This window comes from Centroberyx affinis, unplaced genomic scaffold (assembly GCF_046629955.1).
Source record: "Centroberyx affinis isolate AG114_WGS23_722 - 3 ecotype Tasmania unplaced genomic scaffold, CSIRO-AGI_Caff_v1 ptg004552l_1, whole genome shotgun sequence".
Lineage (NCBI taxonomy): Eukaryota > Metazoa > Chordata > Actinopteri > Beryciformes > Berycidae > Centroberyx > Centroberyx affinis.
Window position 1 is genome coordinate 23,757 of NW_027282181.1, and position 126,325 is coordinate 150,081.

Here is a 126,325-nt window from a genome sequence, read left to right on the forward strand (position 1 = left end):
TGCCTGTGTGTGTTTGTAATGGTGCTGGTGGTTGGTGGTGTGTGTGTGTGTGTGTGTGTGAGAGAGAGAGAGGGGTGGTGATGCTGGAGACAGACAGAGACAGGAAGTGTGTGCCGACACCAGCTGTGACCGAGCCATGCCCTCTAAAGAAGTAAACAAACCTGCGCAAAACACTCACTCACACACACACACACACACACACACACTTGTTGAGCATATGCATGAACGTGCAACCTGTATAATTCTATGTGTGTATATGTGCAGACAAATTGACTAATAAAGAGACTACATAAATACGGGAATTCTCTCTCTCTCTCTTTTTTGTCTCACACACACTATGATCCTTCCACACACAGCTCAATCTCTCTCTAGTCCCGGTGAGTGACACCCGACAGAGTGTGTGTGACCAGAGCTGAAGGTAAACACATACACACACACACACTCACACCTCCAGAGAGCCTGTCACCTGCTCACGCCAGGCTGGCTGAAGTGAAGAAGCGGGGATCAGAGAAGGGGGAATGGGGACAACAGCCTAAGCGTGTGGACATTGGGGCTGTCTCATGAAGGTGTGAATCTGTCATTGTAAAACATCACTGCTCACACACACACACACACACACACACAGGCGGGTCTGCATGCATCCATATCCATGCATGACTCCCTACACACACATGCATGCCCTTGCCAACAGCTACACACAAAAACACACACGCACATGCCCATATGCAGGCTTACACCTTCATCTCACACTCCCAACACACACCAGTACACACCCACTGTGCCACAGTCCTTGGTTAGGGCTGGGAGGTCACCCACGGTAAAAGTCGACTATTCATCACGCCACGTCAAATCCTGCTGCAGCGCGGCTCTGCATGTCAAAAAGGCCTTTCTCTGAGAAGCCTGACAAGACGCAGAAGGATCAGTCACGCTGTACCAGAAAGATAACGTCACCGGAATGTGTTACGACATATTAGGTGGGGGGGAGGGGGGGGTCGAAAAAAAAAAAAAGTGTGACACGTTCCACAAAAGCCACGCTAAACACAGGAGCTGTACAGTGTTTGGTGATATTAATGTATGACGACAACTAGGTAAAAAAAAAAAAAAAAAATCAATAAAATATTTCATGACATCTCCCGCTCCCCTGGCCGGCGTGTCGGTAATACTATTCAAATGGGATGATAAGGTTTGGCCAAGGCTTCCAAAAGGGAGGGAGGGGGGGGTGCAGGGTTAGAAGAAAAGGATGATAGAAGGCCCCCAGTTAGCTCGCTTCAGGCTGTCTGCAGTGCCATAAGCTGTTGTTTTATTTCTCGGTCGTGGATGTAATCGGAAGAACAAATACCTAGCTGGCAGTGGGGTCTGTGGGTTATCCCCGTCTCCCAAACCATACAGCACATTATCAACATACGCTGCATGAGGAATTATACGGAGACGTGTCACTTCAGATCTGTACTTTGTGGGAAAACGGCCAGAGGTTAAACCTGTGTTGTCCCATTCAGTGCTAGCAGTATAATACAGTAGTTTTTTTTTTTTTTTTTTTACATCAATAGACAAAAAAATAATAATGCAACATGCAAACTAAAATACATTGTTGGACATACACATATTTTTACTATTTTCCACATTTTAGAATAATAGTAAAGACATCAAAACTATGAAATAACACAAATGGAATTATGCAGTGACCAAAAAAGTGTTAAACAAATCAAAACTATCTTATATTTTAGATTCTTTAAAGTAGCCACCCTTTGCCTTGATGGAAAGACAAAGGCTTTGGAAAGAAATTCATACATAGGCATCAACTTCATTTATATTTGTCTAAGAAACAAATTTCAAGCATTTACGCATAAGACTTCAGATCAAAATGGCTTTTGAGATAATGAAAAACATAGTACATTCAATCAGGTGTGTCCAAACTTTTGACTGGTAGTGTTTATCAGTTGATGTATGGAAGTATGAATATAATGTCAGCAAATCTCAAAATCACAACACATACACTGAATTGCATCAAAAACACTAAATGGAACTTTCTATTTTCAGACAGAATTAAAATAGAGGAATAATGTTGTGGAAGGCCACATTTGGCCCAGGGACTTCACTAAGCGCCGCCCCGCTGTGTGTGTTTCACTTTCCCTTTCCCTTAATCTGTGATTCAAGACCAAAAATGCACTTGCTTAATGCATTTTACCACAGTATGACTATTTGCTGCTTATGAGTGTGGTTTGCTCATAGAATTAGAGTGGATTTCCTTCTAATCCCTTGGGTTTACTCCATGTACAGTCCAACGGCAACTTTGGCTTACCGGCGTTTGTGACAGTTGACAGTCACCTCTGGTTGTCTTGTTAGAGCTCAGCAAGGCAGGCACCCCACACACACACACACACACACACACACACACACACACACACGCACAAACAGAAGGAGAGCCAACTGTACAGTAAATAAACCAGCTTGTCATAATAATGATGAGAGCCGACTCCATTATGTTCTTTTGAGTTTATTTCTCTGATTTACCGCAGTCGAAGACGACGCGCGCCTGGGACGGTCTCCAAGGTTGCTGTCAGGGGGAATTTAATGTCCTTGGCTTTAGCGTCTTTCTGGGAGCCTGTCACATCGGCTCAGCACTGACTGGCATACCAGCCGGGACCTCTGGCATCGTGGGTATTAATAGAATATTGATACCGCCAAAACACTGTGGCGGGATTCTCATCTCCCCCCCCCCCCCCCCCCCCCACCTCTCTCTCTCTCTCTCTCCCCCTCTCTCTCTCTAGGACTTTCTCCCCCCTTATTATTTCTTTTCCTCTCTGTCTTCCTCTCTATGTGCTTTTCGCTCTTCTTTCCCCCTTAATTTGATAAAACCTGACACCGCTCCTGTGATGCAAAGCCAGATTAATTAGTGTTTTTTTTTTTACTACCTCTCCTTCTCATTAAATTAATTATTAATTAAGCAAAAAATATAGGCGTGTTTAATGCTTCAATTATCGGCAGAGGTTTTTATGGTCAGTGGGAGCTCACTGGTGGAAGGGTGGAGCGGGGGTTCAAGGCTACACACACACACACACACACACACACACTTACACACAAGCACACATGCACAGACAAACACCTCTCTCATGGCTGTTGCATAAGCCACATTATGCATGTACCTTCATGTGGACATTTTTTTTTAATTGAGGAGAATTGCAAAACAACGGGAGTTGAAGAAAAAAAATGACTCAGCCACCAAGAAAAACTGGGAGCTCGTCCAACAATCTTTATTCATGTTTCCGCCACTGCAGTTACACCAACCAGTACTGGCATGACCCACAAGTGCTTTAAATCCTCTCATAATATTACTTAACTGATGCTGGTTTCCTTTCCCAGGCTCGTTGTTGCTGCTATAAAACAGTAGCTGTATTAAACACCATATGCTGGGGCGACAAATTCAATTGCACAATATATATTTAATTTGTCAGGAATTGAAATATGAAACTTGTTTGAGTTTGTCATTTCAGTTTTTTTTTAATGAGAGTGGGCAGCCACCACCACCTTTAGTATTTTTCATTTTTATTACACATTGCCAAAATAGAGGAGTTAAAACAGGAGAGACGGTGTTGTTACAGAGACGAGAGACTGAACCATTCAACCATCTCCAGACACTTAAAACAAGTTCAATTTCAGGCCTTAAACAGGTCTAAAGCAGACCAGGCTCCAACATATGTTAGGATCCTGTTTCAGACAGCTACTATAATTTTATGAGCCTGGGTCTCAGAACATGAACAAATGCAGTTTATGTCCAGGCTGAAATCGTTTAAAAAGCTGAGATCTAAAGCATTGCGCTTATAGTTTTAATAACCACTTAATATGCTATAGATCCCAAACCCAAACATTCAAACCATGAGTATTATTTCTCGCACACATTTATTGGATTCCCTTCAAATAATATAGAACTGCATAATAAATGCCAAAACATTTCATCACAAGGGGCATTGATTTTGATGTAAACATAATTATCAAAGAACGTCAGACTAAATTGGCCTGACAAGATAGAGAGTTCATTATCAGCCAAAACACTTGGGAGTGTGATACTCTAATTAATTTTCTATAATGAACCCAATGTTTTTGTTAAGCTTGGAAATACCTCCATGACACATTGTTTACTGAGAGACCTCCTCCTGCTTCCGCTGGGCTTTGCTGGGTCAAAAGACTCTTAAGAACACGTATTTCAGTACTCTGGTGTATACTTTTCATTACCAGTTTGGAGAATACACATTAATGACACCATTTATAAAATCTGGTATCATGTAACAAGATATGATGTAAAAAAAACTATGCAGCTATCGCCTCTGCTTTTCCATCAGAGAACAAAAGTTTCTATCAGGGAATAAAAGTTCACTGGTTTTGGACAAAGGGCCTGATACCTCGGCCCTGTCCCCGTCTGCACGCGCTCACACTCGCCATACAAGGCGCTGGCATCAGAAAACTATTTTCAATAATTGATTCTGCACTCTAATTGAACGGCATGACTGAACGACATAGCTCATTACTTTACTCATTAGTTAATTATCGGAGAAGTAGGACAAGTCAATAAAAGTGAAGGCAGTAAATTCCGATACTAATTAGCCGCGTTTCCTTCGAGACATATTTAAAGGCAGATTAGTTACCTGAATGTCCCGCGACGGGATAGGAGTGGGGGGTGGGGGGGTGGGGGGGGTGAGGCGGGGTGGGGGAGGTGGGGGGATGGCGGGTGAGGGGGTGGGGGGGGGGGCTGGCAGGAGAGCCGGCTAAGGTTAGCTGCTTGATATCATTAAAGCAGGAGAGATCATAGTTACAGCAATACGGAGAAACCGATAGATGAGCTTTTCAGCCACATGGGGATTCAAGGTAAGAGAGGGAACACTCATAATGAATACAGGGGAAGGTTCAAAACGATCCTAATTATTCACTGTTTTTATTAGTTATTTGAGACTGCAACACACCTTGTTTTACATATTTTACTGCTTTTATTAATGTATTTATGTAGTTATCGCATAAATACATTAAAAAACTAAATACAGGCAACTACACCAAATACTACATACAACTAAATACATAAAAAAAATAAAGGTCGTATACATCGTCTATCACCTAAAAGTGTTTTTTACAACACAGATAAAAAATTAAAAAACAATATGATGATATGTATATGGGTGATATCTCAAGAGTATCCACTAAAACGAAAAAAAAAAAAGTAAAGAAATGAAATACAAACTGAAACAGCATATAGTACCAAAGATATCCTCATATGATTAGAACCTCTAAGGAATCCTATTTTAATTAGAGTGAATCTGTTTTGGCTTCAGTAACATCAGCTGAGATTGTGTTTTTGACATATTGGCCTAAATTGATTAATGAGGAGAATTGATTAAAGCGATTTATTCCCTTTCATTATGAACCTCTCCGCCTCTATTTGTTTTCTTGGCTAACGCTGCCAATAATAACCGTTTGACATATTGGGCCCAGTGTGAATAGCCGTGACTGGGTTCATGCACTCCTAACAGGGGGGCTTTGCAACAGTGTAGCGCAGATGCCCCGTCAGCCAATCACAGGGCGGGGAAGAGGGCCGAGCGGGGCGAGCGCTCGCGTCTTTTTCACATGCAAATTGTACAATGTGATAATAAACACCTGACATGGAGCATGACTGAATTATCCTGCCTGTTTAATCAAAGGCTCTGCTTATTGTAGCTCCCAACCCTCTGCTCCCCTTCTCCCTCTCTCACCCTCCCATCACATTTCCTCACTTTCTCCCTCCCTCTTTTTCCCTGCCCTGTCTCCTTCTAGCCGTCCCGTCTATACTTCTCTCCACCTCCCTGTCGCTACTTTATCCCTCCCTCCTTCTCTGTCTCCCTCCTTCCTTCACATCCACTTCCTAGCCTGTTAATCTGCCCTCCCTCTCCCTCCCTTCTATCACTCAGCTGTTTTCACGGCCATACATTATCACTTTTTCAGTCAATTGGCTCTAACCGCGCTAAGTTTTGTGAGGAGCCATCGGCGGGGGCCCCATGGGAGACGAGGAAATGACAGAAGGCGGCCTTTATTTACCTCTGCGGCCCCTACCGTGTCGTCTGCTTAATCATGTGGCTAATCGACAACACTGTCTCCCCGCTCGCCCGCGCCCGGACAATGGGGAACCTCATTCATATTTAATACAATGGAGTGTTTAAGTCATTGCACGCGTCTGAGGAGGAGGATATTGTGTTTCATTGTGAAGGGCTCCGCGGGGACCTCCTCCCTGCCCACCCAGACCTCCCTCTCTCCGCCCGCCTCCTCCCAACTAGCATATGCTTGGCACTTCTGGTGTTAAGCAGCCGGGGCCCCGGACAGTGCAGCTGGCCGGACGCGAGGGCCCCGGCCCCCCGTATCAAAGCGTTAATTCCCATGATTAATTCAAATGGTTAATTCTGCTTTATCATGGGTTCAGATTTAAAAAAAAAAAAAAACATCACCAAGACAAATATGTACTCCACTGAATAATGAATTACGTAGGGGTGGGTTTAATAATGCAACAGGGCATATAATAGGCGCTCTAATCTCCTCGCCACCTCCACTTTAGAGAACACAGTGTCAGATCCCGGGCGCCATGTGCTGCTTCTTTTCTCTAACTGAGGCTCTAAAGGGGGATTTATCCCACAGAACAGAACAGATCGTCGCCTGGCTGTGTGTGTTTGTGTGTGTGTTGCTACTTAACCACTCTCCACAGCATTTCAGTGGTCCAGCTTGGGTATGGTTGAAAGCTTACATAACTGCAAGCAGTTCTATTGATGTCAGCAGCTGATATCTAGTCTCTCTCACGCTCTCTCTCTCTCTCTCGCTCCGTCTTCCCTCCCTCCCTGTTTCTTTAAAAGATTAACCAGGGTCATTAAGGACACAGAGAAGGTTCATTTCGTCGTTACGAGCGGCAAATTAATCATGGGGGGATGCCATTTAATGACACACTTCCCTGGACTGATTACTTGTGTTCTTGCTAATTACATTGGTTAACTACAGTGCACCTATGAAGGTCCTTTTGGTATTTGGTCTCTCAAGTCCACGGGCCTCCTTAAAGATACACTCGCACACTTTATTTTCTCCTCCGAGCAAATTAAAGAACATAAAAGAAACAGCTGTGTATGGCGCGGTGCCCCGACGAGCCCATTACTGACGCGCCTGCCTGTGCCACGGAAGGAACTTAACTGTGTCCTATAACCTTAAAACGAGGGTACGGCACTCGCCACAGTTTTACTGTCGCAGCGCTGCGGCGCTTTTCCTCCTCATCTCTCACTCCTTGTCTCAATGAAAAGAGCACAAAAGCCCAGTGTCATTAAAAGCTCCCACCATTAGGGCCGGCTGGCTTCATTTGTCCTCCATTATTACTAAAGACGGCTCTGCCTTCAGAGCCTCACAGGGGGGGTGATAGGCAATAGAATACAGGTTAGACAGAGGGCTGCAGCCCAGTTAATAAGGGAGGGAATCTTGGGGCAGGTAAGGGTCAAACTGGACACTTCCTAGCATGCAGCGAAGAGCCATTCATCTGAATGGAAATGTCAGCGGAGACCGTCGGGTCAACAGCTCCAGGCTAACTGGGACCTGGGTGTGACTCCTGACACTCAACAGTGGACAGGGGCCAGATAATGGGTTTAGGACCCTGATGGTTATCTCCTCAACTCTGGCTTGTTTTCATTCCTCTCCTCCCCTCCCCTCCTCTCACTCCCTCCTCTCTCCCTCTCTGTCCCCCCTCTAATAATGATCGGGGAGGGGTTAAATGGTCTAATTCCACAGAGATCTTTGGGGGAGAAGATACGTGACAGATGTATCGCGATAAACGCGGCGCTGGCATTTCTTAGAAAGAGCAACTCCAAAGCCAGGGACATGAATGGGAATGTTGTTTCCTTTGTGATGTGTGCCAATACTATTTATAGGGGGGGTTTGTGTAAACAACAAGCAGTCACGCCTTACCACTATCATAATTGGGTGGTTTATTTTTTTTTTAAAGATCACAACGCAGGCCACTGTTTTTTTGCCTCTCTCAAATTATCCCTTTCCCAAATCTAATCATCTGAGGCTTGAAGCTGTTGCAAAGATTTTCTTTTTTGTTTTTAAGTGTAATTGATTTTGTTGTCTATTGATTTATCTATTTTCAATCAACATCATTTAAAATGTACTGATCACAATCGCTTATCGATAACACTCAAATTACAGTAATTATGATGCAAATGCCCATAGCTTGAAATCAAATCTTACAGCCTAAGTCTGAAATAAAAATCAAATCAAATTTTAATCCTGAGGGAAAAACACAGACCTTTCAGGCAAGTTAAATGTGGAACACATTTTTTCAGGAATGCGACCCTTTTGTGTGGAAAACAGCAGACAAATATCCACATCTTCCTCATGTCAAAATGTGTTGGAGCATTTGGGGTCCTTTGATTTTTTTTTTCTCTTGCTCATATTGAGACGGCTTAGAGGGGATCCTGAAAAGACCTTTTGAAATGGACCAGAGCTGGCAGTCTGGCTATTTGCTACCCCCCTCCTTTTCCTCAGCCTGTTTTACAATCTCATTAAATCGGTCCTTTGTTTTGCCACTTTCCAAGCTCTGATCTCTGGCTTAGGACGAGTCAAGAGGCCGAGACAGTTTGAAAAAGGCTCCCTCCGCCACAAAGAGGCCGCTTGTTCACAATCGCTCCCCTCTTCAACACCACCCGGACAAAAAAGAGAGGGAGAGAGCAAGAGGGTCATTCACTGGCGCGATATCGTGAGAACTTAATGAAAGTTTTATAACTCTTGAAATGTTTATGACCCTCCCACTCAGCAGCTTGTCCCACCAATTAATGACTGATTCTGACAGGAGTACGCAGGCCCAGCTGGTCCTGCACAGGCAAACTGGGGCAAATAATATATCTGATAAAAGATTTCATGAAGTATTTGAGGTGTGCTTGATTTACTGTTTTGCCAGGAATTGAACAGCCTCAAATCTGAAAATCTCACCTGAAAGATATGGTAAAGTTCTTCTATTTTTATCTAATGTTTAAAACATATCGAATTAGTAATTTGCTTAAGCTTGGCGGAAGGTGAGACAGTTGTCAGCACTGGGGCTTTTCTACTTCCACATACCCATGAGCACTTTCCCTTGGCTGCTCAGTTGGTACTGTGAGGCGCAGCACATAGAGATATTATAATCTCTTTGGCGGCCCAGGCACTGCTGACAAAGTGTTCCTCCTCTTCCCTGCCCAGCAGCTTTCCAGCTCTTGATAAATACTAGTCTATTGTGGCTTTATTACGCAACATTCGACTCGATTATGTCACTGTGTTTGCAGGGAGTGGAAAAAAAAAAACCTGGAGAATTGAAAAGGCCACAATCAAAGGGAGATTCTGCTGTTGTTACTGCATCATATAGGACCCAATTAATGCATTCAAATGTGTTGAATGCAAGACTGAAATGAAGCCTGAATGCAGCCTCTTTCACTCATGACAGTAGTTACTGAATTATTCCTCTTGTGAGGACTTAACAGAGATCCATCTTGCTACCGTGGACCTGTCATGGAGCAATGAAGGGAAATCCAGCGCCCATCTGAAACAAATGACAAAATCTATCGCCCAAGGCCCCTCTCTCCCTCTTCTTAACAGCTACGATGAGAAGCCATCGCTGTCCACAAAATATGATAAAACCCATGCCATAATAGGATTCATAAACATGCCCAAATACAATTTGCTGAGATGTATTTCAGGAAAAGACAATCATTTACAACTTCTGAGGGGGATTTAGAATAAGTATGTTTGTATGCAAATCCGGCAAACACGTTTTATGTACTCCGCTCCCACAGATCATGAAAGCGCATTAGATTTATGGCAGTGTGTGTGCATAATTGTGAAGATGGTGGGGTGGGGGAAAAAAAAAAAGAGGAAGAAGAAGAAGTCTTGGGATTTATACTGAGACCTTTTTGGGGGTTTTGATTAGTGTAGAACGAGCCCAGCTTTCATGCCCCCGACATCGAAAACAATCGCTGCCACTTGGCTGAGCGTTGGGCATCCAGGCCCCCATTGCTTCCACATGGGATGCCGCCAACATTCGCTTTTGGCAATAAAGATAGCTGAGGACAAAAGAAAGACAGCAAGTACCTCTTGGCAAATTCTTAGTTGCAAGCAGACCTTCTTGATGTCTAGTTGTTTTATCCTTAAAAAAAAAAAAAGAGCATTTATAAGTGAAAAGTTTTATGTGGATTTTTGTACACTATGATGTGGAGTTATAGTTAAGTAATTCATGAAGTAGTTAATTGACGTCTAACATACTTATAATAGTAGAAGGTAATTGGGCAAAGTCAATTACTTATCAAACAGTGCTCAAAATGGGAAATTGAGGAGATTCTGATTTTCTTTTTTCAAGACGTACAACTCCCATTCTTTTATAATGGGAAGATTACAGTTTTCCCACTTTCTTCCTGTCTTTTTGTTTTCCTGGTCAAATCCCTGAAGTCCAGACCTTTATGGCTTTCATCTGTGTAAGCTAGTAACATTTAGGGCCTTATCAAATTCTCTAGTAAAGAAACAAAGGCATCCTGATTGGCCTTCTATAAAGATGCCACTTTAAATAAGGAAAGCGCTGCCCCGTCTAATGACTTTATTCTACCTCGGCCTTATGCAAACACAGTTAGAAAGTTTAATCCAATAAAGTCCAATTTACAAACTCATTTATTACCAATAAAGGAGGGAGAAACACCTGCTTCATGCCACCTTAAACTCATTTTGAGATGTGTTTTCCTCTCTCAGTCTGTCTGGAGAGGCTGCTCTGTGCAATGTGGCATGAATTTGGGCGTCTGAGACAGAAGCCTCCTCTTCCTCCATCTCAACCAGTGGTGGGAGAGAAGAAGGAAGGGGGCGGCGGAGGGGGGTTGACCCCGGAATCTGGAGTTTTTTGGAATGAGAGTTCAAAGGAACTCCCCGCAGCCTACATAAACCACCCTCAATTGGCACAAAGAGGAAACTCAATTTGCAGGGAGCTGCGCTGTATACTTTTTATAGAGGAACTTTTAGTCATTAGGCCATATACTCCACCTCGCTCAAAGAGCCAGGCGACGCGGCAGGAGGCCGCAACGTGCTTCTTCCACAAAAAAAAAAGCGGGACAGAGCCCCCCCACTCCAAAGAAGAAAAAAAAAAAAGCCCCTAATGAGAGCCCGGTTAGTTCCTGTGTCTTCAGATGGTGTCCTGTTTGTTCGGCAAAGCAGGGGGATCTGTGTTAACCCTTCCACGACGAAATCTGCTTAGAAGGTGTAATCCTATCTACTATGCATATAGCAGTCTTCAGGCGGGGCTGTGCAGGAAAAACAGCCAAAGATGCTGTATCAAATTAAACATATGTGTGGAAAAAAAGCACACTCTTTTGGGCAACAATCAGTCCGCAGTGAAAGAGAATGAATTTCTTCTGAAAATCTAGTTTAAGGTTGTCATATTCATTTTAGTCAAATGGGATTTGAGAACAAAAAGCCAGTTAGAAACATGACAAAAACAAACCCAAGAGTTGATCTATTTACAAAAACGTTATTCACTAAGCCTGGGACTTTCATCAAGGCAAGTCCATAGATGCTTACATGAAATAGGGAAATTTAATGAAACATATATCATTTTGAATACAACTATGACTTAAATTTAGCTTAAAAAATTGAATATTTGAGTTTAACATCACAAAAAGTGTTTTTCAGTAGAATAGAATAGAATAGAATAGAATACATGAGTTAATTTTGAGATGAAAAATTCACATTTTCATGTTACAAAAACAACCAACAATGTTTCAGCTGGCTGTACTGGTGACTAGTGAGCCTCCATCCAAACATCATGTTTAATCATCTTCACCTCCCCTTGCCCACCTGTGTTCTTGCTGACCTTTGTGAACTTTGACCTTACCACACCAGCCCTTGCCAGTCATCATACTTGTCTCTTTGTGTCCTCTGTTGCCCTTCTCTACCCCCCACCCTCCCTCTCCACTATATATGGCAGATTAATGACAGCTAATAATATCTGATGTTCCTGGACATCGTGTCCGGTAATGAGATGCATTCCCAATGGGTAGCCAAGGTGTCACCACTAACAAATTCACCGTCGCCGTGTGCAATTAGCCTGTAAAAAGGGAGGAAAAATACACTAAATCAGTATCGGCCAAGACGGATGAAGCGAGCGGAAAGAAAAATACCCCTTTGTTGCCAAACATCCAACATGGAGGAAGAAGGAGAGAAAAAAAATGTCTCTTTTCCTCCTCCACATCCTTCTCCTGCAGGAGATGTGGACAGGTTACCTTTATGGAAACATTATTCCTTGACTGCTCCCTGGCAGGAGTTCATTACAGCTCAGCCTAACGTTGAAATATTCTCCGCAAAATGTCAGCGTATGTAAATGAGGACTCAGCCCTCATTCGCATGTCATGTTTTGTTAAAAGTTGTTGCAACCTTTCTTTCCTACTTATTTCTGGCTTTCCTTTCCCCATTTTTCCCCCTCTCCAGGGATCCAGTTCATTTCCAAAATGCTATATATCCACTTTGAGCACAAAAAAAAGAAAAAAAAGTAAGAAATGATGTTCATCATTCAGTATCAGTATCATAATGTATAGGATCCAGTCTGTTAAATTGTAATCATTTTGTCAACCAAGGACTTAATTTACCAGTTATCCCAAAGATATAGTATACTTGGCTTTAATTTTGGCTTTCAATAATGCTATTAATAATTTTGTTACAGTAGACATTGCTTTTTTCAAATCGTGGATATCTCACTTTGGGACAAAACAATACAATTTTCCCAATATTTCCAAGCAGTGAAATCAAACATCAAAGTGTAATTCTCAGTTATATGTGGCTGTATTTACATCTAGCAGACAATATCAAATCATGTTTGACAGCATCAATCCCCCAGGACAGCTGAAATATTAGTGAGCATTAAATCAATATCAATGCAGGCTGTTGTCTTGTTACACACTAAAAGGGACGCTGGCATGATTCAACATTTATGCAAAACAACAGCTAAACTCTGGCATAATGTCTTGGCTGGTGCCATCCTAGCTGCACGGGCCCCGTGGCTACCGACAACGATGAGAACGGATAGAGCTTCCATTCACAGCCTACCATGTGCCCAGTGGCTCAAAGCGTCGACGAGTTGCCCAGTCATCCCCCCGATGTGACAGCTAGCACAGCTCGGAGCCACCGGCTAACGCTAACGCTGAAAACACCACCCACTTCTCGCTGTAGACGCTCGCTCTGTCTGTGCTGACGATGATGATCAGCATCAGACTAAAAAAAACCCTTTTTTGCTTTCCAGGGTGATTCTGATGCAGGCTTTAGATGCAGGGCTATATGGTAAATAATTTCCCACTTCTTGGGGCTTGTTAGGGGGGGGGTCTGCTTGGTTTATGCTGCTACGCATGTATGAATGCATCGATTGACTGCTGCATTGTCAAAAATTCATTTTATGCAGGGGTACAGAAGACGCCAACTAGTTCACCTAGAGCTGTGAGGAAAGGGGATTTGGCGCATTGTGCCTGTGAAAATGAGTGCTGCAGTACTCCCATATTCAGCAGCCGGCTCCTGCTTTGTGCCCCTACTGTACCCCCATGCACAGGCTGAATCTGTGGGGGCTCTATCAGCCTAATGAAAATTACATTCACACCCGCGCCACTCCTGCCTATACAGCCTACATTATGCAACAGATGAGAATTGGGGCCAGGATGTCTAAGTTTGATAGCATTTCTTAAGCAGGATCAAACTGGAAGCGCGGGTGGAGTGTTGGCAGTGATGTGAATTTGATGAGTTCAACAGTAAAAATATTCACTTTTCACATATAATGAGAATGACAAACAGGTCGAAGCCGGGCCGATGTTTTGAGACTTTTTTTTTTGGGAGGAATCTTCTTTGCGATGCCATTATCTGGGATAAAATTGATATAAAAAAGAACTTTTGGAATAATTGACTCTGTGCTCATAACGAGAGGGGGTCCCGTCATTTGTTATGAGCCAAATGTATGCTACAATATAGGAAATCCAGTTAGGAGAAAAGTGATGAGTTTCAGGAAGGCACTGAAATCTACATGCAAATGCATAATAATCACACATCTACAATATTGCAGTGTTAAGAAAAAAATACCTTGAATTCAATTATCATGTGGGCTGGAATAATCATAATGTTATTGGAAACTCAATTACAGCGGCAAGCCATGTCTGGAAATTAGCTGAACTTAGCTAAGGCAAGTCAGCCCCTTGAATTCATCAAGTATGGATTATCACAATATTACATGTTCACTTTGATTCTGCTGTCCAAAGACAAACATTCACAGTCACTGCTGCATACTCCCCACGTTTGTTTTATTCATGAACTGCGCTCTGATCTATTATACATACAAAACTGATTCTATGCTGATCGCCCGGGGCTAAGAGGCACAGACATAGAATTAATTATATTATATACACATGCATGATAATTGTGTACGATTCGGTCAAACACTGAGGTATTTCTCTATGTGTGATTACCATTGTTGCTTCACCGGCAATTATTTTCATTATTGTTGCTAATATTGTTAATGTTATTGTTTTCTCATTACAGCATTTCTCTGGGGCTTATTTTTAAGATATCAGGATGTATGTGACCGCTACTCTGGAATAAATCATGGCACTGGCTGACGAGGCCCATGACATTAATACATAAACGGCACGCTCATATAGCAAGAAAATTACTTTGAAATTAAACACCAGGCTAGCACAGGTCGGGCACAGGAAACAGAGATAAGGGTGCTAATTCATTAAAAAATATTAATGAAATATCCCCCTCTACACAGCGTGCATGGAGACAACCATACGTTTGAATATCACAACATTAAAAGTATTTCCTCTGGCTGATATGAAGGGTAGATCTTTTTTATTATTAATATTATATTGGTTGATACTTGTACTCTGTTTTCCATGCCTGAGCGTAATTCAAAATATCATTTCCATTTGGTACTGGGAGCGTCATGCATGGTTTGGTTATCAAATTCCAACACACACTGCAAGGTCCAATATGATTCCACCCCAAGATTGTCCAAATACATTTACAATCACTGCGCTGGGTTTATGCAGAGTTTTCTATAAAAAAAAAAAAAAAAAAAAGAAAAAACCCTGAAAGCCAAGCTGCTAGTGCTAGACCTACAGAGGTCAATTGCATGGCTGGCTGGCATTTTTTAATAAAGTCAATGCATTTAGGCGATGGTCATGGAGAGAAGTGTGTGTGCCAGTGTGTGTGTCCGTGAGCATCTCTACTGATATATGCATGCCCACATCCATCTATGAGTGTATACATCCTTTAGGTCTGTATGTGCAGTGAATGCAAGAAAAAGAGCAGTTTGTATGAATCTGTCAGACTTGGACATACTTATATTACAATATAGTTTAAAAAATTTTTACTAAAATGCACCCTTTTCACTCATAGGCTATGCAAGACGAGAATATAGAAAAACACATTCAACTACAGCACTATTTTGCTGTCCAGCGTCCATTAAGATGATTAAATGTAAAAACACTGGTCCTGGTAAGTGATGCATTCCTATATGTGTGGGTGTCAGTGCCTATGTATCTGTGTGTGTGTGTGTGTGTGTGTGTGTGTGTGAGAGCCAGACAGACAACTTTGAGAGTTCCTTCCAGTTCACTCTGTCACCAGCCTTACCCCCTGTTCCCCCTGCACCGCTGCCTGCCATGGCTGAGCTGGGGAACATGCAGCCTCGCTCCGAGACGACTTCAATCCCCCATTATCAGGGGAGCGCACATTGCCGCTCACAAGGGTTTAATTTATTTGTGCCTGTTTCAGCCCAAGATTAAAGTTTAATTGGCGCTGACTGGCAGCTCCCAAGTTTTGACTAATTCTCCTTATCGAGAATCCTTACCGAGTAGCTGTGGGCAATGTGAGGCCTGCCTGCCTGCCTGCCTGCCTGCCTGCCTGCCTGTGTGCGTGCGTGGCAGCGGTGCCCACACACACACACATACGCGCACACACACACACCGAGAGAGGCACACACGCAGTCAACATGGTAATCCCTTATTTTAATTGGTCGATACATTGAGTACCTGTGACTATGTGTTTGTTTGATTTGCGCGTCTTTCTACGTATGTGTGTGAGCGTGCGTGTGTGTGTTTGTGTCTGCGTGTGTGTGTGTGTGTGTGTGGGAAATACATTCGTTAGCTCCTTTTCTCCTTGGCAAGGCCCCCGAAAGCTCCTGGATTGTTGGGTAATTAGACATGCGTCATATTATTTACTCCAGACTTTATAATTGATTTGTACACGTGGAGCCATCATGCTATAGTGAGAACCGCACCTCCGTTTCCCAATCACAAGCTTTGTGATTCCGGAGATGTATGCGAATGCGCCAAACAACACGCATTTACAAGTAAAATTCCCCAGTCTGTGTCGCAAACACAAGGGGAAAAAAAATGCTGGTGGAAAAAATAACATCGGGTTGTTGGCTGATGCGGCTTGTGTTACCACGTTTTCGATGAATCGTCGCAGCATAAATCATTATAAAGTGCATTACCGTAGAGGGATCGCATTTCCATAAGTGCGTGTTTATGCCAGAGTGATATACAAGCGTAAATAACACTGATAATCTAGCCCCGTGTTTGATCAGCCAAATCTGAGTCGGAGGGAGCGATCATTTGTGACCTGTAATATTAGTGGCAGCTATTAAAAGCTGTGGAGGATTTGCAAAGCTTCATTTAGCCGGGGCGGGGAGATGTGCGTGAAATAGAGTTCCTTTGGTCGTAACTAATGTCTCTAATTCTAATGAGCGGCGCTTCTGTGTCGCGGCTACATGCTCCTAAACTGGGAAGCACTGGATTAGGGGAGTTCTCAAGTTCAAAGTCATTGGCTTCCATCGCGCATGTGGATACACACACTGGCGTAAAAAGCCTGTACCAAACACACACAAATAAGGCTGTGTACTGACAAACACATGACACACTCTATTAATGTACTGTACACACACACACACACACACATTCCTCCTATCAAAATGATAATGATGAACTGACAATATTGTGGCATTTGGCCACAGCGTGTTCAGACACATTTGAATATTTGACTTTGATACTTCTCTTCTGAGGGTGACATGCCTAATGTGTCACGGCTCACTAGCAAAGGTTTGGCATGAAACAAAACAAAAGTGACTCATCTTCAGGTTGTGTAATGAATGAGAGAAGGAGAGAGGGGAGAAGGGAAGAGAAAGGAGAGAAAGGGGAGACGTACTGTATGTAAGGGGACAGAGGACAGGGAAAGAAAGAGCGGGAAGGGAGGAAGGGAGGGAGAGAGAGAGAGAGAGAGAGGGAGGGAAGGTGACTGAAGTCGGCCTGGCCCACTGAAAGCAGTTTCTCACCTGCCAGAGCAAATCTGGGATTATGCCAAACTCGCAGGTAGTGTTGAGCGCTGCGTCCAGCTGGGGACAGCAGGCTCCCCTCTAATGCAAATAATGTGTTAACACGCGGTCCCTGAGCATATTACTGCGCTGCGCTGTGCACTGAAACATGCCACCGCCGGCTACATACCTGTGGGACCGGAGCGGAAGGGGGGGGGGGGGGGGGCGCAGCGAACACACACACACACACCTGCTTAGGAGTTGTGCGTGTAAACACACAGGTGCGTAGACACACATATATCTCTGTGTCGCGGTGTGTGTCGCGAAGGGGACGGCTGAAGGCCCGTCGACTGACCTGTCAAGTCGTTCCGGAGCATGACGTGGCAGCCGATCGCATCCCTGGTGTATTTTTAGATCGGTGGGGGTTCGCACACGGGGAAATACAGCGATCACCACCGCAATCACCGTCATATCTGCCTCTGCTCTGATGGTGTCGGATGGGAAGAGAGCGAGCTTGTTGGACTGCGGAGGGAGATGGTGGTGCGTGATGTTTCGCGGTCTTTGCTAACATGTGGCCCTGGAGCGTCACACATGTGCACAGAGAAAGATAGAAAGGGCTGGGGCTGGGGCACATGGATGGAAGACGCAGACACACACATGCACATGCACTCGTTGGAATGGGTGGGCATGTTAGCTGGGGGTTAATTTGAGCTGTGGGATCAGGAAGTGTGTTTGGCTGTGTCTGTATGTGTGTGTGCGTGTGTGTGTGTGTCAAGGGTGTAAGTGTGAAGGGCTGTCACTCTGTTGAGATGGGGGAGGGCGTCCCTAATGAATCCCCCAGGTCGGAGGGTCTTCCATCGACGGCCGCTAATTTCACCTGACACCGCCGAACCGCCGCTGAGCACGGCCTGGCAACCAATCGGCACGCATCAGACTCAATCAGGGAGGGAGATGCCCCCTCTCTGGTGTGCGTGCACACACACACACACACACACACACGCACAACACACAAACACATACAGTGCTTGATACAGGGTCAGGGCTAGTATCAGGGTTTCCATGTTGCTCACCCCTAAGGAGGGCACCTGATCCTGGCCAGGAGGAGGGGGTTTGGCTGGGTCTAACCCCACCTGACCTCCAGGTGCTAAATACTGTTCTGACTCGGCTGTCACACCTGTCACACCTGAGGGAGACAGAGCTATCAACACTGGAAACACCGATGCACCACTCAGGGCCTGAACGCACTCTTCTCTTCTCTTCTCTTCTCTTCTCTTCTCTTCTCTTCTCTTCTGATGATATCGCCATGGCTTCTTGCCACCTTTTGCACGCTCCATGACAACTCCTCTAAAACCCTGTGTCTACCACCTGAGGACTGACGGAGTGGATTCCTCTCAAGCTGAAGTCAAGCAGCTCCAAACAAACAGCGCCCACCAGACAGATGGTGTCACGCTGCTGAGCTGAAGTACAGGGGAGGCGCAGCCAAATACTGGAGGTTGCCAGTTATGGTACGACACCTTCCCCGGCAAGTGTGTGCGTTGGGTACATGTGCACATTTGCGTGTGTAAGTTTGTGCATCCTTCAGCATACATAAACTGTTTCATTGACTTGGCTAGGGGAAGTCTTGTCTTGTCCTCGACAGAGACACGTGTTGGCAGTCTCCGCCGGTCAGCTGCGCAACAATAACTCAACAAGCGTCTCTTTACTGCGCGAGTGTGACAAACAGACGACCATCTCCTGCCTTCATCCTCCTCCCATTGGTCCTTTTATACGCGCGTTTTTGCGAGGTCGTTACCCCGGGGCACATAAAACGTCTCTCCCTGCCGTCCAATATCGAGGCGCGGCGAACAAATTGTGAGGCTCCAGTTGTTTACAGGAGGAGGGAAAAAGGAAACAATGTTGAAAAATGGACGGCGCCTTTAGTTTTCGAGAAACAATTAATGTTGCTCGCGGTGGCCAAAAGTGCTCGCAGCCAAAAGCCATCTCTCGTCCTCCTCAGCCCGTGTACGCACTCGATGTTGTGGGTTTCTCACTGTGTCAAGAAAGAACATATTCAAATGCGTATGGCTATTAAATGTTAATTTGCACAACAGATGAATGTCAAGTACTGTGCTTCATCAACAAAATGGCCCTCTGTTTCAGTATGCAAGGGGTTGGGCTTTCACAGAGTCGCATGCTAGTTTGTCAGCATTAACAAACCTCGCGCAAGATATCAAAAGATTTTTTTTCTTCAAACTATTATCTAAAGTTTGAGCATGCTGGCTCTTTTTCATGCACCAACCTGCTTCACATTCATACAGTTACACAGATCCCCACCTGGGAGCTGCCCAGTATAGCCATACTGTTGGCCTTGCAGCTCCACTGGAACAACTGGGGGTTAAGTGCTCAAGGGCATCTTGACAGTATTTGGAGGGTTGAAGGAGAGATGCATAACTCATTCACATTTACATTCCAGTCACAAGCCCACTTCTCTAACTTTTTAGACCTAATAAATACTGACAAAACGGCTGTCTGGAAACAAAACTTGAGTGATATGGGTGTTATTTTTATTTGATGCAAGAGCAACAACTTTTTAGCAGTGACTATTAATAATTAGATATAAAATATTAATATAATCATCAAATCTTCCAATTAAATCACTATAGTTTGTCATTATACTGTGTCACCAGTTCCAATTTTATTTTTTTCTGCTGTATTTCATGTTTAGAAGGGTTAGGCAAGATCTTGAGAACTGGCAATCAGTTAGCTTGATTTGGCCACACAACCAACACCACAGTTGCCACCTGATCGCGCTGTAAAAACACCAGAATGTTGACTCGTAATTGTGTCAAGTGGTGTTGAATGATTGGAAAATGTCTTTCACATAAATACTCTGAATCACTGGAGATGGCAGTTTTTAATATTGCCGGCTTAGTGCGTTGAGAGATGGATATTATCACAGGGGTCATGTCATTGTAGCTCTCATCACACGATTACGAATTTCAAATCCCAACTCAAACGAGGCGTGGGAGCCGCTAATGCCTTGTGGTAACATCGCCTGATCATTATGCAATGTAACGCTCTCGATGTCAGCTTATGAGCATAGTCAGAAGCTACGGCACTGAACTTTGCGGCAGTTATGTATTCTTTCCATATAGCTATAGGCCAATGTTTTTTATGACTGCATAGATTCTGTAGGAGCTTGACAGCACAAAACAAGTTCTTTATTTTCCATCATCGTAACTCAACATATAAACTCTGTGTTCAAACATGCCAAATGTACACATGCATTTTGCAACAGCATCACAAAGCATAAAAAAACAAAAAACAAAACAGTATTACCAGCCAGTGCATTACCAGCAGTTTCCAAGTGAAAAAGTATGTCCAAAACTGTATGTTTTGGTTCATTGTGGTGCGACCAAATGTTCTTACATTTGTAGATTAAGGTTTGGGCCTTTAACTGTATGTAACCCAGCCATGAACCATGTGTGTTGAGGTGAGTCAGTCCCCCTCTCCTCCACACATACACACACACACACACCCCCCAAAGTCCCCCCTGTCAGTAGCACTCTGATGACCCCCAGTGCGCGTATACCTGACAGCTTCTCCCGACCACGGCTGCAATGGAGACACAACACACACACTCATACTCATACTCACACACACACACACACTCATACAGACACACACCACAGCTGCTGCAATGGAGACTAAAGACGGAAATGGTCGCCCCGCACCTCGCGCCCGAGCTTGAGCTGATGTTGCCTGACACGGTCAAAACAAAGCTCACCGTTTCTTCACCGCTACGTTAAGCATCAAGGCCGGCGCGTCAGGCCTTACCTGCTCCCCGCTCCGAGGCTCCACGTAAACCCTTTGTGACGACGCCACCTGGTCAGTGTCAGCAGAAGTCAGGATGAGTGCTACAGTGGAGAAAGAGAGGGAGAGACCTGGAAGAGAGGGGCACTGTATCTTCCCACTGCCGCTCGTGGTATATCTAGCTTTTCGCTTAGGGAAACTGTTGTCCATGTTCACACATATTGATTGTTCTGTTCTAGAGAACCATGGTGCAGCTTGCTTTACTGTTGGCCTATGCTAGATCTATAAATCCATTAGTCCAATACCAACAATACATTGACCCTTGCACTTGCTGCTATTGGCTGCTATAATTGTTGGAAATTCAGGAATTTTGTGTTATTCCACTGTTGCATTTACTCTAAGTTTCCTAGATAAGACAATTAAAAACAATTCAATTCCTAAAAAGCAAAGTAATACAAATGTACTAGGAGTTGCTAAATCCATTTATTGCTCGCAGCTTATTAACCACTATGTTTTGCCATCTGGCTGGACTAAAAAGGAGTTGGTTTCTGGTTGACACATTAGAGGTAAAGCACTGAGAAGTCATATATTCAAGATTCATTCATTCTGTGAGCCCACTGCTTATTTTTTGGCTTCACTGTTGTCAAATGGCTGCACATTGTACGAGGCTAGAGAACCATGATATGCCTTGAAGGGGATTGTTGTCGTATTTTTGTTGTTGTTGGTGAAGTACTGGTACATTTTAAGAAGTTGCGAACTTATAATTTATTCATTGTGTCTGCCTACTGTTTATCGATCAGTAAAGTTGTGCCACATTCTTGCATTTTGTACAAGGTTGAATAGTAGAATAATAGAGTTGCAAGCCTTGGCTGGGAAAGGAGATGTATCACAATGTCACTGTGGGCACATGTAGATGATTCAAGTGGTGCTTGAATATGTAAAATGTCAATCTGTACTATTCTAGAAAAGAGTGTGAAAGTATTGTAAAATAAGTATGCACAGTTCCATTCAATTCTATCAGTTCTTTAATCAGTATTACACCACAGAAACCAGTCTAACCAGCTGCATTATGATGTTTTTCACTGCATCTGTGATACTTCCACATCCCTTTGAGTGAAGGTAAAATCATAAACAACACAGAACAATGGCAGTGTAATAAAGTAGGGCATTGCTACAGAACTGCAGGAGAGGAGGAGGAGGAGGAGAACGCTCGTGTGTGTTTTTCAGCCTTCACCCAAATTGAGGCCACACTTTTAAGGTCAGCAAAGTGCGGGGAAGTGCAGCGGGTTGCAGAATGTTGCTGGCACTTAGCTGGGCGCACTTCTGAACCTCGCAGACGTCTCCGGCGAGGTCACCGCGGGAAGCATAAATGGGAGTTGATGGCTCCGTTGTTCCGTGTCATCCGCCGTGCGCTCCACCATACTATTTGGGGACGGCGCCGCTGAGCGCAGCTGACATCATGTACATATATGCACAAAGGAGGAAGGGGACGGTAGAAAAGAGTGGCGAAAATAGAGCCCAGCCCCGCCATTATTAAGACACAAGCTTCAGTTAGCCCACACAATGTGATGATGGGATATAATTGATGCTTTTCCTGTCTTCAACCCGACTTCACCCCAGAGCTTTTCATGCTGGCGTATACAAACCCGCATCCTCGTGTCTGACTGCATGTTAGTGGGAGTCTTTCTTAGTCTTTTTTGCAAGTATTTGTGTGCAATTTTTTTTTTTTTTTATGCAATGGTATAATGGAAGTTTATAATGAGAGGCCGGAGTGGTCCTGATGTCCCTCCTCATCCCTTTTCTACTCCGGCAGACTTTTTTTTCTACTTCGGGAATGCATTGTTTTACTGCAAATTATAACCATAAAAAAGCCTCCGATCCCCCATTCTGTTAAATTAATAGAATTACGCAAAAAATGTAATGATAGCAATTAAGTCTTGAAAATGCAAATTTTATAGTCAAGGACGATTACCTCATTTATAGCATGTGCTGGAATGATGCCAGACGAAGGTAATTTAGATCCCGGTTGCTCACGGTTACATCATGATGAATATGAGACGAGCGGGGCCTCATCACGCACCTCCAGTCGCCCAACTCTCAATCAAATGGAGAGGTGGGGGCGGGGCTTGGGGGGATGAGGAACTAGAATGCTGTCAGGGACAACTCTTCCTCGGGAAAGAGAGAAATACATCAGCAATACGTGTTTATGAAGGAGTACGAGGAAGAAAAGCTGCAGGTATTTCCGGAGAGGTGTGCGATAAGGAGTGCCAGGACATTCAAAATGCCTGCAAAGGGCACTTCAGCACGGACCGGGAGCTTTACAGGGCCTGTTCTTGACTTCTGTGCCTTTACAAATATTATGCATTCCCACAACTTCACAACAGATAGAAACCGATCTGGCTGTAATGGATTTTTACAATGAATGCTGACATTTGGGAGTGAAATGGATTCTGAAGCCGGTTTGATAGAAGCGTCTGAGGAGGACACCTCGTTGCTTCCTACACAGTGCCCTGTTCACCTCATAATGTTTATTGCCCCAGATTAAAAATTCACATCAAAACTCCAGGCCCAAATGACATTTAAATGCAGGGATTTTTAAAACGTAACTACGTTTGGCTGCGTAAAACACTCACATTAGTTAATTATTCGAGAAAGGCGGCTGTAATGGCATGAATCTTTTATGGGGGTCTGCCTCATGCCATGATCTCTAATAGCTTAACATTTCACTTTAGCACTCCCCTACTGCAACCCCGCTCTCTCCTCATCAACAACTGTTTTACATGCTGGAGTGTGGTGCAGGAGGTCTAAATCTGCTTTCAAATCCCAATCCCACTGTCTGTTTGTCAATCCCACTCTCTCATAGCAAAAAAAAGCAGGACTTCTACTTTTTGCCACCCATCAGTCATGCGATAATATTTTAAAATACAACTTGATTTAGCTTGATTTCACCTCTAGGGAAATTAGATGGTGTCAAAATTGGAAAAAAAAAAAAACACCAGTCATGAGATAAAATGAAACAGATCCCTTTTTGTTTCTTTTAATACCGCAAAGCCATTTAACTAACATTTCACCCTGGTCTGGCTATTACACAGTCTATTGACACACACCGCACCCGGGTTTGACTCCCTCTCAACCCCATCCATCGGTCACACAGAATTGTCCCCTGGTAGGCAGAGGCCCGCGACGTTAATGGAAATGGGGCGATGCTGGGAGCGTAGAGCCTGGAGAAGCCTGGATGATCCCTCAGGCCATGGCTGCCACGGGATGAAATAGAGAGACTATTACAGCAGAGTTGTAAAGCCCCACACGCTCCACGCACTATCATAATAGAATATTGATTCTATCAGATGCCAGGCCCCGGCCTGTCCCCGCAATGAAGGAAAGAGCACTAAAGGTCATTGTGTGAGAGAACAGAGTGGGAGAGAGGAAGAGAGAGAGAGAAGAGAGGAAGAGAATAGAATGGATGAGAAAGAGAGATAAGGGAAGGAGCCACTGCTTTTGTGATACTGCATTTCAGTAATAGCAACATAGAATCTTTAATACTCTAAGCGTGAACTGCAGAACTATATGAAAAAAAGTCAAATGAGAAGTAGAAATGAGTTTCATACTGTATGCATTAAGTTGAACTAATCTGAACTCATTTCTGCTGCTCAATTAAACTCTCTATTCTTTCTCTTTCCTCCTCACACTTTTTTTCTTTTTTTTTTTTTTTTGCATAGCCGCATCTGTCTCCACAGCCATAAGTAACAGGGAAGCAATTTCAACCATTAATTGTTGATCAAGGCGGTTGGGAAAAGCGCCAAAGGAAAAGGATGACAAATAAGCGCCCACCATGCGAACAGCAGTACAAATTACACCACAAGCAGGAGACGTTTATGCTTGATTGGAGCAATTTAATGTTTTCTTACAAAAAAAAAGCGCGCAAATCCTGGGAGGACAGTTAAGGAAATGACTTTTTAATCATCCAAGGAGCCGCTGCGCCTTGTCTCTCCTGATGGCCCCATATTGAAGACTTAGAGCCATTAGGAGAGGGAGTTCATTGGTAGAGGCCGTTCTTAGCAACAGTTGGACTGTTATTACTTAAGGAGACAACTTTTGAGGGAGCAACTAATCGAAACTGGGTAAGACTTGGTTAAGAGAAAGTGAAAACTCTTAGATGAAGGCCTTTAAACCTACTGATGTAAGCTTGTCTTTGGTCAGTTGCCATAAGACAACTTATGTTTTTTTTTAAATTCCAAGATTACACATATAGACCATATAGACATAACTATTGAAGAAGGCAATGTAGTAGTAGTGCTAATATACTAGATAAAAGATAGCAGAACCTCTGCAATGGCTGCCACTGTACATATATGATATGATATTACGATGGGATTTTAGAGTAAGCAATGTAGTTTTAATCACGGCTTTAAATGGTTTTGAAAGAGGGCAACACCATGCAACACTTCCTTTGTCAAACAACATCACTCTGTCTGCAGCCATCACGCTCTGCAGCCCAGTCGGGGGAGGCACATGCATAAGAATGCCACGGTTACTCGCAGGATGCATTAGGAAATTGACTAATCTTCGCCGTGACATTATGGCCTGTACAAACTTCATGATGAATTCTGTTTTTCCAGGGCCCTTGGAAAATATATTCATGAAATTTCAATGTCCGATGAAACAAGTCATCTTTTAACCAGAGCTCCACTGTGACATACCATTCCTCATTTCTATTCTAGGCAAGGCTTTATTTTAGTCAAATAAATAGCCATTTGTCTTGTTGTATTTCTTGTTTTTTTTTTGTTTTTTTTTCAATTCACACACAGGCCCGGTAATTGAACAGTAGTTGTTGTCGAGGGCCCCGGCAAATGAAACTGCCATTGTAGCATCAAAAATAATCAATTTGATGAGTCTTGTATATACTCCCATACTCAAAGTAATGTGATATTGATTCGGCGCTCTGATGTAGTACTCCTCTCCTGCACCAGAATGATTATTGGCTTTTGACAAATTCCAGCGCAATCTTTTATCCCCCTCCCCTCCCTCTCGGCCCGACCACCTCTTTTGTCTCAAAGCACCGGTGCCAAAGCTCTCAGCTGCCATTCCACTCCACAGCGTGACTTTGTATGTGTTTGTATCAGACACGGACAATGAATGACTCTTTTCCCTCATTGCTAAACAATAGCATGAATACAATTTGACACGATCAGTCCGCATCAAACCATTTTACACACAACTCAATTTGCATGTAAAAGACATGCAATTTCAGATGCTCCCTCCCTCTCCCTCGCTTACACACACACACACACACACACACACACACACACACACACACACACACACACCTTTAAGTTATTATGTTTCATAGTATTGTGAGGCATTGTGGATGGTGGCTCTGCAAAACTAATACATTATTTAAATCCAAATCACCCTCCCCTGTCCGGCCATGTTATAGATGACAATAATGCCGTCTCTCTCTCTCTCCCTCTCTCTCTCTCTCTGTCTACTTCTCCCTCTCTCTCTTCTGAACCAAAGTGACAATCATGTCTGCTGTTCTAATGTGGTCCTGTGATGATGCATGGCGGTTCGGCGGAGGGACTTAGAGATGGAGGGATGGGATGGAAGGATGGAGTAGTAGAAAAGTGGATGGGCGGAGGAGAGAAGTGGTGGAAGTGCAGTGAGATGGAGGGATGGTTGGACGTGTCGTGGGGTGGAGGGCTAGAGGATGGATGGACGGATGGGAAGGGAGGGGATAAAGAAGGATTGAGTGAAAGGATAAAGGTGTGGAAGGTATTGTAGGGATGGAGGTGGTTGGATGGTTGGATGATAAATATGCAAGAAGGGATGGAGGCAGGTCTGAAGGATTCAGGGGTGGAGAGACGGGGAGAGGAGAGGGTGAATGAATGGAGCAAGGGAGGAGGAATGGGGCAGTTGAATGATGGAAGGTGGTGGAGGGGATGATGGGGTGAGGTGGGGGAGAGAGAGAAGGAGGGAGCAGAGGGAAACTGGAAAGATGGCGGGCCTCCACACCAGGCCAGTCTGTATTGATTAGTGTGTGTAATAAAGAGAGCGAGACACTTGGCCCCAGAGAGGACATGGTTCACTTGGTGTCTGCTTTAACAAGGAGCAAAAGTGTGTGTATGTGTGTGTGTGTGTGTGCGTTACAGATCTAAAGCCACTAAATATGCCGATGCGTGCATTTTACACACAGAAATGCCTATGGGTGTCTACAGAAATGAATAAATGAACGTGTGTGTGTGTGCATCTGTGTATATGTGTCTGTGTTTGTGTGTGTGCCCGTGCACAATGTGTATGCATGCAAGCGTGTGTGTGCGTTTGTGCATGCTGCAGGCTGCTTCCCCTATGCGCTGAAAACACCTCACACACACACACAAGAAGGGCCTGTGCACGGAAAAATCAATATGCTGGTGATAGAAATATGCTAGAATGTTCTCTAGGTGAGAGATTGATCTGAGCTCCACTGAGGATCTGTCCAAAACCAAATAATGGTTAAGGGCCAGCGACCTCCAGATCTCCACAGAAAACAATAATTATAACCACACTGTGTATGCTTGGACTAAGCATAAAGGCTCCAGTCACTGAAGGCTAAATGCTAACATTGCAAAGGTGTTGGTTCAACATTAGCAAAAGCTCCAGCTCTTAACAATAATTAGGTCCACATTGTGTTTGCCAGACTTATGTTAGTAGGTTATGATCAGCACTTCCAGTGTAGGTTCACTAACCCTATTGTGCTGCCTGCACATTACCATTAGCAGTTAAAGGTTTCCTGTTATAAATCAGAATTACTGTATATCTACACTATATAGGGCCTAATGCCATACATGGCAACATAGTCTGTAGTGATTAGTTCAGGCTAATCCCTGACAAAGCAAAGTTGCTGCTTTAGAAATGTTATCCAGAATCTAGTTTCTATAGAAATTACCCTCATCTAATAATTAAACCATATACTGGTGTCTGCCTGATCTATGTAGACCATGCACTGTATAGGCTATAATCAAATGCTAATAATGCTAATGTATGCTAATGTCTGCTAGTCAGTATTTTTTGACTGGGCAAACTTGTCCTCAATACCTAGAACTCAAATCGATGAATGGATAAGGTGTAGAGTTGATGATTAAATAGTGCTGCCAGGGTCGGGTCAAAATCTTCCAGTTCTATTGCTGACTGTAATCCACAATATCTGCCGCTGAATAGGGATGTTTACCCAAAGTTACTTACATCATGATGAGTTCATACATAGTACATGGTTATATAACAATATCATGCATGGTTGAACGCATGCATGCATGGTTGCAGTAGCAGGAAGCCATTGGTTGGGCTCTCTAGCACCAGGCACAATGCACAAGCAAGAGAGACAGGCACAGTTGAATAAACAAAATATATCGTATTCACTCAGATTAGTAAGGATGTGTGCTTTTTTCTTCTTCCTTGGCATTGCTGTTGTGTAAGATTTAACATTTTTCATCTATTAGATGGTTTACAGTGGAGTGTGACAGAAAAGATGAGAGAAAGTGGATGAAACGCAACAAAAGTCGTGAGCCAGATTCAAACCCACAATATGTCTAGTGTATGGTATGTGCCTTAGTCCACTGATCCATAGATTGTCCTGGCATTATTGTTGTTGATGCTTGTGTCCAGCTCCTACAGTCCTGGCAGAGGCAGTAATGCAAGCTGTCTGTGTGGAAAGCGACCAGGCTGACAGATAGAGAGAGACAGCCAAGCTGAAGCTCTGTATCGGCGTGAGGAGGTTTAATTGCTGTGTGGCACGAAACTCACTGGGTCCAGGCCTCAACAGGCATCGTCTAATAATGAAAATAAGCCTCTCAACTCCGTTTCATAATTTTCCTCAATTATGTTCAGGGAGGCAAAAGGTTTCCATATCAAAAATTGTAGCCAGGATGAACTTTGGGGACTCCATTATCAGTGTCCGGCTGAAAATGTGATATTAAAACGCCCAAGTCAAATTTTTAAGTAGCTCATGATAGTCCCAAAGCAAAATATGGTAACACAAAAAATTGGTCTGTATTTTTTTTTTTCTCCCAAGGCTGGATTGGCCAACAGAACATTCTGCTACTACCTAGCCAGCCTATCATCAGCACAGCCACTTTTTGAGTGATGAGTCTCCTACAGGAACCAACAGCTGTATGTGCAAATCATGCATATAAATCAATTACCGGGGCCCTATGTACTTTAAATGCACCCATTAATTAAGCAATGTCAGACACAATGAACCGTGAAGTTCATTACATTTTTAGCATTCAAACCCAGGATTATTTGAAGAGTGCATGTGAGAGAGAGAGACGGGTTTACCTAATGATTAGCCCCATAGCTCAATGTCGGGCAGACGCCAGCGGAAATTTCAGGGAAGCTGTTGCAAGAGGAGACAGAACAGCAGTGAGCTGTCTCAGCAATCTAGGAAACACGGAGAGTTGATCAAAGGGAAAGCAAGGAACAACAACAACTACGATATGAGCGGTGCTGGCTGTGCCCATTTTGGAACCTTTAACTCAAAAGAGACAGATGCAAACACATGCATATACACACAGTATATAGTTATAATCTTCAATCAAGCTTATACTCTTCTCACATTGCATTTGCGGAGAGGTTTCGCATGGTAGGTATTCCTGCATGTTTGGAACATGCAAGAATGGCTACACACACACGCATTCTGTGGCTGGTGAATTGTTTGAGTGTTTGCTTTTGTAGTGGAGTGTGTGTGTGGCCTGTAAACCTATGTGTGCGTATTTCGCAGCTGTCAGGTGAAAACTCCATATCTTCAAAATGTCGCCTTTTGAGTTGATCCAATGCATTTTGAAAGGGATTTACAAGGACAAGTGGTTGGGGAATTTTCTCAACACATAGAGGAACCAGGTAATCCTTCAATTGAAGTGAAAACATGAAAATCACCAAAACTGGAGTTACAAGTTACAAGGTTTTCAGCCACAGCGATATGCAGGTGTTTGGATGTGTGTGTGTGTGTGTGTGTGTGTCTATGTGCGCATGCGTGTTTCTGCGCGTGTGTCTCGGTGACCTCTGTTCTCTTTATTCGTGCCAGGCTGTAGTTTGGTTCAAGTTGCTGTGAGATGACAGGAGAGGGGGGTGAGGAGGGGGGGAGTGGGGTGGGGGTGGGGGGGGGGGCGCCAAGAGAAGAAGCTGGGCCCAGCTGCCTGGCATTAAGCAATGACCTCTGCATAATGAAAGATGGCGACAACATTTCCCACTCATTACAAGGTTCCACGTTGTGACAAGATTTGCATATTCATATATTTTCCCCCCCACCCCATCACCCCCCCCCCCCCTCCCCCCTTTTTCCTCATCGCAAATTATTTTTTTCCTGTGAGCAGGACATCTGCCTCCCTGACACTACTCTGGAAGAGCAAAAATAAATAAATATGTGTGCAGAGAGGCACATGATCTATCCAGATGCCACAGAAATATGGCACGATGTTGACATCTTCATACACCCCGACCGTGTGTGTTTTCCACGGCTTAAGCACCAGGAAATCACTTTCGGGGTCAGTGGAGAAGAATACAGCTCGGGCAGAAAAACCTGACAGAGGTCTGGAATGTATATCTGCTTTGCATATTATTGTTCTACTACAGTGACATAAATGCCGTTGTAACACTGGTGTTGCAGGTTACCATACTGTTGGGGCCAACAAAAATTGCATTAGATAGATGTGCGGCAGAACGACTAGATCCTTAGTGTCTCTGTGGAAGACATCAAAGCATCATGCATCATCAGCTTGAGCATCGTGAGCATCTGAAATGACCGCAGATGTATCATGTAATTGGCTTGGCCTAATTGTAAGGCCAAGGTGAGTTTTTATATGTTTTTTTCTACTTGGCATATATCATAATAATACTGAGAAGTAATATTGAAAGGAGCCTTGCACTGCACATACAGTACTACAGGGATCCAAGCCTGCCACTGCAGATGCACAATATAAAGATTTTTTACATTTTTGAATGGTGTGCGCAGGAACAAAGGTTGCCTATTAATTACAAGTAGTGCGGTAACTCATTTCATTTCACTGGATGCTTAAGATGGTTTGTGTATTATTCACAGATGAGAAAATAGTGTAGTAAACAAATTCCAGGTAAATACATATTTGAACAATGTGCCTTCCAACTTGCCTGATGGATATGACAGGTTTTCTCTGATCAAAAACACCATCAAAAAGCAGAGCCATTCCACTCGTAACAAGACATAATTATATTTCAACATCAAACAAAATGGTGCCATAGACGATGTTGGGTAAATAGAAAAAAACACAGACATATGAGCAAAGAGTAAATGTGCAAAGTTCTTCATCAAAAGAAATGTTTCAGTGGTTGCCGCAGAAAAAATAAAAAACATCAGAAAAGGTTTGAAAAAAAAAAAAAGCAAGACAAAGCAGTGCTTGACAGTAAAAGTGGGAATTTGAATCCCTTTTATTTAGTTGGGCCACTTTAATTCAAATGAATCAGGCTGAGCAGCGCCCGCCAACCCTGCCCGGAGAGTTGCCGATCTCACCGCGCGGCATAACGATCACCGCAGCACTTCTGAATACAAACTGTTTTATGTGAATACCTCAAGCTGAGGGCTACATAAATATAGAATTAGACAAAGTGTTATTTTTTTTTCTTTTTATGTTTTATTTTTCCCCCCTTTCTCCCTCTCCAGCAACATCCCCAGGTTGGGTTGCCTCTATGCAGATGCAGGCACTTACTTCAAAAAGTTGCAGCTCCCTTATGATAGCTCTGCAAAAAGGCTTTCTTTTAACTTAAATCAGCAAATGTGTGGAGCAGAGACCTGGCGGCGTGTTTTTCTCCCCCAGAAATAATTGCTCCCAGGGATCGATTTGAAATTTAAATTGTGGTGAAATGGTGTTTGTCATTAACAATCAAATATTTGAACCATTGGAATACCTTTGCCCCCCCCTCCCAATATCTCCACCCTTTGCCCCCAGTTGGAAAATATTGCACGGGGCATAGTTTTGTTGATGATTAATTGCAAAGGGGCACACAAAAGGCTTTCATCAAAATGTATAGATGTATATAGAAGTATTAACATATCAAAACAAATACAGAGACCGGTGGAATATTCATGCTTCTTTGTTGTGCTGATGTGTGACTCTTAAGCAATATTTTCCACACATATCCTGGATGGAGAGAGGGAGACAGACAGAGACAGCAAAAGGAAACAGAAGAGATGGGAAAAGAATGAGAAAAAACTATACGTATAGAGAGAGAGAGAGAGAGAGAGGGGAAGGGAGGAAGAAAGGAGAGAGACCAGAGCTTCCTGACGTCTCTGAGAGGCAGCGTATCTGCTTAGCGTTCATTAGGAGGCTGATTGAATTGGGGGTGTAGCACTGTCACTGTTAATGGAGTGATCTCTAATTGGAGCGCATTAGCTCTAAAGGGTCTGGCTATTGTCAAAGACAGACAGTAGGACAGGATACAATACACAAGTCTGACACATCCTGCCCAATGCTGAAAACACACAAAAATAACCCCCAGCTCCAAATGTCATTAGCTGAAGAGTGTTTGCATACAGTGGAGATAAACAATCAATGAATTTCCAGTACAATTCTGGCATTCTTTCAAGATACAAATGATATTTCTAGAAATGCCAACTAATTTTCTCTTCTGTTTTTGAAGACAGTGGGCTAGAGAGGCCTATGGTTCTATCAGCGCTAGGTGGATCAGAAACAGGGAGGTGCTGGACTGTGTGTGTGTGTGTGTGTGTGTGTGTGTCTGTGTGTGTCCATATGCAGCGTGCACCCCGCCCCTGGGCCATGGCTGTGATGGTTTATACATGGAGGTGAGGAGCAACTTCAAGGCCAAAGTAAGGTGGGATCCAGATAATGACGAGCACGAATGGCCACTACCGCCATCCCACAAGACCCAGAACTTGATCCGTAATGGCCGCCATAAAGGAGAATCATCATCAATGAAAATGACAGGTTATTAAGATCCGATTTTAGGGGGCTATGGGTTTAGTATGATAGGTTAGCTATCTATAAAACCTTTACAGCCTGGCCCTCAACGACATCAGCCCAGATCCCCATCTCCCTGCACCCGGTGCCAGAGACACATGCTAATAAGCTCACAACCTTTAATTAAGCAATATGTGTAAGTAGGCGGCCATTATGGCCTGATTTGTGGGCCACTTCATTACACTGAGCACCGGCCAGCAGACACATATTCAATACAAATCAAGCTGGCCTGAATATTATCCTGCTTAATGTGGGCCCAATATTGATATTTTATCACTCGTGTTCTGATTAGTGACTTTTAGAATCTTCATTTTTCATTGTGTTGGGGCAGCACTGAACACCTAACGACCCACATTCATTACAACTGTTGCTGAACATTGTTTATTGGGTTACAAATGGCTTATCAATTCACATACACGCTATTTATGTTTACTGGCACTACTGTAGCAAGTTTGGGGAAGAAAGAATATATACAGCACCAGTTCTGCAAAATTCCTATCACTCTGATGAATCAACAGATATAAAGACCTTCGGCTCACTGTAACCAACATAGATCCTTTTGATTGTATACAGTCAATATTTGTGAGTTTTACTTACAGATGCATCATACAGTTTCTGTTTCATTAAATAGTATAGACGATAATCACTTAATAGTAATCAATGATAAATAGCTGAAAAATGTTTTAAATATATCTCTTTTTCCTGTTTTTGAAGTCCTCAGCACTTGAATAGTTGAGTCCACTTATTATTATATACACATATAGTATATACACATATATACACTTATGCATTCACATTTTTATTCCCGAAAAAAATACCTTAAGTAGGCTCTTGATGGAATGATTTACGGCTCACTTTCCAGCAAGTGGCAGGAAAGGAACTGTACTCCAATTTTAATATGTTTTTACTCTTTTGACTCCCATAACCATACACATAACAGAAACTATTTAAGACATGTAACAACTGTATTCCAGAGATCTTCAGTCAAAGAAGGCAGTTGATAAGAGGACTTACATCAACTCTTCCCTGCCTTTGCTTTGATGTCATTGGCTGAGGTCCTGCAGTGCAAAACTGAAGCCACACCCACTCCCTCCTACTGGCTCAACACGAGCGCGATGGGACCCTGAGGGGATGAAGCAGCCAATAAAACTGTGTAAATACTGTTAGACAAACAACAGTTAAAAAGGTTTACCCTAGGTAAGAGGGTCACAAGTAATTGAAAAACAGCAGCTTGGACGTGACGGGTGTGATGGTGTGATAGGTGTGTTTGTATGGAACATGGGTGCAGGATGCAAAAAGATACAGTTTTGTGTAAATAATGAAGTTGCTTTTTTTTTTTTTTTTTTACCAGGAACTGCCAAGTCAATTCAGTTTCATTCTATGAACATCACTCACGCCAAAATGTCTTCTTCCTCTTCCGTAGCTGGTGGGTAGAGCTTGTGCCCTCCTCTTCCTCCTTCTGTCTGGCAGACCCTTGACCTGGGCAGGCCACCATGTTGGTCATATTATCCGCTTCTTCCATGTCACCGATCACCTTCAGCAAAACCCCATACACACTATGGTCAATAGCGCTCAGCCAGCAGACCTGAATGAAAGCTTAACCTCAAATGAACAGTACAATAATATCAAACCCAACTGTTTCTGCGTACTTTTGAGAACCTGGGGCCATATGTATCAAGCATCTCAAAGTACAAGTTGAACTTGGATGACAATGACTGAGATTGGCAGGAGAACTGCTATTTTCCTCGGGGCCTAAGAGTAGTGTTGTCATGCAGAGTCTCTACCTCTGTCCTAGTGCATACAGGCGAACTTGGAGGAGAAGCAGAAATGGAGACTTTATTTGACAACACTACCTCTAGTCCCAGAGGGGAAACACTTCTCGCAATTCTAGGTTGGCCTACTTATGTACAGTAATATCAAATACAACTTACCTTACTGTTTTAAGGCATAATAAAATAAGCCCTACAGATGTTGAGAAGATTAAATATATTTTAACAGTCATGTCATACACATATGGAGAAATTAAAAGAAATTAAATTGTGTAACATAAAAAAACAATAACTGAAAAAACTGATAGAAGGGATGGGTTAAATCAAAAAGACTATTGAATTCTTTCCATGTGGCTTCAGCTCCATATATTATCATAATAGCACCATCAAGCACTCATGTCAAAAATGTAGGCTGGCGCTTTTGTAAAGTTGCACCGGCAAATTACACAGATAGAGCAGCAATTGAGCAAACTTGAAAAATGTGCCACAGAGTGCTTCTTTATCTAAAACTAGTATAAACTTGCCGGATAATTACATGCGGTGTACTTTGGAGAAGTCCTCCCGCTAAGCAGATATGGCTGCCAGGGAGGCATTAATCTCCTCATGTAACATACATAGCCAAGGACATTCTCCTCTCTCTCTCTCTCTCTCTGTCTCTTCTAGCCACACACACAAAACACAGACACAGCACACACACACACACACAGACACAGGCACACAGCATACAGAGTGCACTCACTTCCTGTATAAATCATATTCATATTTCTGAGGGCTGCCGGTGACCTCACAGCAAATGAAGCGTGGGTCCTCAGCTCCGCAGCGGCAATCAAATGTGCGGCAGAGTAATTACAAAAGAGGGGTAGGAGGGAGAATTGATGCGGTTTGTCAATTAATGTTGCTGCAAGGTGTTTTTCAAAAGGTTAACTTCTTCATATTCTCTGCATGCTAAATTAGGTCAATATTGGTCCGGCGAGGAGTCATCGTGATGTGCAGTCGGACGGCGGGCTGAGTCACGGAGAACCGGGACAAAGGGTCCTTGTTAATGAGAGATTTGATGGCATATCATGTCGTTGAGGCGTCCCTTATATGAAATGCAATCTCCTGTGTTGTTTCCCATGTTGCATTGCTCTGCTCTCTTTCTATTTCTCTTACTCTGTCTCTGACTACCATCATCATCATAATAATCATCATCATATTCATCAGCTTCATTGCTGTTGTCACATTATTAACAAAGCACATGGGGAACATCCTCTCCCAATTATATAAACCATGCATAAAACAACACAGTCATTCCTGCTCAGGTTGAGATAATTGAATGTAACACAATTAAAACATTACTATGTGAGTGAACCTCAGATCCCTTGTTTTCTAGAAATAGACAAAAAAACATCTCAAAAAAAGAAAAAAAAAAGAGTTGAAATTGCACAGAAAAGTGTTTTTATTTATACAAGGCGCTCGAGATGCTTATCATCAGCGCTTTTTCCGAGCCATAAATAATTTGCGGAGAGAGGTAATATTCAAGCTGGCAGAGCCTTAGTTGTGCATCTTTAATGGAAGTTTTACAGAAGCTGAGCCAGTTCTTGCATATGCTGCTGCCTCCCATATGGAGGAAAGGAGACGAAAGGAGCACAGTTGGCTTGTCCTATCTTTTTATAAGTCCATCGACACTTAAATGCTAGCCTGGGAGAAAAAAACGGCACGGGGGGACATAAACCCACTGTGGTTTTAGGAGGGAAGATAATGACTTTGCCTGCATTAATTTCTTCATCAGCCATCTTGTTTCTTCAGACAGAGTGGTTATGAGGCCTTCTCTGAAGGTCCTAGGTTATATAGATGCATTTCCCTGCATAATTTCGGCCCCAACAGTTGTTGTCAGCAGCGCATTTTGTGAGTTGGCAGCTGGGGAACATCTGTTTATAGGTAATGAGTGTTTGAAAAGCTACACCTCACTTTACCTTTAATGTCTTTTATTGGAGCACACTGATGGGAACGTTGCTTTAACTTTTTGTATTGTTGTGATTCAGCTGGAACATTCCTCCTATATGGTCAGTATTACAGAAACCTGCCTTAGGCAACAGACTGAATGATAGCATATGATGGATCATTAATATTAACTTTCTTTATGTAGAATTCAATATGCCAGTCAATAAAGAGTTCATTATCATGATATTTTACTACACACCCACAACTTCAAATAGATTCATTCCATTCCTTTGCTACCTCTTCCTATTAATGCAACTGAGGGCTCAGCTTCCAGTCAACATACCTGGTTCAATAATGGCTGAATAAACAACAGAAAAACATGAATATTCAGAATTCGCATGACACTTTTACTCAGTCACTCAAGCAGCTTCCCACAGTCTCACATTCTCCAACAAATCAAACAGGACACACCTCACTGTTTTATTCGTTCTAAACAGTGTCTATAGCTCAGGGCACCACTTCCAGGGTTTGCTTTTTGAGGTGTTCGTTTAGACTAATTTTGGGTGTAAATTTGTGGGTATTATGCAAAGCTACTAGCCCCTGGAGCTGTGGTCATGTTAGTCTAAGGGAGGAATAGGTCCTTCGGGGCATGGGTGTCCAGGACACTGCCTGCGAAAACAGCACTCTTTAGAGGAAATGAGCCATCCGTCAATATTTCCTCAGTAAACTAAGTGACTACTTAAGTAGCAGGATTAGGCATTTAAACTGACTAACAGAGAAATGTAGTCAAATCAAGTCAAATGAATACTGTCGTTACTGTCATTCTCCTATTTCAAGTGTCATCCACACTAATGATATGGATTAGAAACAGACTATAGAAAGAATACAAAGATTATACAGGTTTTATGTTGTACAAAATGTAGATTAAATTAAATGAAAAAAGAGAGTAAAGATTTTTTTTTTTTTTAGCTATGTGAAAACTTTGTAATAAATACAAGTTACGTGAAGTCGGTGAATATACCAAGGGATATTTATCTGAAAGAGTAACAAATTGCATTAGTCTTTATTGCTTAGACAGTATCCCTAATGCATAATGCTTAGCCTGGTAACATAGTGATGTAACCACATCACCATAAACCATGCTATTATTCAGATAAGTGAATAAAGTAATAAGCCTATACAGGAAAAGCCATAAAATAGCTTTAAAATGCCATAAATCTAAGCAGGGAGAGGACCTACTGTATATGCACTACTTTGGTCACTGAATCTCGTACAATTGAATAGTAGAGCCATTTTCTATTTTATTCTTTCATTTTGTATATATTTTTTTTTGTAGGATTGTTATTTCTCTCCGAGGAGCTGTCACCTTACATCTGCGGGCCAGTCTGTACACAGCACCCCGTCGCAGTGTGTATATCGCCGGCAGAATTACATAAAGCACTAATAAAATCAGCTCAAGTGTTCTTCCGAGTGCCGGGGATGCCCTATGGTGATTCCTGGATCTCGCTCTATACATAAAACCAGTCTATATATTCAGGGGAGGATTAGTTTTGAATATGTAAAGTGGGGGTCCGCGCTGCGAGGGGAAGGGGAAAGGCGCAGCGCTCTCTCGGCGAGGCTGCGCATCGGTGTTATCGCTCCCCACTACCAGCGGGTGAAGGAGGACGCCATCGGCATCTCTCACTACTGTAGGTCCCTGCCTGTTAAGTTGCCAGGAACAGACAGGAACACCCAAGGGACACCGTGTGTGTGTGTGTGAGAGAGTGAGAGAGAGAGAGAGAGAGAGAGAGAGAGCGAGAGAGAGAGAGAGAGAGAGAGAGAGAGGGAGGAAGAATATGTGTGTGTGTGTGTGTGTGCGTGTGCGTGTGTGTGTGCCATCCAAGGACAGTACTCCCCATTCTCTCACTCTGAGGTGGCCACCGTGAAACTGTCTTCACAGTTTAAAGAGCGGAGGGTCGGTAGGGGAGAAATGATTTCTCACAGCAGAAATGCCAAGAATGAATTCTATTATTCTGATTAAGCTACAACTGTGTGTGTGTGTGTGTGTGTGTGTGTGTGCATGAGCGAGTAAATGTGTGTCTGCACCTGCATGTGTGTGTGTGTGTGTTCATGTTTATGGTATGGGTGGCTATTGCATGTTTTTGTGTGTGCCATGAGTGAATTATATTTTTCGGAGGAACTGAAGACTCCTCCTGGCATCTGTGTGTGTGTGTGTGTGTGTGTGTGTGTGTGTGTGTGTGTGTGTATGTGTGTGTGCATATATGTGTATCTGTGTGAGTGTGTGTGTGTATGTGTATCTGTGTGAATGTGTGTGTGTGCATATAGTGTTCCGTGTGTGTAACTCCCCTAGTGTGAATAACTCCCCCCAGATGTGTCTCATCTGCCATACACAGGTCTAGAGGCTACACACATACACACACACACACACACACTGCAATACAAGTAATAGATATGTCATGTGGTGTGTTTACACACATAGGCTCGCCATCACTCAAATTATGACGGAGAACCATTAGAACGCAACAGAGCCTCAAAGCTAACCGTTAGCACATATAAATCCCCCCCCCTTCCTCCCTCTGACATTCAAACTTTAAAATATGAATTTGTTGGGATGATCCAGGTTGCTCTTGGGGAACAGAGAGAGTGATTGAGGAAAGGAGTGAATTCATGTGCTACTGTAGCAGTTGTGACAAATACCAAATTTCATCTTTGCGCTACTTTTAATTAGGCAACAATCTGTGCATCAGTCTGTTTGTGGCCTGCCTGTCTGTCTTGGAGGGGGTTGGAGGACATGAGAAGTTACAACTGGAAACTAATTACAATGTAATGTAGATGGTCAAGCATTTTGTGGTGCAGCTCAGCATGGAGCAGAACTGCTAAGACAGGCTTCTTTGCTTTTTCAGTGAACAACGTTATGTCATGATGCAGTATTAAATGGGATGAGGTGCCGAGATTTGCATCACACCACACAAATTGTAAATGGTTGTTGATAAAAAAAAATGGTTCTTACTATACAGGAAGGGAGATCACAAGACCAAGGGGAAGGTGATTTTAGTTGTAGACGAAGGGGTTGTTGAACTAATTCTTGATTCCTCAGAACAAATCCTTTAGCTTTTTTGAAAATCAGTAAGAACTTCAGATCTGGTTTGTCTCTTTGCTGAAATATGCAGAATGGATGGAAGTGAACACTCGCAGGCTTTGAAAATAAGTCACGGTTACTCTTCTCCTCCACGGTTACTCTAACCCTAACCACAGAGCTGTACTGTTGTCTGTTGTTTGTACTGAATCAGGAATAAGGAACTGGTTACAGGCCTGCATCCATGTTTCTGCTCTCCTCTCCCCCTCCCTCTCTCTCTCCTCACTCTCTGAGTCACAAAGGGTAGGAGGGGTGTGCGAACCTCCAACCGTTGTCTTTTTACCCTCTGTCTTCCTCTCTCCGTCTCTCTCTCTAGCACAGTGCTTCATTATCTGTGAGTGGTTGTGTGTGTATGCATGAGAATGTGTCTTGAATACATGAGATAAAGACAAAAAAATAAATGAAGGATGAAAAAGTTGTAAGCTTGAAGATAAGGGCCAGAGCGAACACTTGTAGCCTCATCATGCTTGATGCATCTATTCTGCATCTATCCTTCCTTAATACTTCAGAAGTTGCTGCAGTACGGTTGAACTGAACAGAAATGATATCAAATAAACGTGTGTTTCTCAAGTTTCCACCAGTTTAAGCCGAATTGAAACTTGAATTTTCCCTACAATTCGTCTTGGAGGGCAGAGCAAGAGTGCAGCAATAGTTCACTATTGCATACAGCAACCGCAGTTAAAAATATATGATGTTTACAATGGCTGTATATTCACATAATTTGGAATATGTTATGGACATATTATAGTGATATCCCACCTCTACGATAGTCCCATCCGGTTGTCGAAGGAAGTGCCTGTATCTTTGCCGGAGCCCGCTCAGGTAGAGGGTGTAGACTGCCACATGAGTGCTGGTCTCGCCCGCTGCTCGTGGGGGGGCGCCTTCTCTGGGGGGGTCGGCGTTGGGGGGTGCAGAGCCCGCCAAGGGGTCCTCCTCTGTCCAGATGTAGTCGTACACTGCCACCTAGTGAGGTACATACAGGGAGGGAGGGAGGGAGAGAGGGAGAGTGGGAGGGAGGGATTGATGTAGGGGGGGGGAGGGAGGGTGGGAGGGATAGATGGAGGAAGGGTGACAGAGAGGGGAAGGGATGGAAGGATGGAAGGAAGGAGGAGAGAGAGGGGAAGGGAGGTAAGAAGAGGGGGATAGAGGGGAAAGGCAGGTAGAGGGGGAGGGAGGACGGGAGTGGCCCACCAGTTAGCTCATCATGCAGACCCAGAGTATACTGCACATACCGAGTGAGAGCAGTGACTTGAATATACACCAATGCGCGCGTGCGCGCGCGCGCACACACACACACACACACACACACACACACACACACACACACATAAATGCAATTAGACACGATCAGTAACCTGTTGGAGCAGTCGGGGGAGTCTTATGCCACATAAGAGAAGAGAGAGACGGAGAGAAACCCATAGTTATAAAGGAGACAAGGAAGGAGGGGGAGATATGCAGAGAGAAAGATTAGTGACGCATACCTGGGCAACTGCTCACTGCAATGTAATTACCTTCCTCTCTGTGTGACCTCAGTGATCTCAGTGCACCAGGAGAACTCAACTCAACCCATGACAGAAATCCTCAGTAATTTGCTATCATCCTTACATGCGTGGAATAAGACAAAGTTGCATATCCTGGCACTGAGGATGCTGGAACTGCTACCAGTGACTTTCAGGGACAAACAGAAATATTTTGGGGGGATTACTGCATAGTAACTGTCGAGAAGCATTGGGAAATATGGAGCTCTCAAATATTTAGACGGCATAAGCGTCAAAGGCCACTATGACCTGAGCTGTGACTGTGAGGTAGAATCTCAAACTGCACTGGCTTGGGTTTGTATTTAGTAGCGCCTGACTAAGAGGGAGTGAATGAGGCAGGACTTTAGCACACGAGGAAACCTTATAGCTCCAGACAACTGCAGGTACATAGATGGGTGTGGGGGATGTGATGGATATGGGCTGGTAAATCACACACACACACACACACACACACACTTTTGTCCAAAGTAACTTACAATAAGTACATTTTGTCAACGATAGTCAAACCAACTGTATATCTCAGCCACAGATGCACCCAGGATCGGCACTCCATTGGCTAGATTTTGGGGCACCTGTTACCTCACCTCTCATGCATACACCCCAAACCCACAAGTATCCTCCAAATTCACATAATTGAAGATGTTACGACCAGGTCTGGTGCCCCCACAGGTGACTTGAGCACATGAACACAATTGTAGCCATTCAAAATATTCATGGTATTATGCATTTTCCTTAAGCTAACTGATGCTGAGTGATGGTGCATCATGAATTGATGCCTCTCACCCACAGCTAAGAACCTGTCCTGCCAATTCTGCAACATGCTGAACTGTGCCACATTATGCCTCACCATCTAAACCACTGCGCTGTTCATTTTAATTGGCACCATTGGTGTACATAAACATGCTAATCCCTAGTAGTGTGCCAGTCCTATGGGGCTTGGTCTGCAGCAGGTAAAGAATCAGGTTGTGTTTGTGATCATGCATACACATGATCCTGGTGGCTGGGTTGTTTATGCCTCTTTCGGTGTGTGTGTGTATGTGAGTGTGTTGGGGGGGGTTGCACTCTGCACCTGTAATGCACTGCCCTTCTCTATTAGGGTGAGACACGGGGAGCAAGCAGAGCGTGTAACATGTTATATAGGTCATGTAACTCGAAGTCATCCATGTGTGAAGATCATGGAAGCTCTCTCTCTCTCTCCCTCTGATAGTGTCTGCCTGTAAAGGCTTGAATGTCCACTGATCACATGCATTAGGGTAGATCAGCCTCTGCATCTGATGAACTGAATAGACAGAATAGTAACCCCCCCCCCCCACACACACACACACACACACACAGACCAAAATGAAGGCTTGTATATACCCATTCCTTCCTAAATAAAATCCAAATTTAGCCAGGCAAAGGCAGGCCCACATCATCTCTACTCCCTGTTTATGGCAGGAACCTAATTAAAATATGAGGCACAAGGCCTTGGTTCAACATAACGCCTACACAAACTATGTACAGTACTATATGCAGTACATGCTTACACACATACACACAAACACATACAAACACATTTTTGGGCACTCGCAGAACAGGCACACTTGTAAACAAAACCCACCACCACATACACAGAAACACACACACACACACACAAACCTATACACACACACCTATACACACACACACACACACACAGTGTCACAGTCACCAAGAGGAGGAAGTTTTTCAAGCAGAGTTTGTAAAACTCAAGGTGACCCCCTAATTGGCTCTGTAATTATGATTCGTCTAAAAAAACAGAGAAGGGAAAAAAGCTAACTCATTCAGCGGGCCATGAGTGGCAGGGTCATGCTGAAGGAGAGCCTTAATTTGGCGGTGTATCGATGTCACCCCATACTTATAAACGGCTAGCCAAACACAACTCTAGGCACTTCACCGAGAAAACAGTGTGAGCCATTACCCCACTTGTAATTAGAGACATTGCCTAAACTGCGAACCAGACAGCCCCGTGAGTAGAAAGGACCTCATTGTCAAAATGTCAAAGAGTCATGAGTGCAGAAAGAAAGAAGGCCAGCCGAGAACATTTAAGGAAGGGAGGGAGGGGAGGGGAGGGAATGGGAGGGGAGGGGGGGGACGCGGGGATGCATCTCTTTAACGCTAATTCGGACGCTCATTAGTGGAATCGCCTCAACTGCGCCTCTAGCTTGGCCACGGCTCACACTGGGGAAAGCTGATTACCTGAATTCCTTAAGTAATCAGCACCTCTGCTAGGCAGCAATCAATCTGTTTGGATAGTATGTATGTGTTGATTTGCTGTTTTCTCGAGGAAACGCGACTGAGCAGTGTGCAGAAAGACCTGGTTCTCTCCCTGCAATGTGTGTCTCAGTATGTTTGCGATACAGCAAGGATTCTCAAACATTTCCAGTCATGATTGAAAAAAGAAAAATGTGTTTGCCCTTGCGACCGAAGCTCAGTGAAAAATATTGCGCTTCTGGTCATGTGGGAACCTGCAAGAAGTAGGACCGTGACCCCTTTTGGGTCCCCTTTCCAGAGTTTGACGAACCAAGCTGTACAGCGGTGATAGAAGATTGTGGATTCAGCCTCCATACTCGAAGTCACTTTGGTTAAACACACCTGCTGAAATGCCCATGTGTGTTGTGCATGTGTATGTATTTTCGCTTGCATGAAAATACATTTTTTTGATGTTAGCCATGCCACCATCCCACGCCAATTAGCACGTGAAATCCAGTTGACAACACTAGACAAAGCCTTGAAAAGGTGTTTGTGTGTTCGGTTTGGGTGATGCCATTTCATGCAATGCAGCATGGCTCTCAGGACGCATCATTGCTGAGACACGAAAAAGGAAAGAGCATTAGAGGGCCTGTTCTGTTCTACACTGCTCTGTTCTGGTCTGTTGTGTTGCGTTATGGTGCTAGCCTGGCTTCTAGCCCTAGCTTGAGTGCTCTCTCCACTCCACCATTGTTCCATTTGATAGCACTAAGTGACTGATTTAGGTTCAATGCCTGCATGGAGCAGGCAGGCCAGCTGTGGGTTAAGCAGATAGCATTCAAGTGAGCTAACCCAATTCAAACCCAATCAAGCCGGGATTTATTGTTGGGGTCTGTATTTAGAAATCTGATAGAGTCTGCATCAGTCCCTTGACTTGCATCAGGAGAGACGGGCCTTATTTCTTTTAGCGGGGGACTATAAACGGCAAACCATGTTTTCCAGCAGGGACATAAATTTCAGGATTTGTAGACATTACCGCAAATGCACACACAGGATGGGGAGGGGGGGGGGGGGGGGGGGGGGTAGGGGCACAGGAAGTGGGGATGGCACAGCTGCAGACACGGCACCATGGATCACAAATATAGTCTGACTGTCTCTCTGAGAGAAGATGGGATTTTATACCCACCGTATCATATCACATCCACATATGAATACAAAATAAAAGCATTCAGGGCTTAAATACAGGTGCCTGTGGAGAGGTGTTCTTTTTAAAAATCCTCTGTGAATTGTAATAAAATTTGCCTGACATGTCAATCATGTTCATTAAAGTGTGTGCAAATGGAAAATATGTCAGGAGATGGATTTGGAATAGTATTCCTGTCACTGATATAATGATGCTTTTCTGTTTTAATAGTTTGAGGCCAAAAAATAGGCATCACTGCCTCAGAGATAAAAGGATAAATGCACTACATTCTAAAAAAGATCTTCTTTTGTGTTATATTTAAAAAGTGACCCATATTCATACCTAAATTAGGATTTAAACTCGCAACTAACAGCTAAAAAGAGGGCAGACAGTTTCTGGGAATTAAATAGTAATTTTCCACTGGGTGAGAGACTATTCTAGTAATAGCTATGTCTGGGAGAGGTATAGTGCATTTTATATATTTGTCTAGCACGTCCTTGACAGTCACAAATATCACTGTGTGACATTTCCCTCCGTTTTGTGACATGTCAGATGTAAATACGGTGTCTGGAGCTGACCATAATTAAACAAAAGGACATTTCCAATGTGACCCCATCCAGTCCCGTCCCTGCCTCCGCTGATAACCAAAGCAGTTCCCAAACTTTAAGTGACCCTATGACCTTGCAGAACCCTTTGCCATTTTCCACTGATGCCCGGGATAATGAAAACAATGTGTCAAGACATGAACCAATCGCAGGCCTGGAGAGCAAATAAGAAATCACCCACAGTCAACTAATGCACCCTCCCAATCCACCATTTTGAAAACACTGCCATCGGGGGGGAAGGATGCATCACTGATTAATAAACAAAAACTAACAAGGCCCCAGAGTGACTTATCTCTAGGTGTCAAATGTGATGGTTTCCTAACTAAAAGTATGTGTGTAGTTAATGTAGTTGAACATTTGCATGTGTGCTGCAGAAGTATATACGTATATACTGTGCATGTGCATGTGTGTGTGTGTGTGTGTGTGTGTGTGTGTGTGTGTGTGTGTGTGTGTGTGTGTGTGTGTGACTGAAGGGAGGAGAACAGGAGAGGCCTCCATGGGCAGGCAGGCTGAGACGGGCTGGCGACCGTCCAGGACAGGAGCCTAAGGCGTGGGCACGAGCGAGCCTGTCAGTCCCCCTGATCCCTCCATGATTGATCCAAACTAGATAGCCATCATTACCATTCACGCACACTCTCATCCCCAGGTCTCCCTTCCTCTGTCTAATTTTACCTTCCATTTGCATGCTCCCATGGACTAATTAAATCTCTCCCTTTCTCTCTCTCTCTCTCTCTCTCTCTTTTACCTTCCCTTCCTCTCTCTCTTTCTCTCTCCCTCTCTCTCTCTCTCTCTCTCGTCATTGGTATGACAAATAATACAGCACAATTTTGGCATATTATTATGCATGAAATGTGAGGGTATAATGTATTCCAGTCCGCTGAAGATCTCCAGACCCTGTGTGTAATGAGCACAACAACAGAAGTAGACTCGCTATACAGCCTGTGTGAGTGCTCTGCCTCTCTCGTCTCCCTCTGTCTCTCTCACTCTCTCTCTCTCTCTCTCTCTCTCTCTCTCTCTATCCTCCCATCTCTCCCCTCTTAAAGACAAAAAGCTGCTGACCTTCCCTCTCTCCGCCACCCACCCGCTTTTCCTTTGCCTTTTTCCCACCCTCGACGCAATTTATATATAGTAGGGCCGGGGTTTTCTCCTGCCACTGCCATGATCCTTTCGGTTTGCAGTTCTGTCCCACTTGGCTTTAATTTACAGTGGGAAAATAATTAGAATCTCACTTTTGCGAAGAGTGGAGTGAAAATGTAAACAATGCTTCCCTGCGGGCGGGTGCTTCATCACGTTGACAGGTGCATTTGAATTTGCCTGGGTGGCGGACAGGCTTGGTTATTTATGTGTCAGTCGCACATGGAAGCCCCGGCTGTGGCTGGGACTATGGTTGGGACTGGGGAGAGAGCTGGGACTAAGGCTGGCACTGACACTAGGGATAAGGCTGAAGCTGTGTGGGGGTGGGGGGGTGGTTGGACCGGGGAGAAAACTCGGGGTGGGACTGACGCTGGACCTGGGACTCTGCATAGGGATGGGGATGGGCCTGGCGATAGGATGGAGGCGAGGGGTGGGAATGGGAACGGGGCTGGGGCTGGATGTGAGGCTATGGCTGAGGGGAGAGCTGGAGCTGAAGGTGAGGGGAGATCTGGTGTTGGGGGGAGAAGTGATGGGGGATGGGGCTGTGAGTTGGCACTAGGTCTGGAACTAGAGACAGGGTTGAGGAAAGAACTGTGGGTGTGGTATAGGCTGGTACTGGGATGATTTACTGAGCATGGATCCCAGGGAGAGCTTTCTATCTAAAAGAGTTCTTACACTGAGTGGTTTGAACCTCTTTATGAGATGCCAAGTCATCCGGTTGGTGGGCCACTTCCTGTAATTAAATTTTGATGCTCGGCTAAACATTAGCCAAATCTGAGTCAAACTGGCTGGAAATGTTGCCAGGAAGCATTGGCATATTCTGTCAGGAAACATTTGGAACTATTGTAGTATTTTGTAGTATTGTAGTATTATAGGAGCAGGTCTAGCTAAGCATATTTGGTGGTGGGATACCTCATCTGGGCCACTGGACCAGCGTATCTTGTGGCCATCACTGGGCCAGGGAAAGAAGGGTGTGTGTGCATGTGTGTGTGTGTGTGTGTGTGTCTGTGCATGTGTGTGTGTGTGTGTGTGTGTGTGTGAGAGAGAAGTCAGGGAAAGCTTGGAAATGCTGGGGGAAAGGCAGTTTTGCACCAAACATGGATGCCCAGGCTGGTGTGGTGAAGAGATGCCCTGGTATCTGGTGCTATCACGGTTAGTAACTATTTTTTTCAAGTTTTTATGCTGCATTTTCCTGTTCTACGTATCAATCACTATTATAAATCATGCTTTATATTCATTCACAGTGCTCAGAAACATGTACATTACTGAAATTACACAAATATGCCACATATGTCCCACTTTTTACCTTCTATTTTATTAAAAGAACACTGGTTGGAGACACTGGTTAACATCTTGCTAACTATCTTCATTCTTCAACCAGTCTTCATTCTAAACCATCCACCACCTATATCACATTATTTCCAGCCATCTACACCACGTTGCTATGCATGTTGATGGACATAAAATGCATATAGTGTCAGTGCTGCACAGCCCTCTGGAAGCCAATCAGCTAACTAGTCACGACACTGGATGTGCTATGAAAGCCTAATGGTGTCCATGATGGCCCATTTTCAGTATGAAACCACTACAGAATTAGAGAGACATGAAGGACCTTTCCTTGTGTATTATGCTAATCTTTTTCGCTGTACAAAGATGGATGCTTAATAATGCTGCTGTGGAATTTCCCAATGTTTCACGTGTGAACAGTGCCACTGGATTGTCAAGTCCAGTACATGCTGATGCAAATACATCAGCATTCTGAGTCCCATGCCCTTTGGAAATTGCTTATTTTCTTGACAACTTTGTCAACCATTCTGTGGAAGCCATCTTCCATCAGCCGAATGACCACCAGAATATTGATTTAAATCAAAATATCCTCTCTATCTATTCTACTTCTATTGGAGCCACATTATCACTGTGTTACAGTTTTGTCTTTCCATTTGGCACTGATTTTGCTGCATGTTCTCTATCTAAACAAAGGACAGCCACAACAAGAAAATGCAGTGGGCATGCTAGCTTACAGATACAGCAGAAAGGCAGCAGAAAGGAGCATCAATGATTATTGCCAAGTGAGAGGAGAGGTAGACATGGTTGCTTCTTTTGTCCACAGATCCTAATCCACACACACACACGCATGCACACACACAGAAACAGTAACACTCATGCACACACACACACACACACACACGTTCACGCACACAAACAGACAAAGCCTCACACAGTGAGGCAACGCATGCGTGCATCTCCAGTGCCTGCGGGCGCTTGGGGCTAGGCAGCAGGGAGTTGGGGGAAGGAGGGGAGGGTTGTGGGGAGGAGAGGAGGAGGAGGAGGAGGAGAAGGAGGAGGAGGAGGAGAGGAGTGTGTGCTGCGCAGAGGCTCTCTAAGCTGTAGAGGGTCAATCCCTCCACTCCACCACCACCACCCTGTCTGTCAGAGCTGGCCTGGGTTCAAGGCCTGTTTGCTGAGCATCGGGTTCATACAACAGACACAGACATAGACTGTACACACACGTGTCCACACACGCTCATGGTCATATCCATGCGGAGCCACACACATGTACTGAATTCATACAATACACACACACACATGCTCACACGCACAGATAATACCGCATGCACATATACACACAAATACATAGGCACACACAGACAGCGTTCATGCAACACACAAATACACACACACACAAAGAGGCTAAGACTGGCTGGCTGGGAACAGGCTAAACCACAAAGCATTAAGGACCACCGACGCACACGCATGGATAAGCCAGGCAATGTCAGCCATTAGAATGGAAATAGATATGCTATTATTGTAAATTTGGCCAATATGTGGACGGTCGGCAGATATAATTGGAGCAGCTTGAAAATGGCATGGATGCACACTGTCTGCGTTGGGCCTGATTTGGCTGAAGCAAAGGTCTCTGTCTGGTTAAACGCACCAATGGTCAAGACAGGCCACCCATTCATATTTGCATGCAGAGAAGCTCACATATATACACACACACACACACAGAGTGGCAAAATAGCAAGTACGCTACAGTAGATTTTCATGTTGGCTCATCCACCCTCCTCTCATTACTGTGCCTATGAAGCGAAGGGTATTGTCTATAAATATTTCAACATGAATAATCATAGTTACAGTGCGATAATACACTCCGTCCCAAAGTGGCACAGACTAAATTGGACTTCGAGAAAAGATAAACAAGCAACAATGACTATATTTACAGTCGGAATAAATTGAACGACTTTAAAAGAGATTTTCCGGTGAGATAGTATCTCTGAGTGCTCGAGATAATCCAGAAAATAAGATATGCATAATTCACTGTTACTAATCTCCTTTGCGGAAAATAAAGCCAACTCCCAGCCTACAGTAAACAACTCAGATAGCAGCCCATCCTTCACTTCCACACCAAGTCTGACTCACCCAAGGCCCTAAGGAGATCACTTTTCCAGGTTTGTTGTGGAGCGTACTGAAGTTTACCTGCAACTTTAGTCGTTAAAGGAAAGGATATCTGCTCCATTTTTTAATAGTATCTAATAGTATCTTTATTCACAACTGAATGACAACTGCATTTTAATCAACACTACCATCTTGATCAGAATAATTTCTGCCTACTATATATTGATCAAAGCTACAGTTGCTGCCAAGTAAAATGCACAGCAAAGCGGGGTAAATAGTGACACGTTTGAAACAGTCATTTCTTAGTCATTTCTTTGAGGGGATTCAAGGCATCATTTATAGAGATGATTGATACATTGAGCAATTTCACTGACTGCAGCTGCACATGTGAAACCTCAAGCCTGTAACTTGGATGTAAGCCAGATGTAAACATGCCAACTGAGGGTGCACCCAAACAGGTTAACACATACAAAGTAGGTGAAATAACCTCCTTTGTATAACCAAAGCAGATGCGTATATGCACATAGAGAATATGCATACATATAGAATATGTATGAAAAGAGTTGTGAAAAGAGTACAAACTCTGAAACGCAGATTAGATGTTGTGGACATGTAAAGTTCATGTTCCTCCACCACAAAAGGATTATGTGACAATACCAGGAACTGGATTATGTGACAATAGCACAAACTGGACATGCCATCTTCTCCTGTTTGTCACGTGAATAGGTTCGCTAATAATTAAGTTTAGGCAAGTAGAATATCTTTGGTTATGGTAAGGGTTAAGCTTAGAGTTAGGTTTAGGCAACTAAAACTTTGGTTAAGGCTAGGCAACAAAAGCAATTTGGTTAAGATTAGAGTAAAGTTTTGGTCATGGTTACATAAGAAACAATTTGGCTTAAAATTAAATATTCGCTCACAGAACAAAAACATCTTGGCATGACTTGAATTGAACGGAAGGCACATACAGTATATCCGTCCATCCACCACCCAAACCACACACCCTCACCTTCCACTGCACTAGTTCAATTCCAGGCTACTACCTGTTTCTAGTCATGCCTCCTTCACGTTTCGCGGTGGGGAAAACGTATTTCTCTTATTTTTCATGCACGGAGCATGAATTTTAAGACATCGTGCTCATTTAACAAAATTTTGGGGAGACCAGAGTTCATATTAAGATGCTGCAGACAGATGCCAGAGTTGAGTACTGCCTTTGATATCCGAAACCTGACTTTGGAGTAGCTTCCACCTAATCAGGCCTCGGAGGCTGGAGGTGACAAGTATCCAAGCCAATAACAGAGCTGGGAATCAGCAGTAAGACACACACACACATACACACACATACAGATACCGTATTTCCTCTAATATTGGCCCGGGCCTTTAGTTACCTCAACTGCAGAGGGTACCAGGCCTTTATTGGAAGCAGGCTTATATTAGAGACAGGCCTTTATTTCTAATTCCCTCTGTTTGATAAGTATATTTGCTCATATTTTAGTACAAAGCCTCCTTTTTTCTGATCTGCTTCTGTTGGGGTTTGTTAGGTAGCTGTTTTTTTGTTACTGCAATGCATTACCGATAATTGCGGTAATCGACGACGGCATGCTCCAGAGACTTTTTTAATTGACTACCGGCCACTATTAGAGGAAATATGGTATTCTCACACATATAGATACATATGCGCACACACACAAGCTGCACTGTCTCTTTAAGGTTATGAGTAAAACCTTCATGAAAAACCTCCAAACGTCTATCTCTCCTCGGGATGTCATGTGGGGCTGTTAAGACGCGACACCTGTCACAATCACCAGACCTTCCTCATCCCCTCCGGGCCGCAGGACGCGGCCAAGGTCAAACTCTTTAAAGGAAAGGAAGGGAGAGAGAGGGGAAAAAGAAGTGACTAACGACGGATGATCACAAAGAATCAGATCTGTCAAATTTGAGTTGTTAAAACCTCTGTGGAGTCAGACGCTGTGTATCTGTGTGTGTGTGTGTGTGTGTGTGTTAGAGAGCATAGGCTACGTTGTTTTAGAGCCTGTGTGCATGTATGCATGTGTGACATGCCACAGCTCATAAATCTTTTCACACAAGTGCCCTGTAATGCTTCTTCAACTGGCATAAATAACTTCTGTTTCCTCAGTAATTGCTTCTCATTGGTCTACAAATCTAACATTAATCTATCAAAATTATCGTTAAAACCCCACTCCCCACCCGCAATACAAATTTAAGCCAGGCGGTGCGGTCGCAAACCCTCCGGAAATGGCGCGAGATGAGTCCTCTTAATTTTTGCTCAGCGCGTTCTGAACTGCTGCAAAAGTCTTCTCTCGCTCGTCGACAGTCCAATTTGTTGCCTTCTGGTTCGCATTACGCGATGGCAAGTGAACGGGCCAGGGTTCCTCAGGACTTGGCCTGATGTAGGAGGAGGAGGAGGAGGAGGAGGAGGAGGAAGAAGGAGGGGAGGAGGAGGAGGGAAGGAGGGAAGGGTGGCTCGAAGTGTTGAAAACATGTGGAGTCAATTTAGCCTCTTCCAGCTGGACGTGTTTTGACAGCTGACAGGCGATGCAACATATTATGATGAAATTAAAGGAAAAAGCCCTTCCTCACTGACGGCCGGAGCCACGAGAGGGAAGTGCCCAAAACGGAGGAGGACGCGGTGATTTGAGAAGATCTTTAAGTATCTTCCCGGCCCGATCCTCTTGTGTGACACGGAAGTGGACCGTGGGCTGCTAACCGAAGGCGCTTCTTTGTTTTGACTATCTCTCTTTCGCTCTCTCTCTCTCTCGCTCTCTCACTCCCTCCCTCCCTTCCCTCTGACAGAAAAGCCTGCCCAGGCCCAGGCTTTGGTAGATAATGACATCCTCTCCCTGGATTAATTGTGAGGGACACATTAAGCAGTGGGGCTGACACTCCCTGTAATTAAACTGTTCACACCGACGAGTTCATACTGGAACACTTTCTCCGTTCTCTCTCTATCTACGGCTGAAACTGCGGGTCTGTCTAGAATTGGGATGAGACAGTGTAGCGGTGCACATGCTAGAAAAGTGTGGGCGTCACCTTGTGAAACATTAACAAGAATACCAGGCACTCCTTGCTGCTGGAGAGGTTTTGTAAACAAGCATCTTGTAACCTCAACCTGTGGAAAAAATCTATCATTTTGATGAGCTCTCTGATGTGATCACATCAAAATTCAAACAAACCTGATTTTCTTTCTGTTATGTTTGTCTTTTGCAAAAATGAATTTTGATCATTTGACAGCATGTAATATAACTCCATTCATGTCAGTATGTGTGTGTATCCAACCTTCTGTGTGCTATATACTGACCTCTGTTATGGATTAATACTGCCAAGCCAAACCAAGCCAAGCACTACTGCACTAAGCTATGACTAACACAAGCATCTCAGCTCATTGTTGCTCCATCATAGACAAGATGGACAGTCATACCTGATAAAGAACTGGGAGGGCTGGAGTTGCAGTAGTATACTGAGGTATACTGATCAGCGCTCATCTTAATATAATTCTTGAATATTTTCTGAATGCAGAGCTAGTCTGAAACATTAGTTTGAATAGGTAAAACACTGGTGCCTAAGCTGAGGAATCGACAGGAATAAGTTATATATATATTATATATTAACAGTTATATCACTTTAATAGCTGTGATGTCCAAAATTCTGATTATTAGCAGAATCCCTCTCTTTATCTGTTCTCTTTTTGAAACAGTAATGCCAAGCATCTTGAGAAGAACTGAGGAGAAATATTGCTCTGCTCCAATCACCTGCAAGCCATGCTGACCCCTTGGCTGGCGTCCCCCTCGGTGACTGCCTTCATTATAAATGGATAGTGACAGGGCTGTAGCACTACTTTGAATGGAGGCGGTCAGTTTGCATGTGTGTGTGTGTGTGTGTTGTACTTGTGTGTGTATGTCCATACAGACCCTATACATGTAATTTGGGAAGGAGAGAGTATGTGTGTGTTTGTGTGTGTGTTTCTTTCTCTCTCTATTTTTTTTCTTTTTTAACCATTGTGTGACCGCACCGCTTTCACACATTACTGCCCAGCAAAGTCCATGACCTTTTCAGGAACACAGGCATGCAGCCTTTTGCAGTCATATCTCATATTGAGCTCCCTAATGCTCTGGCTGTGGATGCTGTGCGCTTGCTGCTACGTCGCTCCTGTCCCTGCCTGCCTGCTTGCCATCGCCTCGGGCCATCGGGGCCCTCAGCACTGTCCACTAAAAAAAAAAAAAACCCATCCGCTGTAATTGAAGAAGCCACTCTAATGTGAAACGCACATGCAAGCGCGCAGAAAGGTTTGCATGCAGAACGGTATGCATGCATGTACTCACACATGCATAAGTGTGTGCACACATGCAAACACATGAAAATGTGTACCTATATATGTAAACAGGCATTCATTCATACACATGCAACCGAGCATGTGCACATACACACACACACACACACACACACACACACACACACATACAAAAACAGACCACATTTCTCTTTGGCAGAGGGTAGAGGGGGGTTGGGAGATGCAGCACTCTGGTGACCCCACACATAGGAGTAGCCACTCACACACTCACACACACACACACACACACGCGCACACACACACACACACACGCACGCACACACACACACACACACACACACACACACACACACACACACACACACACACACACACACACACACACACACACACACACACACACACACACACACACACACACACACACACACACACACACACCACAGACCACAGCACGCCCTCTGACTCAAGACGACCCTTCCTGTTCCATTGAAGCACTCAGCTCCTCCTCTCTCCTCCTCTCTCCTCTCCTCCTCTATCCTCTCCTGATGTTCCTGTGTTGCTGTTATGGGTTCCTGTCCAGGAGCTGAGGGTTCTATTGTTATGTGACAGCGGTTCCTGTGTATCCTGTCACGGCCTACTGCTCCCTCTGTCCACCTTTCTTTCCCAAACTCGCTCTTCCTTTACGTGGATTGGAGTCTCAGGTGGCCTCAAACTCACTTTACTGTACAATTTGCACAACAAAGCAGATGAATTAAACAAGGCTAAGTGCTGTATTATGTGTATTATTTGTATGGTTGCATTACATGCAGCAGAGTTTCCCCTGGAATGTTTTATTAGCGAGTGGAAAGGATGTTTCTGAGCTTTAGTACTATAATGTAGCCTACTTTATCTATAAAATTATTTTTTCTATTTTTTTTTTCCTGAAAAGCAAGACATAAGATCTTACTGTGCATGAGTATCTTGTCTATCAGTAAAATATTTCTGAAATAACTTTTTGTGATCCAAAATGTTTTATTTTTCTGTGTGTCATGGGGTAAGTAGGAGGAAAAAGGGTGAAATCTGATCAGGTGGCATCAGACACCTACTGTAGATTAAGATGGAGAACACAAATCTGTCCTTATATGATTAACACCAGCCTCCCAGACTAGTTATCATTACCTCTCCAATCTGCGCTGTTTGATTCTCAACAGGTTCACCCCCCCACCAACCATGCTGTTGTTGCAAAGCACCTTGGGTGTTCCCAAACTCGCCCGCCGGTAACCCATTACCTAGACATACGGAGACAAACGGCACGGAGGTACGCAAATGTTGATGCGATCAGGTTGCGAAAACATCTCCAGGGCCACCACTCTAGTTCCCCCCCTCTCTCTCTCCTTCCTTTCATCTCTCCCCCCTTCAATTAACACAATGTCACCACCACCACCGGGAAACTTTCCTTTCGGTGAATTAACGGCAAAAGAGATTTGCAGCGGGCGAGCCTGCACTCTACTCTGTCATTGTCAAGGCGGTGGCTCTGACAAAACAGTTTGCGTACCTGCTTAAGTATTACAGAAATTAACACCTCCCTTCCAGGTACAGTAATCAACGGGGTGACGGGAGACAATTAATTAGGTCCATCTGCATCACTGCCTTTACATAATTAATGGGGCTCATTACTGAACCACCAGCATGATGTGGAGCATGCTAGCACACTCGCTAGCTAAGAGCTAATGCAAATGCTCACCAGAGCATTACAACACTAAAAGTGCTGGGAAGGTGGAGATCTTTGTTTGTTTGTTTTATTTTGTGTAATTTGGGGGTTTTAGTTTTCCTATTGACTCATCTGCAGTGCTATATGGATTTCCCATCAAAAGATGAATATGAGGGAGAACTATAGAGAGTCAGTTTTGGATTATCCACAGGTTTTCCTAGCCTCCCATGCTAAAACAGAGGCACACACACAACTGATCACCGTAGCCCTTCTTCTAAGCCTCACTGTCTGCCTTAGACAGATACTCTTGGGACTGTGAGGTTTGAATTTGGCCATTTACATGTCTTCTATTCATAGTGTTCCCATGATGTCACATGAATTTCCTACCAGTATAGTACCTTACAATATAGATATATAATCATCTGTTAATCTATTACAAACACCTGTTATTAACAAGATGGCCATGTGGTGATGTAACAGAAAACTATGAATAAATTATGAATAAATGAATAAAATAACCTTGATGCTATAGCAATATCACCCACTGTTCACTTCAGTTGACGATAGATATACAACAGTGATAGCCATTAAAAAACTTCTCCCACCCCAGCATCTATCTTCTATTCATTTCCAAACAGTTCCTCTTGTGGGTGGAGCAAGAGCGGAACAGCAGCGCACTGAGAAAGTAAAAAGTGGGACTTCTATAAAGGTGACATCTGTAAATAGGAGGGGAGAAGAAAATGTGAATGGTGACTCTTACAGAATTTCAATTGTGAGAAATGAAATGAATGAGTGGATGTGCTATATGGCCTCTCTCTCAACTGTCATCCACAACACTGCAGGCTAATGGTCTTTGACGGAAACTCATTCTTCTTCCTTCCTCCCTGAGATCAAATTAAAGAGCACATACAGTAGGTAGATAGGGTCCCTGGCTCACTCGCCCTCTTTGCTCAGCCAGTAAGCTCCACTGCTGACATCTTAACCTGAGAGTAACATTTAAAGCTTGGAGCAACACAAGTGATCATATGGCATGGAGGAATCTATAATATAAAGTTAATTGGTGAGAAAGTAAAAATTAGATTATGTTTTATGACCGCCTTGTGAAAATTACAAGTTTGATAATAATAGGCCATTTGCAGGTTGGTTATTGAATGTGGATTCTTTTTTTATTGTTTCAGTGCTGGAGGGAGATACAGCGTCACAGATACTTTGCTAAGGCTTGGCTCTAAGTTACAGCGCAGCACATCCAGAAAACTGGTTACAACCTAATTGATTATAATCATCTCTCATTTTGTTTTTACTTCCCTTGCCAGGCTTGTTTTTTTTCTCTGTGTTCCCACTTTGCATAAACAATGTCAATGCCGAGATGATAATTACAATTTTGTTTTACTCAAATAGGCTTAATGTTGCACAGTAACACTGGATAAACCCGGAGGTTCTGATTTTGGCCTTCACAGTTTTTATAATTATTGATGAAATCACACTTTCTGCTTTTCACTAGCATGCTGCAAATGCTTTTCTCCCTTCAATATAGAATTTTCCATTAATCACAAGTGGGGTTCATTGTCCATATGTACAAAGTATAAATAATGGAATAATGTGCCTTCTTATTACAGTGAAGTTTATACTGCAGGTCATGTGACCTGAGCAGTGATGATAGATAATGGTCCTAGAAGCCTTTACATTTCAGTCACTTGCAATACACAACAAAGTGGGTTAGACAGAAGTCCTAGACCTGCCCTATTTCCTATACAGGTTTCTAAGTTGTTTCTATGTGAGGTTTCCTGTCATGATGTACAGTCAAACTAGGTCTAGGTCTAGTGAAATACAGCCTCAACACTTTCAATGGGTGCTAGTGTATGCATACAGATTAGACACAGTGTAGGTTGTGTTGAAAATGTCATAATGTATCCCTTTTAAGAGTGTACTGTCCAGAAACTTTCTAAAAGTGGCTCTATACAGCAGACTGCAGCTGCACCTGAATGTCTTGTTTTCCTTCTCCTCATCCCTTCTTTCTCTCACTCAGCTAATGAAGGCCTCGTGGCCCACTGTTATTAAAATTACGCCCTCGCCTCTGATATTAATTGGGTCCGTAATAAGGAACGCGTCGGATTCATTATTTAATTGCAAGGGCACATTTGGAATACAGTTTCTGAAATGTATTTTTAATGAAAAACACTACATCCTGACCTAATCATATCAACCTTATTCTATCTAATTAAGGATGCAAAAAATCATTAGAGTTGCAAAATATTAGTTTCAGCTCTGTCGGGCTGCTCCTTTGCTCGCCTTCATGAATATATTTTTTTCCTGTCGATGATAAATAGTTAATGAGGGAAAAATGACAAAAATTTGCATGTAGGCAAATTAGTCTAATAGGGATATGTCTTTGCTGAGTTAGGAAAGTGACCCTTTTTCACAGGAGAAATTGTTACAATAATTATGAAATAATGGCAAGGCCCATCTTATTTCGATGAAAAATGGCCCGCCTGAATAATGTAAAAATCATGAAATGCAATAACCCTAAATTTTCATCACGCTGGAGAATGTGTTTAATGTGTTAGCATTTTATCAGTTTAATAACGCCAAATTAGGGACAATATGAAGTATGCTGTAATTGTTGCTGTGGAGGGAGATATACAGTAATGGAAGGATGATTTAGCAGCGCCACCACAGCAAGAGGCCATCAGCAGCTAAATGGAGCATTTTCTTAATCACAAACTTTGGGGGTGTAATTTCTTGCAAAGTCTCCAAACATTGGGAGGTTCAATTTTCTCCCAATAAACAGGTCCATCACCATCCCATTAGCAGCACTTTAGTCACCTCCCAGAGCCTGGGTTGGAGTTCATTAAGGCTTACACGACAGGTCTAGCACAAGTTTCAGACCTGGGAAAAGCAGGAGCTGAACACTTTGTATTGAAATGAACACAAGTAGCACTTCAATGATCTTATCTTGTCAGTGTAGTGTTAAATTTGAAGATGTTTGAAGCCAGATAAATGTGGCCTATACTTCAAGTGCCTTAAATAATCTAAACAATATTCATTTTTGCCCTTTTTATGAGCTTAATTGTGATTAGAATCTCATTGTAGCCCCTTTAGTGTGGGTATCAGGGCACAGAAAAAGAGGTCACTTAATGATACCGTGTCCTATCAAAATGATGGTCGCTATTTCATATCAGTAAGATTTGATGGCAATAATAATGCTCAATAAAGCTTATCTTACAGCAGATCAACACCTAGACTTTGGAAAACTTGGAAGGGTGAGGGAAAGGTGTGGCTGTTTTCAATTATGCCATGGTTGTGGTTTAGGTGGAGTGCAAGTAGTGCTGCACCACAGATGAACTTCAGTTAGTAATTACACCCTTAGTTTGACAAGTCACATTAAAATAAATTGAATTAATGAGTTAGGCTATGACACAAATAGCTATTTGTCTATGTTCACTGACAAGTATAGACTCCCAAAGATAGATTACTGCATTTCTAATCAATTAAAATACTGTAAATTGATATTTGAGCATTCCTGCCAATCGGCTGCCTTTGATTGGTGTGGTATGGACTGCCTCTCCACACTGTCGACAGAAGAATTAGAGGGTGTAGAGTAATTTGTGGTTTCACTGAGGACTGGGAACATCAATATTATCTAGATTTAATATAATCTAGATCTAGATTATCTAGATTATCATTAGCAATCATACATATTTCTGATTACTTTTGATCATTGGCATACCTGTTTTTATTCTCCTGTAAGGCATATTTGCTTGACAGTCAGTGTGGATCTTTCACCAGAAACAGAGAAGTTGCTGCAGTTTCTGGGTTGCATTTTCCCCCCTCTAAAGCCGCATGAACTTGTAGCAAGCAAGGAGCAAGGGAGTTAATGAACATGGAGAACACCGAGAGATGTGTGCCACTAACAAATCCTACAGAATAAATTAAAGGGGGCGGTGGTTTGATCGCTGCGTTCTATTTCCCTTATCTCAACAAGTCACATTTTCAATCACTATGCATAGATTTTACATCGGGTGTAGGCTCCATGCTAATACACTGCCGTTCCCCGTGTCATCACCATCGACCTACAGTGGGCTGTCAAAAATGCGACAGCCTCTCCCCAACGATAGTAATTTCATGGGGACATTCATTTATGCAAACTGGAATCCTGCACTCCCTGACACCAAGTTGTCCATGCTTAGTTCACATTAACAGAATGCCAGTTGCCCAGTATAGCGTGTGCACGCGCATGTGAGAGTGTGTGTTGATTGAGTAGTCTTTCTTTAATGAAATATCTTCGGAAATTGGTTTCCACAGACTAATCAGGCAGCCCGCTAGCCGAGTTTCTGTTTTGGTAATTATCTTGTACTAATTAGAATGAAGCTAAAGACCTCTGAGATGAATTCTCAGCTTTCTGAAATGTAACTAAAGAAAATTTAATGATATAAAATGAGCCAATTCTATACATCCTCTCGGACGTAATATCTTCGTTAAAGTGACCAAATTGAATGTGGTAATGATGGACAGTGCGATACCATCATGGCTGCCATTAAATTTTCCTTTCAGTATCCCACTCATTCCACCACCACAATTCTCCCCTTCAGCCCCAGACCCTGGCGGAAATCTCCCGGGGTTACAGACAACCAACTATAATTTCTCCCCTTTAGATAGAGCAATCTAATGGATTAGTATCAACGACCTTTTGGCTCATTCTCTCGTTAAGAAAACAGCCATTAGTCCAATTAATCACCGAGGGTTTGAGGAGAAGAGCAATGTCTAGAGAGACAGGAAGAGAGATTGTGGTGGGTTGCTTACCTTGCGCCGCTCCCCGTTGAAGCCTCTCCACTGCTCCGCCTTCTTGACAATGTAGCTCAGCTCCTGATTGGACAGCTCCAGGTCTTGGGGCAGGAAGTAGCTTCCCTCCTTGGCTCTGAGCCGCTGAAAGACATCCAGCATGCGACCGTCGTTGTGGAATCTGGGAGGTAGGGGGTGAGAAAAGAAGAGTGACGCCATACTGAATCACTGTCTCAACCCCTTAAAGGTCACACGGGGTCATTTGTCAAAGCGAGCAAAAACATGCCTCTTTGCCTTGTGTCAAAGTTGATAACTGCAAATAACTATAAACTGTAGTTCTGTGGCCACCTCGATGCCAAAGAACATCATCTCCCGGTTATTACTGTCATGTTGGCTGGCTTTCATGGAACAAGTTCCCTGACCTTTGGGAGAAAGTGGAATTTTGATGAGCTTAAGTAGCATTCACCAAAGATTGCCATCATGAGATTGTCTGGCACAAACAATTTGAGGTCAAATCACAAACATCCAGATGCGCTGGCAGAACATATGAAACTTCTATTGATTGCAGGAAGCACATTTCTCTATCTCGTTGTGACGCTCTATCAAAGTCTCTGAGCTAATACATCAATTCCAGCACAAGGAAAGAGCACAAGGAAATCAAACAAATTGGACTGTGTGTGGGAAGTGCTTTGTTAACACGAGCTGACGGTTGCAATGTTTGTGTACGGTTGTGCGTCTGCGTGGTTGTATCTGCTGATGTGTGGGTGTTATGGAATGATCGGATGCTGGGATATTCTTCAGTGCTAATGCTATGCTTCAAAGATGGCAGCTGCGGCGGACGCTCTGGTTGCGGGTGAGTCTGGAGAGACCGGTCTGAGTCACAATAAAACATTCTGTACAGTAGAGGGCATATTGATTCACATCTCCAGATGAGCGCACATCACCAAAGTGTTCTGCCACACAAGTGTGCATGCAACGCACACACATGCACATACACACATATGCACCAACCCCCACAAAGAAACACCATGTCTGTAAACAAATGCCTTGGCTGACCATCAAAACCGGCAGACCTCGTGCCCTTCCAAAGAGATTCTAGTCTGTCAGAGGGTAATCAACTCTCAAATAAAACCGACATCAAGGAGATGGGGATTTATACAAGGAGACGGTACGGGGCTTTGAACTCAGCATCATTCCCCATGGCTCTTGGGAAAGGGATCTTTGTAGAATCTTGACCTCAGACATAGGAATAGCATGCATTCATCTTCATCATACACTAGAATAGTTCTTCTCATTCATTTATGCAGTCTCTCTCTTGGAGGAATTCACCGTCTTTGCATCTCTGTGCTTCAAAACAAGCTAATTTTCTTGGTGTGGGACATGCCCTGGATGTAAGTACGGGTTGGATGTATCTGGGGTATGACCTGGATGGATAAGATAAGACTACCTTGAATTCTTCTTCAGCAAAGGAATCGCCATATGGGAAAATCCTTAAATTATGGAATACATCCATTTTAACAGAATATTCATGACAACACAGTGGAAATGCAACATGGAATATGACCACAGTGCATGAACATTGTCTGTTGTACTCTGCATTTGTCTGTTCTATGTTTTGTACCAAACCTACAGTAGGTGCACAGCAAAGAATGTGATGTCATATATTTCTATTTTATTCATAGGCCATTGTGCCATGGCAGTATAAAAAATACCTTGAGCCATTTAAATGGCTATAATTGTAATATTGTACTTTCAACCAACTTTGTGTTAATACGTATTAAAGGGAAATGCCTCTTATTCCCATTAATTTAAATGTAATCATTGAATAGGCCTATATTGGTCTTCCATTGCCAAAAACAAGGGAAAAGAGAGTCTCTTACCTCTCAATCTGATTTCAAACCATTGCAAAGCTCTACTAAGAATGATTTTTTTTTAAAAAGATAGAAAAGCTAATGAGTGGAATTCCCCTTTATGAAGTGATGGTCCATGAGTGATTGGGTTATACAGCATCGAGACCCTGAGTCCCTTTTCAAACAAACACATGCATGTACACTCACATGCGCATACACGCTTGTGAACACGCTCACACACACGCACGCACGCACGCACGCACGCACGCACGCACGCACGCACGCACGCACGCACGCACGCACGCACACAGTAGTTTTAACTAACTGAATCCAAACTGAGTTTGTTTTTTCAGTCTTGAACCTTGTAATCATTTGCATGTAACAGCACCGCTATCAATGTCACATCACCTCTCTCCTGTATTTGTGAAGTTTCAGGGAGGGGAGAGGAGGAAAACACACCACTGATATATATTTTTGCAGCCAGTGAATAAAGGCTGCCTAAAATGTAATTAAAAAAGGATAACAGTCCATTCTATCTATACATATAGCCTGAGGCATTTTTTTAGAAATAGGTCACGCACTGTGTCAGAGCCCCTTCCTTGCAGCCAATAGGAAACTGTAACCCATAAAATTATCAGCCTTGCTTCAGCCTCGTGGCCTACATTCAATACAAACCCGTGTGGCGGTTGAGTGGCAGAAGTCATTATTCCCGGCTGCTGTTTTAATATTGTCCATTTAGCCGGGGCCCGATAAGCTTCCCGCTTACTGAAATTAGATGGCACCCTCTCCTCGGCCGCCAATCTCAAACTGATTAATTCAATAAGGGTTTTCTTACATTTTGAGCCGTTAATGGAATTTGGTCTTATATGAGGGTGGGAGAACACACCTTTGATGACTGTTGAGTTACAGTATTCAGTAATTTATCACCCGCCCAACTACTTCTTTACCTCCTCGCTGCAAAAAATTATGTCTTTCTATTATGTAAAAAAGCAATAGTCATCTTTAAAGGTGGGAATTTGGAATCAATGGGCCTGCAGCATGTTATACGTCCGCCCTCCCATTGGAATGCAGCCTCACACTGTAATGTTATAAAAACCCAGCAAACATAGACTAACAATTTCTTCCACTGAATTGTTAGGGGTCAGCCTTCTTGAACTCAGTATCATGTTGTCAAATGTGAGATCCAGTGAGAGCATCGCATTTATTTTTTATATATATTTTTTGTTGTTTTTTTCATGTTTATCTTCACCAATCAGCAGGCTTTAAACAGCTCTCTATATGACATGAGGGCTCAGCAAAGGAATGCGAGTGGCTAAATCACAATATAGACCTACAGTAGCCAGAAAATGCTTCAGCATGGGCGACCTCAATCTGCTAGACTTCAATGGAACAACCAGTGCATTAAGATAGAGTATGTATGTTCACCACCATGTATATCCAGTCCATTTCAATATGTATGAAACCAGCAATGATACCAACCATGCAAAACATATGGCCTAATCAGATAATGTAGGGGGGGTTACATGTTCACGCTATATCAAAATGCATCTAACTTCGGAATTAGAAACGCTTTCAATTTTTCAACCAATTACAGAGTATGGTATGTTCAAAGCAGCAACTGTGTGTGTGTGTATTTCTGGATGTGTCTGATAACTGTTGGTGTGTATATGTATGTGTGCATGTGTGTGTGTGTCTGTATGGCTATGTGTGGCGGAGGAGTTCATGCATAACTGCTTAAATGATTCCATGTGACTATAAAATCAAAATGGATTACATCAACATTTGTGTTTGTTTTGTGTTGTTTAGTTAGTTTTTTTTTTTTTTGCTTTTATATGGACAGAGCAGGGATGTGGGGGCGTGGCTAGAGTTATTTCTGAGCGGGTGCTTGAGACTGGTAGGCTGGTGAGGGCCACAGCATTTCAGAAAGGGTCTTTCTCTTCATTGGCAGAACGTCCCTACAGGCCGCCTCAATCCAAAAATACCCAATGATAATTCCCTGCTTTCACTGCTCCAGCCCGCTTCCTGCACGCCGACTGTATTGTGACACTTTTCAGCCACCAGGAAGGTCAGGGACGGAGCTCAAAGTCAGGAGCGAAAGCCCAATGTGACATAAAAAAAAGGAGCTGGATCCACTTCTAGGAACCGGAACCGAGTGTTTGTTTTTTTGCGGAACTTGGTCACCAGGCCACAGATGCATGCGAACCACTGTGTTCTGCATCAGTGACGTGAAATGACACTTTTCCAGATGCTCTGCTGTGTCATGGGGAAGCATGATACTCTTTTGCTTTCAGTCAGAGCTTTTTAAAAAAAGTTTCCGTTTCAGAGACAAATTTAATTCAGTCTTCCCCTGGAATAAATGCTCATACAAACATATTTCTACTCTTGTCATGTGCAGGATATACAAAGTATATCACACTATTTTGGGCATAATAAGGTATAGCTGCATACACCTGCATATAGATTGGTGAGTAATAGTTCCACCACTTCCGCAATATAATCACCTTACCTACAGGACCAAAACATCACTGCACAGATTTAATTAACACCTATAATACAAATGTTAGCGTTACCTGAGTTATGTGTCTTTTTCTACCTTTTATACTGTATGCCACCTAAAAGTGCCAAGGTGCTCTAAATAATGGACACGTTTAGGTGAAACTGCTACCAGTCTTCTCGTCACACAGTCAGCAAATTTGCCAAACTGTTGATGTATGACTTGAATTAAGTTCCACGAATCAGCAAGAAATATTTTAGTGTTTATTCACAGTTTGCCAAGGATGTGGACGGGGCATCAGCGTCCTGTGTGTCTCACCTGAGCAAGTAAATGGAGAGGATGGTGACGGAGAGGAGGAAGAGGACGGCGTAGAGGAAGAGGGTGATGACCACCCCTGCTGCACCCGATTGGTCGGCTCGATAGAAGTGCCAGTAAAGCTTGGCCGCGTCACCCACCGGTGTGTCTGGGCTGTAGGCGAGGCGCTGAAGAGACAGAGATTGTATGAGAAAGACAAAAAAAAAAAAAAAAAGACAGATAGATAGACACAGTATAACTGTCAGATGTATTAGAGTGGACATCTGCAATATGGGAAAGCTCTTGGCAAGGAGAGAGATTAGTCAAAGGAAGATCACATGACGGTTCAAATTCAGGATTTGTCAAATACTGTTAAACTCTCACTTATTACTGGAGCTTTTGAATTACAAATGTATCAAAATAAGGATATGGCATGATAACCACTATTTTTATTCAAAAGTCAAAGAAATATGGTTACAGAGTTATCTGATCAGAAATAATAGTGACAGTAAAGTCTCAAAATGGCATTATCCTGAGCTTATATCTAAAAATAACCTCTTGTCAAATGATTCAAAACTGTGAACAGTCCAAGTGACTTCAGCCACCCTCACTGACAAAATCCAACCCACTGCCAAAAAAGACACACATCTAACCTTGTGCGTTTTCTTTTTCACCCTCTCCCCTCCCCTCTTTTTTTTTTTTTTTTGTAATCTAAAGTCACTTTGCCAAGATAAAGTGAACTCCTATTTAAAGTGCACAAGTGTCCAAGTTATTTTTAAGTGACTTACCCCGAGGACGGCGTCCACTGCAAAGACTGCCAGGGGGTCGAGGACTGTCCACACTCCCTGAGCCATGATAAACTTTGACGTGAAGGAAGGGAGTGAGCCAAATATCTGTTGACAGCCCCATCTGATCAGAACCAGCAGGAACGTTACTGCGTTCAAGGTCAGGGGTCCCACCACCACCATGGCCAGCTCCTCCCGGGTGTGGAGCAAAGAACTCTGGTAGACCAGGTCCACCGTGTGTGCGTGGAACTGGAATCTGGGGGGAGAAAGGGGAGGCGGGTGGCGTGTGTGTTTTTAGATGTGTGTGTGTAGTTCATGTATGTACGTGTTTGTGAGTCATTAAGGAGGAAAACGGAAGAGATGCATCGTAGCTAAAGGGCAACTCGTTCCAGTATTTCCAGCAATTCAAACACTCTATATATTATTGGTTGTGATTAATTCAATGATATTTGATTTCAATGACAGTTAATGTTAGCTGTTGCATTAGTATGTGCTTCATTACCAGATCATGATGAATGATTTGGAATATCAGCAGCATGTCACCATCAACATTCATTGAGATAACACACTGGAACCAAACTAGCACACTCTATAAGTAACACTATTATCACCTGTGCTTTCAGACAACAGAGCTTTTCAAACTCCCCTACTGTCAGTTAGACTCTCCATTTACAGCAAGCCTCATGAGTTTCTTAATCTTCCCATCAGTGAGGAGGAGGTAGAGCGAGTGGTGCGGGAGGAGAGGTCCAGTTTTTGCTCATTAATTCCCATCTGATTTGCTCCAAGAGCCAAGCTTCTCTCAGATTCTGTCCATTAATCTGACAGTAGAGGTCCATTGGTGTTCCATCTGAATCAAATCACTTCCTAACACGCAGATTCAAGTCTCCCAAAAAGCCTCTTAAAACACAAAGTTTACCTCACTGGATGACCGGTAAAGACACCAGAGTTTAATGTTATTTCCTATGTTTTGCATTGTAGGCTGCTATTTTCCCCATAAATCACATTGTTAACTTTTCATGCCAAGTATGACAGGGGGAATATTACATTCATGCTGAATCTGGTTATAATATAATGAAGCTTTCCAGTTCAATAAATTGTAACTAGACATTTTTTTGTCGGTGGCAACATCTTTCCATATAAAATACAACATTGGTGTCTCTTTGAATGGGGTAATGTCTGATCTGCATGTGGTACTTTGTAATGGTTTTAGCCTGTGAGGTGTTATTGCCCAGCAATGTTGGTCATCTGACTGGTCCTAATGTGCGTGTGTGTGCGTGTGTGTGTGTGTGTGTGTGTGTGTGTAAGCTTGTTTGTAAGTATGAGTGTGTGAAAGAGAAAAAGACAGAGAACGAAAGAAAGAAAGAGAGGGAGAGCTCGGAGGTGATGGGAAGCAGTGTGGGGGCCTCGCTCCTGAAGGTCCCGCTTTGCTGTCCGCTGATATCCCAGGGGCATTATGGTGGAGGAGGAGGGTGAGGGGGGAGGAGGCAGAGAGAGAGAGAGAGAGAAGGGGAGAGAGAGAGAGAGAGAGAGAGAGAGAGAGATAGAGAGCGAGAGAGATGAAGGAGGGAAAGAAAGAGGGCGGGATGGAAACAGGGAGGGAGGGCAGCCTGTCATCACACTGGCCTCTCTGACTGTCAGTCTCTTTCTCTCTCTCTCTCTCTCTCTCTCTCCCCCTCTCCCTCTCTCTCTCCCACTCTCTCTCTCTCTCTCTCTCTGGGAACAATGAGCTCTGGCCATTACATGGAGAGAGAAATGCTCGGAGGGAGAGCAGCCGATTCGGACATGTGGAAGTTGTCATCCGACGGTGACCCCCTCTGTTTTCGCATTTCTGTTTTTTTCACCTCCCATCCCCTCCTTTCCCCCCCCCCTTTGCTCTCCCATATCACTTTCCATGATTTAATGCATGATGTTTGTTCCCCCCCCGTTATTGTAATAAAAACCTGCTTGTATGCATGTTCGCAGCCGGGCCCTTTTATTGTGAGGAATTAAATCAGCACCATATGCTATTGAGATGCGATTTAACAGTTCTGTGGTATCTTATTGCTGTTTATTATCAATGTGCTGTACCAAAGAATAACAATAAATTCCTTCCAAATAATGTAGACTTTTGGGACTGCAAGATGTGTGGTGAAATCAACAAACTCCCCCAGCACTGGTTTGTTAATATTGAGACAAGTCTTGTTAAATTGTTAATGGGGGGATTCCAAACAGATGATGGGGGAGTGTACAGTATCCGGTGTGTGTGTGTGTGTGTGTGTTTGTGCGCGTCCCACCCACCACACACACACACACACACACACACACACACACACACACACACACACACACACTGCACATCTCCATTCTCCTCTCTCCTTTGCTCTGTTTCACAACATCTCACTCCCTCCATCACAACCCTACTATGCATGTGTGTGCTTGTGTGCATGCATGCATTACACACAAGTCTAGGCTGTGTACCTGCACTCTGTGTGTGTGTGTGTGTGTGTGTGTGTGTATCTGCACTTTGTATGTGTGATTGTGTGTCCGCACTGCAATCCATGTATGTATCTGCACTCCATGTCAGGGCATGTGTGTTGGCAATCTGTGTGCATGTGCATTCTATGTGTGTCTATAAAGTTATTTTCTCTGTGTGTGCATGTGTATCATGTGCACACACCCTCCCTGTGCGCATATATATATGTGTATGTGTGTGTGTCTGTGTGCATGCGTGCAGGGGGATATCAAAGGAAGCACACTCACTTGTTGACAGGAACTGCCATGGCCTGGAGGTAGAGCCACTGGCTGCAGTAATGCAGGTAGAGCCTCACAAACCACATCAAAGCCAGCAGCAGCATAATGAGGCCGAGCTGCCGAACGGAGCTACGCCAGCTACTACGCCGCTGTTGTTGCCGCGGCAACGGCAGGCCCAGCTCGGACGGCAGCATGCGGAAAGCCAAGCGAGCTCGGTCGGACAGGCGGTGGGGGCAGGAGCCGGGGCCGCTCAGTGACGGTCTGTTTTGAGACGGTGCAAACACAGAAGAAGACAGTAGATGCATGCAGTCAGACAGACAAGACAAGTTAGGGCGATACCAAGGGAAAGAGTGGGTTCATTCTGAGGCATTGGTTCTGTTTGGTAGTGATGGACTTATAGACTAACACAGATATGTGGTTGACTAACCTACACATACGACCTATACTCACAGTGTCCTCCTTAAACTCCAAAATGTCCCAGAACAGATGTTTTTGCTGCAGATTTCCATTCATTTTTTATATCTTACATTACATTTTCAGTTATTTGGCTTGGACCCAGGGTGACGAAATGTTTTCTACACATGTGGGTGACAGTGTCAGTGGAGATTGTTTAAGATGTTTGCAGGACACTAATTATAAGTAGGTATATATATAATTAAGCAGACCCTCAAACAAGGTTGTTCAAAGGTGAAACAGCACACAACACAAGACCTGATGTCCCGCATCTTGACCAAGCCATTCCTTTGTAGGACAGTTTTGTAAACACTTTGCTCTGTAGTACATTACATATAGAAACAGGTGCATGGAAAAACACATGCACACCTACAATGACATATCCACTGTTAAAAAAAAGAAAAAAAAAAAACATATTGACAGCTGGCACGAAAGCTAAGCACATTTTGGGTTAGTATTGAAGTTAGAGGTCATCTTGAGACATTTGATTATAAAATAATTAATTGTTTTGAGGATAGAATCATTTATGTTTTTTCAAATCCATCCAAAAAAGCGCTACCTGAAATTCATCAGGCAGCACTTTTTTGGATGGATATATAAAGTTTGGGAATAAAACCCTTCATGATGTATGGTATCAGTAACGAGCATTAGAGAGCATTTTTAGTATCAGGGGATGCACATATGCTATATATGTATATAGGTGGGCAGATATAGTATGAGAATGAACACACACATTCACACATGCACAGGGACACACACAAATGTGCTCACACACACACACACACACACACACACACACACACACACACACAAACAGATAAAATCCCTTCCAGCAGTGCTCAGCTTCCCTCAGCACCTCTGCCTCCTCTCTGCAGCCCTTGTCAGGCCTGTTCAACTATTCCCTTTCATATAGAGGGCACAGATGGAGCAGAGGAGGGGAGAGGAGAGGAGAGGAGAGGAGAGGAGAGGAGAGGAGAGGAGAGGAGAGGAAAGGAAAGGAAAGGAAAGGAAAGGAAAGGAAAGGAAAGGAAAGGAAAGGAAAGGAAAGGAAAGGAAATGAAAGGACTGGTTAGAGCGGGCATTGGCTTAGAAACGGTCTGGCATGAAAAAAATACTTATAAGCAAGAATCTTCATTATTGATCCCCCATAGCAGTGCATCTGTTCCAACACACATGATATATAACACATGCATTGATGTAACTCACAACACATACAGCACTCTATAATTTTGTTTACAAGTAGAAAATTTGTGTGTGCACTTGCAAAATGCAAAGATATGCATATGTGCATATTATTTACTCCACATGCCAACACACACACACAAACACAGATGACCCCTTTGTCGGGTTGATAGCAATTAGACTAATATAGGTGTATCCACTGTGGCTAGCATCACAGAGTGTGACTTAAGGCCTTTGCCTGTGGACATCCCTGCGTCTCGCCACTGTGTCCCAGAGCACAGTTGGAATTCACTTTGTAGTGTGTACCTAGGGAAAATGGTTTGCATACACTGCCTAAAGACGAAAAGAGAAAAAAAGAATCAATTGTTTTTTTTTTGTTTTTTCTCCTCTCCAAATGATTAGGCTAGATTTACATTAAAATGCAGCAGTGCGTTTTCTTCCCCCGCTTGTTTTGTTGCAGACAAACGAATAATAGTCACACAGGTGCACTTGCATTATCCTGAGCTGCAGTAAAACTAAAGTGATCATCTTTCGCTGTTCCTGAGGTGGGCGCACTCTCTGAAGTGTTAAATTATTTGAAGTTATCGGGTGCCTTGGCGGCTGCACACAGGAGCAGCGGCGTGGCGTACAGCACACGTGGGAGAACTGGGATTCATTCAGAAAATGCTCAGTCAACAGTTTGGGCTGGAGATAAATATTCATAGCTTGGCTGAAATAAACTGGGGCAGAGAGGATAAACATCTGTCACATGATGGAAAATCAGTTACTGGTCAGCTCTGTGGTTGAGATTATAACCTGCTATGTATTCCAAGTGTTCTGTTGCAAACAAATAGACATTTCTATAAAGGAATAAGTGAGATACAATCAGGATAATGTGTGATATTGTGTTGAATAGTGAGAAGTAATACACTGCATGTTGTTTATCCTTGAATTCTCAAATAAAGTCAGTCAATCAGTCAATCTTTAAATCAGTATTCAGGCAGTGAGCTAAAGCTGTTTTTACTGTTGTGTTATTCATAGTCTACTAAAGATTTCACATTAAAAGATTAGTATGTGGCAAAAAAACAGACTGTCAGCTTTTGATAATGGGTCTGCATTGGCCTCCATATTAAACAATGACACTGGCAATAAAAATAAATTTAAAATCAATATCACAATACTTACTCTTTTGAATGAATGGCTACAAGGAGCGGTGAAACACTACTTGAGACCTTAAAGATTCAGATGCTGCCAAAACAAATATATAGGAGATATTCAGGCCTCTGCTACACATACCAAAAGTTCTGCTGTGAATGTATGACATGATGTTGAAAAGTGTGCAATTTCAATTTCTAGTTGTTTGTTTATACAGTATTTTAAAATATAATATGAACAGAAAGCCAGAAGATAATGTTTGAGCAAATGTGTGTTTCTGCCTCTCTATTATGATTTTGACAAAGACAGTTCCATTCTGCTAAGCTTTATCACGACTTGCTTCACTGTGCGCTATAAAACTGCTTTCCGCATGTCTGCAAAAGTGGAATTACACAGTAGACAAAAAAGCAATGTGTCACAGACACAGGCAAGATGCTACCCTGTCAAGTGGCATTAAGCGAAAACCGCAAATACAACCTGACGCCCATCTTTCATATAATGAAGATATTGATGATGCATGAAAGAGGAATATTTTTAGCTGTCTTCACGTGGCGGCCTCTTCCAAAGGAAACGGGTAACATGATGTGAAATCTGTTATCACCATTGAATTGATTTCATTATGGCACCTCCAATTACAAAAGTACAATACGGAAAAAAAGAGGCAAAGGCAGGCGGTGGTGGTGTGGGCTTTTTATCTTGTAGGAAAGAAGGATGTTTCATTCCAATATCACAGCTTGTCCCCCGAACGACTGATAGCATGTGGCATAGCGGCCTGGAGATGAAACTAACCATTCCAACAGGCATGCATTGGCACATAATACTATGTTTTCATTGTACTTTATGTGATTCTATGAAATCTGGGCCAGAAGCTGTTCCCTCATTATCTTAGTTTTGATATATTTGTTGTTCATTCCCATGTCATCAAAGCACATCGCAAAAGGACTCATCATCCTCTGTAAACCTTGCCAGAGTGTGCCAAGGCCTGTAAATCACAGGCAGATTTAACTACCGTATATCTGTCAAGCATTTCAGCAAGCACCATCTCCTATACCGGTTTTCCCAGGCTGTGTCCCTTAATGTTGTATGCCATGACAACAACTGGGAGCTGTGCTCTTAAAAATAGCACAAAAGTGAGTAGCAAGTAGAGACAAGTATTAAACCTTTAAGATGGCGTGGGTAATGAGAGAGGGAGGGATGGAGGGATGGAGGGGGGGGAGAGAGGGAGATAGTGGGGTGTTAGCTTTTAAATAGCAGATTTATGGTGTGAAGGCTGCAGGGCCGGGGAGAGTGAAGGTAACCCTTACAATCCCTCTCCCCCAGCCCCTTTGGGTTAAAGCCTCTAGTCTAAGGCCACTTAAAGTATTGGACTTATCCCTTTATTTTGAAGGATTAAGTTATTTTCTGTCACTTTTTTATTTGGGCCAACGGCATTGTTTGTAAATGCACTAAAACTGCACATCTTTTTTTTTCACATATTCGAAGAACGGTTTGCTGTTGGGGAAACGGGAAAAAAGCAAAGTTACAGTGTGAAAATAGACTTAGAAGATTGACAGATAATGTGATTGTTTCTTAGTGGCCCGGATGCACGAGCGTTGTGCTGATTATGGAAGTGTGATTATCTTAGGTGTCAAGAGATAGGACTGAAGATACCATGTCTTTGTTTACATTTCATTTCTAAAGGAACGCTGATAATGCATTTGTTTTGGCTTGTGACAATATCTGTCATCTGTCCTCTATGGGGAACACAACCAATTGCTTTCTCAGCTATAATTTGGGGTTTGGATGTGTATAAAACTAAAACTTTGTGTACAACTTGTGTACAACTGACTGTGGGTTTCTCAGATAAACATTAAAACAAAAGGCCACGTCCAAGACTAACTTGTATTGAAAAAGGAACTTATTTTTCAGGACTAATTTAGAGTCTGTAACCCAAAACCAAACCAAATATCTAAAGTTTAGAAGCAAAATATCTTCAAAGTAAAGTAAAATCCCCCCAGAATTCAGTCTCCTTCCCTTTTTTCTGACTCTAACAACACACAGTACAGAAATCTCTTCCCAAGTTCTTCCTTTTTAAAAGACCAGAAGTTCAGTTAATGTTCTCAGTGTCAAATGTTGATCTGCAATGCTGGGTGGTAACATGCTACTCATACGTGAGTATGTCCGTAAGTATGTAATGAATTACTGTTTCCATTTCAGTAGCATAATTATAGCTATCAATCCATAAAAAGTGAAAATTATCTCATCCCTTTATTTTGGGAGGTCACAAGAACCTCCCAAGATGAGATGATGAGAACCACTGCCTAGAATCACCAGCTGTACTGTAACACACACACACACATGCACACATGCACACACACACACGCACACATACACACACACACACACACACACACAGACTGACCTTTACAATGCTGCTCACAATTAACCAAAGACAACATTTTCATCATCTAGAGTCACGCTCACTCTATGTAAGGATCCCTAAGTCGCCCTGTGTCTATATGTGTGTGTGTGTATGTGTGTGTGTGTGTGTGTGTGTGTGTGTGTATGTGTCACAGCACATAAACCTACATTTCCAGCTCAGTACATTGACTCCAAAACATGGAGCTTTTTGTGCAACGTGTGTGTGTGTGCATGTGTGTGTGTGTGGGTGCATATATTTGCATACATTTACAGATACATGAAATATGAGTACTTTGTGTATGCGTTGTGTGCGCACATCTGTGAGTTGCATAGACACGAACAAATGTACAGTATGCCTGTATGCCGATCTGATAAGTTGACATCATGTACAAATGCTACGGCTGTTCCCACTGTATAAACAGTAAGCTGGAACTGCCTATTCAGCATTTAAACAGACGCACACAAGCTTGCGCAATGATTGGCAAATTGGAAGCGCTTTGCACAGGTGGGGCGAATATGAGGCAGGAAGCTATGAAACCTCACAAAGTGGAAATCACAAATACACCCGCTCCCACAAGATGTATTAAATGATAATCATTGGTTCCTGAACTGGTATCATTTTCCAAAACACCTTGAATGGTGTGCGTTAAGAAAGGGGAATACAGCAGCACCAAATGCCTGCGAGGCTTTCAGATAATTGAGTCATTTTGATATCATCTTATGAGAAGTTTTATTTGTTTTGCAAAAAAAAAAAAAAAAAACACACCCAAAAAACAAAAATAAACTCAAATTTGCCTCCGACTCTCTCTTTCTCTCTCTCTCTCTTTTTTTTTTTTCCCCAAGAACAATTACCTTACCGTTTTGGGGCTTTATAAGCTGCTCTGTTTTTTACAGAGACCCTGGCAAAGCGAGAATACACATAAATGAGTTTCATTGAGAAAATGGGAGCACAGTGGTAAGTATTCGGGGTGTAGTAAAAAAGAGAATTATGGAATGGTGACTCAGCTGTAGAATTGGAGTACATCATCATATAATTACAATAGTATAACGATGCACCGGCAAATTATCAGAATTATTTGCAGCTGACGGGGAGTGGAGGAGAGCTGAGCCTCTCGAACATAATCAAAAGCACTGAAAAAAAATATGTTCCACTTAATTAGGAGCTCTCGTTTGACTAATAGTTGGCTGCTCCTCTTTACAATGCGAGGAACGTTCTTACATGCAGGCAAACAGACCAAGGCCACGACAAAGGCCACAATTGCTCTGTGCTATTGATAAACTGGCAGCAGTGGAAGGGGCTGCCATACAATTAAGAGCTGATAGAAATGTGGCCTTGACATCTTATCAGATTTACCGTAAATAAGAGGTAGAAACTGGAAACAAATGTTCATATGGTGGTAATTACAAGTAGGATATGTGGGAAATCTTATGTAGGCTCTGATATCTCCAACTCGGCATTATGGATTGCAGAAGTGTGTCAACACGGGTGGCAAACATGGCAACAAATCCACCGATGTCGGCAATCCAAGGTAATAAAAATCTAAATTATCAGTTATCTTCACCCTATAACAATCAGCTCAACTTGGGAAAAGCAAGCAATATCTGCTGCAGTTTGTTTATGGTTGAGTTTAAATTCATAAATGCCAATAATTTAGGATGTGGGTGTTCCAACAAGTTGTAGCAACAAGCTGTCCCCCCTTTCTTCTGCTTCTTCCGATATGATGAGAACGAGGACAAAGGGCACTTTCTCACAAACCCAAAGTTGAAATGCTACAACTTCATGCTTCAGTGACGCCTTTGACATGGCAGTGAATCATACTTTAGCCTTCTTTACAGGCTATTCATTCACTATTCTTAGTTCTATGGCAGCTCCCTGAAGTCTACTGGCCAACTGACCATTAAAGAACATCGATTTGACGAGGGGTACCCCTTCTATCCGTTCCAGTTCTGTGTGTGCTGCACACAGCCAAACGCATCTCTTCCGCAACAGAGTGTTTTGGCTTCTTCATCCAACTTGGAAGAGTTTGCATGTATACGTGAGGTAGCCGTTTCACTGCTGTGCAACATGTGGCTTTTTTATGGAGCGGCTGACGTAGCACGAGAGGGGATTAAAACATGGAAATGGCAGGTCCCTTGGTGCGCCATAAACTTGGGTGGAAACATTTCGAATGCAGATGCACCTGGGATCAACAAATACATAGGGGCTTCCCAGGCCCTCGTTACACACAGCCATACACACAAACACAGTACCACCACAACCACAATCCTTAACAATTAAGAACAGGTTGTTTTTCCCCGCTCTTCCACAAGCAACACAAATTCTGGGCCTTTCAGGAAACACACAGCGCACGTTGCCACTAAATGTGTAATACCTTAACTGATTAATGCGGGAGGGGGACAGCTAATACTAAGTGTTCTATGGAGATCCATCCATCCATCAATTTGGGTGAGGCGTACAGGGAGGAGTGCTGCGGAGGCTGGTATGGGCCTCGGGAGAGTTGCATCAGTATTTAAATGGATTTCACTCCTCTGACCTTGCCTCATAACTGCAGGACATTGTCACCAGAGAGATAGAGACAGAGAGAGAGGGAATGAGGAAAGGATGGAGAGAGAAAGATAGAGAAAATTAGAGGCAGAGAAAGTGAGATAAAGAGAGAATTAGTGGGAGAGACTGAGAGGGAGAGAGGAAATAATTATGAGCAAGAGAGACTAACTATGTGTAGTGTGTGTGTGTGTGTGTGTGTGTGTGTGTGTGTGTGTGTGTGCGTGTGTGCGTGCGTGCGTGCGAGAGAGAGAGAGAGAGAGAGAGAGAGGGGAGACAATTAAGTGTGCGATGGACAAAGAGAGGAGGACAGCAAGAGAAACTGTCTTTCTATGCCAAGGCAGGTTGCATGGCATGACATGAAATGCTACCCCACATCACAGAGCAATGCTGGCATGCTACGCTAGCTCACATATCACTCTCTCTTCTTCTTCTCTTCTACGGTAACACATGCCCCGGCTAAAAAGGGAATTTATTTTGCAGGAAGAAGTGGAAAAAAAATGTTTGCCTTTTCTTTTGGACAGGTCAATGTGTTGTTTCCATGTGAACAAAGGGTCATTCTAGTCTTGGACTGTGCCCATTTCTTCCAGTTACTAGACAAAATGTGTAACTGCATTCCCACATCTTCTGGACTACTTGGGAATTAATCACTTGAAGAGAATACATGAAGAGCTGAAGACAGCAAACCAGGTTCTTTTTCTGCATCAAATTATTCTGAATGCTGTGATATTCTCAGCAACTGTTTGGGCAACGTTGCCTCAATGTTGTTATCTTGAGAAATGTTCATTAAATGTGTTTTCCTATGTTGTTCTACATTACATTAGAGCTTCTATTTCAGACATACATACATACATACATGCAAACATAAATGAAAGGGTTAAAAAATTGTGTTTTTGATGAGGTTGGGAAAAATAACATAAAATCAATCAACGGCAAGGGTGTGGGCCTGCTGTATGTGTGCGTCTGTTTTTTTAATAAATGTGTCACTCATTTTTATATGCGTGCTCCCAAACTAGCAAAACAAGTAAGGGAAGTTTTTAGTGATCTGTGGTCTCTATGTAGTTGCCAATCAAGTGGTCTACCTCAAAACTAACGCTGGCTAAAATGGGTGCTGATGACATTAAAATTAATATACAAATGTTGCACTGTGCATCAAATTCTGATAACATCGACAGCTACAAATTGTCAGTTTATTATAAGAGCTGCCTGTCAGTGATGTTTTCCTAATAGAAAATCACCAGTTCATATTTATTTGCACAGGGCACAGAGCACTGATGTGTGTTTGGACTACAGTGCATTAGCCAATATGTGTCTGTGTTTTAAAAGTCATCACAATCCACTTTTAATTTCTTGTTCCAAAAACAGTTTTTTGGGAACTAACCATATGGGTTAAACTGTGGAGGGGGGTTGTTTGTTGATTTTTGACATCTTTTTTAGACTTTCATGTCAGATTGGGGAACGAATGACAGATGAAAAAAGGAAGAGAGAGAGGGAAGCATCACCTCTGGCCTAGCCCTCTCTCTCTCTTTTCTGTGGGAAACACATTCATCTGACCGAGACCACCAATGGGACCACAGTCAACTCTGATTGACACCCACCTCGCCCCAGATTAACCAATCATATCGCAACATTAGCCTGTCAGGGAGCTGACAGCTCTGATTTCCACGAAGCAGGGAGTCCGTTGATTGTGTGTGTGTATGTGTGTGTGTGTGCGTGTGTATGTCTGTGAGATCCAGGGCGACCCAGGGCACGTCTGGGAAGACAAAACCCTAACATGTGCACTCGGGCCGCAGTAGCCAGGGGCCTCTCTTTCACACATGCACGCACAGGCACACACACACTCGCACACACGCACACACACATACACAGACACCTTCCTGCCCCCTCAGCACAGGAAAGAGCCCTGGAAAGCCGGGGAGGCCCAGGGGTGACCAGTACTGCCACCTCCACCCACCTCTCCTACCAGCGTTACATCAGAATTGATTGACCCTTGCACTGCATTGTGGTTTGGAGCAGCAGTATGCATGGGATTGAGGGCCTGAAAATGGCTGTTGTTTCAGGTGGTGGTTTTCTCTCTCTCTCTCTTTCTCTTTCTCTCCCTCTCTCTCTCTCTCTCTCTCTCTCACTCTCTAAAACATGATGCAGTGTGATGTGGGCTGGATTTGAATGGTGTCAATCCAGCAAATGGACATGTTTTATGCACATGGTCTATTATAATTAGCACCATAGGTCCAGACAGATGGGTAGAATAGTATTACTGTATTTTGCTGCTGCTCTTATATTTGAGCACAGACACATTCACAGACAGACAGACAGACAGACACATGCGCGCACACACACACACACACACACACACACACACAGACTTATAGTGAGCGCTCTGATAGGCTCGGTTGGGGGAACGGGTGGAGAGGAACGTTGGTCCCCAACGAGGCGAGCTAACTGGGGGAAATTAGGTCAGTGTGTTCCCTCTGACTCCACAACAAGAACAGGCTGTGTGTGCGTGTGTGTGTGTGTGTGTTTCCTGGTGCACCTACAGTACCATGCTACACCACTATAGTAACACAGTGTGCATGTCTGTGTTTGTTTGTGTGTGTGTGTGTGTGTGTGTGTATTTCCTGGGGTGTGTGTGTGTGCCTAGGCTTCCAAAAGTGTAAGGTTAGGACTGATTCCAACACAGAATAGAGATCATTATTTCCACCACAATTACAATTACAGCTTTATTCCAGACTTAGCAATAGTTTTGAACTAGTCTGGACAAGAATGCTGTCAAACTCTACCTTTAACCTATTTTATCTATTGTTCCTCTTCATCTAAATGACGGCACTGGAACTCAAACTGTGGGATGTAATTTAAATACCTGAAGTGTTTTTCAAATCACAGCCTCATAATAATAGTTTCAAATGAAATAAAGGTCAAGTAACATTTATCCCCCAAATGGTTATATTGTGTTTTGGAATGAAAGGTTTCATATGGAGGCAGCCGTTCGGCCTCCCGAGGATGAGGGTGCTGTTCCATTCTACCTCCCAATCAGCTTTGTCTTCTCCTCCGTCTCTCGCCTCGTGTCTCCTGATCAGGACAAGTCACACATACTATAATTGATATGAGATTTAGGGGGTACATTTCAATGTAATTAGAATCTTGATAATTGGACTAATTAGATCTAATTGCTATGTGAGAATGAGTTTGATTAAAACAGGTTTCTCTCCTCAAAAGCAGAGTAGAAAAAAAAATAGGTGACATTGGTGAGACACAATGCACAAGCTAATTAACAATAAACACTCGTGGATGCACAGAAAATGAAAAACAGTAGCAATGAGGTATAAACAACTAGCAGAAAAACAACTTGCTACAATTTATTTAAATTATAAATAGTGTTGGTGCCTCACCTTTGGTAAAGTAAGTCAAAGTTACAGGTAAGAAGGTTTTTGGGTGTTTCTTGGTACAATGTTGTTCCTATAGGCACCAAAAGACTACATATCATGAAAGAAAAATCTTCTCACTATTCAAATATAATGACGTTTTTCCAATTGTGACTAGTGTTGAGGTTTGTGCAACTCAAATACAAGTTAACAACGTAACATATCACTAAGCAAAGTATACTTAGTGTGAACTACTGCCTGAAGTTCCCTCTGAAGTGTAGAATTAATGCAGTGTGAGTATGTTTACCTTCACTAGAAGTTGCTGCCGCACCATCCAGCAGCAGTAAATTGGCCCTATCGAATTACAACAGCCGTATTGAATCAGGTGCTTTGATTTTGCTCAGTGCTATTCTGTGAGAAAAAAGGTGGTTGAGACTACACTTGTAGACATCAAATAGGTTGGGAGGTCGGCAAGAGTCTTTCATGCATGTTCAAACAGATAGCAGCAGCATAGGAACTCCTCATAAAAAATAAAAAAATATATAAAAAAAAAGAATCATTTCTGGCTTGTTTTCATAGTCTTTTTCATTTGCCCAGAATTGACTTGCAATTGTCAATACTTGCAGTCAAAGGTGCATTGTGTTGTCTTTGAAATTGTAATTTATGGTTTACGGTTATTATGATTTCATATTCCATGTATGGCTTTTTTTTTTTTTCTTTTTTTTTTTTTTGGTGGGTGTGCGTTTGAGGTTGGCAACCAACAGCTTATACTTTTTGATATGCAAATGAGAGCGGATAAAATGAGAAGAGAACATAATCACTAACTCCAGGAAAGAAGAGCAGAGCAGCCGATCCTGCCCCCATCGAACAAAAACAAATATAAAACATTATTTATGTAGAAAGTCCTGTATAATGGAGACGGCAGAGCATTCGATACCTTTAAAGAACTCTCAGAAGATTTATTTTGAGTTATCGGTTGGTCTGAATAGATGAGTAGATGATCTTGTGGAAAAAAAGAGAAGAAAACTTTACTGTCTTGTCGATGATGCATACAGCACAGTGCAGTACAGTGTGTATCCTCTTGTGTGATTGAAATTTCTTCAGTTGTATTCGAGTAAACTTTACTGTTGGCATAGTTGAAGAGTTAGTAGAAACTTAGGAGTCACAGCTACAGTCATAACATGCAATGTATATACAGTAGATATTTAATGCATGTATGTAAAGTGAGTGTTATCCCTGTTCCATATGTATCATTATGTACTGTAGAGATCAGTAAGCTGTTGAGCTGCGTCTGCATGTCACAAACAGATTCCTATACATTCCTGTACATTTGTTGTGCCTGGTGATTAAAGTGTGCCTGCCTCTGACATGCTGAAATAAATTCATTATGTTCCTGCTTTGCATCGTTACTGAATGTAACTGAATGCTGCTGTTTTTAAGTGTTCCTCAATATTGCATGAGCATCTGATTTTTTTGTGTCAGGACTCCCTATAAAAATCTCAATGAGCTCAGTCTCTTGTGGTTCAATAGATGGCAGTAATATCCCTCAATCACTGCAGTATGAATCCTCAATTCCACATAAATACATACGCATGTATACACAGGCACGTGTGCGCACACATACTGTACACGCACACACACACTCAAGGGTACACACACACATACACCCACACACACACACACACACATGCAGATGCACATAAACCCACACAGATACAAACAGAGCCCTCAAAATGCCAGAAGAGACGCAGATGACATCATTACGGCAAATAAAATAAAAAAACGGTAAACAATCCCTCTCGTCTGCGTCTCTTTCAGTCCTCAGGTAATGTAGACGAGCCCAGAGAAAGTCAAACAGCGCAGCGGGAGAGAGGGACGAGGATATGACTTGGAGACAAGGGGGGCGTCTTTAACATCGCTGTGAAAGGCAACACTGGCACCATATCTTTCTAATGCTCTGATTAAGTGATGTGAAAATAGCAGCCGTTAGCTCAGTAGATACTGTAATGTGTGCTTGTAAAGATGAAATCAATAGCGCCGGCACCCTCACAGGGCATCGGGGAATAGCCAGGGTCTCCAACTCGGCGCACTCCGCACCTATAACTGAAAGAAATGTCTCATCTTAAGGCACCCAGCAACCGCTCTGAGGTAAAAAGCGGCACTATGAATAATCGTGAAAACCATTTAATTGTGTCCCTTTGTGTGCAGCCTGCCTGAGTTCTATGTTCGTTTTGTATTCGCTCTCCCTCAAGATAGTCCCTGTGTCGTCATTTGTTGGCAGGATATGCTGGTAATCATTTGAATTCCCCCAGTATGTTCAGAAGATGTCAGGGAGTAGTCTCTGATCTTGTTTAATATGTGACCAGCAGCTATAAATTACCAACTCCCAGAAATGAGGAAACATGGGTACTTTTAAATCTCCAGGGAGCGCTTGCTCTCTCTTCCACTCTCTATCGTCTCTCTCTCTCTCTCTCTCTCTCTCTCTCTCTCTCTCGCACACATACACTCCCTCCCTCTCTCCCTCTTTCTCTCTCCCCCCTAGTGTAGTAGTGTGTACGGTAATCCCCTCCTTTTAATTTAGTTGACGTTCAAATAAAAAACAAATACCTGTGACTTTTTTGTTGAAATAAGCAATTTTGCTTTTAGCCTATTTTAATGCTCCATGGGCATACAGTAGTGGGGCTTGTTTTTTCACACATTTGTCCAAGGTGTTTAAAATTGTGCGTTTCCTGCTCTGTTTATGTTCCGTACTTCCCCGTTTTCTCATTAAAATCAAATGCTGTAAGCCATGATGAAGAGGAAAACGATTTTTTCCAGACCTCCTGTTGGCATTTTGCATTGCAGAGGACTAGGAAACAACTAAACCACATGGTGACATAGTTGGCACGGCTTGAGCAACAGTGTTTGGTTTGGCTAAATATGCAGTATTGCTACAAACCAAATGAGCTTGCCATATTCAAATCAGATAAGAGTGCAGTACAATAGAAGGCAGGCTATAATCTCAAATCTTCCTAATATAAATACAGACACTACGGTCAATATTTTGTCTTCAAACTGCAAAATTTACAGTGAAAATCCTGCCTGAAAAATATTTCCTGTTATTCCCATGATCTTAGACGGTTCAGTATTTACTAATATGAGCCATAAAATGAGCCATTCTCCCCAGGCTACAAACAAAAGCACAAAACTTGTGATGTCGTCAAGAGACACACGAGAGGTGAACTCTCACTATGTGGACTCATACTGCTTATTTGAGCCATTAGATTTAAATGAGCTTTATGTCTAGAATTAACAGGTATGAAGCAAAAAAAACGTTCCAATAGGCAGAGCAGAATTTCCGTAACTGGGTCTGACTCATTGAACCATCCACCATAAATGGGGTAATAGGTTTTTTCTTTCTTTTTTGGGCGTTAGCGCTCTGGTTAACAAATCAAAACGGAGCTGCCAAAGATTCTAGGAACACCAGATGCAAACTCCATTTTAGTTTGGATATTCCCTTTAAAGATATGTGACTATCTATAACTGCACAGGAGGTGTTCTGGGGACATTTTCCCGTTGACGTCTGTCTGGCTGACGCCGTGCCCATCACTGTCTGCGAGGCACAGAAACTACTTGTCACCCACGTGTTTTTTTCCCCGACGTTTGAGTTGTTGCATGGCTGCGGCAGGATAATGAGTAGCGAGACTTACTGTAGGGAGAATGTATACTCCTCCATCTCCTCCGTGGAGAGGTTCTCCGTCGAAGGCTGCATCTCCTGTTTGTCTGCCTTCTGAGGCGGCGCGCTGCTGCCGCTCACGCTGGGGCCGCAGCTATTTGTCTTCTTGATTGGCTTCTTCTGTGAGGAGCAGAAATCGGGGAGAACACACGCGGATGTCATTTGTAATCAAAGCAGGAAACAGGCCTCTGAATTTATCTTGGGGGATGCACACGGTGACAGTGACAGTGTGTGTGTGGCACTTTGGAGCCTCGCCTATATCTCAACCGCGCTTCAACTGACAGGAGACAAGAATGACGGCGAAATCGCATACGGCACGCCGTCATTCGGGTTGAGTTCATGTGGGAAACGTGTATTCGGTGATGGCGGTGTTAAATATGGGATATTTGAGCAGCTGGCACTGTTTTTTGTTTTTTTTCCACACAAGTCGTTTACTGTCATCGTCATAAACACAGTCAAATGGAGTTAGGAAGTGGGGTTTTAAATATTTCACCGAGGTACTTGGGAGCAGATATTATTTGTTAAGCCGCCAACATGTTAACGGCTTGCTTTCCCTGGCCCTGTCAGCCCTGCCTGTGTTGCCCTTGGGTGGGCTTAGTGCTTTTCTGCTCGAAGTTGTGAAATACTTACTGATGTATGTTAATGAGATCCACAGTTGGAATAAGCAACCTCCGTCTTTCTTCCACCAACCTCTCGCTCTCCACCTCTCTCCAGCTCTCACTCTACCTCTCTCCATTTCTGTTGCTTCAATCTCTCTCTCTCTCTTCCATCTCTCTCTCTCCCTCTCTGTCTCTTTCTCTCTCTCTTCCATCTCTCTCTCTCTCTGTCTCTTTCTCTCTCTCTTCCATCTCTCTCTCTTCCATCTCTCTCTCTCTCTCTCTCTCTCTCTCTCGGAGAGAAACTAGGCCCAGGAAGTAGTAAATGGGCAGGACCCCATAAAAGCGCCATCCGTTTTCATAGTGCAATCTTTGCCAAAGCAAGCTTGGATTCCAGAGTGATGATCACAATAAAAAGGTGGAAAGGAGAGGGAAAGAAGGGAGAGAGAAAAAAATGCAGGAGATATATAAACCGCAATGTTCTCCGGTGTCTCTCCACAATAAATTTAATGCAATACCTTAAGAGCGGATTTCGTATATAGCTGGATTCCTGCCCTGTGGGCAAAGTGGTCGCCTGGAGAAAATTCATTTTAATTAGGCCTGCACTGCAGGTTGAAGGGTTGAAATCTGATCCCTAGCGCTCCCAGGCTGGGGCAGGTTGGAGATCACTCCACTTAATCATTAGACAACTGGGTTCCACACCACGACATTTGACAGAGTTAGCAAGGTTTTAAAGATAGGGCCGAGAAAAGAAGGAAAAAAACAAGGTCTATAGAGGCTGCGGAGAAATAAAACCTCATATCAACAAACTCATTCATTTAACAGGTCATCGCTGATTAATGGTGGTCTGGAGAGCCTCTTGTACATCAGTAGAAGGAGGTTACTAAGAATAAAGACTTGGAGGGAAAGAGGAGAGAGGGAGGAGGGAAGGATGTGTACGTGTGTGTGTGTGTGTGTGTGTGTGTGTGTGAGAGAGAGAGAGAGAGAGAAGGAGGCTTGATGTTCATAGGCTTCACTCCACTGCTAGCTACCACAACAATAACATCACAACAACAAAAGGCCGCAGCGAAGGCACAATGGCAGGGGCGGACCAGGAAGCAGCAATGCCAGATCAGCACACACAGAGTAATTCTGCAATTACCACTTCAAAGTATGGCAGGTAACGTGCAGGCTTTGATTAATTTAGCTTAAGTCCTCTGTAGCACAGGAAGAGGCGTGTTTAGAGCGGCTCGGAGAAAAAAAGGGAGGCCTGGCTGGCATTGCTGATTTCACAGAATTTGAGCTGCTTTGGCTTGTCAAGCAGATCAAAACTGGCTTTGAAGGCTGAAAAATACCTGTTAGTGTGAAATGTATTTTGACAAATCTCAGATAATAAGCCGGGGAGGTGTGTGTAGGGGTGCGGAGAGGGGCGGGAGGGGAAGGGAGAGGGGAGAGGGTGCTCATTTCAAGGGTGGGAACACTTCCCCCTAAATCACTGTGTTACCTTGTAGTGATTTCCACCCTCTGCTTTCTCCCTGCATGGATCACTCTTCTCCCCCGTGTTTCCAGAAATGGCTCCCGAGGAGGAATTCTTCCCTGCATCCCAAGAAGAGAAATAATGTGCAGTGAGTGTGAAAAAGAAATAGAGAGAAAGGTTTGTGTTTGTTCTCATTTGCAAACCACATCTGGCTATGAAAGTGAGGATCAAGGGTGTTTAATATTTATATCAGAAAATACAAGTCATCATCTGTTGACTTGTTAGAAGGACTGACATACTGTAGTTATAAAAAAAAAAAACAATGATGAGAAGTGAAGTAAATAATATGTGTACATACATGGTATGAAAATAATGATTTGAAACTCATTTACAACAATCAAAATGATCAGGTCTTAATTCAATTATGCAAAATCTATTTAAAATTGAGCTGAAAATCCTTAAAGAATCCCTGTTGAAACAAACTTGGTTAATCAGCTGTTGGCATGAAGATTGTCAAGATTATTTTTTTTTCCTTTTTCAAAACAACAAACGGAGATCAAAATTAAAGAAGCGGTGTTTGAAAAAATATATGTTGTTGACACTGCAGCAAGACATCAAATACAGCACTCTTTAAATTTCTGAACACACTTGGAGTGGTGCTTTTGTCTTGTTTTTCTACTCTGAGGCAGGTAGTGAAGATGTTTTGGTGTACTATCTGGAGACGTGCAAAAGCAACAAAGGCTGATTTCACTCTGTACAGAGGAGAAATAGAGAGCGTTAACTTATGAAGCTCCCACTGCACAGTCATCTCCGTCTCCCCCAATCTCAGAGCTGAACCTTCCCAGCCCAAACGCTCTAATGTATGCAATTAGAAATGATGAAAAATCGAAAAAGAAATTAAATTTGGTTGTAATACATTTCTCCATTCTTCTCTCCTTTGGAAAATTACTTTTGAAGTGTTTTTTCATCCTCACCCTCTTTTTTCTTCTTTTCTCTCTCTATCCGTCTCCCTCTTTTTTTTCTTTTTTTTTTTGCTGTAATTTAAATGGTAAGCCGCCAGATGTGTGTCTCATGCTTGAAGAGTCGGAGATCTGCATTATTTAGCATATTAACATTCACAGAATTTAAAAAAGGGTTCCTGCGTTGCCTGGAGGTTGTAATTAAGTAAACCTTAGCTTGATACATGTAAAAATCTCACTATGTGAAACTTTTTTTTCCCCCGTGGAACCAGTCACATCTATATAATAAATATGGAAACCTCTGCGATGATATAATTTTCCTCTTGCTGCGGGATTAAATATATCAGTAATAATAACTTTTAAATATAGGCGACATATCAGAAATCCGTCTGACGGCTAAAATGTACTTTAATGGCAGGAATATTCCGCTCACTGCTATTTTTAAGGGGGACTGGAATCAGATTTAATCCTGACACAGATGTAGTTTTTAATTACCACCGCTTTTGCTGGTAAACATTTGGAGTGCCTACAGTTACAAGGTAATAAGGTTATATTTGCTCTCTTCTCAGGATGAAAATGTTTTATTTTTCTATATTTTCATGTCATTACATAACTGGAAACTCAGTCTTGTGTAACAGTAGACCTTCCAAGAAACTCACATCAATCAAATGTCTTGATATACAGGGTATAAATATCTTAATGCATACACATGAGGAGAAGATATTTTTTTATTCACTTTGACAGTGTATTAAATAAATGAACCATACGCCAGTTTGCCATGAACAAAATGTCAAAGATTGAAACGCGGTTCGAAAGTGAAGGGGAATCGATCCCGGTCAGTGACCCTTGCTGTGTCAAATATGCAAAATGTGACTCAGAACTTGGCCAGCCAATCTTGCCTTCTGAAAGTTGACAGTGTTGCATTTCAGAGCACATTCACCCAGACATAAATCCCTATTCTGCACTAATAACTTTTAAAAGCATCCCGAACCAACAATCAAATATAAAGCTGTCTATTTAATTCAGGTTGAACTACACTGTGCTACTATACTTGTTCACTGGTAAGATTCTAGGTAGAAGTGCACTTGTGCAAATAATATTAACTCTCAGCAAAGGGGGTGTCCTTGTTTGTGAGTTTGCTAGTATGTGTATAAAATATGTCTGTGTGTGTGTGTGTGTGTGTGTGTGTGTGTGTGTGTTTCTGCAGAGACAGTCTGAGGCAGAGCAAACCAGCCCACGGCCAGCTGCTTTTTTACACACACACATGCACACACACACACGCAAAACCATGGACTCAGAGACTCGCGCTACCATGGTTTAGGATGGTTTCATGGACGATACCCCCACATCCCTCTCTCTCTCTTGCTCACACACACACACACACACACACACACTCATTACGTCCACCAGGCCCTGCTGCCGATGCTCAGATGTTGTGGAACCAGAATGAGCGCGGAGGCAGCATCGAGAGCTTCGACAGCTTCGACAGCTAAGGGCTACGTCCGTGAACTCAGAGCGCTGGAGCTGCCACAACTCCAGCCTCTCCAGACACCCAAGGCCAACAACAAACTCCTTGTTATCCCCCGCGCTCTGAGCCGTGTTAGGACCAGGCACACACACACACACACAGTACACACACACACACACAGTACACACACACACACAGACGCATACACACAAACAGATATGAATATGTAGATACTTGCGTACATGCACAAACATATTTAAGGGTGTACCTGCAAACACGTGTACCACGCAATTGCACATGCATGCAACACATGCACGCCTCTTTCTCTCTCTCTCTCACACACACACACACACACAAAGAGAAAAGCCTGAGGGCCATGACATTGTCAAGACCCCATCGCTGTGGTACCGGTGGGTGGAGATGCGACCGAGCCGAGATCCCTGGTTCTCGCTCACCGAGGCCCCTAATTGCCCCACGATTGGTCCAAAGTTATCCACCAATCGAAGGTCAGCGAATCCCGGATTACCCATGAGTCTATGGCTGAGATTTTGTGCCAAGCTTGGTCTGATATACGAAGCTTTGTTGTTGTTTCACACGTAGCAATTTTTCCATGATGACTCATTTTATTTTAATCATTCACAGTACACACAGATACACTCACACGCAGCTTTAAAGCTCCTTTTTCACCGCCACTGGTGAAAGTTTGTCGCTCTTGAAAGTCAAGTCTGTCTTTATCTTGTTCACCGAACTGCACAGAGGACATATGCTGCACTTGTCTTATCACAGGAAAACTGGGAATTGTCAGTTCCAAGTACATTTTGGAGGCAATAAAAAAAAAACTTTTCCTTTGGGTGTGTTTGTCCCATATGCTCTTTGTTTGTCCTCCACTTAGAGTCCTTTGGGCTTGTTTACTGCACCCACTGTGTAAGTTTACCCTCGTATCTCTGCAAACAGGCTTTGACATGACAAAGGTTGAATCCATCCATTAGGAATCCGGACACTATTGAATTAATCGGGGATGTGGAGTGCAACTGATTGAGAGGGTATGATGTAACATTGTGGTTTAAAACTCTGATGACTAGGACCAGCCTCGAGGGGAGCACATCCTCAAAGTGCAGGGCAGCGCTCCAAAGAAGACATTAGATGAGAAATCCTCGAAATCACCATCCTTGCTCAAGGGGGTGGATATTACGATGCATTTGTAAAAAAAAAAAAAAAAAAAAAAAAAAGAGGGGAGGGGAGGGAAATAAAGCAACAAATACAGTGACGGCAGAACCCTCCGCATCCACATAGTGATCCACTAAAGGCGATCATGAAACAAGACGCTAATCTAATTAGTCATTTGGATTCAAACAAACCCAATGTAACTGGATCATTCAGTTAATGTGAAAGGTCACTTAACCCAGTGTGCCTCTAGCTAGTCTCCACGTTAAAAAGGCAAATACGCTCCATTATGCTCGGACAAGTCAAATGAGGTAAATCGGAATTATTACCATCCAATGGCAACTTAATCGGCGACACAAAAACATCAATGGCACACAACAGCACTTAATCCTCTCATTTTTCTCGCAAAACTTGTCAGAGTTATTATCTCGGATTGGGATGTCAGGTTTTGTTCTGTAATAGACACCTCATCGAGGACTGTGATTTTTCTAAAGGGATTAATTAACTTAAGGCCCCAGGAATACAAACTTCCAGTCTTACTGTCAAGCTCTACTGTGTGTATGTTACCACAATGACAAGAGGTCTCCATATACTTGTCCTGATTCTGAGACAAACGGGTAATGAGAAAAATCCTGGCGTCACACGCACAGAGAAAGGGATCTCTGCACAGCGCACATCAGAAACAGAGAGGCATGAAATGGGAAGGAAATGTCTGAAACCCCCAGACTTGACAGAGCACTGAAGAACGGGGATAATTTGTTCTTCTTTTCCTCACTGAATTGGATTTCCATTTTTGGCGAGGTTAAAGTTGTCCGTCCAATCACTCCCTTCAGCCTTGACGTAATCTCCCCATCTGAATGCCATAACTCGCTCCAGAGGTAATGCAACATGAACGGATCCGTATGCAAATGGGGCGCAAACGTCAGGTCGGCTTAGGGAACGGGCGTGGATGAGGTGCCGCGCAGGACACCTTTTGATCCGTTATTTCAGCTACGGATCGGGTTCACTTCCCCAGAAACCTCGTCACCTGGCTGATTGTGCGTGCGTGCATGTGTGTGTGTGTGTGTGCCTACGTCTAGGTCTCGGTGTGTGTGTGTGTGAGCCTGTGCTTGCAGCTGTGTGTGTTGAAGAGACCTGGTACCTCTTGCCTTGTGTGGCAGAACATAAATCTCCCATAGTGAGTGCCTCCCTCCCTCCCTCGCTCTCTGGAAAGGCAGTCAGTTCGTTGGGGACACTTCCCTTGTGGGCGTTAGGATCTCTGTGGGGGGTCACAGGTCAGCCGGCGGAGGAAGCGACAAGCTGTGAAATGTAAAAGACCAATTTCTTCCACATGTTTCGGTGCTGGGAGAACACTGCCAAGCTGTCAGCCGGCATCACGTTTAAAATGGGCCAGGGTGCTACCCAGCAGACCTGTCACAACTCATTTGTAATTAAAAAGCCTGTGTGATGTTTAAAGCAGAGCACCCCAGAAACTTTTGAGGACTGTTAAATAAAGATGAGCCGTGCGTGCAAAAAAAAGTAAAAAAAAAAAAAAAGTAAAAAAAAAAAAAGTGATGTATTAATAACAGTGGAGCTAGCTGGCCGTCTTTGTAGTAGATCAATACCAAATGAGCCTGTGTTTGATTCCCGACAAGAGCCAGGATGTTGGATGACCTGAAACTAGGCGGGAAACAAGACATTTTTTTTTTTTTTTTTTTTTTTATGCGGAAGTGGATGCATTGTTATTACCACAAAAGCAAGGAGTTATCAGCCACTTTTAGATGCAGTTAATTTGTTAAAACTTGCTTGGAGCACCAGATATCGCGGTTTACCACATCAGAACAATTCAGATCCTGTCTTATAAATACAATCAGATGCAAAAATAATTTCCCACAGGATGAAATAACAGTTGGAAATTACTTAATAAATCACATTACAGTCTGTAAATTTAAATTAAGTATCTGTTCTAGTTTTTTTTTTTTTTTATCAAGGAAAAGTAATCCAATAGTAAATTAAACTAATCAGATTACTTTACTGAACTTCTAGTAATCTAGTGGATTATGTTACAGGTAATCAGTAATGTATGATGGATTACAGTTGGACAGTAGGAGGATCTCAGTCAACTGGAGGGAACAGACAGGTGAAGCTGCATTTATAGGTATCTCTCAGTAATTACAGATGGTACATTTCTACACTGTAACATGACCTCTCTAGCAAAGCAGAGTGAACCACGATAAAATCTGACACCTCATCACATCATCACACCATAGCACAACCACAAGGTATCAACACCTTAAGACCTATGTGTGATGATAAAGCCATACTTAATGATAAATGAGGACAAAGTACTTTAAAACGGTTGCTGTAAGTGAAGTCGTAGTTTCATGTGATATCACCTGCCACTAAATTGATTAATAGTTGATAAACAGAAATACAATATTATCTGACCTATGTGACCTATGTGAATGATAGGGAATATTTTTCCTTGCTTATGGAGAACATGATTTAGGTTAAAAAAAAAATAAAAAAAGACATCCACTGATTCTCAAATACAGATTTAGGATATCCGGTAAGCAAAACATATTAATATTATCAGTATCAGTGTCCTGCAGAAACTTTGTATCTCCAAAAAGCCAAGAATATTTTCAACTGAGAAAACCTAGCCAGTTTTCCCAATGGCAGCCAGACATTTTTGACCATTTGCAAAGCATTTTCTTTAGATGGCTAAGTCACGGGATCAAACAGCAGTTTTTACATGTGGATGACAGTATTAGTTATCAGTTATCATGATAAAAACAAAATGGGAAACTTTATATTAGGTAAGACTCAAGTTTCTTTTTTTCAGGACATCAACAATATCTGACCAAGAATCGGGACTGCAAATCATTGAGTATGTTATTGGTTTAGCTAAATAAACGTATTTACCTAGTGCTTTCCAACTTAAAAGGGTTTGTTTACTTATGTAAGTGGTGAATATTATCAAAAGAATTGATCTGAATATATCAGCATTGTGAGCGCTGTTCAAATATTTGCCTCAACTAACATAATTGATACAGTCTGTTGGATTTTTGCATATAATTTAAACAAGAACATGTTCTGTTTGATGTAACTTGTCAGTCATACTTGGCATGCTGTTTTTTTACCCAGCCCTACCCTCAAGCACTTTCACCTCAGTGGAGAACTAAGTGAAACCTGCCACTCTTCTCATCCCATTGCTGGTGACATTAGGGTGACATTTGCTCCCCACTGCGGCATAGTCGGGGGTGTTACCGCTGGACCCCTACCTGGCAGAGACGAGGAAGAGCAGGCGGAGTCGGCTGACAGGTGGAGAGGAGACCCCCGGTGAGAGTGCTCCACAGCGGGCTCTCCTGCTTTGCTGCTGGGGCCCGCGTGAGGCTGGTGCTGGGGGTGGGGCTGCAGGTGGAACTGGGAATGGGAATGAGGCTGGAGAAGAAGATGGGGCTGCGGACGGAGCTGCGACTGGGATGAGGGCTGCGGCTGCGGCTGGGGGTCGGGGTCAGGGTGGAGCGGCGGCTGGGGCTGGGGTTGGGTGACCGGAGGTGGGCCGTGATGGACCTCAGGTAGGGGGATCAGCGGAGGGGGAAGAGGAGGTATGGGCAGGGTGACGCAGTGCTCGGCCACCGCTGAGGTTCCACAAGGGAGCCTCTTCACCTGAAACACAACAGAGAAGAGGGAGATAGGTGTGGACATTAATATGGTCTCTTTTTATAGTGATATCATCAACAATTATATGCATATTATTCCATCGCATCACCATTCAGCCATCTTGGTAAGGAAGCGACATGTGCTTATAATTAAACTACAGGTGTTATTGATCAAACTATAAGCATGGACAACTATTGATATTTGTCACAGTGTGGCGTAATAGCAGAAAATGATTCCAATAAGACTACCACAAATGTAACTAGCATGTCTATTGTATATCCATATTGTCACCTGAGGGCGAATCCCTCAGGAATCTAAAGGACCCTAGACATTGGGTATGATAATGCTCTAACACAAACAACATGTCACAGTCACAGGGACATGCATAAAGAGACAAACCCAAGAGAGAGAAAGCTTTGTTCTGGCTTTTAATTCAATTAAGCTGTTGACTAATCTGATCAATGCATCAGCTCAAATGCATCCGGAATTGTTTGGTAAAGATGTGGTTCTTGTTCGTTGTCTGGGGCCAATTTCCAATTTCTCTGTTAAAGCCTTTTACCATAGCAAATTCAACCCCCAACCGCCCAGACCCACCATCCTGCCTCTCAAATAATAGTTCAAATCGGGTGATGGTCCAGCCAAGGCCCCATGGGCTCAATATGCAAAGTGAAGGAAATGAGGCACACACACAAGCATATGGACGCACATTCAGACACAGACATAAACATAACTCAGACCCGCACCCAATTGTGGACATAAATGCATGCAAACACCAACATACACTAAGCTTAAACAGAAACACACGCACACACACACACACACACGCACCTGAAAGTACAGGTTGCATAGCCAGTGGTCTAGATCAGAGGAGATGAGGCCTTCGATTTTGCTGAACTGGTCCAGTTGTGGGCTGGGGCTGCCCCTGAGCAGTGGGGCTTTGAACCTGGACCAATGACACATAACTAGTTATGATCACTCTATACAACCAGATGAACTGAGGGATGACTGATCACAATCATTTGGTTCAACTCTTTCCAAAGTTAAGACACTAGATTTGAAAAAAGCATAATTCCATGTAATTTTACTTATAGTTAGGGGCATACTAGTGGATGAGTGCGCTAGAATAATCCCATATACTCATGACATAATGGCTTCAAATCAGGATTGTGAGCTTTGCTACTGGCAACCAACTCACTCTCTCTCAACTTTACAGTCACTCCGCCGTATACTGGCGACTAAAGACAAAATGGTAGGAAAGACGTCTTTGAAAAGAATCAGAAAATTATTTAACATGGAACCAGGGAAAGCAAGCGATTCACAACACAAACTCCTTGAGTCCCAATAAATGACCCAAATCTGCCAGTGACCCACCTGCCCTGGATGGGGCTGAGGCTTGGGTCACATACAGGATAGGCCCCCCAGGCCAGCACAGAGCTGATGTGGCTGCTGTCCCCAGGCAGAGCCATCAGTTGGAAGACCAGCACCATGGAGGGGAGCACCTCACAGGGCGCAGGTAAGATCTGCAGACACACAGACAGGCATGAAGTCACACAAACACACACACACACACACACACACACACGCTTGCACGCGAACACACATGCCTTCAGGCACATACAGAAACATATGCACACATACACAGACACGCCGACAGAGTGTCAACGTGCTCACAACCACACACAGTCAAATGCAAACAACCACAAACAGACACACAGAGGGTAAAGGATAGAAGCCCTCCCCTCGGGGAGCCACCTATTCCACATCCTAGACTTGAATCCTCCTTTAACTTATTTCCATGTTATTTTGCAGCCCTCTTAACTGCCATTTGTACCGCTCCAACGCGGCAAATTGCCTAAAAGGAGATGTTGGAGTGATAAAGACTGTCGGCATCAAACATAGTGTGGAGGAGACCTCAAGATTGTCGTTATAGTGTATGAGCTGACAGTTACCGCATTCATGATGCAGTGAAGCCCTCATCAATCAAACTGATGATATTAAGGGTATCTTGCATCTAGCAAAAAGTGTTAGTGGTTAGCAGTCAATGGCAAACACACACATTCTTATTTACCCAGAGAGCGGTGGGTTTGCTTAAAAAATGAACTGACAGTGAGGTGTGTGCCACTTCATCCATCATAGGGTGGAAATATTTCATCCCTTTATTAGTTGTAATGGAAAACGCTGAGGACTTGTTTTAACACATAAATCATGTGTATCCCCCCCCACCCCTCCTGCTAATCTGCTTTTGGTATGCACCTGTGAAATGATGGGTAGTAGTGTCTGACTCGGGACACAAATTTATGGCATAATATCACGGATTATGGATATTGAGAATATTTCATATTATTAATTTACTGTAAGAAATATGACCTGCATAAATAGTAATTTGTGTGTGCACGTGCGTGTGCATACGTGTGGATTGCTTGTGCCTTGATATGCGCGCCTGGTTTCATATATGTGTATGTGGAAATGTTACATGCTGTATCTGCAAGCCTTGTGAGAAAAGGAGGATATGCTTCAGGTGGAGAAGACAAGCAGAGCCACATGCCTCTGCTGCTGCTCAGCACCTTGGCCTGCCTGAGCAGCCTCTTAAACCATTAGAAATATCACATTTCATTCAAAACAGATTGATGTTTGCTGCGCCCCATTCTCCAAAAAAAGGGGATGGAGGGTGGGGGGGTGGGGGGGTGGGGGGGGGTGGGGGGGTGGGGGGGTTAAGAGAGGAAAAGTGGAGAACGGAAAAAAACAATATTCCAGACTATCAATGTATAAGAAGACTCAGTCCTTTTTCGAATGACTAACTGTCCCTTCCTCCATCTAAAATTTATTTTAAAAAACAAATTTAAAACAAAAAAGGACAACGATTTAAAGAGAGGAAAAAGACAAGATTTTGAAGGGAGTGTGGGGTGGGGAATCCTGAGATTTGGTTCCTAGATCCTTTCATCTTGTTTTTTTTACTTTCCTTCCTCTCTGCTTTCATTTTCTTCCATCTTCAATATCAAGGTTTGGAATTTTGGAATCTCCTGCTTCTTCCCACTTGGTGTAAACACTGAACAAAGACCGTGGGCCCGACACCTTTCAAGTGCTCCCCTTCGCCAGCATCTCCAAGACAGCTCTGACTGAACCGCACCGCTCCTCTCTAAATCCAACCCCAGACACACAAAGAAAAGGGTGAATGAAAAAAGAGGGAGAGAGAGAGAGAGAGAGAGAGAGAGAGAGAGAGAGAAAAAGAAAATAAGCTCCTGGCTTCCTCCTACCATCGCTAATTCCTCATTTCCTCTTAGAAGGCACTGCAAACACTCCCCAAATCGCACGCTATAACGTGGGCAAGAGCAGAGAGAGAGAGACTGAGAGAAAACACTCCAGCCAATCCTGATAGTCTCAGACAAATCTGATCAGCGTTTCCACCACTATCAACCAGGACAACAACAGCAGTGTTGTCTATAAAGCGCAGCCGAGGGTTTGGGGAGGAGAGGAGGGAAGGAAGAGTGACACGAGGCATTTGCCATGGTGTACTTAAACCTTTTTACCTCTGAATCAGATCCCAGATTCCCAGCAAGGTCCGCATTCAGTTTTTGCCAGCTTTTACCCCGTCCTTTATGTCAGATGGGAGCTGCAGACAATATTATCAGGATGCTCTGGCTCAATGAATACGCCCACCAGCACATTGACAGTGTCCACATGTGCTAAATGCTCCAGCTAAGGCCTTTAGAGTTGCCATCGGAACACTTAAGAAGCCCTTTCTGAGCCTGCACACAACTCTATGGGATCAGGAGGGACACTCACAGTGGATTTGGTGGCTTCATATGCACAAGGTTTGTAATGTGAATCTGGCGTATTGTGCGCACATCATCAGTGAATAAACATAAACACAGATTTCTAATCCACTGGTCAATATCGACCATTTTCAAACGAGTACGTGGGTTTTCAAGATTAGTGCCGCTTCCAGAGAGGATGTTTTCCTCCGTTTAAAGAGGTTTAGGAATCCTGAGAAAAGTGATTGTGAAATGTGCGCTGATTTCATCTCGCGTAATCTGCCATGTCGTTGCACCAAAAGTGTGAAAACATGTTTGGTCTTTCAGTGTGCATTGGGATTTGGGGTCAAGAGTTTTAATACCTTTCCGAAATATTACATTTTAGTCACTTCTGTATAACTATTTCTTTTATCCCCTTGCTCCAGCCCGGATGCTCAAAGACTTGTGGAAAAGACACTAAATTTTTCACTGCATTTGTACTTCATTTTCATTCCAATAAAACATTACTCCCTTATATAAATGAATAATTGATCTTGGGTTTGATTTACATGCATGGATTAAATGTCATGTTTGAAAAGTTGCTGTTTTATTCATAGTGGAGATCCCTGAAGAAAAACCTAGAGGCTGTGTGTGGCATATTTTCATACGCTGTCTTCTCCAGCCTTATATGCACAGTTGCTGTAATATAACTTCTCATAACCCTTTCAATCTAGAAACTGCTCTGTCTTCACTGCAACTGATGAAACCAAGGGAAACAGAAAGAGGAAGGAAGAGGAATTTGGAAACACTGCGGCGAAAACAAAATTAAACCTACAGTGTGGTAGGTTCTATCATATTAACACGGCATGTTTTATTGTTTGCTTTTATCTGACGGATTATGCGCTGTTTGTTTTTAAGATCGCATTTTAGTTAAATTTTCTATTGGATTTCACATCAAAGACTTCTCCCCTCTCATTGGAAGTGAGTGTGTTTTAATTCAGAGCCCCTCAGTGTCAAAATTGCTCTCAGATGAGGAATATGTTTTATATTTATATCATTTTTTTCTCATCACACATACTGCAGTATAGTGTATCCGAAGAACTGGATTCGAAGCAGCTTCCCCAAGCATCGTTTCAATAAAGAGGGTCTTATTGAATGAACTCCCACAGTCACAAATCACAACCTGATTCTGTCCTTCCCCTGTTGAATAAAAACACATTAGTCTCAATAGAGGAAAGCAACATGTCACTGGTACCAGCAAATGCAGAGCTCCCCGTGCTTTTCGCAAGAACTGGAGTCACTTCTGTTCAGTTTCAAATCAGGAAACCTCAAATGTGATTGTTAGTAATGACTCCAAATCCAATAAATGAACTCTAAATATTCCTTTTTCAGAGATAACCAATTCAGGCTTTGCCAAACTTGCAATCTTCAAGAGAAGCTCAGCTTCAAAGATCTCAACTAATGACTCATTGGTTCAACTTAAAGTTGCAAGTAATCCATCTGCATTGAGCAAAAATTCAAAAAGTTGAAAAAGTCTAAAGTTCAAAATCAAAATTTTCAGTGAACTTTTTTTGTTTTGGTTTATTTTTTTATTTTTTTTACATATATATATATATATATATATATATATATATATATATATTTTTTTTTTTTTTTTTTTTTTTTTTTTTAACTAGAAAGTAGGTAGCTTGAGGTGTTTTTGATCTCCTCTTGTGGACTGCATGTTTGAAAAACCTTGGTCAAAAAACAGTCTCTCACTATTTCAGCATCTCATCAACCAATCCTCACCATGAACAGGCTCTGGTTGAAGTGCAGGTCAGTGTCGTGGAAGCGGCCCCGGTGCTCTACCGGCTCAGTGGTCGCATCCCACTGCTGCTGTTCCTTCACACTGCACCAGGCCAGGGCCGGGCCCCCCAGACGGCTGTGAAGGGCCATGCTCACAGAGTAGAGGCCCCTGGGAAGCTTGTCTCTGACGGCCCTCAGGCAACGCACACACACCTCCACGGGCTGGAGGTTTTTGTTCTGGTCCACCTGTAATATACAATGTGGATAGACTTTCATTGCAGCGTTCTGTGGGAGCAAAGGTATTTCCACAATTCCGCTAAGTAACTGTGAATTTCTGCCTGTGGGGATTTAGACTGCTGGGGTGCCCGACTTGCCATCTTACTATAGCGAACTTATGAAGGACATTGGTACATATTTGCAGGTAATTAGCCTAAATGATGACATAAAAATTGACATTTAGTATTGAAATTTGGATAAGAGAACACAGCTGGATGAGACAGCGGTGGAGTTCCCATCCTCCTTTCCTCAGTTCAGACGGGGCACATACCTTCAGACCAGACAGCAAGGCTTCCTTCTCACTCACGCAACAGCCATTATCTTAAACATCTCCTCTTTGTGTGTGTGTGCTCATGTGTCTGTGTTTGCCTGTGTGTGTGTGTGTGCATGTGTACATCCTGTACCCCTTGATGCATTCTTTGTCTACATGTTTACAATTACAGAGAGGACTCTGTTTGTTCCCTGAGAAGCTGTAATGCATTTGGTCTTTCCGCAGTATGGCAGTGGCTTCACTTTACAATTGTGAACATACTGTATATGTCACATTTTCCCAAAACCTCTTCAAACCCATTCTTTACCTTGTGTAATATACTGCTGATGTGCTGGAGTAACCATGTATCTCCAATTTAGCCTTTATTTATCCTAAATTCACATGATCTGATGATACACACTGGGCTTCAGAGAAATAAAAATCTCAGATATAGAAGAGTGAAATAATTTAACTCATTTACAAGTGAAACAAATTGATGCAAGTATTTCCATGTTCTCAGCTTTTCAGTGCAGCTGCACCCGAACTGTACTTCTCAGAGATGTACATGGTTGCAAATCATTCAGTCAACCATAAACGTCTACATCAACAGCAACAAAAACAAACAAAAATGTTTGCACAGTTCACCGTCATTGGCTGTAAGGCAGGAAGCACATTGGGCCTGCAAATCAAGTGAAGGGAGCGTCTCACTTGGAAGCATTTTGGGGGTAAGATGAATCTGGTGAGAACAAGACAGCGGTAAATGCTGGGGATTAGCGGAGGGAGGCAGAAAGTTGAATATAAAATTGGGGAGCGCCTCTGGAAAGTCATAAGCCGGCGTGGCCAAAGTGTGGGAGGACAGTTTCTTCATGGCACACAGCCTGCAGCGGACAAGACATCCAGCTATTGTCACAGCAAAGAAGACACATTGACAGACAACCTCTGAAGGCTGGGTTTCTACCCAAGAAACGTTTTATCTGATGATGCTATGACTAAGCAAATGCTCCACTGATTCGGGGTTTTACGTGAACTTTATTTACTTTAGGTATTTTTTTTGCCGAACAAGGCAGGTCCTTTCCACCCACATCCAGCTACACAGTTACATATCTAGGAGTCATCTAGTCTTCCATCTACAGTTGGCAACTGAGCATCTCCGCTCAAGCATTCAGGGGTTAAGTGCCTTGCTCAAGGGCACATCAACAGAGAGTGATGTTCATTTATTTCCCCCTGGTCCAGATCGCCCATCCAGATGAGGGCTTCAAAACGGCAACCTTCTGGTCGCAGGCTCATCCCGCTAACCTTCAGGCTACCTCCGCCCCCATTTGTTGTTTGTTTGCTTGTTTGTTTTGGTTATACGTTCCTCTTTTTGTAGGGCTGGGGATGAGTAATAGGGTAAGCTGGGAAGACAGTTTAGTTTTTCATGCAACATAATCAGAGAACAATATAAATACTTATTCAGTCTTTTGTCCCCTGTGGCATCTCTTGAACAGACATGAATGAAAAGTCAATCAGATGCAAACAGAGCCACTTGGTCTTTGTCACTGTTATATCTTTTTTTATGTATTATCTTTACTTGGCAGCATTATACCTCACTTTAAGACCAGCTGATTAACTATTGTTATTTAGAACATTATGCAATATACACTGTGTGTACAAAATATTAGAAACATCTGTTCTGTTCGTGAAGTAGACTGACCAAATTAACCCTGATCTCTTATTTTTATGAGGGGGAGATGAAAATGCAGAGGCAAAGTTTAACAAGGAGTGGTCATGAGGAAATTGAGAAAAATAATTGAAAACTGGTTTGTGCAAGAGTGTGGGAGGGGAGGGGGTGGGGAGTTGTGGGGGACTCAATATTAGGATTCCTAATATATTGTACACTTGACTGTATACTAATAAGAAATGTACTTAATAACTACATGTGCTAGTCAACATACTGTAGTAGACTTATACTATATTCTACAGGAGAAAACCACTACAATTAGCCACATGATAGTGATGGACTGAGTGACTGCAGATTGCAATTAAGTTTTGGACGTTTTTTAGTAACATGCATGTTTGAATTAAATTATGATATTATGAGTGTAGCTATAACAAGCAATAAACATGTCTATACTGACTTATGACACTATAAGCACCTGTAGTTATTTCTAAGTGGTTATAAAGCTCCTTTATAATGTGAAATATTTGTTTATAATAGCTTAAAGTACGTTTTTATAATGTTTCACAACACCTCCTGTTAGAAATTTGTCTTATAACACACCTGGGATGTGTCATGCATTATGACTCCATGTTTGTTGTGTATTATACAGCTGCATGACCAACTAATCATGTGTTTTTGTTTAAGTCTCATTATATTATAAATCTTGATAAACCACTTTTTGTCTGCTTTAAGTATAATGATCTACTCAAAGCATTTCCCAGCCTAGATGGTGGGTATTGCAATACATATTTCTATAAGCCATTACAAGCAAATATTTATAAAACATTATAAATGAATATAATCTACTTGTAAATCACTATGCTGTAGGTGCCTGTAGATAGTGTCATGAGACATTAAAAAATACTATACTTATACTATTAAAATGTATTTCATAGAAAGTGTTACCGATTATGATTTTTTTTTTTCTCTTAGTATGCATATTGTGACTCTTAATGTCCATTTAATCTGCTGTATTTATGTTGTGTCCACCAACTCCGGAAGGCAAATTCCTAGTGTCTGGTTATTGAGACCCTAAATTCCAATTGATGACTTAGTAGCACTGAGGGGCCATAGGGGCTCATTGGGCTCACACACACACACACACACACACACACACGCACACACGCACACACGCACACACACGCACAGATTCACCTAGCAGCGGCTGGCGGTGCCCATTGCTCTGCCAGCCTCTGAGGGGGGAAGGTGCGTGCTGAGCCCCGCAGTAATGCCCCTCAATCTCCTCACTGTGAGCATCTTTGCATACCAAAACAACAAAAACAATTTAGGCAGAAGTGAAATTAGTATAATTGGTGGCAAAGCGGTTTAGCCCACACATCTCACATTCGGGAGGAGGTGACGGAGGCCTCCAAACCCCCACACTGGAGGGAGATATAGGCACGCTGACAGGAAGGGAGGAGGAGGGAGAGGAGAAGGAGGAGGAGAGAGAGAAGCAAAGGAATACAAAATAATAACACACACACACACACCGGTGTCCAATTTTCACTATGTATGTCTTTAAAAGGTATTGTTATTATCTGGCTCACACGCGTGCACCGGCACCGTACGAGAGAGTCAAGACAGCAAGGCGAAGGTAAAAGGTGAAGTGAGCCAATTTTCCATATCAGAGGTGGTTTGTTTGCCCCGAGCCTGAGTTGTGCCTAAAGTGCCATAACATTACAGCACTCCTACAGATGAGATCAAAGGCTCGAGCGAGGGATCCTCAGTGGTTTTGCTGGCAAGCGGCCGTCCTTTCGCTGAAATATCTTTTCAGGGCTTTCCACACATTGACTGATCACACAAAATGCACTCTTAATAGAGACAGGAAATGCCACATACAAAAACTTCCTTTCTTTCTAAGTATGGGCTAATATTCAGAGATTAAGCTTTCTCGTTAATTATTTTCATTTTAATTAGTAAATCTTAATTAACAATGAACATTTACCCTTAAAATTTTTTGGCTTCGGAATGAAGGAGGGGGGTGAAGAAAGGAGAGAATAAATATGACAATCTTTTCGGGACCTCCGGGCAGGATTACTGATGCAGGCTGCCTTAGTTATTAAACACGTTCTAAATTAAATGCCTCCATGAATTTTGCACAGAAATATATTTTCATAGTTTTGCATGCCAAATGTGACATTTTATATTTCAGATTCATCTCGCTGCAGTAATTTTAGGGAAATGTCATATAAACAAAGATTTTGTCATTTACCAATGGAAATTACTATGCATGGCAGGTTTGGCCATTGCTTTCTCTCTCTCTCTCTCTTTCTCTCTTTCCCTCTCCCTCTTTTGCCCCCTATTCTGCCTGTGCCGGTTGTTTCAAGTCAGCAAGCCATAAAAAATCTTTATCTCAGTGAAACACAGCAATTTGGGAGATAATCGAATGGTGACTGGGGGGCACAAACGCCAGTCTGAGGAATTATACCACAATCTCCCCTGCATTTACAACCTTCCTCAAAGCCAGTTGTCACCCTGGAAGGAAAGCCCCCGACTGAAGATTCATTACATCTTTAAGCCAGCATGGTGGCATGGCAGCCTCATCCCCAGATGCAACACAACAGCACACTCCTCCCACTGCTAGTGATGCTACTGCTAAAGCTGCAGCTTCCTCCTCTCTCTCTCTATCTCTCTCTCTCTCTCTCTCTGTCTCTCTCTCTCTCTCGCTTCGTTCCCTTTTCTCTCCTCTCCCTCTGTTCTCCTTTTTCATCTCCTTAGACTCCTTTTTCCCCCTCTTGCTTAGATTCCTAAAACCGCAGACACCATCCGCACACAGCAGGAGAAAATTCTTAATATACTGTAGAGCAGAAAAAAGAAATTTGGCCTTTTCTTAGCAATGTGCTGAATAGAGTTAGCATACTGTAAGCCTTTTGCTTTGTGTAGCGCAGCACAGTGAGTGTGTGTGTGCCCTTGTGTACTTGCACACATGCTTAGATACCCACTGGTGTGTTGAAAGAGAGTGAGGGGAGCGAGGGAAATTGGAAAGCTAGAAAATGAGGGACATCGTGTTGTCATTCGCTGACAGATCCCATTCATTGCAGGATTTCACGTAATTACATCATTTGACTGTTTTCAAACAATCCTTCTGTCTGTTTCTGAGGATTCGTAAACACTTCAGGATCGATATCATCTCCTGTGACACACAGCCGCTTGGAGATTAAGGGGGTATCTCACTTCCTGTTTCTGTGCATTCTGCTTCCTGTGTGTGTGTGTGTGTGTCTCAGTCTCACATTAATGGTGGTTAACAGATCTTACCTGCCACAGCGGCCGTGACACCGAAGAGGAGGATTCTGGGAGCTCTGTCATCTGGCCGTATTTGGCCATCACTTCCTCTTGGCCTTCCCCAAGCGCTCTGAGTGACGGGCTCTCAATGGTTGTGCTGCTACACACACACACACAGACACACACACACACAAGAGGCTAACCCTGTTAACAGCCACCTGCATATTGGACTCTCGGTTGTTCCACTCTGTAGCCAACAGCAGCTCAATCTAATAACACCACAACAAAACACTTTCCACTGGGTTCTCTCTCTCTCTCTCTCTCTCTCTCTCTCTCTCTCTCTCTCTCTCTCTCTCTCTCTCTCTCTCTCTCTCTCTCTCTCTCTCTCTCTCTCTCTCTCTCTCTCTCTCTCTCTCTCTCTCTCCTCTCCCTCTCCCTCTCTCTCTCTCTCTGTCTCTCTCTCTCTCTCTCGGCCTTTCAATCTTATCAGTGGTAATGTAATAAGCGGTTGCTTTGCTCTGTCTCCTCGCCACCTCTCTTAATTCCTCAAAATAAAGCAATATCACAGGGGCCCCGGCCCGCCTGCGACTGGGGATAAGATGCTTGTAAAAGGAAGGATAATTCAGCAAATAAATGCTCAGCATCAAAGGCAGGCACTGGGTCTTTCTTTCCTTTCTCTCTCTCTCTCCCTGCTCTCTGTTCGCCTATCAAAAGTATTACATGTGCTTTCATCAGTTCACAACAAGGCACAATGTGCTTCATAATGCAATTACTCGACCTCCATTAAATCAGAAACAGTGGAAACGAATGAATTACACATTTGTTACAAAAACCACAAGTCAGCTCTGCGTCTCTCCTCTCGTTTTTCTTTTCTTTCATAGGCGTAGGGAGCGAAAGAGAAAAAGTGAAATCATTTCTCATTCAATCTCAGGCAGATGTAGCCCTAGGTGATGCATAGAAAGTCTCCCATGTCTAATAGCCACCCACCATTGATATCAGAAGGAATTTACAGGGTTCAAGGCTGCCGAGAGGAGGTCATCTCGCTAAACTCCAAACCGCATTCATCTGACAAGCGCTGGTGTCCAACTACCACCCACCCATAAAACAACCAAACACAAGAGAAGATACTGATTTATAGTTTCTTGATGTTATCATGTCAGCCAGCATGGTAGTCCATAATTACTAAAAACTTAAACATGCTAAGCTGATTGCCCGTGGGGCTCTCGGTACAAGATGTGATGTGTGATCTCTGACTGAAGTGGATGGAGCAAGAATTGATGCTCCTCCAAGCCCAGTGACATGGACAGATTTCTGTGCCCCGCAGCCATATTACCCACAATGCAATGCCGGCCGACAGCGCGAAGCCATGCAGAGGACATATGAATTATATGCCTTCTCAAATGTCAGTGGGAATACAAATGCTTTACACACAATTAATGATTACAGTCATGTGACATCAATTGTACATATGGGGAGAAATATGAAATGGGCTGGACTTACCACTGAAGCATTTCATTTAGTCCGTGCTGTGGTGCTTGTGCCTCTCTCACTGGCTCGTCACAGTCTCTCTGTGAATGGGGCTCCTTTGGAACATTAAAGTGGATATGTTAACCAACATGGCTGAGATGTTAACCAGCATTGACATTAACAGTTATCCGACAGTTCAGTTAATTTAAATTACATCTTTCTACATTGTAATGTAATGGAGCATTCATTTCGGTAAGAAAATAATGCTGACATGTTTCAACATCAAGCACTTCAACATTAAGGGTTCTGTAGGGTTTTGTTACGTATAAATGGAATGAGGAAAAATGTTATTGGATGGAATAATGTGTGTTCAGCCTCTGAAATGACAAATTGATATGATGTCTTAAGGGCAGTCATACCTATATAATAACCAGAAAGGCAACCGATTCTTCATATTCAAATGCACCCATACCTTTGCATTCCCACTGAAGAAGGCCATTAGTCTCTTCTTTCTGCTTGCCCTCTCACTCTTCTTCAACAGATCTTTCTGAGCAGCCTGCTAAAAATGCATGCAATAACGCACACGCGCACCAGCACACGCACGCACACGCAGGTTGTTTGGATGCAGCGTTATGAAACAGTGCAGTTCACTATAATGGCAGAATTAAGCACAATGCCTAAAACAAGGAGCAACTGTAATGCAATCTGCAGGCAATCGATACCGAGCCAGACCCTAAAGACATGTAGCGTTTGATGAGTATTTCTGCCGGTTTTACATTCAGTCAGCACATTCACACTCCCCATTCAGACACATTGACACTGCTAAGTGACAGCGTCTCGCCCTGTAGAGGCTTTGTACGCCAGAATAGAGAAAGAAGAAAAACGCCATTATTTTCAAAATAGATGTGAAATCTCTGGTGGATAATGTGCTTTCAATGGGAAGTGGGTGTGGAAACAGTAGGAGAGCGCATACATATTATGGCAGAATAAGAAAACACCGATCCCAATACTGATACAGTACACAGTAGATGCCACTGATTATCCAATAAGGGAGGATGAGTCAACTGTTGCTGTGGCTTCCAAGTGACTGTGATACATTGTGGAACTGTTTTTTTCCCCCAATCACGTTTTACTTCCTATTCACATAATTTGCGACTCCTACTTCCTTTTCAAGTGAGATTATGACTAAAAATACATTGGATAGAAGTTCTGCTTTCTGTTTACATATGTGTTAATGTCTGGGTTTCTTTGCGATCTAGATTGGGCAACACAATGAAACCCTGTGTTTGTGTTTTCACTCCCATTTCTTTTCTGACTGATGGAATACGAACACTTGTTTTGTAAGCGGCTTCAGATCTTAACGCTAGTTCACAAAATCCCTTCTCTCCCCCCAAAAAAGCAGTTGAGAAAAAAAGAGTAGTCACGCTCTATTTTTCCTGAAAAGACCGTAAGACGCGTATAGAACCAAGGAAATTCAGCTTCTGTCAGAAACAAATATGCATAATAATGTACAACAAAGTTCAAAGACAGAACAAAACTATCTCCACAAATAAATGAATTGTGCGAGGATATCATATGCACCATAGGATGTGGAGTTCAAATCAATGCACGCATTCTGAGCTGGGGATGAATGAATTATCTAAGCATTGAAGTACTTTGAATTCATGTTCTACAAAAAAAAAAAAGAAAAACAATTTCACTTCAGTGCATTCAGCTGAGATTTAGCCCGTCTACACTGAGAACGAATCGCAGAACTTTTGAAAAGGCTTGCTGGGGAGAAAAAGGTTGGGGACAAAAAAAGTGGAGCAAAGAAGCAAAGATTTAAAAAAAAACATAAAATTAGCAAGCAAGCAACCAGAATAGGAGGGATTTTGAGTATGTGACACGTACACACACACAGACACACACACACACACACACACACACTGTATGTCCATTAGCCATGGCCACTGATACACAGCATAATGGACATGGCTGATGTGCTGGTGAATATGGGATGATGACACAGATATTCCTCTTTGTAGCTCTGACCTGCTGCAGTGAAAGGCTGCCAAGCGTGATCATGTCAGGCCGCACACGCTCCCTCAGCTGCTGGGCGTAGTGGGGGATCACCTCCTCAGCCGTCCGCACTGGAAGAAATGACGCTAGCTTGGAAACAAAACCTAACAGCAGCGTCGCAAAGCTTCTAATATTCTTCAAAAATATATATTATAGCAGCATCATGCGTAAGTTCTTTTAATATTTGAAAAATGAGATCTGTCTTGTCACTTAACCAAAAAAATCTCGAAGCAAAAAGTATTGCAGAGAGACAAAGAATTTAACAGAAAATCTTGCACACATGAAAACTGTATGAAACCTCTCTTCATGCCTTATTTGCTTGCTTGCTTTATTGATTGATTCTATCTTGTATGGTGAAATACTTTATACATTTTTAAGACACCATTCCTATACACACAAAAAAAAATCCAAAACAGACAAACAAGTCGACAGCATTACTTTTTACAGCGCTCTCCCTGCCCATCACCATCCTCCCCGCTTCCAGTCCAGCCGCAGCTCCAAACCCAGCGCTGCTAGCCCCAGCCTGGGTTTTGGCAGCGGTGTGGGCCTGGGAGGGCCCGGGGCCCGAGGCAGCGCCGCCGCCGTGGAGCAGCAGTCGCCGCTGAAGCACCGGATCACCCGCCTTCACCTCCAACACCTCCTCATCCCTGGAGGCTAGCAGCGTACCTGGAGAGACATGCATCAGTGGGCATGCACAGACACACACACACACACACACACACACACACAGATGGATCGGCACACATAAACATAGGCACAGACACAAACACTACTCGCAGTGATGTGTATGCACACACAGAGACAAGGTGGACAAGAATGCACACTGAAATAATAACTCACACAAACGTACACTAATGTGAACAATCGCAACAGCATGGAGTCCTATTCACACATGTTGAGGGAGCCAGGCAGCCTTCCTGAAAAGCACTTGCTTTTATGTCTCACATCCTGACCTTAAAACATTCACACTGAGACAGCACTGCAGCTCTGCTCGGACATGAAAGAACAAAACAATATGAACAGCGACCTACATTAGTCTACTTTTATTTATTTATTTATTTTTTTACAGCCAATATGCTTGCAATTGCATATTCAATCAAAAATCCAATTCAATCTTGAACAAGCAATATCTGACAACATTACTCATCTGGAAACTTAGTATGGTACTAATGTATGGTACTTCATCTGAGAGACTCATATGTCTAAAATATAACATCTGCATTTACAGTAAATTAAACTGCACAGCAAAGTGGAAAGAATGGGGGGGCATAAGGTGGCACAGTTTATCATGCTGCAGAACTAATTATACAGATCTGTAAGCTGTTTCTATGAGAGACATATATGTAGTTTCATTTTGCATACTGCTGTCTCAGACAAATAAAAACGCAATCCACCTTGAGCTTTTTAAATGGCTGTAGCTATAAGCCATTTTTGGGTTTGTTTTGCTAAAATGTATTTTTTTTCTTCATACTGCTATTTTTTTTTACATGAAAGTTCTAAAGTTTTCACTCATTAATCAACATGACAGCTCCACAACAGATTCAGTCTTTTCTTACAATATGTTGGGTCTTAAATTTGCGGGACGGGCTCACAGGATGAAAGCAGTTCTCTCGTGAATGATGTATGGACTAGTTTCCAGTTGGCAACCTAGGATTCATTATTGAAAGCAGAGAGGCATCATCTCCAGTAGCTAACTCGCTGCCCGTGTGTCTTTTCAGTCTTGCTGTACCGCCTCGTTGGTAGAAAGCATGAGGTATTCTTTGAGCGTCTGTGTATTCGACGTGTGCAGTCCAATACGTATAACAGCCAAAGCTGATATCGTTGCCTAATGCTTTACACATAGAAGCGCATATCAATGCCTGACGCCTTACACAGAACTAGAATGAATAGAATGCCAGTTCTGTGGTCTTTCATCTCCCAGCCAAAGCAATGGAATTTATCGAGATAAAAAGAAGAACTGAAGATCTTAGAGAGACAGAGGGGATTTCTCCAGGAATCTTCCTGGAAAATGTCTACAGCACTGGCCACTGTCCATTTCATTAATACATTGTCTTATTCATGCTCTTTTCTTGTGAAATGTGTATAGTGCTTTGTGGCGGGCTGTGAAAGCGAAGAGAAAAACCTGAGAAGCAGTCACAAAGTGTCAGGATCAGTTCTGACATACACTGAGCCAGTCTTGCAGCTGCAAAGAAGACTTGCAGCCTACACCGGTGGGAGGCATCCATACAACAGCATAAGGTGATTGTCTTGAAGTCTATTGTAGCTCGGCGGAGTGCTAACTGGCAGTCGCTGCAGTTGGACGCTAACACTACAACGGTACGAGCTCTCTCTCCCTCCCTCTCTCTCTTTCCTTCCCTGACTCTGCCTAGTGCATGGAGGAACTGTTAATCCGAGATCCTCTTTACTTTTTCTGCGGGATTTCATGAACATTCCAAGACAATGGACGGGGCTGCTAATCTCGGTGGTACAGCTAAATCCAAGACAATGGCAAATAATACGAGCGGGCTAAATTCTACCGTGTTCAAGCGGGCCTAAACCCATCACTTGTGCGCTGGAATTACAAGGGAGATGTGCGTCATGTCAACAGGATCTGGTGCGACTGTCTTCACCGAGAACAATGCTAAGCTTAAACCACCTCAATGTTGCCTGTTTGGCTACATATTTAAATGAGACTGAGCTAATGAGAAAAGGCACGCCTACTGCCAGACAATGGCCTGTGCTTGGAAAGCATTGACTGCTAGTGAGGGTCCATTGCTAGTGGGACTCTTTGTTCTATGCTACTGCTGCCTTCAATGTTATTTAGTGGGGAATGTAGCTCCTTGTTTATTTCTGAGTTGTTTGCAATTGCACTGTGTTGACTTTTTTCTTATACATGTCTGTGAAAGTACAGCAATATTATGGCTTGAGTGACACCATAGTTATTAATGCTGTCATTGGTGCAATGCTTGTGAGAAATAATATTCTAATATAATTTGGTAACAATTTGGTTCTCACATACTATTAAAGCATTAAGCTATTATCAATAAGTGATCATGCTAATTAAAATGAGGTCTCAAAGCAGATAAACAATGCTAGACTGTGTTTAGAGCATTAATCTGCAGTTAAGCACCTGTGAACTGAACTGGAATAATGTGATATATTCATGGATGTGGTCAGGAACACAAACGTAGGAAAAAGTCTGGGAAATAGTGATTGCAATCATGAATGAGCATTGTTCAGCAAATGTTGAATCAAAAAAAAAAATCCCATCATTGGAAACCTCTTTACAAAAGCCTCATCCACCCTTCATCTTCACTGGGATTTTAATGACAGGTCTAAATGAAATTTGTAAAATTTGTAAATTTGTCATTTTGATACAAACGAACAATTAAAATTGGAAAGATACAAAAGGGCAGTAATACTGGGGATACATACCTGGCAGGTCTATGAAGGTATCATCCTCATCCAGCAACTTAGCCATTCTCTGATACAGCCCATTTTCATCTGCATTCAATATTGCTACAGGTCGAAAACAAATATAAAATGAATACAACTTCAAAGGTGTTGGAAAATTACACACTTTGTATGCTTCAAAATTACTTTCTAGTTATCAGAAAAGCCAATCTAAACCACATCGTAACATGCAAACCTTACATATTAGCCGTAGCTGGAGAAGGGTGAAAATCAAGTGTATGCAGAGGGGTAATGAAATAGGAGCATTAACATGCCTGTTAGCCGGCCTGTCATCATATGATGAGATTTGGTTTGGCGAATCCTTTGATATTACACGGCAGTGATATCCAAAAGATACAGGTGAAATGGCTTCTCCGTTAATAGCCATGTTTCATTATAACATGCATATTACTTGGCTCCCAAGAGCTCGCTTTTAATAGGCCTACTTTAGGAGGGGGCTGCAAACTATTGATATGGCTCTGCGTGTGTCATTTGACAGGGGAAAGAAAAAGCCACGGAGAAATGAAAACTGACCAATGATTTGTGACCTTCGTCAATGACAGCGAGTTGGGTAGCCAATCGAGTGATGCCGTCGGTTGGTGTATTTACATAGACTGTCCTGCCATCAGAAATGGCGGGCCGCCGCTAGTGATCTCTCTCACCTCACTTTAATGAACCGAGGAGAACTATTATGACAGTGAATGGCATACTTAATTCCAGCTCATCTTCAGCATTGACCCCAGCCATCCCGCAATGCCTTGGGTCCGTCTGCTCCGCCGACGACGGGTCAAAGTAATTTTGGGCACATTCATTTCCTGTGGAAAGTGTGAGAGGCGAGAGAATGAGAGAAAGAGTGAGGGAGAAGGGTTGGGAGTGGGGGGTGAAGGGGAAGGGGAGGGGGGAGTTGTACAGGTTCAGGTTAGTGGTTATTAGAAGCACATGAAGCGAAATGTTAATTTTGAAACCCACACTGTCGAAAGGGCCGGGGCAGTGGCTGCTACCTGATAAGGCAGAGCCGAGATGAGACAGGAGTACAGAGACAGAGGGAGAGAGAGAGAGGGAGGGAGAGAGAGAGAGGACCGGGAAAGAGAGTGCTGGGTTTCTCTCAGTGCACCTCTCCACGGCCTGCGGTGCTCTGGGGCCTAATTAGCATGCCGCGAAAGGTCACGGCAGGCAATCTCTTAAATACGACTGCCATATGTTTGCCGTGTTCAAAAGGAACTAATGAGAAAGTCTACAAGCCCAAAAGTACCTGGAATTTCAAAGACAATACCTTCTAAATACTCCGAGGTCAGCGGCCTAGAGGACCGGGCAAGTTTAGAGGAGCAGATCCAAAGGAAAATAACCTGAGCCCATGTCCCATTGACTTCTTATTAGCAATCAATGACCTATGGGTATCAAGTCTGCTCCACAGAGTTTATGGGAATCCAATGGCTCCGGGGCTCTTTCTATTAAGGGTACACCCCACCAAGCTGCTTTCTTAACCCCAAATCATTCTCATTACAGGCCTTGAATATTTCACTCAAATCTAAATTGCTTTACTTGTATTACTTTGGTTGTGGGGCAAAAAAAAAGCGCGGTGCATTAAATCATGTTATATATTCCACACAAGGATCGTCTTTATAGGAGTCTGAGGGTATTGGCGCTTGGATGCATAAAAATGTGAGTAAGTGTGTTTGCATAGGAGCGCCACTAGCCCACCAGGCCACTACCCAAAAAAGCTCACTGGGATTCTTTCGTGCTCATATGAAACGACTGCATGAGGGTTTCACACTCTCTCCTCACTCTCGAGCGCAAGTTAAACAGTCAGACTGAAATACTTATTAAACAAGGAGCAGCCATATGACTTTTCAGCAGTGCCATAAATTGACTGTGAAATTCACATGTTAAGTCCTTTTACATCGTTAACAGAGAGTTTGAACAATTTCTCCGCAAATAGCTCTGAGGTTATGAAACCCTTTTTTCAAACATGAATTTGCATAATGGTAGTAGCTTCGTGGATTGCCTTTTGAATCATATCTTTGATTTACCTAAATAGTCTGGCTGTCCTCCTTTTCGTCTCTCTAATGAAAATTTCAATCCCCTGTTCTTACATGCACACTATCAATAACTCCCACTTCTCACGAGCCGGAGTTACTGTTAGCAGAGAAACGTTATGAAAGACTTTGGGAAAAAGCAAATAGAAGTGACACAAACATGACAGGGCCTGCCGCCTGCCTATTTTAGGAAGAAAGGAAGACACAACTGTGCCACTCTGCACATCATGTGTGTGTCAGTGAACTGTTAATTAAATTTACAAGCACAAATGAGCAAAAAAAATAAAAATAAAAAAAGATTTTGCTTATTTTGTATTGCCAATTTTTTCATGGCTGATTTATAGTGTATTATGTAAATCCTATATTCAAAATAAAACTACAATAAACATTAACTTATAAACCATAAACCTATAAACACAGCCATGCTCATGGCAAAATGTATGTCTTATAATTCTCATTTTTGTGTCTTAGTGACTATAGACCTTTTGTCTTGATATTTTGTTTGGTCTTGTCTTGAGAATCTTTTGTCTTTTTGTCATATTAATAAAGTGCCATATGGTATACTTGCATCATTTTGTACGGTTTAAAGGTATGGTACGTGGCAAGAAAGACAAGAAAGGAAAAAACAAAATTCTCTCTTGGAAGCCTAATGTTCTAAAAAAAAAAAAAACCCATAAAAACCAATGTGTTGAGAGAAAGACTTCATCAGGATTACATGACAAATAGACAATGTATCTTATATACCTGTCCAAAATGGCCACCTTAGTGGACTTAGACCAATCAGAAAACAGGTCACATGTCAAAGGTCAATGTAAAGGGGTCAACAATGAAGCTTTAAACCCACTACATATTAAGCCACACACAATAAAACAATACCATGCATCCAAAAGTAATAAAAAATAAGCCTTAGAACCAATTACAGTGAGAACATAATACTCCAACAATACTTCAATTCCTGCCCGTTCCATCCATGTGAGCGACATAGTCTAATAAGAAAGTTTCCCATGAATGATTGATTTGACACAGGACCCCCCTGCCCAACTCTCTCTCCAGTATTACTCTTGGTCCTCTGCTATTTAATAATAGCGAGTCATAACACGTCTCCCCAAAGCGTGGGGGCCACATGCTATCGGTCTAATCTTGGATAAGAACAAGAGAAAAATGAGAGACCAAGAGACCGACAGCTAGACATAGAGGACTTCCACTGGCTCTTTGTCTCCAGTCCTTTTTAACAAAGTGTTTCACTGAGTGACTTCACATAACCAAAAGCCTTGTTAAAAGAAAAAAAATGATCTAAGATGCTAAACGCATATGTGTAATTTTGTACTACAGTGTTGGGTTGTTGTTGTTTTAATATTATTGAGGAGAGAAATTAGGTTGGTAAAATCCTTTAAGAAACATAAAAGCTTACTGATACTCTGGAAACCCCCCTCATGTTTTTATGGCTTTCTACACCAAAATAAATGTGACATGCGGATCAAAAAAAGATGGCAGTGTAAACGAAGCCTATGGCGAATGCAATGGATGATTGCGTAGCTAAACTAAGTTTAGAATTAACATTATCTCCAGCTTATGAAAGAGAATTCTTGTTCATTACCGCCTAAAATCTGAGGATGATATATTATCCTCCTATGTTTGGGGTGTTCTTGGTTTGACTTTATTGACGCAAGGTGAAAACATTTCAAATAATTGTCGCTCGTATTCCAGCTTGTTCCGCACACCACGGTAAATCAAGTGTAGGCCTACCTCTTGTGTATAAAACATCATGACAATAATTGATAATAATTACTAGCAATGCACAGCAAAAGCAAAATAAACCGCATTAAATCAAGAATCTAACATGTGACTCATCCCTGAGAAAACTGGCACGCTCGCAACCTTGAACGCATCCTAATTTACCATCCCATTCCTCAAGAGTTCTCCCTGACATACTGAATTATAAGGGGGCATATTCGTATGCCTGATTGGCCTTAAGCCGTGTTTCGGGGGCGTTGTGAGCACACCACACAGACAGCGGATCGGCTTGGTAGCGTAGTAGCGTATGTAAATGCTCTCTCCTATGACTCCAGCCCACCACAAGGCATGTAGCCGAGAGTGGGAGTCAAGGCTGATTGTGTTGAGGGTACTTCTAGATAGAGATAGAACACCCACTACCGTAGCGTTCTCCTGTGGAGGACGAAGTTATACGAGGGTTGCTTGTTAGGACACGCTTGCGTTGGAATGCAGGGACCAGGGGCCCCCCCGAATGTAGGGAGGGAGAGAGAGAGGGAGAGAGAGGGAGAGGGAGAGAGAGAGAGAGAAAGGTTAGATCAGGAACACATCTACTGTCAACAGATTTGAGGCTAATGAAGAATGAAGCTTCACCTCTTTCTTTGGCAGGGGCTTGCAGCTCCATTTTTTTTTGGTGAGCTGCAAGGGTGCTATCTGGCCTGTCACCTCGAATTTCTCTCCCCGGCCGAACCAGAGGAACGGAAAGCTCTGCGCTTCCTCCTCCGTCGAAGGCTGGGTTTTCAATGCCCACCACCACAGCTCTCTCCTCTCTCCCTGCCAAATAAGTAGATACATAAATACAAATGCAAAAAAATGATACTAAAGGGCAATACAACTGTTAGGTCAAAGTGACACATTGAAAACCAAAGTACATTTAATGGCAATGAAATATTTCTGCTAGTGAGTCCTCTGCCCCAAAATACTCAAGCGCATCCTCCTCGAATGTCACTAAAACACAATTAGGTTAAAATTAAATCAGAATCTTGCAGGAGGAGGAGGAAAAAAAGAGAAGAAGAAGAAATGATTAAAATAATTACAAATTGCGCCCTGACAAGCAAGAGCAAAATTTAGCCCAAAGCCATTTGTCTGTAATTAGTTAATTAATCCTTACACAAATTATGAGCAATAACTCATCAAGCAGGACTCACCCATCAGAAATTCAGCCGACTTGGATTTCTTCTGCTTAGGTTGCTGCAGAGCCTTCTGCTGTAACTTCTGGAGGGAAATTGTTAAATGAATAAATTAGCTGCAGAATGAAGATCATCATTTATGATCCGCAACTAACGCAGTATTTTAAATATGGGACGACACTGAAATGTCATTTAATTTACATCGCCGCTAAAGGGGTCAAGCACTAATTGAACAACAGGAGTGGAAAAGAATTTAATCATAAATAGATAAGAAAAGTTGACATGAATGCGTAATGAAGGTCACATTAAAATACTTCCTCCTTTTCTCTCGAATGAATGGGAAACAACACTCTCTCCTGGAAAATTATGCATTTTTACACAGGCTTCATGAGAGTGTGCAGACTCAGTGTGCAAATGAGTATGGAAATCAAGGCACATTTCTCATTACTTCCATTCACATGAATGTAACCTAAAAGAAAGAAAAAAATTGTCTTTAAATAACGCGGTGCCGAGTTCCTGGTATTTTTTGATAAGCATGGAGAATATTCAATATGGGATTTACGAGTAAAGCAGTGATATACCCCAACGTGATACAAAGCACATTGCACCGCAAAGCCCAAATAGTGCCAAACTTCCAACAAACCTCTCATAATAAGCCATGCCCTCCTGAATACCCCTTGGTGATGGGTCTCCATAGCAGTTTGTTAACTTTGATGTACATCCCCGAGCATCAAGGAACACTTCCACTTAATCACAGTGTATTGAGCATTTGCCTGAAATAGTCCTACTCATGATCCTGTGTGGTCAAAAGTAGTTACATGAAGCTTGACTTTATTTCTCCCAAATAGACACACTGCTGTAAGCCTTTGTATTATCTCTCATATAAGGAGAAAGAGATGGTTTTTGTGAAATAAAACATATATTGTATATATACAATATATTGTATATATACAATATATGGTCTATTGTAGTGTAATTGTGGCACTTGTTCTCATTACACAGAAAAAAAAAAGAAAAAAAAAGACAAGCTCATGCTTTAGGTGGATATTTCAATCCATGATATCCTTATGTCCATACATGCTAAGTCAACATAATTTTAATTGGTGTTGTAGGTGGTCTAGGCTGGCATGGGATGGAAAGGAGGAATGTATTAAAGCAAGTATGGGTTCCTTTGAAATCAAGAGTATGTGGAACAAACTGTGCAGTCCCACATTTCTCTCATTTCTGTGGACAAGAAGAACAATAAGAACGCCGAGGTAAATAGCATAAGTAGTTGTTTTCGTTATGGATATGTTTATATAAGAATGCACCATATAAAAGAGCTCTGTAGCTCAAAGCGTATGGAGCTTTTTAAGCATCATTTTATGCAGATTCCAATGATGAACTGTGCTCATGCCCATGAACAGCATGTATTTGTATACAATATTTAATTTCAAAGACAAAATCAAGGGGCAGGATGGGTGGGGGGTTTATTTCAACTCTAAATGACAGAGCAATTAAAATAGTGGAGGACTACTTCCAGACCAATCTGGTAAGAGGAGTTTTTGTAAATCTGTTTTTACATTCAACAAGCCCTACAGCAAGACATTCATTTATACCGCTGAGATTAATGCTTATCTAATTGTAACTTATTTAAAAACCATTTTCTTTTCAACTGGGTACCAATCAGTTTCTCTGAGTTGCACATAGAGTAGCAAAGATGAGAGACTGGCCAAATTCATCATCACTGCTGATTGTCTTTCTAATTTTTTTTCAGCCTATCAAACACCTTTTACACCTTTTTGAAAGACAAATGTTGTTTGGGTTTGCATCCAAATTGAGGAGGTCCCAGAAACTATTATGTGAAAATTAATCTAGTAATGACTTTGCTAATAAGAAAATTACACACAATGAATAGTTGCATTGTGTTATACCAGGCCTGCTTAACAATGTTGTGTAGCCAAGTCAATAATTAAGAAAATAAGCTTGCTTTAATTGTTAGGTATATGTTATTACATTTTTGGACATTATATTAAAACGTAACTAAATATTTCAAAAACCCTTAATCAATAGATTTACACAAATGTGCCACTACAGTAAAACTGGGATATTTTACATGATACTGTAAGATTTTTGTACAGTAATTTAACAACAGATACACTGAAAGACATTGGTGGGGCTGGTATTTCGTTTGCTAGTGTAATTAATCATCAAATTAGCACAATGTGGGCGGATAGCACTCCTTTATTTCTCCAATCATTGTTTTTGCCCTTGAGACTTAAGGCACTTTGAAGAGGGAGGCAAAAACCAAAGGAGAAATCCCATTTAATTACCGTGCATTATGTTTTATCTTAGGCCAAACAAAAATGTGCTGTGGATCACCCTAATTACTGTACAAAATAATCCAGAATAACATCTTCCTCTCAAAATGTAGCTGCACTTAATATACGCATAATGCACATACTGCAATGTAGCATCAATGATACACATTTATAGAACACATTTATAGAAGTAGTACAGCCCAAATTTTCTTAATTTTTTTTTTTTTTTTTCCTTGCTTTCTAAAATAATTTCCATATTATTTCTGCTCTGGGCACAGCTGTGTTCATAGCTAGTCACATTTCTAAACATTGGCCATATTTCTCACATTGCAAAGTGAATTAGCTCTATGTCCCGCAAATGTCAACAAGTCTTCTGATTAGTATGAATGTATTCTTGCCTTAAGTTCAGTTACTATGTAAAGAAAAAAAAAACTTGGTAAACACACCAGGGAAAGTACACAGAAGGAGTACAGTACATACACCCCAGGCCTAATGCTTTGGGTCATTGTCACTAAAAATCTAATCCACACAGCGCCATGTGAGCCTCTCTGTCTAGAGAGCTAAGAAAAATGCCTGGTTCTCATCTCTCTCCCTAGACCCCACTGACAATGACAGCATGCTCCTTGTAATACAAGGACTGTTGTTTAATGTGCCATAACCGGATGGAACATGCAGATGTTGCATTTCTAAAACGATAAACAACAATTCAATATTGTGGGGGAAAAAAAATTCAAAGGGGTTCATGACATAAAGTGAATTTTTGGAGATGGGAGCAATGTTGTTCCAATACTAACAAATATTGTGAGCAGTGTAAACTAGGCACAGGGCGAATATCTTCTGATCTGCCTTTCCATTGAGCGTAAATACATTAAATTTATGGTGCCGCATCGGAGTCATGTGCCAAGAAATTTGGGTACGCTGCAACACACATGTAGCACAACGCGAAAGCCCCTGAGTTCATTCTCTTGTCATCTGAAGGCATCGACATCTCTGTTCACCCCATCAACCCTGCCACTTTTTTCCCCTTTCATTGTGCCAGCACACAAAATGCTTACTTTGCAGTCAACATGAGAAAAAAATCATTTATAACTGGTGACAAGAGAAACCCATGAAGTTTTTTTTTTCTTTTCTTTTTTTTTTTTTAAATGTGATTGTTGTCAAAAGGAATTGAGCACAACAATGCCTTGTTCAGTTCTGGTTGCATTCAAAGGCATAGCTAGAAGGGCTTGGGGAAGACTAGGGGCTGGTGGGCACAGACCAGCTAGAAAGTGAATTTTGCATACTGTACGGATCATCGCCCAGTTCAGCCCAGTCACATTGAATCTGCCATCAACCAATTGTGCTTCATGAAACCGTCAACCCTCATTTACGTCTGCCTGTTTTCTTCCCCACGCAGCTGTAAACAAGGCCCCGGCTCTGAGCTGTCTTCCTCTGTCCCTGTGTCTGCTGCTTGCAAGGGGAGCGCAGACAGCAGAACCTCGTCTGCGTCACAAAGCAACTTAAATCTACCGTTTCCAGACAAGCAAGAGGCAGGCAAAGGAGTCAAGGAAAAGAGCCTTTCTGGGAATGACAAGAGTTTTACCAGCTTTAAATAGAAAAACTCTTGAGACCCCTGCCCGTACCACACAGGCATGTTGTTCTGTCTCTTCCTTGAGTTCTAATCTGTACATCTATTTTAAAAATCATGACGTCACGTTTATATTTAGTTCTCAGGCTATTCTGCCAATATGGCCCTTATGGAGACAGGGAGCAGGAAGTGAAAGGGCACATGAAAGAATGCATATGAATATTGATAAGTGAATTAAATTGCCTCAATATAAATTCATGTGTGACAGGTAGAGAGAATAAAATGATAAAAAGACATATTCAGGATGAGACTATACAACACTTTGCCAAATCAATGCAGGCATAAATTGCTTTTGTTGTCATGTTTGTTGTCAAGGCTCTTTTTATTTTTATCTATGAACATAATAAAAAGTGCCTTATCAGTAAAATGTCATAAGAATAATGAAATCACCTACAAAGCATCTTTATTTAAATCACAAAGGAAAAGGTTAGCATTTTGCTTCAAAAGCATACAAAGCCCATTCTGCCCTTAAATCTTCATTTATAGGCTAGCCTTACATGTGCACGGTAATTGTAACCCACCAAATAGTTTCTTATTAAACAACAACCGCGTCAGTTGGTGTAGACAGAAAACATAATTAGTATTCAAGCTTAATTAATCTACGCTGGCCCCCTTTAAGTGAATTAGTCAATTATTTATGCATGTGTGCTCCTTTGATGCTAACAGATTATGTATGTTACTGGGAAAAACCTTGAAAAATGACTTTGAAAACTTTCCACCAGAAAATGTCACTACAAGCTGCTGCAGTGACTTAAAATGTCAGTGAAGGCCATGAATACTCAATGATTATGGACAAAATAAAAATCTGCCAATGCCTGTACAGCCAAAGTCCTACAAATGGTCATAACAACCAGATCACCATTCCAAACATTTCAGACCCAGGCAAAGAAAATATCACAACTCACTGTCCGAAATCCAGGGCAGGAGACAAAATAAATCAGCCAAATACGTACTTTTTGTGTGCCCTAATCCGTGGAATGGAAATCTAACACAAGTCGGATCAAGGTCTTCCCTAGGATCATGGGAACTCCTTGGGATTTTCAAGAGCCTTTTTGTTTCTACCCTTGAGAACCAGGCACTGGCCTCTGCACCCCTCAATCCCCCATTGAGAACCCAGAGGCAGCGCAGAGGAATGCTAAATGTCAATGGTCAGACTGCGCCAGCACCTTCAGAGGGAGATGGAGGTACGAGGCCTGACCTCCTTATGTTCAGTTATGCAGCTATGGGGGCCAGAAGTGAAACTGTACTCACACTGCCAAAGGTGTCCATCTCCACAAACTGCAAAAGATCATCACTGGCTGACCCCGATCTCTGAACAATGCCTAGGCCTGCAAAGCAGAAGGGAAAAACAATGGTAAGACATGTGGCAGGAAAAATCTAATGTTGCATGGGTCCAAAAAAGTTCAATTTCTGCAGCTGCGGAGAAACTGCTATCAGGTTTAATCTAAAATTTAAACCTAGACTTATAATTCAGAGTTTGTTGATGTTATTAGGCCTAGAGTTTGCAAAAAGAGCTCTTTTAATAGCTTCCCGTACAGCACAAAATCCTTCATTCCATGCAGTGTTATGCTATCTCTGCTGTTTGTGTGTTTAAAACTGTAATCTCTGCAATGCATCTTGGAGAATAAAGGATAATAAACACCATTTATTTATTATCATAGATAGCAAATTATTTGCCCTTATTATTCAAATAGTTTATTCATTTACATCTGATACAATATCATTTGGTATTTTTATCGTCTTTTCCTATGGTAATTCACATGGCTTGCACAAGTTTCTGCTGAAATAGCAAAACAAACCCCAGGCAAAATGTGAAAGATTATCCCATACCATGCGAGCTAGGATGAAATGCTATACTTTTTCACACTGAACACTGCTCCACTGGGTGTGATTGAAAAACATGTAAAGCTATTGAATCTGTGCTTTGTATATGTGAGGGAAAATGAGTGTTGTAACAAGTGGGCCAGTGTTTTTGTAATTGTTTCAAATTACACTTGGCGTAATAACTCAGTGAAAGCGGAGCCAGTGTGCGGTCCGTACACATTAACTAGGAAAAGACCACGGGATATCCGTGCACCTTATCACGGCCCACAAAAAAACTTGATTGTGTAAACAACTCTGGAGAATAATAACTCTTTAGCTATATTTCCAGCTGTGTCTATTTGTCTCCAATCGCGCTTATCGCCAGCAACACAAAAGCAAGATAATACTTTTGGATAAAGAGGTACTTTGCAGCATTTCCTTTACATGTGTATTTTATTGAATTAAAGACACTCTTTAACATTCCTGTTTTTAATTTGCTGATTTGTTTTTCTTAGTTACTAATAGAGATGGGTGTGTGTGAATGTTTTATAAAGGTTGTAAAACTGTGATGCTGTGAGAAAAATAAGTCCATTAGTTGTAAAAACTGTTAGCCAAACTGTAAGCCTACTGCCAAATACTGACTCTCTAACCAATGAGATTGCCAACAGTTTGTTAACTACAGAAATGACTGACTCACTTTTCTGCTTGAGGTTCAGGCTTTCTGTCAAAAGCCATATGTGAATATATTACAGTATGTGCAAACAACCCCCTACAGTCCTACAGAGTATAATGCACTTTTTGGACTTGAGTTAATAGCACCAGTATCAATCCAAAGAGATAACTGTCTATGAGTTCACTGCTGTGTTAAATTATCTCACGCGCTTACTGAACAATCCACCCATGGCAATCATGCTCTGCCAACACCAGCCAGCAGCAAAACTTATAAGATTTTCTTGGAAACATTTGTTTTTGACCCATACGCCACTTCACTGTATTGTTTTTAACTAATCACAGCAACGTCTTTGGAATAAGCAGATCTGTCAAGAGTTCAACTCCAGAAAGCCTGTAGAATTTCACAACTGAAATATCTCAAATTCGTATTATATTATATGTATTATTATAATATTTCAAAATGTCCCTCCATGACCTTTCCTAGACCTACTTTTTGTACATGCTAGTGTTGGTAAATTTTCAAAATCACACAAGGAAAAAGTAGTAACTATATTTATCCCCTTCAATTGACAGCTTGCTGGCCTTCTCTTAAACCCCCAAAATCCATTGGCATTTCTAGCGTTATACAGCATGTAACTTCTACATGTATTCTCCATGAATTTATGTTAAATGATGGGAATCCATGCAGAAATATGAACCAATAGCTCACCTCCCACTCACATTGGACAATGGCTATAACATTTGCAAAAACACACAATTAGTGAAAAATTGGTACATATGTTGCTCCGCTACAATAACATGATACTTAAACTCCCTCTCCACAATGTCTTTGACCTGCAGCCGTTTCTGTGTACCTCTCCCCTGCCCTGAGAATGACCATCCTTTCTGTCATCTAGTCAGCTAAACTCAATCAACCCCTAATCCAGGATGACAGTGGGGTCTGTGTTGGGCTGGACAAGGCACTTCCCCTTTTCTATGGCATAGTGCGACCTGAAATCTTCGCTTGACATTCTTTGTTTTTTTCCACAAACAGGAATAAGGGATGTAACACTATAGCCACCGAGGGACAGGGCACCGTGCACCGCAGAATATTTTATCTGCTTGTGGACAGAGGCCTTTTCTTAATGTTTGACAACAGCCAGTCTCCCTCAAGACATAGAGTTCACACAGCTGACAATAGGGGTAGAAGGAGGGCAGACTCTTTCTTCTTCGCCGGGCAGTGGATACGTTTCGCATGCATGTTTACTCTAAATGTACTATTTGCACTTTAGAGTACACTCGCAAAGGGATATTGCAGCAGTGCATGTGTGAAGTGAACAACAGTGAACTATAGTAAATTCATGCAAGCCTATTACATTTTATTCATGGGAATTATACATTAGCTTTATCTAATTGATCTTGCTGAGGTAAATTTGAAGCAGACAAGGCCTTGCTCACTTGTGATCAAAGCATGTAATTTGACTCTTTTGGATTATTAACAACCTATCTCCACTGCAACCAACTAGCATGGTATTTTAGCAACTGTCTCATATACTGTATATACATATATGTATGTAAAAGGTATTTTACCTTTCAAGGCCCGGCTTCTCTCCCTCGTCGTGGTCAACTACACCACAGTTGTCAAGGTGATGATGACGCGGTCCCTCACAGCATGCACATGCACACGGACACACACACACACACACAGTCTCAAGTAACCTCCTCATATTCACTCTCGGTTATCCTGAAAAGAAAAAGTCTGGACAGGAGAAAGTCTGAATTCAGTTACATATCTGCCAAATACAATATCTCATTGATTTGGAAAATTCATCATTTAGGGCTCAGGTCTCTCTTGAGGCACTCTTAATCGTATATGGGACTACCTGGTTGATATAGGTTATAAAATGAAAATAAAGGGATAAATAGCATATGAATGATGACTAAAATCAGGAACTCAGTGTTATGTAATTTCACATTTTGGGGGAAGGGGAAATAACTGACAGTCTACAGTATGCTGTCTGCAGCACTGCAACCGTTGAGATGTGCCAAGATAAAGTTTCAACTGTGTGAGAGGCTCATCTACCAGATGGCATCACCATTTGTGTTTTAAATGTTTTTCATTATTAATGCGGAGTGTGGCATGGTGCTTCCTCAAAGAGATGTTCACCTATTGTTTCACCGGAGAGAGAGAGAGATATTACGGGCAAAGCAGCCTGCTCTGTCACCTTTCAGTACCAATGAGAGTAATGAACTCCCCCAAACCGAAGGTAAAGTCCTCACACTGCTTTGTAAACATCCATTATGCAGTATATGACAATTCACACAAAAGTTCCCCTCATGTATTATTTACACGGGACTTCAGACAAACATATTCCTCAGACAAAGACAACCCGGCGAGCTTTACAGCTGCTGTGAAGAATAGGTACAAAACGCCCAGCGGATCGGCACTCTCACGTTCGGCAGAAGGCATATTGCGCTAATGTCCCCCTTAGAACAGATCATGGACTACAGCTAATGCTTCCCTGAGAACCAACAGTCACACTTTGTTTTATTTATGACTGCAAAGCCATCAGGCCATTGGTGGCCTTTTTCAGATGAGGAAGAGAGATTGCTCATATGTATAAGCAATGAATAGTCCTTGTTTGTTTTGGGAATGTGGAGTCAATGTTTGTTTTATCTAATGTTTAAGGATTATCGCTGTAAATTTTGGCTATGATAAGTGTGTTGTTCGAAATGGGCCTGTATTATAATCTCTCCTAGATTATGCCTGGTTAGTCCCACAATACTCAAAACAATCAGAGATGAACCAAAAACAATAATGTAAATATGACTGTATAATTCAGTGCACATATTCTAAACAATATAGTGCATATATGGTAGATCGTTATATTTACATTAAACATATTATAGACCATTGCAATCCTTTTGCTCATTAGGCTGGTTGTATGTGATATAAAATAAGATGCCCACCGATTTGGACCTCCCATTTCCTGGCTTAGCTGTCCTTGATCGTTTATACGATTAAATAATAGACCTAAATCTCCGATCTTATCCAATTAATTCTCTGTGCAGGCATGAGAGTGTATGATGTTATCTTACCTAATTAACCTGTATAGGGATTCAACTCCAGGACAGGGATTGTTCATCCTTCATCCAAGTGTTCATTATTATCATTACAATCATTATCATAAAGGGGCTAACTTATGATGTTGGCCATTCCGCCACCATTAATCTAGATTGAGTCCTTTTTTTTTTTTTCTTTTTGGGGGAGGGGGATCCTTTGGGTCATTTTTAATTATCGCTAAAAGGATGGGAATTCTAGTAAAGCCGAATAAGTTCAATCTTGGTCACAGCAATCACCGGAGTCACGTGAGACTGCAGATGTGATTTGACTACGGATGTTATTTGACTAATGATTGAGGACACTTCTGATGTCGGCGTGTTTAGGGCGCCGCGCCCACACTCTCTGAAACTCTCCTCTCAGTTTTCTGTCAGCTTTCCCACTGAATGTCGGCTTCAACCTATTAACACAGCAGACTTGGAGCAGATCAATAGCCCTCATTGGGCCATGTGTCATTAGTTAATCGGGTATTGATGAGGGTATTGACACGGAGCTAATTAATCTCAGGCCCAGCGCCGCTTTCATACGTTTCCTTAATTATGCTCTTCATCTTAGTCCTTCGACATTGGCACACCGTCGCTTCCTGTTCGACAGTGAGTAAAAGTTAGCTGTCAACTCCCACTCTTTTTTCCCAAACAGGTTTTTTGTTTGGCTTTGTTTCTCTTTGTTGCTTTTTTCTTGGGATAGAGTTACATTGCAGCAGCAGTGTAGCAAGCATGTAAAAAGTGGCCTTTACTTTAGCTGCATCTGTAGTTCTGCTTCACTGCTAATTGTGCAACATGCAACAGCATTACAATAAACTGTGGTAAACAGTTCCATTTTTAAAATAATCTTCCTGACAGTGTTTTACTTACATCATTTTAATTTCTTTCTTGTTATCAGTGTTACTTTGGAGAGGAGCAATATGGTTTGCCACTAATTGCTTGTAAAATAACTTGCTGTAGTGGACAGACA

General features: G+C 42.6%; 1 protein-coding gene across 1 annotated transcript; it reads right to left on the minus strand.

Annotated features, from left to right (window-relative positions):
- Positions 1-17,359: 17,359 nt before the first annotated feature.
- On the minus strand, positions 17,360-121,124 carry LOC139665374 (uncharacterized; the record flags this gene model as incomplete). Its single annotated transcript, XM_071544373.1, has 25 exons — positions 17,360-17,440; positions 18,409-18,512; positions 20,910-20,932; positions 21,105-21,234; positions 34,510-34,648; positions 40,702-40,905; positions 60,806-60,965; positions 65,447-65,610; positions 66,211-66,463; positions 68,947-69,198; positions 83,700-83,845; positions 85,805-85,896; positions 92,632-93,019; positions 93,842-93,956; positions 94,385-94,533; positions 98,533-98,775; positions 104,010-104,136; positions 106,239-106,294; positions 107,475-107,572; positions 107,940-108,167; positions 110,916-110,999; positions 111,644-111,748; positions 115,334-115,509; positions 115,884-115,954; positions 121,048-121,124. Coding segments are annotated over 25 exons (3,665 nt in total), but the record flags the coding sequence as incomplete, so codon positions are not given.
- Between the last annotated feature and the right edge of the window lie 5,201 nt (positions 121,125-126,325).